The following is a 144,179-nucleotide window of genomic DNA, read 5'->3' as shown; positions in this document are numbered from 1 at the left end:
GACTCGGACAGCACTGGACTAGACTTCCTGAATGACTTCAGTCTTCTGGATGGGTACAGGATCAGAGTCAAAGTTATGAACATACTCGGGACTAGCCAGGAGATACGTACCATCAACGACACATCTACAATTGGTAAGAATGAAGAGACAAATCACATGACTCAGAAAATGAATGAATGATGGAACGTCATACAGTGGTCCTTACGGGTTTAGCCCATGTCTTTAGGGGTGCGTGAGATTGGTTCCCATTTCCTAGGGAAGTGAAAACGGAACGCTAATTCCGTTTAGTAAGAAACAGAACTAGGAGCCAGGCCATGGTCTGGTTAAATAAATAGTAATTATCGTAATACTACTAATAAAAGTAATTAAAAAAAAGGAAAAAACAAATTTAAAACCTTAAAAACTTACAAACGTTTAAAACCTGAAATACAGACAACATTGAGTCTAGGATCATGCTAGAAGAAACTGGGAACTCGAGTTATGTCTCTCCTTACAAAGACGCATTGTTATATCTGAACTTGGTACAGGAATCGAAACCGTAACTCTATAACTGAAAAAAATCAGTCGCGATGATATTTTGAGAATCTATAAATCGTTCATCTTACCACCCTCGAATATGTTTATGAGTTGTGGAAAGGATATTCCAGACTTGAATCTGAAAAAATAGAAAAGGCATGGAGAGAAGCTGCCCGTATTATTACGGATCTTCCTTCTCCTGTTTTTATAGACGATTCATACTATGAATCAGGCTTAGAAACTCTGCCTTACTGTGGATATCGAAGAAAATTTCAACTTATATATAAAATGCATATACAAATTTATCACCTATTTATTACAGATAGACGTCTCCATCAGCTATATTTACAAGATTCTTCAAGCTAGACTCCACGTTATCCTCAATCTAGACTCCACCTTATCTCAATCTGGACTCCACGTTATCCTCAATCTAGACTCCACCTTATCTCAATCTAGACTCCACCTAATCTCAATCTAGACTCCACCTTATCTCAATCTAGACTCCACCTTATCTCAATCTAGACTCCACCTTATCTCAATCTCAATCTATACTCCACCTTATCTCAATCTGGACTCCACCTTATCTCAATCAATCTCAATCTAGACTCCAATCTTACCTCTCAATCTAGACTCCACCTTCCACCTTATCTCAATCTAGACTCCACCTTATCTCAATCTAGACTCCACCTTATCTCAATCTAGACTCCACCTTATCTAGACTCCACGTTATCTCAATCTGGACTCCACGTTATCCTCAATCTAGACTCCACCTTATCTCAATCTAGACTCCACCTTATCTCAATCTAGACTCCACCTTATCTCAATCTAGACTCCACCTTATCTCAATCTAGACTCCACCTTATCTCAATCTAGACTCCACCTTATCTCAATCTAGACTCCACCTTATCTCAATCTAGACTCCACCTTAATCTAGACTCCACCTTATCTCCACCTTATCTCAATCTAGACTCCACCTTATCTCAATCTAGACTCCACCTTATCTCAATCTAGACTCTACCTTATCTCAATCTAGACTCCACCTTAAATCTAGACTCCACCTTATCAATAGACTCCACCTTATCCTCAATCTAGACTCCACCTTATCTCAATCTAGACTCCACCTTATCTCAATCTAGACTCCACCTTATCCTCAATCTAGACTCCACCTTATCTCAATCTGGACTCCACGTTATCCTCAATCTAGACTCCACCTTATCTCAATCTAGACTCCACTGTTTATGTATTTCTTTAGTCTTCTTTTTCTATATCTAGACTCCACCTTATCTCAATCTAGACTCCACCTTATCTCAATCTAGACTCCACCTTATCTCCTTAACCTCTCAATCTAGACTCCACCTTATCTCAATCTAGACTCCACCTATCTCAATCTAGACTCCACCTTATCTCAATCTAGACTCCACCTTATCTCAATCTAGACTCCACCTTATCTCAATCTAGACTCCACCTTATCTCAATCTAGACTCCACCTTATCTCAATCTAGACTCCACCTAATCTCAATCTAGACTCCACCTTATCTCAATCTAGACTCCACCTAATCTCAATCTAGACTCCACCTTATCTCAATCTAGACTCCACCTTATCTCAATCTAGACTCCACCTTACCCTCAATCTAGACTCCACCTTATCTCAATCTAGACTCCACCTAATCTCAATCTAGACTCAATCTAGACTCCACCTAATCTCAATCTAGACTCCACCTTATCTCAATCTAGACTCCACCTTATCTCAATCTGGACTCCACGTTATCTCAATCTAGACTCCACCTTACCCTCAATCTAGACTCCACCTTACCCTCAATCTAGACTCCACCTTATCTCAATCTAGACTCCACCTTATCTCAATCTAGACTCCACCTAATCTCAATCTAGACTCCACCTTATCTCAATCTCCACCTTACTCAATCTAGACTCCACCTTATCTCAATCTAGACTCCACCTTATCCTCAATCTAGACTCCACCTTATCTCAAGCTAGACTCCACCTTATCCTCAATCTAGACTCCACCTTACCCTCAATCTAGACTCCACCTTATCTCAATCTAGACTCCACCTAATCTCAATCTAGACTCCACCTTATCTCAATCTAGACTCCACCTTAATCTAGACTCCACCTTATCTCAATCTAGACTCCACCTTATCTCAATCTAGACTCCACCTTATCTCAATCTAGACTCCACCTTATCTCAATCTGGACTCCACGTTATCCTCAATCTAGACTCCACCTTATCTCAATCTAGACTCCACCTTATCCCACTTATCTCAATCTAGACTCCACCTTATCCTTAATCTAGACTCCACCTTATCACAAACTAGACTCCACCTTATCTCAATCTAGACTCCACCTAATCTCAATCTAGACTCCACCTTATCTCAATCTAGACTCCACCTTATCTCAATCTAGACTCCACCTTATCTCAATCTAGACTCCACCTTATCTCAATCTAGACTCCACCTTATCTCAATCTAGACTCCACCTTATCTCAATCTAGACTCCACCTAATCTCAATCTAGACTCCACCTTATCTCAATCTAGACTCCACCTTATCTCAATCTAGACTCCACCTTATCTCAATCTAGACTCCACCTTATCTCAATCTAGACTCCACCTTATCTCAATCTAGACTCCACCTTATCTCAATCTAGACTCCACCTTACCCTCAATCTAGACTCCACCTTATCTCAATCTAGACTCCACCTTATCTCAATCTAGACTCCACCTAATCTCAATCTAGACTCCACCTTATCTCAATCTAGACTCCACCTTATCTCAATCTGGACTCCACCTTATCTCAATCTAGACTCCACCTTACCCTCAATCTAGACTCCACCTTATCTCAATCTAGACTCCACCTTATCTCAATCTGGACTCCACCTTACCCTCAATCTAGACTCCACCTTACCCTCAATCTAGACTCCACCTTATCTCAATCTAGACTCCACCTTACCCTCAATCTAGACTCCACGTTATCCTCAATCTAGACTCCACCTTATCTCAATCTGGACTCCACGTTATCTCAATCTAGACTCCACCTTACTACTCTTCAAAAGAGACCTTATCTCAATCTAGACTCCAATTCTCAATCTAGACTCCACCTTGAATTACCCTCAATCTAGACTCCACCTTACCCTCAATCTAGACTACCTTCTCAATTAGATCTATCTATATTTTCATGGAAGCCTCCCCTCTTGTGTATTTTAGTGTAGATGATGATGAGTAGAATATTTTCCACACACGACTTAGACACCTTCTTAGTTGCCTGAATTATGATCTTTTTAGAGAAATCCTTTTATATAATGCTTCGTTTTCTTGTAGTTATATAGCTGTAACAACCTGTGCCTCATCCCGTGTTCTAATGTTGACAATTCATGTAAATAAAATTAATTAAAACCCAGTAACATATATCAATTGATATATCTAAAACGGAACTGATATTCAAACTCCAAAATCATTTTAGAAAGTTAATTTGTGAATTTGTTTGTTGAAAGTCAAAACACTTGGTATTCTTTTTCAAACAGTGACGATATCGAAACTGCACCACTTTAGCGTGACCCATATCACCAGTAGAACGGCTGTCCTGTACTGGCGTTTACCTGAAAACCTCCTTCCAGATATATACCTGATCGACTATAACATCAGTTATACCTCGAGATGGGACCAAACCCCAAGACAAGTATAGTATTTTTTATTGTAAAAAGCAACTACGCTTTGAAATGAGGCCAAACTTTGAGACAAGCATACTAATCTTGTAGATTTCTTGAATGATTGATAGCGTTTAATGGTAATTCATAATGATTCCTGGTCGGTAAGTTTACATTGGAATAGGTAAATCGTTGCCGGGCCCTTAATGTAAATGTAAATTTCGACGGCTTCCCTTGGAAAATTGCTAAAAAATTGAAAATTGCGCGGAACATTCACATCTCCCAAGCACTCCAACGATTAGGATGAAGCTTCTCTCTGAGAGCGATTGCCGATCTCAACATGCCACACAATGCAATGCAATTTATATATTTGGATAAAATGCATTATGACATGTTTTCATTGCCAACGGTAGCTAACCATTTTGTTAAAGCTGTTCAATACAAAGACAAGTAAGAAAAGGAGAGAAAAAATGATAACTTATCTCGTCAGATGTCCTTTCAGTAGAACTACACACAATGCTTTCTTGGGAACAGTTTTGGGTAGATTGTGTACGGTAGACAGGGGTATGGCCGTCCTGAAATTTGCAATGGGAACATGGCGCCAACATTGGCCACAGACTTTTCCCCCAGAATTTTCTAGAACTTTAGTGCATTTATTTTACCATGTACTGCCGTGAGAGCACCGACACCACGTACTTCCATATCATAACTCAAGTTAGAAATTTCCTAGTCATTTCCAGGCTATTTGTTTACGTCATTGCTCAGCTTTCCTTTTTGAACAATCTTTAACGAGCTGTCAAAAATTGCAAACAAAGCAGATGATAGTAAACATCACGTGATATATGAAATATCACGTGACAATGGCATCCAAAAATAACTATTTGAAACAACAATCTGACTCATTAATATGCTTGTTCAAAAACAAACCTTTCACCTGTTTCCTGAAATGTTAACACGAACGCCATCTTGTCCGGATATATAGAGAATACATGGTCAGTGTCTTAAAATAAAAGCTGTATTTAGGCGAGTGTGAAGAAGTAGTCAAAATACAGCTTATCTTTTAAGTCCCCGACCATGTTTTCTATATATCATGCAACATTGATTGAAAATCAGACTATTGAAACAGTCAAACCTATATCACTTCGGTGCTGGGAACAACCCGATGAACTGCTGACCTTGGGCTGCGGACTCGGGAAACAGTTAATGTGATTTACAACTTTATATAATTCTATAGAAATTGATTGATCCAATGTAAAATAATTTCAAGATGATGTACAGTGGTAAGCATCAGACGAGAACTGAATTGGTCGGACTCATTCCTAACACCAATTACAACGTGACCATTTCCGCAAGATGTCGATCGGTGACAGATGACAGAAACTGGAGCCCGATGGAAAGACTTTCTTTCTGCACTTATAAAGCTGGTTGGTATATTATAACAAAATAGTGTAACTTTGACAAAGACGGCTAGTTTAGTTCAAGTATCACTTGGAAATAATTCTATTTCCAGAGTGGGTATATCATTGGCAGATTCTATTATCTATTTCCAGACTGTGTATATCATTGACAGATTCTATTATCTATTTCCAGACTGTGTATATCATTGGCAGATTCTATTATCTATTTCCAGAGTGGGTATATCATTGACAGATTCTATTATCTATTCCCAGACTGTGTATATCATTGACAGATTCTATTATCTATTTCCAGACTGTGTAAATCATTGGCAGATTCTATTATCTATTTCCAGACTGTGTAAATCATTGGCAGATTCTATTATCTATTTCCAGAGTGGGTATATCATTGACAGATTCTATTATCTATTCCCAGACTGTGTATATCATTGACAGATTCTATTATCTATTTCCAGACTGTGTAAATCATTGGCAGATTCTATTATCTATTTCCAGAGTGGGTAAATCATTGACAGATTCTGTTATCTATTTCCAGACTGTGTAAATCATTGACAGATTCTATTATCTATTTCCAGACTGTGTAAATCATTGGCAGATTCTATTATCTATTTCCAGACTGTGTAAATCATTGGCAGATTCTATTATCTATTTCCAGAGTGGGTATATCATTGACAGATTCTATTATCTATTCCCAGACTGTGTATATCATTGACAGATTCTATTATCTATTTCCAGACTGTGTAAATCAATGGCAGATTCTATTATCTATTTCCAGAGTGGGTATATCATTGGCAGATTCTATTATCTATTTCCAGACTGTGTATATCATTGACAGATTCTATTATCTATTTCCAGACTGTGTAAATCATTGACAGATTCTATTATCTATTTCCAGACTGTGTAAATCATTGGCAGATTCTATGATCTATTTCCAGACTGTGTATATCATTGGCAGATTCTATTATCTATTTCCAGAGTGGGTATATCATTGACAGATTCTATTATCTATTCCCAGACTGTGTATATCATTGACAGATTCTATTATCTATTTCCAGACTGTGTAAATCATTGGCAGATTCTATTATCTATTTCCAGAGTGGGTATATCATTGACAGATTCTATTATCTATTTCCAGACTGTGTAAATCATTGGCAGATTCTATTATCCATTTCCAGACTGTGTAAATCATTGACAGATTCTATTATCTATTTCCAGAGTGTGTATATCATTGGCAGATTCTATTATCTATTTCCAGACTGTGTAAATCATTGGCAGATTCTATTATCTATTTCCACAGTGGGTATATCATTGGCAGATTCTATTATCTATTTCCAGACTGTGTAAATCATTGGCAGATTCTATTATCTATTGCCAGACTGTGTAAATCATTGACAGATTCTATTATCTATTTCCAGACTGTGTAAATCATTGGCAGATTCTATTATCTATTTCCAGAGTGGGTATATCATTGGCAGATTCTATTATCTATTTCCAGACTGTGTAAATCATTGACAGATTCTATTATCTATTTCCAGACTGTGTAAATCATTGACAGATTCTATTATCTATTTCCAGACTGTGTAAATCAATGGCAGATTCTATTATCTATTTCCAGACTGTGTAAATCAATGGCAGATTCTATTATCTATTTCCAGACTGTGTAAATCAATGGCAGATTCTATTATCTATTTCCAGACTGTGTAAATCATTGACAGATTCTATTATCTATTTCCACAGTGGGTATATCATTGGCAGATTCTATTATCTATTTCCAGACTGTGTAAATCATTGACAGATTCTATTATCTATTTCCAGACTGTGTAAATCATTGGCAGATTCTATTATCTATTTCCAGACTGTGTAAATCAATGGCAGATTCTATTATCTATTTCCAGACTGTGTAAATCATTGGCAGATTCTATTATCTATTTCCAGAGTGGGTATATCATTGGCAGATTCTATTATCTATTCCCAGACTGTGTAAATCAATGGCAGATTCTATTATCTATTTCCAGACTGTGTAAATCATTGGCAGATTCTATTGTCTATTTCCAGACTGTGTATATCATTGACAGATTCTATTATCTATTTCCAGACTGTGTAAATCATTGGCAGATTCTATTGTCTATTTCCAGACTGTGTAAATCATTGACAGATTCTATTATCTATTTCCAGAGTGGGTAAATCATTGACAGATTCTATTATATATTACCATAGTTTATCAGTTATCTACTTTTGTCCTCATAGCCCCGAGTGCTGCCCCACAGTCGACGCTAGGGGCATATTTTCTACCGAGGCATGGTACCAACGATACAGACGCCAACTGTAATTTACGGATCTATGTCAAGGTACTTTTTAAACTAATTCCATTTGGAGTTAAAAAGTATGATTAAAAGTCTAAATTCCCGTATGAAGATGAATATATGGCATGGAACATTTGGGTATACGACAGAAATATATGAATGTCTTTGTACAAATTTAGCAGGATAGAATAATCCTAAGAATTATGACGCTGCGAAATCAACATGTACACAGGTAAAACTCGATGAAACAGAACAAAGACCCGAGATATAAATAGACTCCGTTGTAATCGAAGATTTCAATAATTCATTTTTTTAAACACACAAACTGTAGGCTTATGGTGTCCTCATCTGGTATTGTGTTTCCTCGCGTGCGGTATATTTTGCCATTAGTCACGGTATTGTGCTTTCTCGCTCTGCGCTTTGTACATGCAAAATCGTTTACATACCATACCTGAATAACACAAGTCATCCGGAAGTTATTGCGCTGCATGTTGGAACTTGATATTCAAAAGGTGACAATGAAAAGACCTGATGCATTCCGAAATAAAACCGAAGACACTGCCTTCTGTACTTATATTTTAACACTGGTTTCTTTCTACCAGGAAAGACTGTATTTCGCAATACCAAGGTCATGTATTTATACATCCACTATATTGTTATTGATTTCACATTGCATAGCAAGGATGTATCTTTTTACACTGTAAATATAAACTACCTCTGTAATCAGGATATTGTCATCAGACAAAGAAATGTATCTTTTACACTGTAAATGTAAGCTACCTCTGTAACAGGATGACGTCATCAGACAAATAAAGATATCTTTTACACTGTAAATGTAAGCTACCTCTGTAACAGGATGACGTCATCAGAAAAATAAAGACATCTTTTACACTGTAAATGTAAGCTTTCTCTGTAATCAGGATATTGTCATCAGACAAAGAAAGGTATCTTTTACACCGTGAATGTAAGCTTTCTCTGTAACCAGGATGACGTCATCAGACAAAGAAATGTATCCTTTACATGCATAGCACTTCTACATGTGATGTGCTTGGTATATAACTCGGTATCATATGCCTCCTTAAAGTGATGTGCTTGGAAACGTCCTGGATATTGCGATTTCTAAATTTTACTGACTGGTTATTATTCTGGGTATTATGCCTCCTTTATGTGACTTACTTGATATATTAATTGGTATTATGTGTATTTTAATGATAATCACTCCCTGCAATTTTGTTTTACATCTTCCTGTCGAACAATTTTATTAGGGAAATAACAGTCATTATCTCGAGGTCAAATGATTGATATAACTGTTGTTTGTAGGTATTCGAGGTCAAATGATTGATATAACCTGTTGTCTGTGGGTATTCAAGGTCAAATGATTGATATAACTGTTGTCTGTGGGTATTGAAGGTCAAATGATTGATATAACCTGTTGTCTGTGGGTATTGAAGGTCAAATGATTGATGTAACTGTTGTCTGTGGGTATTGAAGGTCAAATGATTGATATAATTGTTGTCTGTGGGTATTGAAGGTCAAATGATTGATGTAATTGTTGTCTGTAGGTATTCAAGGTCAAATGATTGATATAATTGTTGTCTGTAGGTATTCAAGGTCAAATGATTGATATAATTGTTGTCTGTGGGTATTCAAGGTCAAATGATTGATATAATTGTTGTCTGTGGGTATTCAAGGTCAAATGATTGATATAATTGTTGTCTGTGGGTATTCAAGGTCAAATGATTGATATAACCTGTTGTCTGTGGGTATTGAAGGTCAAATGATTGATGTAATTGTTGTCTGTGGGTATTGAAGGTCAAATGATTGATATAACCTGTTGTCTGTGGGTATTCAAAGTCAAATGATTGATATAATTGTTGTCTGTAGGTATTGAAGGTCAAATGATTGATATAACTGTTGTCTGTGGGTATTCAAGGTCAAATGATTGATGTAACTGTTGTTTATAGGTATTCGAGGTCAAATGATTGATATAACTGTTGTCTGTGGGTATTCAAGGTCAAATGATTGATGTAACTGTTGTTTATAACAGGTATTTCCTTCATTTATTCAAAAGTCAAATGATTGATATAATGTGTTGTCTGTATGTATGTATGTATGTATGTATGTATGTAGGTATGTATGTATGTATGTAGGTCAAATGATTGATGTAACTGTTGTCTGTGGGTATTGAAGGTCAAATGATTGATATAACCTGTTGTCTGTGGGTATTCAAAGTCAAATGATTGATATAATTGTTGTCTGTAGGTATTCGAGGTCAAATGATTGATGTAACAAAAAAAAATTCTCACACATTCTTTTGCTATTTATATTAACTAGCCCGTCCCGAGGAAGAAACAAAATGGAGACATATCTGAAATGTATTACTCTGTATATATTCGAGGACTGGCCGAACAAAAAGTGATCAGAAATCCTGACACCACTCTCAACTTCAGCGACAATTCCTGTTGGAACAACGGACCCTACAGCATAGTCCTCCATGCTTGTGTCGAGAAAGACTTATGTTCAACAGAGCGGACACTCATCCCTATTCCTTCATTTATTCTCGGCAATGGTAAGATAATCAAATGAAAGACACATCACGTTTCTACAGCATGTATGTATGTATGTATGTATGTATGTATTTGCTCATATGTATGGATGCATAATGTTATCAACCATATTATTCTTCAGTATACCAATACGCCATAGAAGTTATTATAGAGGGATTTGGTGATTCTTCTTCAAAAGTGTCCTGGTTAATTGAACCAAAGTTCGAAACACATGTGAATGATATCACCGTATTTTGGTGCAGAGGAATCAAGGAACTACATATTTGTAAGGTAGGTAATAACATTTTACATACTTCTGAAGGATGGAACAACATAGAGTAAAGCTTGTAACGAATTCTCGCATGTTCCTTTAGTGCAACTGCTGTCGACATGACACGTAGCCAGGAAGTGGGCATGACATGATTCACTGGCCCAAAAAGGTTCATGACACAACACATGGGGATAATGTGGTTCACGACCAGACCATGCAAGTTTGTAACGTGCACACTTATGGTAGCGTGCGTACACGCCAGGCTCTCAATTTAAACGGAGCTACCTGCTCCAGAGGCAATCGGGATACCTCGGCTACCTGGCCGAACAGTTGAACAAAATAACACAAACTAACGAACAATCTATAAATCTACACTACAATAGGATGGACAGTACCCCTGTCCTCCCTACACCGCTGAGCTGACCACCGTACAGCTCCAACGTCGCCTGCTGTTACCAAGTAAGGTGTCAGTTCTTGTATCAGCAGTCAGGCGTACCAGAGCAGCCTTTGCAGGCGTACCTGACCCGTCAACTTACTTGCACCAACCACACGTACAATAACTGTTACCCGAGTAGCCTTATTCAGGCAACCCCCTTATGCAGGAGCTTCTGGTAGCAGTATGTGCTGTTAACTCTCTGGTCTTCTGTGTGTCAGAACTTCCATTCCACAGTACTGGTTTCAATTAGCCTTTATATGAAATTTGGTGTAACATTCTGGGTGTCTCATTATTTTGCAGATTAATAAAGCACAAAAAACTATCTCATAACCCAAAATACGTAAGATGTATATATTTATTCACTTATACAGTATGATTACATATATAGAAAACACCAGTTTCCTTTACAAATCAGTCAATCATCGTTAATTACATTGATTAGGTAGGTTACATGAAGGGAGATAACTCAAACTGAATAAAATCATCACATAGTTCACGACTTGACATGTTGGGTTGATATGGTCCACAACCTGACACCTAAAGCTGTTATGGTTACGACTTGACATGTTGGGTTGATATGGTCCACAACCTGACACCTAAAGCTATTATGGTTACGACTTAACATGTTGGGTTGATCTGGTCCACAACCTGACACCTAAAGCTATTATGGTTACGACTTAACATGTTTTTTTTTCTTTTTGAGTTTGTTCTCCTGCTTCGCATAATGGACCATTGACTTCAAATCCAAAGCAATCGGAAAGAATTGAGTAATGTTGGTAGGTGACATCTTGTGTATGGCGCGCTTAAAGCAGAATTTGTTAAAATATAATATCGTACTTCTTTCAGAGTGATTTGTCATGGAAGATATTGTCTGGAAACATGACACAGACATGGATAAATGAGACACAGTTTGTTTACCGTGACTGGATGTATGCGGTGTCCTTTACAACGCACACAGGTCTAAGCAGCGGCATGATATTTGATGATTGTCAATTTCGTTATTACACCAATGGTCAAAGCTACGAAGAGGCTGGACTGATAATGACAGGTTCGTCTTTCTGTAAAACAGTGGCACGGAATATCTTACGGAACTAGATCTAGTATGTGTACATTAATTAAGAAAAAAATCAACATTTATACAGGAAAACAAATGCACGAAAAAGGTACCAAAATACCAACATAATCGTAATCCAAACTCAATTTTGATAAAACGTAGGCAAAATATAAATAGAAAAGATTTACAATTATATTCATGAAAAAGTACAAGTCGAATTAGACCGGATGTTCTGGTAAAGTAAGCGTCTTCTGCTTCATTGACGACACTCGCCAAATCTTGGTCAATCCAAGTAAGTAATGTCACTTTTTCAAACGTGATTAGAGAATACGACAACGGTACCAACTAACAAACTAATGAGCATCATACACGTCCAGCTTCATATCATACAAAGAAATAGAACATTTCTAAATGAGACCGCTATGACGACCGTGAAACTTTACCATGATTTTAACCAACCTTCATCTTTTGAAACGCTGTGTTACAAGTTTGTCCGTCATGTTGACGTCTTCTTATAAAAAATTGTGATGATAGGAAAAAGTCCTTGGATTTTAAATTATTTGCGACACCATAGATGAAAGATGCAGGTATGTTGCTACCCAGACATGGTAAAGGGAAAATTATATGAATTGGCAAGGTCTTTCTGACCTGTTTTGATAAATTCTTCGGTAAATTCAGTCTCGCATTAAAGCAAAAAATATGTAAGGTATGTAATAATGAGATTGATGTGAATCAAAATCCTAATTTCGTCCTGATTCAGAAACAATTTTAGTTATAGTTAAATGTAATTATTTACCCTTCTTATGTTCTTTCTGTTGATTTCAGTGAAGCCTACCTTCAACCTATTGCAACGCAACACTGTTGGCAAAATGGTAGATGTAGTGTGTCTAACCTTCAAGTATTGTGACACACAGTTCCTGTTAAGGAAACCGGAGCAGTACCAAGTGTTTTACCGGGCCACAACAGAAAAAACGGATCAAGACTGTACTGATGGTTAGTTGTCATACGGCGTCTCATACCACTTGTTTGTCATTCACAAATAGGGAACGCTGTTTGAAAGTTCATCAAAATTTATTTTGGGTATAATTTTTTCCCCATTTTTGTCATTGGTCGTAATATCCCTCATTTCGATAAGTGCGGAAACTTTAAGAAACTAAACTTCTTAAATAGTAAAAATATTTTGTACAGAATATACGTAGATGTAAAAATCATGTAAGAGGCACATAAGGGCGCATTATCTAATCCAGCGATAACTGTAAAAAAAACCGTTATTCTTGACAAAAAACTTATCCGTTGCGTCTAAGATGACTATACAATTGTATGCATTCTTTTCCTTTCAAGTTGATGTCGATTTCTAACATCACTAAGACGCGTGATCGCCAATACATTTGCCATCAATAATTGTTTTTACAAACATATGCCACTATCCGAACTTAATGGAGGACGTTCTCTCGGAATGCTTCTGGGAGGTAGCACTCAATAGCAGGTCGCTACTGACTTCTGAGTTCACAAATCAACTATGTGTATATTAAATCAACGCCACAGGAAGAGTTGACAGACCGAAATCTAAACGTCCACGTGTAGGAACGGCAAAATCGCTTCATTTGGCTTGCCCGATTCACGTTGTTTCGATCAGATGACCGTCAACGCGTTTACCGGCGTCAAGGAGCGCGTCTTGCAGACGCTTGTGTTTCGGAGTACGACAGATCCTTGGATGGATCAGTAAAAGTTTGGGAATGAATTTCCCATGGTTTCAAGACACTTTAAGTAATTCTAAGGGGAATTTAACGGCTGTACGTAGTCGCAATGAGATCCCGAGGCCTCATGTCGTGCCCTCCAGGATGATAACGCACGGCCTCACAGTTGGAGAGTTTGTAGGGACTTTCTTGAAACCCAGAACATCGTCCCTACTGATTTGCCTCCATTTTGCCCCGGTTTGTCCCGATTTGTCCCCAATCGAACACTTGTCGAATGAATTAGACATATGAGTTCGGAATCGAGCAAACATAAAAAAAACTCATCCATTTGGCCAACGCATTTACCGAGGAATGGAATAACAATCCTCTACGGACAATCAATGTTCTTATGAACTTCACGCGGACTTGGACACGCTTTTTAGCTGTCCGGGGAGGGCACACAAGATATTAAGGATTGGTCCGACAACAGCCGCTATTTCAACCTTGTGTACATTAGGGTACCCTAATTCATGGCGGTCTAATGAAGTCAACATTTGTTCCGAAAATTCCAAAAATTCAAGACAGTCTAATTATTCGCAGTTATCTATTGCATTTTACATCTAGGCTTAATTTCCATAAATCAAATTTTGTTTAACCGTAAAGTTGAAGTTGCGTTTTCTTTTTCCTAGTATGTATCGTACAGATGGAAATTTTCACGGGTCGAAAATTTATTTGAATGAATTTAAATTTCGCAATTTGGATGAAAAATACATACAATACTCGTGTCTCATTATTTTATTAATGTAATTTTCGCGATCACGTTAATGAACCGCGAAATAGGGAAAATGTCATACAAGCGATAATAAACGGCTATAAGGTATTTTTGATTGGTCCCAGTTTATCTTTATTCAAATTAAACTGATCAATGTAAACATTTACAGCAATCATTTACAGGATCACAGTCACTGAATGTTACCGCTACCTTACGTGTTCAGGAAATTGTCCTGCCAGACCTGGACCCAATGTCTCTGTATTCTGTGTGTATGAGGATCAAGACGAGTTTCGGTACAAGCGAATTCAGTGATGTGGCATGGAGAAAACCTATCATACCTGACGGTTTGTTTACGTATGACAAATATATTCACTAACTGATATATCAATCCAACGTAGAAAAAAAAAACAAACATGTCAACAGAATCATGTTTCAAATTCCAATTCAATAAAACTAGGACAAAATAAAAACAAAAGAGCCCAGAGGCCCCTGAAAATGTACGAGGGGAAACGACCAGGTGTTCCGGAAGATTAGGGTTTTCTACTTCATCGACCACACCCGACATTTAAATTCAAGAAAGGATTGTCATGTTTTCAAATGAGAACAAGCACAAGGTATTCAACCATTGAGTCAAACCCATGAGCATCAAACACGTGAAGCTTCACACCACGAAAAAAAAAAAAAAAAAAAACCATTTCTCAATGAGATCACTATTGAAATCTTCCCAATAATTTTTCTACCAACCTGCATCTTTTGAAACCCAGCATACGGGTTTGTCCGTCATTTGACGACTTCTTGCATAAATATTCACAATATCGAAATCGAAATTATCATGTTTATCATACAGCTTGGGGCGAAGCTGTCCGTATTCCTTACCAATCAGTTTGTTGCTAGACATGTCCACAATCACAGTAGTTCATAAACCAATTAAACGTTAAAAACTATATTTTGAAAATAAAAAGTAGTTCAATAAAGCTCTAACTACATCAATTTCTGTATCATTTGACAGTTATATATCGCTGAATACTTTACAGAATATGTCAACACCTTAGTTTTTGAACGTGATACTTTTTTTTTTCATTTGCCAATACAGACGAAAGTGGGTTGCCTGGTATGGTTAAAATTATCGCGTCACTGTCATCCCTGATCGTACTAGCGGCCCTTTCTGTCATCATATGGCAAGTATATTGTCTTAATTACTATCAGTCATTTTTTCGATTCTCCTATGTCCAAAATATTTAATGTATTATTACAAATGTATTACAACGAAGAGAATGTTTTTATGAACAGCTGTTATCTTATGTATCATTTCAACTGTAGCACGTAAAAGATAGTAGTTATAAAAAACAAGAATTGTTTAATATCTTACTACAACATGACAACTGTAGTTCACAACAGAAAAAATACGTAAACAGAGATATTTTGATATATTATTACAACTACAGTGCAAGGCAGAGGATATTAATATAAATAGGGTTTTTTTCATATATTATTACAACTATAATTCGCAATAGAACGATTTTTTTTATGTATTTCTACAATTAAAGTACATGACTAACAATAGTAGGTAACAACGAGCATTGTAGAGACAGGATTAAGTAGTAACATACAGGAACAAATAAGTGTTGTAGAGACAGGATTAAGTAGTAACGTACAGGAACAAATAAGTATTGTAGAGACAGGATTAAGTAGTAACGTACAGGAACAAATAAGTGTTGTAGAGACAGGATTAAGTAGTAACGTACAGGAACAAATAAGTATTGTAGAGACAGGATTAAGTAGTAACGTACAGGAACAAATAAGTGTTGTAGAGACAGGATTAAGTAGTAACGTACAGGAACAAATAAGTATTGTCGAGACAGGATTAAGTAGTAACGTACAGGAACAAATAAGTGTTGTAGAGACAGGATTAAGTAGTAACGTACAGGAACAAATAAGTGTTGTAGAGACAGGATAAGTGTTGTAGAGACAGGATTAAGTAGTAACGTACAGGAACAAATAAGTATTGTAGAGACAGGATTAAGTAGTAACGTACAGGAACAAATAAGTGTTGTAGAGACAGGATTAAGTAGTAACGTACAGGAACAAATAAGTGTTGTAGAGACAGGATTAAGTAGTAACGTACAGGAACAAATAAGTATTGTAGAGACAGGATTAAGTAGTAACGTACAGGAACAAATAAGTGTTGTAGAGACAGGATTAAGTAGTAACGTACAGGAACAGATAAGTGTTGTAGAGACAGGATTAAGTAGTAACATACAGGAACAAATAAGTGTTGTAGAGACAGGATTAAGTAGTAACATACAGGAACAAATAAGTGTTGTAGAGACAGGATTAAGTAGTAATGTACAGGAACAAATAAGTATTGTAGAGACAGGATTAAGTAGTAACATAAAAGAACAAATAAGTGTTGTAGAGACAGGATTAAGTAGTAACGTACAAGAACAAATAAGTGTTGTAGAGACAGGATTAAGTAGTAACGTACAGGAACAAATAAGTATTGTAGAGACAGGATTAAGTAGTAACGTACAGGAACAAATAAGTGTTGTAGAGACAGGATTAAGTAGTAACGTACAGGAACAAATAAGTGTTGTAGAGACAGGATTAAGTAGTAACATACAGGAACAAATAAGTGTTGTAGAGACAGGATTAAGTAGTAACATACAGGAACAAATAAGTGTTGTAGAGACAGGATTAAGTAGTAATGTACAGGAACAAATAAGTATTGTAGAGACAGGATTAAGTAGTAACGTACAGGAACAAATAAGTATTGTAGAGACAGGATTAAGTAGTAACGTACAGGAACAAATAAGTGTTGTAGAGACAGGATTAAGTAGTAATGTACAGGAACAAATAAGTGTTGTAGAGACAGGATTAAGTAGTAACGTACAGGAACAAATAAGTGTTGTAGAGACAGGATTAAGTAGTAACGTACAGGAACAAATAAGTGTTGTAGAGACGGGATTAAGTAGTAACATACAGGAACAAATAAGTATTGTAGAGACAGGATTAAGTAGTAAGTCACATTTAGCAAAATCGTCAAGTTTATTGTTGTAATTTCACATCTCGATGGATCAAGTGTGGTTTGTCCTCATTCTTCTTTTATAATTCAAACGAGCTCCGAGAGGACAAAACAGTTAATTTAGTATCTGCATCTACGGTACCTAATCATTAGTCGGTTCTATTCGCTTATGTGTTTGTGTATAATCTCCTCATGTTTATATTACAGGTATGTTCGTCACAAATATAAATCCATGAATGTAGATGTTCATGTTCCAACCGTCGACAGGAACATTGATTGCATGGACATTCTGGTATATATATCCATAATTAATTCTGATATAATTTTTAAGTTCATGGATCAAATCTTTCAGGCAACAATCTTCTTGATTTTGATTTTTTTTTATCAGTTTCGGTTGTCTTCAGTCACCGGTTCCATAACGTAGGCCCTTAACATCACTGACGGGTCCTAGAAGGACTAGACAGCTATATAATACAGTTTAAGTAATTGTTTGGCTCTATTGCGTCTGAAAAGGTGATATCCACTTGTGTATCGTTTGTATAATCTTCAAATAAACGACACCATCTGAGATTTACAGTTTAGTTATGATGATTTCTATCGCTAGGACAAGAATGCTTGTATATCTCATTGAACATACTGTTGTCCTCCCATCATATGCTAAGGAATTTTCTTCACTTCTGAATTGAATATTTCAGAATAAAGACAAACTCTAAAATTAAGCGTTTTATTCCTTTCAGCTTCAACAGGTAAGTTTTAATGATTTCGACCTTAATCTTTTTAAAGAGATGTTTTTTATCAATAAATCTTGATTATTCTTTTGTCATTTCATCTTCGATGTACACTTTTCTCAAATCTTGATCTATATGAAGCATGGGTGATGTTTAAATATCAATGTTATCTAAAGTATCATTAACATGTATGTCCTATCTTTATTAAAAACATAAGTTATGTCACGCTAACCTCATCATTTATGAAATCTTGCATCAATTGTATCGTTTGTTTCATCGACAGTTACAATTTATGTATGATATATTGAATATCATTCATTCTCTACTCTCAAATTTAGCGAAGATGGTTCCCAAATAAAACATTAGTCTTGATGATTTATGAACATTTACAAGAAATTCCCTTTAATACCATAAGAATTATGCTTATTGTAAACTCTGTCAAAGCTTATGTCACAAAAGATGACACTCATTTGCTCCGTGTTTGATGTATTTGATATATAATGGTTAGACACATAGCCAAGTTGTCTTAAATAAAAAAGGGAGATCTGGAAAAAAATTCTCAAAAATGTTGATGGATATATTTGTTATTTACTCGTTAAAAAAAATCCTCCAGCGAAACGTAAAGGGTAAGTTTGTAATTTGAAAGTAAGTATTGTCTTCCTCTTTTATACAATGGCATAACTATGGCCTGTTAACAAATCTGGCAAACACCTATGACATATATACTTACATTAACATATACAGTATTTATAGTCTGACGTATCCTTTGGTGACGTACGTCGTCTTTGTCCGGGGGCTGTAACTAATTGTCGTGTTTGCAAGACGTGTTATATTTTCGGATGGATCATTTTGAATGAATGCCACGGAATTAGTTTGGGATCGAATAACAGACATCAAGTATTCCTTTAGAAATGTAAAAGAAGGAAAATAAGTATAAAAAACTCAGATTTTAAAACACTTGCGTATACTATTCTGTCACTATTGGAGGAAAGTCACTTGAATACCATTTGTGTATATATATCGTTATAACAATTTCTCCACTATGACTAAGTAGTTATCAATAAGACTCGTTCTCGTGAAAATTCTTCCAGTCATTTATTCTATTTCTCAAGTATCAACGCACATAACAGGTAATAGAAACATTCACCAAATTGGTGTACATCATTGAATTTCATTCAAGAGCATCATTACTAAATCCTGAAGGCAACAAAACGTTACATACCTTTTTGGTATGTGATATCTCTGTTGTCTCCAGGATTAATGTCCACTTGTAGAGTGTGTTGGATCAGTTGCAATTTGTTGACGTAATCCATGACATTATTTTGCTCTAGATTGTATTACAGAAGGTGCTTTACTCTTACCAATTATCACAGAATTATTTCTAATTGTACTTTGTTTATGATAATCAACTTGGTCAGTATGGTTAGCAACTGCACCTGATTTTGTAACATGTAGTTTTGACTAGTGAAAAAGTGAGACGAAATCGTTAAAATGATCTTCCTCATCAACAGGACGGGCAGAATAACAGTGATAGTGGAGTTGAATCGAAAGGCAATACAACACAAACCACCAACAGTAAGATAGGTGAGTACCAAATCCCTCCTGTGTACTGACAGAGGACAGATCCTGGTCACATTGGCACTATCCCATCCCGTCCGTGTACTGACAAAAGACAGATCCTGGTCACATTGTCATTATCCCATTCCTCCTATGTACTGGCAAAGGACAGATCCTGGTCACATTGTCACTATCCCATCCCGTCCGTGTACTGACAAAGGACAGATCCTGGTCACATTGTCATTATCCCATTCCTCCTATGTACTGGCAAAGGACAGATCCTGGTCACATTGTCATTATCCTATTCCTCCTATGTACTGACAAAGGACAGATCCTGGTCACATTGTCATTATCCCATTCCGCCTATGTACTGGCAAAGGACAGATCCTGGTCACATTGTCATTATCTCATTCCTCCTATGTACTGACAAAGGACAGATCCTGGTCACATTGTCATTATCCCATTCCTCCTATGTACTGGCAAAGGACAGATCCTGGTCACATTGTCACTATCCCATTCCTCCTATGTACTGACAAAGGACAGATCCTGGTCACATTGTCACTATCCCATTCCTCCTATGTACTGGCAAAGGACAGATCCTGATCACATTGTGACTATCCCATCCCGTCCGTGTACTGACAAAGGACAGATCCTGGTCACATTGTCACTATCCCATCCCGTCCGTGTACTGACAAAGGACAGATCCTGGTCACATTGTCACTATCCCATCCCGTCCGTGTACTGACAAAGGACAGATCCTGGTCACATTGTCATTATCCCATCCCTCCTATGTACTGACAAAGGACAGATCCTGGTCACATTGTTACTATCCCATTCCTCCTATGTACTGACAAAGGACAGATCCTGGTCACATTGTCATTATCCCATTCCTCCTATGTACTGACAAAGGACAGATCCTGGTCACATTGTCACTATCCCATTCCTCCTATGTACTGGCAAAGGACAGATCCTGGTCACATTGTCATTATCCCATTCCTCCTATGTACTGACAAAGGACAGATCCTGGTCACATTGTCACTATCCAATTCCTTCTATGTACTGACAAAGGACAGATCCTGGTCACATTGTCACTATCCCATTCCTCCTATGTACTGGCAAAGGACAGATCTTGGTCACATTGTCATTATCCCATTCCTCCTATGTACTGACAGAGGACAGATCCTGGTCACATTGTCACTATCCCATCCCGTCCGTGTACTGACAAAGGACAGATCCTGGTCACATTGTCACTATCCCATCCCGTCCGTGTACTGACAAAGGACAGATCCTAATCACATTGTCATTATCCCATTCCTCCTGTGTACTGACACAGGACAGATCCTGGTCACATTGGCACTATCCCATTCCTCCTGTGTACTGACAAAGGACAGATCCTGGTCACATTGTCACTATCCCATCCCGTCCGTGTACTGACAAAGGACAGATCCTGGTCACATTGTCACTATCCCATCCCGTCCGTGTACTGACAAAGGACAGATCCTGGTCACATTGTCATTATCCCATTCCTCCTATGTACTGGCAAAGGACATATCCTGGTCACATTGTCACTATCCCATTCCTCCAATGTACTGGCAAAGGACATATCCTGGTCACATTGTCACTATCCCATTCCTCCTATGTACTGACGAAGGACAGATCCTGGTCACATTGTCATTATCGCATTCCTCCTGTGTACTGACAAAGGACAGATCCTGGTCATAATATCACTATCCCATCCTGTCTGTGTACTGACAAAGGACAGATCCTGGTCACATTGTCACTATCTCATCCTGTCTGTACTGACAAAGGACAGATCCTGGTCACATTGTCACTATCCCATTCCTCCTGTGTACTGACAAAGGACAGATCCTGATCACATTGTGACTATCCCATCCCTCCTGTGTACTGACAAAGGACAGATCCTGATCACATTGTGACTATCCCATCCTGTCTGTGTACTGACAAAGGACAGATCCTGGTCACATTGTCACTATCCCATCCCTCCTGTGTACTGACAAAGGACAGGTCCTGATCACATTGTCACTTTCCCATCCCGTCTGTGTACTGACAGAGGACAGATCCTAATCACATTGTCAATATCCCATCCCTCCTGTGTACTGACAAAGGACAGATCCTGGTCACATTGTCACTATCTCATCCTGTCGGTACTGACAAAGGACAGATCCTGGTCACATTGTCACTATCTCATCCTGTCGGTACTGACAAAGGACAGATCCTGGTCACAATGTCACTATCCCATCCCGTCCGTGTACTGACAAAGGACAGATCCTGATCACATTGTGACTATCCCATCCCGTCTGTGTACTGACAGAGGACAGATCCTAATCACATTGTCAATATCCCATCCCTCCTGTGTACTGACAAAGGACAAATCCTGGTCACATTGTCACTATCCAATCCCTCCTGTGTACTGAAAAAGGACAGATCCTGATCACATTGTGACTATCCCATCCCGTCCGTGTACTGACAAAGGACAGATCCTGGTCACAATGTCACTATCCCATCCCACCTGTGTACTGACAGAGGACAGATCCTTGTCACATTGTGACTATCCCATCCCGTCCGTGTACTGACAAAGGACAGATCCTGATCACATTGTCACTTTCCCATCCCTCCTGTGTACTGACAAAGGACAGATCCCGATCACATTGTGACTATCCCATCCCGTCTGTGTACTGACAAAGGACAGATCCTGGTCACATTGTCACTATCCCATCCTGTCTGTGTAATGACTGACAAAGGACAGATCCCGATCACATTGTCACTATCCCATCCCGTCTGTGTACTGACAAAGGACATATCCTGGTCACAATGTTTCTAGCCCATCCCGTCTGTGTACTGACAAAGGATAGATCCTGATCACATTGCCACTATCCCATCCCGTCTTTGTACTGACAAAGGACAGGTCCTGATCACATTGTCACTATCCCATCCTGTCTGTACTGCTGACAAAGGACAGATCCAGGTCACATTGTCACTATCCCATCCTGTCTGTGTACTGACAAAGGACAGATCCTGGTCACAATGTTACTAGCCCATCCGTCCGTGTGTTCACTGCAGTGGCCAGCCTGTCCATGGTCACCTCGGTATTGCCCAAACGGAACTTAGGATACTGCAGGGGTATAGCAACAAGGGAGACCCATTTCACTACAAACCCACGAACTCAGCAAAATATGAAAAACATATAAAATCAAATGTGAATTTCAAATATTATCTTTTATCTTTCAAAGTTGCAGGTTTTAAGAAACCAAGAGCCCTCCTCCCAGCCTCACCTTTACTGATTGAGAGACGAAGTACAGATAGTAGTATCTTACATGATAGCATGGAAACAAAAGACGACCGCAAGGAAAACATCTTATCTGCTACAGGTGAGGATGTCCTATTGGATGAAATACGCATGATCGATATCAGGCAAAATCATGGCCCTGAAATAAAAATGAGTAGTAACTCTGGAGCTATCGAAACAACTGATCTGCAGACAGGAGCTGCCGGAAACTCTTCTTCTGCGGTCGTAGCTAGCGATTTCCGCGGTAAGGCGACCTTTGCATCTGAAATGAGTGATTATTGTCAATGGAATGTCCTTGTTTCTTCAGTCAGAGGTTCGAACCTCACATCACCGTGTCCAATCAATGAAAAAGATGCTATGGAAAATAATAAAGTAGTATCAATGCCTTGTGAAACTGATACAGCAGTGAGTTGTAACTCGGCAGAAGGAAAAACACTCAATACACCAGATGATAACCCTATTACACTGCCGAGTATTCCATCATCAGGGCATAACCCTATTACACTGTCTAGTATTCAATTACCAGGGTATAGCCATAATACAATCACCGAGGTATAGCCCTAATACTAGTGTTCCATCATCAGGGCAAAACCCTAATACACGGTAGTGTTCCATCATCAGGGCAAAACCCTATTCCATCATCAGGGTATAGCCCTAATACAAGTAAATCACCAGGGTATAGCCCTAATACACGGTCTAGTGTTCCATCATCAGGGCAAAACCCTAATACACTACCGAGTATTCCATCATCAGGGCATAGCCCTAATACACTGTCTAGTATTCAATCACCAGGGTATAGCCCTAATACACGGTCTAGTGTTCCATCATCAGGGCAAAACCCTAATACACGGTCTAGTGTTCCATCATCAGGGCAAAACCCAAATACACTGCCGAGTATTGAATCACCAGGGCATAGCCCTAATACCCTGTCTAGTATTCAATCACCAGGGTATAGCCCTATTACACTGTCTAGTATACCATCACCAGGGCATAGCCCTAATACCCTGTCTAGTATTCCATCATCAGGGTATAGTCTTATTACACTGTCTAGTATACCATCATCAGGGTATAGCCCTAATAAACAGTCTAGTATTACATCATCAGAGGATAACCCTATTACACTGTCTAGTGTTCAATCACCAGGGTATAGCCCTATTACACTGTCTAGTATACCATCACCAGGGTATAGCCCTATTACACTGCCGAGTATTCCATCATCAGGGTATAGCTCTGTTACACTGTCTAGTATTACATCATCAGAGGATAACCCTATTACACTGTCTAGTGTTCAATCACCAGGGTATAGCCCTATTACACTGTCTAGTATACCATCACCAGGGTATAGCCCTATTACACTGCCGAGTATTCCATCATCAGGGTATAGCCCTGTTACACTGTCTAGTATTCCATCACCAGGGTATAGCCCTATTACACTGTCTAGTATTCCATCACAAGGGGAGCCTAGTCTGTTAGTACGCAGTGGATACATCTCCCGAACGGATGACACACCTTCTGACTGATTGTGAATCTTTAGATTAGATAAACTGAGTTGGGATACATTATGCAAACTTTTGAGTGTCTATTACTGAAGACAGTGCAGAGCAGAACGTGTCTATAACTGAAGACAGTACAGTGAGTTACGTGTCTATAACTGAAGACAGTGCAGAGAAAAACGTGTCAATCACTGAAGACAGTGCAGAGACAATGTGTCTATAACTGAAGACAGTGCAGAGAAAACGTGTCTATAACTGAAAACAGTACAGAGCAAAACGTGTCTTTAAATGAAGACAGTACAGAGCAAAACGTGTCTATAACTGAAGACAGTGCAGAGCAAAACGTGTCTAGAACTGAAGACAGTGCAGAGCAAAACGTGTCTATCACTGAAGACAGTGCAGAGAAGACAGTGCAGAGAAAACGTGTTTATAACTGACGACTGTACAGTGAGTTACGTGTCTATAACTGAAGGCAGTGCAAAGCAAAACGTGTCTATAACTGAAGACAGTGCAGTGAGTTACGTGTCTATAACTGAAGACAGTGCAGTGAGTTACGTGTCTATAACTGAAGACAGTTCAGAGAGCCACATGTCTATAACTGAAGACAGTACAGTGTGCTAAGTTAGGAAAGATAGGAAAGTTGGACGAAATAAACTATCGCAAATTTGTGCGCACGTTGTGTGGATCTATCGCACAAATGTTCGATTCTATCGTGGTTGATATAAATTTAGAAATTACTTGAGAAATAAGTGTTGGATAAGGTTTATTTATTTTCTAAATATATAAGAATATAACTAAGTATATTTCCTAATTAAGTCATTAATATATAGGTCGGACACTTGTAGATATATCAGATACACACTTAATAGTTAGATACACACGTAATTTTAAGTGTTTTGTTTACGGAGAGCCACAGCCTTAGTGTACAGACACAATGTTTATATGCACAATATATATGTAAACATTAAATGAATGTCTCTTTATGTCACAACAATGAATCATTTAAGCCCTCATACCGGCGGGAAGGAAATTTTATTTTTATTATATCTGTATTACTCTCATTTTTTCATTCATTTGGTACACAAAAAATATATGCTCATGTAAATCTTACGTGTTGTTTTGACTCACGGTCGACCCTGGCGGTGCGGATCCGGACCTGTCACATATATACCCGTATACAGGTAAACTTTTGTTGACCGAGGCGCCACTATTCGCCAATTTCTGAGATGTGAAACTAAATACGATAAGAATGAGTAATGCAGGTGCAGTGTTACTTCGAAAACTGTCGAATTAAAATTGATTTTTATAATCACCGATCAATTTTAATGTTCCTGTGATCGCTAGTTAGTAATACCTGCACGAATTTTCGTTTAATTTTCAATCCGTAATATAAGGCAACCATTTTTACCAAGAAACCAAGGAGAAACCAGTGACTTGCATTTTCAGATCAAATGACAACAGAGTGAATTACACATTTTGAATTAATGACAAACCAGTGAATTAAATATTAAATCAAATAGTGAGTTACATATTTTGAAAATTACGCAGATTCAACAAAAGACCAACCAGTGATTTGTATATTTTGAACTATGGACAAACTAGTGAATTGAATATTTTAAACCAATGACAAACTAGTGAATTGAATATTTTAAACCAATGGCAACCTAGTGAATTGAATATTTTAAACCAATGACAAACCAGTGATTTGCATATTTTGAACTATGGACAAACTAGTGAATTGAATATTTTAAACCAATGACAAACTAGAGAATGGAATATTTTGAACAAAGGACAAACTAGTGAACGTTGCATGTCTCGACAATTACGATGGAATCAGAGATCAGAGAGAATGGGAGGGACGGGAAGATATAGAGAGACACAGACTGGGGAGGGGAGGGGGGGGAGTAAGAGAGGGTTGTGGTGAAAGAAATATAATTTTTCCTTTCGGTAAAACTGAGAAAGAGATGATTCATTATTTCAGTTTGTATGGGATAAAAATCATAGTGTAATTCCAAGATGAGCTTTTGTAACGATTATACATAGTTCATGAAGAATTTGAAACACGCCCTGAAGGTGTCATCTTAAACTGTAATACAGGTTATCTGTCTTATAACATTTAACGTACCTCTAAAGAAAAACACTAGAGAATAAATAGCCTGTTTCCTCAATAAAAGAAGAAAGATCAGACTTGTGTAGTATATATTATTTCGGGGATTTTCTAGTGTTAGAGTAGGGTTGCAGGATTTGATAATATGGAGATATTTGATATTTTGCGATGTTAGCATAATTATTCATTAATGTGTATCTGAAACTCATCCTTAATATATCGACCACACGAATGTCGTATTTGCTTTTCTTGGCACATGTTTTCTATTCCACACAAATACAAACACAAAATATTTCAATAGTTGGAGAAATCTATACATGTAATAAAGCTTCTAAATTTTCACTTAATCATGCGTAACTAAATGGTATCACAGTGGTAAGCTCTGCTCTCGACACCAAAGGTCCCCAGATCAAAACCTCAATTGCAATCGCTTTCTTTTTTGTTTCCAAAAATGAAATTTACGTGACGTGATATTGAATCTTTCACGATATTTTTTCTATTTTGTTTCATGCGAGACCAGTTAAAATAATGAAACAACTAAATCGTTAATTGTTTGAGATTGGAAATATAATGTATATGTAATTTAATTATACTTCATTTCCGTTTGAGAAACCCTACCAGTTCTTTTGATTGCGGCATTTTCAGAGCAAATTTAATAGGTAATACAGCCGAATGTACATGCGGCAAAACCCACGTGAAACCCTTTATTACTAATTTGGTGTCTGTCCCATGGACACTCAGAACCGTAATTTATAAATAAGACAGTTACAACCTTTCTGTGAGAATTTGATTTTTATTTATTCTTATATGTCGATGCGAAATTCAGCAAAGAGAATAATATCTTAATTTAATCTCTCTCTATCTCTCTCTCTCACTCTCTCCCCCCCCCCCTTTCTCTCTCTCTCTCTCTCCCCCCCCCCCACTCTCTCTCTTCGTGTTTCAGCTGTTTGGTTCTCAGTCCACCTTTCCTCTTTCAAACTGTGTTTAGTTGTGTCTTTCTGGTTGTCTCCCTGACCCTTTCAAACTTGCCGTCATATTCAAGAGTATTCATTCAAAACTTAAAATTTTCAATTTCCAAGAGTTCAGAAACTCATTACAGTGATAATTATATATATCTATTTCTTCTCTCATTCCATATGATTCCCTGCAGTGTTGACACAAGATAGAATAATAAGTAAACCTGTTACAGTCCACTCTATTAACTATACACTTTAGGGAGTCATTGAACCTGTTACAGTCCACTTTAGTGACTACACACTTTAGGGAGTCAGTGAACTTGTTTCAGTCCACTTTAGTAACTATACACTTTAGGGAGTCACTGAACTCGTTACAGTCCACTTTAGTGACTATACACTTTAGGGAGTCACTGAACTTGTCACAGTCCACTTTAGTAACTATACACTAGGGGAGTCAGTGAACTCGTTACAGTCCACTTTAGTAACTATACACTTTAGGGAGTCATTGAACCTGTTACACTCCACTTTAGTGACTACACACTTTAGGGAGTCAGTGAACTTGTTACAGTCCACTTTAGTAGCTGTACACTTTAGGGGAGTCAGTGAACTTGTTACAGTCCCCTTTAGTGACTACACACTTTAGGGAGTCAGTGAACTTGTTACAGTCAACTTTAATGACTATGCACTTTAGGGAGTCAGTGAACTTGTTACAGTCCACTTTAGTAACTATACAATAGGGGAGTCAGTGAACTCGTTACAGTCCACTTTAGTAACTATACACTTTAGGGAGTCAGTGAACCTGTTACAGTCCACTTTAGTAACTATACACTTTAGGGAGTCACTGAACTTGTTACAGTCCACTTTAGTAACTATACACTTTAGGGGAGTCAGTGAACCTGTTACAGTCCACTTTAGTGACTACACACTTTAGGGAGTCAGTGAACCTGTTACAGTCCCCTTTAGTGACTACACACTTTAGGGAGTCAGTGAACTTGTTACAGTCAACTTTAGTAACTATACACTTTAGGGAGTCATTGAACCTGTTACAGTCCACTTTAGTAACTATACACTTTAGGGGAGTCAGTGAACCTGTTACAGTCCACTTTAGTGACTACACACTTTAGGGAGTCAGTGAACCTGTTACAGTCCACTTTAGTGACTACACACTTTAGGGAGTCAGTGAACCTGTTACAGTCCACTTTAGTAACTATACACTTTAGGGAGTCATTGAACCTGTTACAGAACCTGTTACAGTCCACTTTAGTGACTACACACTTTAGGGAGTCAGTGAACCTGTTACAGTCCACTTTAGTAACTATACACTTTAGGGAGTCATTGAACCTGTTACAGTCCACTTTAGTGACTACACACTTTAGGGAGTCAGTGAACCTGTTACAGTCCACTTTAGTGACTACACACTTTAGGGAGTCAGTGAACCTGTTACAGTCCACTTTAGTGACTACACACTTTAGGGGGTCAGTGAACCTGTTACAGTCCACTTTAGTGACTACACACTTTAGGGAGTCAGTGAACCTGTTACAGTCCACTTTAGTAACTATATCCGGTGGTAGTGATACATTATAGGGCAATCAATAGTAGGTTAGGTGGAATATTGAAGTAATTAACTGTTGATATAGGGTATGATAATATAATCTGAGTGATCTAGGGGAATATTGAAGTAATTAACTGTTGATATAGGGTATGATAATATAATCTGAGTGATCTAGGGGAATATTGAAGTAATTAACTGTTGATATAGGGTATGATAATATAATCTGAGTGATCTAGGGGGATATTGAAGTAATTAACTGTTGATATAGGGTATGATAATATAATCTGAGTGATCTAGGGGAATATTGAAGTAATTAACTGTTGATATAGGGTATGATAATATAATCTGAGTGATCTAGGGGAATATTGAAGTAATTAACTGTTGATATAGGGTATGATAATATAATCTGAGTGATCTAGGGGAATATTGAAGTAATTAACTGTTGATATAGGGTATGATAATATAATCTGAGTGATCTAGGGGAATATTGAAGTAATTAACTGTTGATATAGGGTATGATAATATAATCTGAGTGATCTAGGGGAATATTGAAGTAATTAACTGTTGATATAGGGTATGATAATATAATCTGACTCATCAGGGGGAATATTGAAGTAATTAACTGTTGATATAGGGTATGATAATATAATCTGACTCATCAGGGGGAATATTGAAGTAATTAACTGTTGATATAGGGTATGATAATATAATCTGAGTGATCTAGGGGAATATTGAAGTAATTAACTGTTGATATAGGGTATGATAATATAAGCTGACTCATCAGAGGGAATATTGAAGTAATTAACTGTTGATATAGGGTATGATAATATAATCTGAGTGATCTAGGGGAATATTGAAGTAATTAACTGTTGATATAGGATATGATAATATAATCTGAGTGATCTAGGGGAATATTGAAGTAATTAACTGTTGATATAGGGTATGATAATATAATCTGAGTGATCTAGGGGAATATTGAAGTAATTAACTGTTGATATAGGGTATGATAATATAATCTGAGTGATCTAGGGGAATATTGAAGTAATTAACTGTTGATATAGGGTATGATAATATAATCTGAGTGATCTAGGGGAATATTGAAGTAATTAACTGTTGATATAGGGTATGATAATATAATCTGAGTGATCTAGGGGAATATTGAAGTAATTAACTGTTGATATAGGGTATGATAATATAATCTGAGTGATCTAGGGGAATATTGAAGTAATTAACTGTTGATATAGGGTATGATAATATAATCTGAGTGATCTAGGGGAATATTGAAGTAATTAACTGTTGATATAGGGTATGATAATATAATCTGAGTGATCTAGGGGAATATTGAAGTAATTAACTGTTGATATAGGGTATGATAATATAATCTGAGTGATCTAGGGGAATATTGAAGTAATTAACTGTTGATATAGGGTATGATAATATAATCTGAGTGATCTAGGGGAATATTGAAGTAATTAACTGTTGATATAGGATATGATAATATAATCTGAGTGATCTAGGGGAATATTGAAGTAATTAACTGTTCGATATAGGGTATGATAATATAATCTGAGTGATCTAGGGGAATATTGAAGTAATTAACTGTTGATATAGGGTATGATAATATAATCTGAGTGATAATTAACTAGGGGAATATTGAATCAGTATTGATTTAACTGTTGATATAGGGTATGATAATATAATCTGAGTGATCTAGGGGAATATTGAAGTAATTAACTGTTGATATAGGGTATGATAATATAATCTGAGTGATCTAGGGGAATATTGAAGTAATTAACTGTTGATATAGGGTATGATAATATAATCTGAGTGATCTAGGGGAATATTGAAGTAATTAACTGTTGATATAGGGTATGATGATATAATCTGAGTGATCTAGGGGAATATTGAAGTAATTAACTGTTGATATAGGGTATGATAATATAATCTGAGTGATCCAGGGGAATATTGAAGTAATTAACTGTTGATATAGGGTATGATAATATAATCTGAGTGATCTAGGGGAATATTGAAGTTATTAACTGTTCGATATAGGGTATGATAATATAATCTGAGTGATCTAGGGGAATATTGAAGTAATTAACAGTTGATATAGGGTATGATAATATAATCTGACTGATCTAGGGGAGTAGCTTGACAAATTGTGGTCATACAGAAAAGTCTTACTAACATTCCGTAAATAACCTGGTATATCAATATATATATATATATATTTTTTTCCACATCATTGATATTTTTTCTACTTTGTGATGGTACCTAGCCGGATTCTTTGTACCATGTATGATAAGTACATCTACACAGTCCTGTTTTGATCCCTGGCTTGACAAACTCCAGAAGATTATTTTTTTCTGAAACAGTTATCCCAAACTACATCAGCATATTTAATTACGGGTCGCGTAAATTATCAATGATTTTCCATCTAATCCGTGTTTCATTATCCTTAAGATATTTATCCGCTGAAAAGCTTACTGATAAATATTATAATATGGTCTCTCGTTGCCGCAGAAGTTCAGACGAGTTATCTACCTTCGCGGTCTCTAGTTTGACAAGGTCACATACAGGGATATTGTAGTGTCCTGATATCGCTTGTACAATCAAGGGTAACGCTATACAGCGTATCTATTTAAGTATGTTGATATTCTGTAAGTTCAGGTCCACATTCAAATATAATGTTTTATTATTTTCTAAAATGAAAAAAAGTTTGTGTTTTAATCCCTGTAAAGAAGGAAAAAAATATATAACAACCAACTGCAATGTACTTTCGGTTTGTATATGTGTATGTGTGTACCAGATACGTAGATAAAAAACTTGTCATGTTCTACTTAACCGAGCTTTAGCACACCCACGTAAGGGAAACCTACATTACGTAGAAATGTGAACTGGGAGTGCCTTTCGGATTTCGTTTTACAGGTAAGCTTTGTCATCGTCTTCTTTTCATTTCAAATGGTGGGTATGTGGTGTTAATATCGTGTTTATTATCGACAGTTGGTGTTTATTCTAAATGATTAACAGTTTTAGATAGATGTAACAACCCTTTCTACTGGTTACGTGTATTTGGCTACATACATCCGGGTTACCCGGTCTGTCGATTAATTATGTTTACCGTTAAACGTTGATTGTTTTGACATAGTTTAGATCCAGAAGAGACACACAATATTGTTTATAATTTGACACAGTGTTAGCTGAGATGTTAAAGGAGGGATATCGTATAGTTATGTATGTACAACTATTCAGAGAGTCATGGACTGGTCTGCCAAGGTACAGACATAATAAACGTGTACAGTAGTACAGGCCGTTGTCGATGTCACATACATCCGAAGACGCTGCTGCGGGCCGGTACTTAATAGGGACTACGTATTGGTCTACAATCTGTTTACCATCTCGTCACACTATTTTTGACCTTACTGTACATATGATTACAGTGTAGCCGAAAACGTTGGTCAATTCCATATCATCTTGTACTCTACGTGCGTCAGTGCTTGTACACTCCGCATTGGTCATTTGTCTGATGAAGATAATCGTGTAGTCATCGAAACATCACACTGTAATCTTCCACTGGTTGTGTTATAAGAATTTATATTCTATTGACATTACCAACCTGAAGAAAATGTTTCAAGAGAAAAAAAAATCGTTTGGGCGTCACAAATATTTCATATCGCAAATCAATACAGGTAGTTTCAACTTTTATTCATATCGTTATTTCCATCCTCTTCAAATATCATGACTGACACCTAAAGGTGAAATGTAAACACATCGGGACAGGGAAATTCCCTTCCTCTAGAAATAAGCTTGTCCCTACTTTACAAATATCATGACTGATACCAAACTAAAGGCGAAGTCTTATCCATTAGGACTGGGCGATCCCCCTCCTGTAGAAAGCATTTCTTCTACTCTACTAAAATGTCTAGTTCTGTCCTATTGTGCGAAAAGTCGTAAAATTTGGAAAATTGACGTTTAACTCAAAGTGTTAAAATGGAATGTTTTTTCCCTTGACTTTTTGAAGATTGCAATATTTGTTATACAAAAAGTCTTCTTTTCTTGCAATTATCTTATCCTTCATCTCTTACAGTAATTCAATATGCCATACAAAAAAAAAAAAAAAAAAGATAAAATATGTAAAAAATGTAAAAGGATTTTTCTTCAGGATTTTAGGTATATCATATGACACCCAGCGAAGCGTGTATATAAATATGACATGTAAACACCAACGATTCGGGAAGCATGTTATCTATAATAATATCTCAAGCAACACGAAAGTCATGGATCTTGGCAATAAAACGCTGACGATCTTTGTTTCGTTGTGGAAAAGTGCCAGGTCTGTCGTGTCTTTAATTTCCAATTCTGGTGGGTGTATATGATGGGTATGGTCAGTAAAGTTCTGTTTTAAAGGTTTTTTTTAAAGACAAGGTTTTGACATATTTAAGAGATAAATTTGAGGACTTGACAGGGTCTTTGTGACATGTTTTGATAAATTGTGTGATGCAGTTTAATCTATTTTTTGACTTTATAGCATCTTATCTAAATTTGCTTGATCAATCTTCGAGATTGCAGGTGAACGACGCTGCATGTAAACTTCTGGTCCCCAAGGTTTGCAGTAACCTGCTTACCACATTTTAATTCATTCGAAAAGCGGCACGGTTCAGAATATACAAATGTGCTTGACTTGTTCTGAAATGATCAGCTATATTATACAAAATATACAGAATTATGAGGCTAGTGCACATTCCCGCCTAGATCTTAAATCTTACTTCGATCACTTCTTTGGACGAGCCAGTTGTATGATGTAGTTTGATGTATTAGTAGGCTTTACTTATCTGAATTTGTATTAAATGGTGTTACTTACCTGTCTTTTGTACAACCCTTTGTATTAAATTGTGTTAGTTACCTGTCTTTTGTATAACCTTTGGTTTAAATGGTGTTACTTGTCTGTCTTTTATACAACTATTTGTATTAAATGGTGTTACTTGTTTGTCTTTTGTACAACTATTTGTATTAAATGGTGTTACTTGTTTGTCTTTTGTACAACCCTTTGTATTAAATGGTGTTACTTACCTGTCTTTTGTACAATCCTTTGTATTAAATGGTGTTATTTGTTTGTCTTTTGTACAACCCTTTGTATTAAATGGTGTTATTTGTTTGTCTTTTGTGCAACCCTTTGTATTAAATGGTGTTATTTGTTTGTCTTTTGTACAACCCTTTGTATTAAATGGTGTTATTTGTTTGTCTTTTGTACAACCCTTTGTATTAAATGGTGTTACTTGTTTGTCTTTTGTACAACCCTTTATATTAAATGGTGTTACTTACCTGTCTTTTGTACAACCCTTTGTATTAAATGGTGTTACTTACCTGTCTTTTGTACAACCCTTTATATTAAATGGTGTTACTTACCTGTCTTTTGTACAACCCTTTGTATTATATGGTGTTACTTGTTTGTCTTTTGTACAACCCTTTGTATTATATGGTGTTACCTGTTTGTCTTTCGTACAACCCTTTATATCAAATGGTGTTACTTGTCTGTCTTTTGTACAACCCTTTGTATTAAATGGTGTTATTTGTTTGTCTTTTGTGCAACCCTTTGTATTAAATTGTGTTATTTGTTTGTCTTTTGTACAACCCTTTGTATTAAATGGTGTTATTTGTTTGTCTTTTGTACAACCCTTTATATTAAATGGTGTTACTTACCTGTCTTTTGTACAACCCTTTGTATTAAATGGTGTTACTTACCTGTCTTTTGTACAACCCTTTATATTAAATGATGTTACTTACCTGTCTTTTGTACAACCCTTTATATTAAATGGTGTTACTTACCTGTCTTTTGTACAACCCTTTATATCAAATGGTGTTGCTTACCTGTCTTTTGTATAACCCTTTGTATTAAATGGTGTTACTTACCTGTCTTTTGTACAACCCTTTGTATTAAATGGTGTTACTTACCTGTCTTTTGTACAACCCTTTATATCAAATGGTGTTGCTTACCTGTCTTTTGTATAACCCTTTGTATTAAATGGTGTTACTTACCTGTCTTTTGTACAACCCTTTGTATTAAATTGTGTTAGTTACCTGTCTTTTGTATAACCTTTGGTTTAAATGGTGTTACTTGTCTGTCTTTTATACAACTATTTGTATTAAATGGTGTTACTTGTTTGTCTTTTGTACAACTATTTGTATTAAATGGTGTTACTTGTTTGTCTTTTGTACAACCCTTTGTATTAAATGGTGTTACTTACCTGTCTTTTGTACAATCCTTTGCATTAAATGGTGTTATTTGTTTGTCTTTTGTACAACCCTTTGTATTAAATGGTGTTATTTGTTTGTCTTTTGTGCAACCCTTTGTATTAAATGGTGTTATTTGTTTGTCTTTTGTGCAACCCTTTGTATTAAGTGGTGTTATTTGTTTGTCTTTTGTACAACCCTTTGTATAAAATGGTGTTACTTGTTTGTCTTTTGTACAACCCTTTATATTAAATGGTGTTACTTACCTGTCTTTTGTACAACCCTTTGTATTAAATGGTGTTACTTACCTGTCTTTTGTACAACCCTTTATATTAAATGGTGTTACTTACCTGTCTTTTGTACAACCCTTTGTATTATATGGTGTTACTTGTTTGTCTTTTGTACAACCCTTTGTATTATATGGTGTTACCTGTTTGTCTTTCGTACAACCTTTTATATCAAATGGTGTTACTTGTCTGTCTTTTGTACAACCCTTTGTATTAAATGGTGTTATTTGTTTGTCTTTTGTACAACCCTTTGTATTAAATGGTGTTATTTGTTTGTCTTTTGTACAACCCTTTATATTAAATGGTGTTACTTACCTGTCTTTTGTACAACCCTTTGTATTAAATGGTGTTACTTACTTGTCTTTTGTACAACCCTTTATATTAAATGATGTTACTTACCTGTCTTTTGTACAACCCTTTATATTAAATGGTGTTACTTACCTGTCTTTTGTACAACCCTTTATATCAAATGGTGTTGCTTACCTGTCTTTTGTATAACCCTTTGTATTAAATGGTGTTACTTACCTGTCTTGTGTACAACCCTTTATATTAAATGGTGTTACTTACCTGTCTTTTGTACAACCCTTTATATCAAATGGTGTTGCTTACCTGTCTTTTGTATAACCCTTTGTATTAAATGGTGTTACTTACCTGTCTTTTGTACAACCCTTTGTATTAAATGGTGTTACTTACCTGTCTTTTGTACAACCCTTTGTATTAAATGGTGTTACTTGTTTGTCTTTTGTACAACCCTTTATATTAAATGGTGTTACTTACCTGTCTTTTGTACAACCCTTTGTATTAAATGGTGTTACTTACCTGTCTTTTGTACAACCCTTTGTATTATATGGTGTTACTTGTTTGTCTTTTGTACAACCCTTTGTATTATATGGTGTTACTTGTTTGTCTTTTGTACAACCCTTTATATTAAATGGTGTTACTTGTCTGTCTTTTGTACAACCCTTTGTGTTAAACGGTGTTACTTGTTTGTCTTTTGTACAACCCTTTGTATTATATGGTGTCGCTTACTTTGTATGCTATAATGCTATATTAGTCAAGAAAAAAACAAACCGAATGGTTACTTGTTCAAACCGCCGCGTGACAATGTGTTTTCATTACTCCCTCCTATTACATGTTAAGCAGGTTTATAATGACAAATATCAAACTTTTTCATAATGGCAGCTATTCAATTACATGCAATGTTGCTCTCGTGATATTTTAGTTGTGAAACAATGGATTTTTGGATCTCTTTTTTTTCAATATGGTTAAACAGTTACAACAACGATCAATGACATGTCTGGACAACCCGTTGCGCATTTGAAGACAGGTGGACCATAACCACACAGAGATAATACAGAGCGGTTGTGAACGGTCAGGACGAAGCCATGATTGTGGATAGTTGTGTGGATCGTTGGCAGACTGATACTAAACGCAACCACGAATGATTATCATTGCTATGATGGGACGTTTTACATTAAAAGGACTGCTGATTTCTGTACTTCTCACCAACCTATTATCACCTGTTCTTTGTGGAGCTTCCCTTGTTACACGTAAGTACCAATACTTTTTTTTCTACATTTTCCGGAATTTTTTTATCATTGTGTTAAATGTTAGTTCGGCAGTTTATGGCTGGTGACGATATGTGATGAGTGCAATCAAGGTGGGCTCCAGACCGCTGTTCCTCAAGAACAGCGGTTCAAAAAGCATCAGTGTGAGGGGAGCGTGTCTGTTGGCTTAGCTGAATAATATTTTATCTAAGTGTCATACAAATTTAAAATCATAATTAAAAATAGACAAATAAATAAATAAATAAATAAATAAACAAACAAACAAACAAACAAACAAACAAACAAAATAAATAAATAAATAAAAAAATTCACATGCATATTATGGGCGGGCATAATTTCACATACGAGGCACTAGAATTCAAACTAGTTAAAACATATGTAAACATAAAAACTGAAATAGAACACATATGCTCTGATTTGATGGTGGGAGAAGTGCGCTGGACAGTGGTCGGGCTTATTCCTACTATATCTGGCAGTTTATTTCAATAATACCTCACCACCATATAGACAATAGCGTATTCCCACCGGCAGCCCATAATTTACATAACAAAGAAAATAAATATCCCGTGAGAGGACCCTTAATGCTTGGTACGAACGCACCGCGCATGACCCAAAACCTCACTTCCGCTTATGGCAGCCATCACCGACTGAGGAGCGACATTTCTTCTACGGTTTTCAGGCATTTCTTAGTGTTTCACGTGTTATTTGTGTTGTACAGTATCTGTATTTGGTTCTTACATTTATTGTTGACAGGTCTTTCTTCGTGGTTTGTGTTGTCAGTCCCTGTTTTTGCCGTTTTCGGCCTTTCTGTGTTGGTTGGTTACCGCACACGTGGACTGTTTTACGTTACGATACCGCTGTGTAGAAGGCCCTCTCGGTGTCTCCTACTGTTTGTTTTGTTACCATTTACTTCTGTCAACTATTCGGTGTTTTTCACTCGATTTTTTTTTCTCGTGCGTTGCTGGTCGCTGCCCGCCGAGCAGTATGACAGGTAAGAAGGGGCAGAGTGCTTCTAAAACTCGTCAGGGAGATTGCGGTCATGTCATCCTCGATGGGGATGACCATGACCTCTGTCTTTCCTGTCGAGACTGCTCCCGGGATAGACCTTGTTCCGTGTGTTTGGCTTGGCCACATACCTTGTGGGACAAGGTACTATCCCATAAGTCTGTCACCCGAAAAAAGGGTATTAAGGCTGGGGCAGACAGTAAGCATCCAAAAGCACAGAGTGGAGCTGTAGTCAGCCTTCCACCTGGCAGTGAGGCCATTTTACCCCCGGAGGGGGAAGTAATTTTGCTTCCTAGTGGTAGGTCCTCTTTGGCTACAGAGGAGCCTACTCACGATCATATTTCTGGGACGGTAGGGTCCTTAGGGTTTCCTATCGTGCTCCAGAAGGGCACTCACCCGGGAATTTCCGTGGAGGTCGAAGGGAGCGAGTGTCCGGGTACCATCTCCGTTAGCGGAATGGCTACCGAACAGGCCAGTCATGCGACCCGGGCCCCATTGAGGGGTGCCGGTGTACCCACTGACAGTTGGCCGGCTGGCACTGCCAGTTATGACGGTGTTACTGGAGAGGCTGCACTGGGAGCAGGGAGTGACTCGGTTTCACTTCCTGGTGTTGGGGTTGACTACCCACTATCTGGGTTTGGGTCCAGGGTATTGCACCCTTCGGTTCCTCAGTCTTCCTTACCTCGATCTGGTCCTCCACCAGTTCGAGCTCCTGGCTCAGTGGGGTTCTTGGGAGCGCCTGTGCACCCCCCACCTTACCCCTTTCCTCAGTCTGCACCCAGGTTTGGTGGTTATATGCAGTCTCCTGACAGTGTTGGCCATTATCGGCCATACTTGACAGGCATGTCTCCAGTAGGGAGCAGTTCATTTCCCGGTCCTGTGGATTCCGGTATGTTGCCTCCCCCCCAGTATTCTGGCTATGGCCAATGCTGGGGCCCTTCCCAGCCTTTGGGATTTCCATACTCTGGGTATGGTCAGACCCCTTTTGGTTACCCAGGCCAACCTTGGGGTACCTCAGCCTTCTGTCACCAGCCTGGTGTTGAGTCGGGTCCCCCCCCCTTCTCGCTCTCGCCAACACAAATCTAAGAGGCTTAACCGTCCCTCAAAGATTTCGGCTGACACCCATAAGACCTCGCTTTCCCATAGGTCTAAGCGTAAGGTCAACTTTGCTAATCTTAGTGCTGGCCTTTCTTCTACCTCTAAGGTTAGAAGATTGGAGACTCCGGACCAGTCTGTGACTAGGTCTGTCTCCAGTTTAGGCCAGTGCCCTCAGTCTGATCATGATGAGTCTGAGGACATGGATTGTGAGGAGTCAGAGGCTGAGGTTGTGGGTCAGCAGGCCTTACCTGATGATGGGGACACTCTGTCACTGGATGCTGGGTCTGATGTTGAATCGGAGACCCGCTCTTGGCTCCCAGCAGTCCAAGTTGAGGGTTCCTGTCAGGAGTCTTCAGACTCCGAGGTGGACTCTCCTGACACCGAGTCAGTCCTTGCAGTCTCCCAGGCTGAAAGGAATCTGGATTCCTTCCGCAGCCTGCGTTTGGAGGTTGCGTCACTCCTCGGCGTGGAGTTTTGCCCTCCTCCCTCGGCTTCGGGTCTTCCAGAGAGGACTTCTACTTTAAGTGCCTTTCTTCCCTCAGAGCCTGAGGTTAGGGCATCAGGTAGGTCATTGGCGGAGGGTACTATGGTTTCCTCAGCATTGGCCCAGATTCAGAAGGTTCTTCAAGCCAAAGGTTCTGCTAATAGGAAGCAGGATCTTTCCGGTTTGCTTTTGGGGGTGAATGATATTGAGGGGTTCAATCCTTCTCGATATGCAGTTCACGACCCCTCAATAGAATCTAATCCAGCTAAGGTGGACCTTCTTTTGGACCACTGCTGGCCTGGAAGATCAAATGACATGATTCATTTGTCTCCCAAAGAGCATAGTCGGATAGAAAGACTGCTTCGCCTTGCCATTCACGTGCTGGCTTATGCAGATTCTTTTTCCTCTGCTTTGTTTGTAGCTTCTTCTCGTTCGGAGGAGAGCCTACCTGACAAGACTAAGCTCTTGGCTGAACTCAGCAAGGCTATGAACCGGGCCCACATGGATGGGACTGCGCTCATTCTGGCAGTTTTGACTGATTTCATTCTGGCTCGTCGTGCTTCAGTCTTGAAGCCAAGACTAACTATTGGAGAGCCTTTTATATCGGATCTCATGACTGCTCCCCTGTCAGGCTCTGAAATGTTTGGAGGGGTTCTCTCCTCTGTCATGGACAGAGTCAACAATGACAAGTCAGCTTCAGCTCGGTTGGAGAAACTTAGGGCTAAGCCTAAGCCTGGACGGGTGCAGCGCCCAGGCAAGCCTAAGAAGGGCCCTAAGACGGCTCAGCCTCAGGCTCAGTCGTCTGTTACCTCGACTTCTCGAGGGGGGCACTCTTCTCGGGGACGGGGTGGTCGGGGTCACAAGGGAGGAAGGGGAGGCAAGCAGAATGCAGGTAAGAAGGGGCAGAGTTCCTGACTCTTTCAGTCCCTCGGTTCCACCCTGCCCCTTGTCCTGTCGTATGGACGATCCATGGGAAGGTCTCGAGCTCCCAAGGCCAGATCTTCCCGTTGGGGGTCGCCTTTCTCATTTTCTGCCCGATTGGCAGCAGCTTACCGAGGACAAGTGGGCAATTTCGGTGGTGTCCGAGGGTCTGGGTATCCCCCTTCTGAAGGATCCCCCTCTATCGGCAGATCCTGTTTTCTTTCCCCCTCCCGGCGATGCAGGAAAGGCTCAGGCCCTCCTAGACGAGGTCGACTGCATGTTGGCAAAGGGTGCCATAGAGGAGCTCCCGAGGTCTCTCTGGACACCAGGCTTTTACTCCCGTATGTTTCTTGTCAAGAAGAAATCCGGGGCCTGGCGTCCAATCATAGACCTCAGTGCCTTCAACAAGTATGTGGACTCTCCACATTTCAAAATGGAGACTCCTCGAGGCATTCTGGCGTCAGTTGCACCAGGCATGTGGGCAACCTCTATAGACCTCAAGGACGCTTATTTCCACATTCCGATAAAGAAATCGGCCAGGAAATTCCTGAGATTTACATCCCAGGGCAGAGTGTTCCAGTTCAGGGCCATGCCCTTTGGTCTTACCACAGCCCCCTTGGTTTTTACCAAGCTGCTTCAGGTGGTTGTGGGCTATTTACACAGTCGCGGAGTAGATATCCATATTTATTTCGACGACTCCCTGATGCTGCATCTAGATCCAGAGTCTTTGAGTCGCAGCACCAGGTCAGTCTTGACTACCCTTCTTCGCCTGGGCTTTATCCCTTCTCGAGAGAAATCCGAGGTTTTCCCCTCACAGGACTTTGTGTTTCTGGGAAACCGTTTCCTTACGGATCTCGGCCTCGTTCTTCCACCTCCGTCCAAGTTCCAGAAAGCCAAGGAATTGGTTCTTCTGCTCAACAGTTTGGACTCTATTCAGGTCAGGTGGTTTCTGAGGCTTCTCGGATTTCTCAACTCCCTTTCGGATGTTGTCCCTCTGGGTCGGCTCCATATTCGACCTCTTCAGATGTACCTACTGTCCAAATGGAAACCGGCCTCTCATCAGTGGGAGGTTCACATTTCCTTGGACAATTCAGTGAAGGCGTCGGCTATGTGGTGGGCATTGGAGAGCAATGTCCTGAAGGGCGTCTCTCTTCGGAGATCATCCCCTACAGCTACCCTGTATACGGACGCATCTATGACGGGTTGGGGGGCCTACCTCGACGGTCATTGTCGTTCGGGTGTCTGGCAGGGAGATCAACTCCAGGAGCATATCAATGTGCTGGAGATGAGGGCAGTTCTGCTGGCTATTCAGTCTCTGCGTCTGTTGCTTCAGGATCAGTCCATCTGCCTGGCTACAGACAATGCCACAGTAGTAGCTTATCTGGAGAATCAGGGAGGGACAAGGTCTCACAAACTTTGTGCTCTCGCTTGTCAGGTCCTGCTCCTGTGTCGTTCCATGGGGCTTTCCCTAACAGTGAGACATCTTCCAGGTCATCTCAATGTGTTAGCAGACACCCTCTCCAGGTCTCGGAGTCCAATTATCACAGAATGGACTTTGGACAGGTCAGTTTTCAGAGCCATCTGTATGGTGTGGGAGACCCCCCTAGTGGATCTGTTTGCCACAGCTCTGAATTTTCAAATTCAGACGTTTGTGTCGCCTGTCCCAGATCCTATGGCATGGGCAGTAGATGCTCTGTCCCTAAGCTGGGACGGTCTTCTGGCCTATGCTTTTCCTCCCTTCAATCTGTTGGGCAGAGTGCTGCAGAAGGTCAGGGAGCACGACTGCTCAGTTCTTCTGATAGCACCTCTGTGGCCCAGACAGCCCTGGTTTCCTGCTCTGCTGGACTTATTGATAGACCTTCCATTGGCTATCCCTCCCAAATGGAATCTTCTCAGTCAACCCAAATCCAGACAGTTCCATCGGAACCCAGAGCGCCTCCACCTTCACGCGTGGAGGCTATCTCGGTCTCCCTCCTCCAGGCAGGCTTTTCTGAAGAGGTTACAGATTGCATCACCAGATCAATACGATCTTCCTCATCTGCCGTCTACCAATCAAGATGGTCAGCCTTCTGTGATTGGTGTCACAGCAGGAAGATTGATCCACTCTGTTCCTCTATTCAATCGATAGCTGAGTTTTTCCTTTATCTTTTTAAGGTTAAGAAATTAACTCCAGGCACTATACGTGGCTATCGTTCTGCCATTGCCAATGTTTTTTCCTACCGAGGGCGTTCAGATATCGGAAATTGTTCCTCCTTGTCCAATCTTCTCAGATCCTTCTCTTTGGAGAAGCCTCGGGTTAGACTGCTGATGCCACAGTGGGATTTGGCTTTGGTCTTAGATTCTCTTACTAAGCCTCCTTATGAGCCCTTGGCTTCTGCTCCTTCCAAGTTTCTCTCTTGGAAGACAGTTTTTTTGATAGCGTTGGCTTCTGGGAGACGGAGAAGTGAAATCCATGCTCTATCCTCTTCTTCTTCTTGTCTCAGGTGGTCTCGGGACTATTCCTCGGTTACCCTTCTTACTGATCCTTCTTTTTTGGCAAAGAATCAGGTTCCTAATTTTTCACCAGAGCCTATCAAGATTCCTGCCTTAAAGGAGGTCTCTGGTGCTGAGAATCAGAATTCGTTACTCTGTCCTTGTAGGGCTTTGAGGTTTTATCTCGATAAAACCAAGGGGGGGCGGCGGGAGTCTAGATCCCGTCTGTTCTTGCCCATTAAATCAAGGCAGACTGATATCTCTGCTCAGACTATTTCCAGGTGGATTTGTGACACCATCAGGACTGCTTATGAGGGGTCTAGTGCTGACACTTCTGACAGGGTTAGAGTGAGGGCACATGAGGTTAGAGCTCTTTCAGCATCTTGGGCCCTTTTCAATGGTGCCTCATTCGAGGATATCATGGCGTCAGCCTTCTGGCGAGGCCGTAACACCTTTGCGGATTTTTATCTTCGGTCGCTTTCCTCCCATGCAGATGGGTTGTACTCTCTGGGTCCTCTTGTCACTGCTCAGACAGTCTCATGTCTCCCAGTCAATTCTTAGGAAGGCTACCTTGCGGCTCAGAAGGATTTTTAGAGTTTTAATTGTTAATATCCTTTACCCTTATGGGTTTTTAATGCTGTTTTTTGCTACGATTAGTGATTGTCTGCGAAGACTCCTCTACGGTAAGACAAATTCGCTATTGTCTATATGGTGGTGAGGTATTATTGAAATAAACTTGAGGTTTTTGTAGTAAAACCAATGTTTATGATATAATACTCACCACCATATATTGGAAGTCCCTCCCTCCTCCCTTTGTCTTCTCATCCAATTTGTTTGGGTGCGGAAGTGAGGTTTTGGGTCATGCGCGGTGCGTTCGTACCAAGCATTAAGGGTCCTCTCACGGGATATTTATTTTCTTTGTTATGTAAATTATGGGCTGCCGGTGGGAATACGCTATTGTCTATATGGTGGTGAGTATTATATCATAAACATTGGTTTTACTACAAAAACCTCAAATTACATTAAGTGTCATTTTGTTAGTTGCCAACCAAGGACGTGTAATTAAGCTAAGCCAGTGGAAAGGAACAGGTGGTAGATGGGGCTAGCATCACTGCATATCATAGGCAACAGCTCGTCTGAACAATTGAATCAACTTTCCACTTACTTCACTGATATCAGGTTTATGTTTGGCATAATTCAAACTAAATTTGTCAACATATTTAAACTACATGACAAGCATGGTTGTCGGTAAAGAAATCAGAACCACGTTTTCCATGTTCATTTCATCACCAATATTTACTTGTATCAGTGTTGTCTTCTTTCAGGTATAAATATGAATGTATATCAATTCACTACCATTCCATCGAAGATTTTTTTTTGAAACATGTCAAAAAATTGTCATTTTAGCTGCAAAATTGTTTGAACACATTTTATTAAGAAACCATCATGCAATATATAGATATATGAGGTCTGTATTCAAGGGTCGACAAAGTGTCCATATTTCCTTGAGAGATATAAAAGAAATGATAAGGAAAACAAAGACATGCTGGTTTCATCGCAAAATATTATACTGTGTGGTCGAAGGCTAATCTGTTATAATCTATGGGCCGCGTTATAATATTTATAATTTTTTTCGGACCGTCAAAGTTGCTACATTGGACCTTGTGCACTGAAACATGTTGGTTTCCTCAGTTTCAACTGATATTCTAGAACACATGTACCAACTTTTTGGCGGTCGAGCCTAGTCCGGCGTGACCGGATACAACTGAAATTTTAGTCTCGAAAATCGGTACATTTTGGGACAAGCTTGCAAGTGCTGATACTGAAAATCTGAAGAATCAAATGGGACCAAGACTGTAACGCTCTTATGGTTTTTCATCTTGAATTGAAATCAAAATGTGGATGGATTCCTAACTAGCTACAATGTTGTATCACGCACCGGAGTTGTACGGTTGATACTAGCAATTGATATCTAGATTTAATTGTTTTATACTGATTCTGGTAGCGGGTGGTTTTATATCTTATAATTCATATACGCTGCAGCGATTACTGGCCCAAACCCGACCTACCAACGAGTTACATGATAGTACTGGTAACAGTATGTCTGACTACTCAGTGATGGACGTATCCGAAACATCATCTCATTGTTCATTTTATCTGTTTGGGTTTAAAACTTCATATATATTGATGATTAATTCGGCTACTGAATAATTAAAAAAAATCTTCTCAAGCACAATATCAATTTCTATAATATAACAGGATTGTATTAACCTCATACATAATGCACAAGTTAACCACACGACTATCAGGATGTTTTTGTTCTATATTTTGACACGTTAATTTCTATTTCTTGCTAACTTGTTATCACGATAACCCGTTGTCATTAGTCACAATTTTTTTTCTTCAAATCGACCAAGGGAAAGAGCTGAATAGAATCTAAGTGTCATACCTCTTATATTTTTAGATAATAACAATACGGTTTTGTTATTACCTAAAAAAAATATTTTCATCGATTTTGAGATAGATTTACGGCTGGTTTTGCAAACTGTTCTAAAACACACTAATGCATAATTGATTATGCGGGAAACATTTGCTATTGTAATTCAAAACCACGAAAACATTATGAATATTCACATATTTTGACAGACATAGAGCCATCCGATACTGTGTATATGGCAGTTGGTGAACGACTGGATGTGGTGTGTTCGTACAAGGGAGATAACTCGTCAGACAACTTAACTATACAACGGTGTAAGAACCAGAATTGTTCTGCCATCCCGGCGAAACCAGTCAACACTTCATCCATCTGGGCATCAGTCCAACGCCTCAATAAGGAAGAGAACTTGACCTTCACATGTTGCTTTCAACATAACCCCAAAACCATGTCTATGTTATATGTCCGCGTCGGCTGTGAGTTTAACACTAATATTAATTAACATATTAACATATGTAATGTAGACGAATATAAAATCGGGAGATCTATATTATAGACAATTTTTTAAATCTTGACATTTCTTATATAGACGGATTAAAAATCTTGACGTGTTATATAGACAAAATGAACATCTTGACATGCGTTCTATAGACAACATGGACATCTTGACATGCGTTATATAGACAACATGGACATCTTGACATGTGTTATATAGACAAAATGAACATCTTGACATGTGTTATATAGACAAAATGTACATCTTGACATGTGTTATATAGATAAAATGAACATCTTGACATGTGTTATATAGATAAAATGTACATCTTGACATGTGTTATATAGACAAAATGGACATCTTGACATGTGTTATATAGACAACATGGACATCTTGACATGTGTTATATAGACAACATGGACATCTTGACATGTGTTATATAGACAACATGGACATCTTGACATGTGTTATATAGACAACATGGACATCTTGACATGTGTTATATAGATAAAATGAACATCTTGACATGTGTTATATAGACAACATGTACATCTTGACATGTGTTATATAGACAACATGTACATCTTGACAAAGTAATATATACAAGTTAAAAATCTTGACATAAGTTATATGGACAAATTAAATAAGATCGATCCTAGGAGTGAACATAACACTAACAAGAGACGATCAGCTTCCACTATCAATTAAGAATGAGATACAGTAGGGCAGTATAATGTATCATACACCCACACCATTCAGCCTGAACCAGTGTTTTTTTTTTTATCTATTTCAATTGATCTGTATGTTGATAAAAATCTTAAAGACTAGACTTGTCCTGAACCAGATGTTGTGTAGATGAAAACGTAGGTATCAATCTAATAATGCCTGTATCGGGTTACAGAAATATTTCTACAAACGTAGATATTTTTGGAGTGATATATTATTAAATTTACTCATAATTCATAGATTGTTTTATGTTTGAAGATCGACCTTCACCTCCGGATGACATATACTGTTTCTCACGGAACCATCAGAGCATGAACTGTACTGTAACGCTAGCAGAGAGAGACGTTAGATCAGGCCTTAGTCACAACGTTACCATCCACTTCAGTTCCACTAGGTATTTATTAATTCACGCCTCAGACACAACGGTACCGTCCACTTTCGATCCACTTAGAAGTTTTTTTTACAAAATACTCACAGTTAAACGCTACCTTAAGTAGGAATGAGTAACATATATGTTGAATATTTCGTCATCGAAGGACTCAAACACGTGGAAACTTATCCATGAGGTAACACAATCTTCATTTAAATACAGTAAAGAAAGAAACTTTAAAATCAAGAGACGGTTTGGAGGTTGTGGACTAGCACTCGACTTTGGTACTTAATTATAAAAGAACAAAAATGTAATAAGTGTTTACTGATCTATATAGATTGGATAAAATACAAGTTTTGAAACACCTTAAATTATTTATTAAGTTAATTAAACAAATAAGTTTTTCCCGCAGGATGAAAGCGATGCATAATAACGATTTCTGTCTCGTTGTTGTGCATCACTAGAGAAAGACGAAGTTTAACTTTACTTCTGTTAAAAAAACGTTTTGTCTACAACAGGTCAACAGAATGGCGCAAGTGTCCGGATTACAACCCCCAATACTACAGCTGCTACTGGAGGCCTCCGTCAGATAATGAGACAAATATTGACGATAATTTTATCATAAACAGATATTACAGAATCAGAGCTAATGTAACGAATGTACTTGGTAACAACCATTTGATACGAAAAATCAACGACACTTCAAATATTGGTAAGATATTCTAACAAATATGTGAGACAATATCATACGTTTGTAAAAACATATTCCAATGACGTTTGATTAATTACGGTTAATGTGCTGTATACCGGGTTACATCGATAATGAATTAATTACGGCTAATGGACTATACTGCTCTCATGAACAATGAGTTAATCACGGTAAATTGGCTAATGGGCTATACTGAGTTAATTACGGAAATTGTCACAATACTGGCAAACATCGAGTTAATTACGGTGAATTGTCACAGTTAATTACGGCAAATCGTCACAGTACTGGCCCTCATTGAGTTAATTACGGTAAATTGTCACGGTATTGGCACACATTGAGTTAATTACGGTAAATTGACTCCATACTTAGTGGCCTTCTTTAACGTTGAGTTAAATATGGTGTAGAGGCCCTAAACTGTCCTTATCTAAATTGAATGAATGTCTTGAAATGGGCTCTTTAACTAACGTCATTGAAGGTAGAGTTATAACGGTAAATTCTCTTTATTTGGGACCCCAGGAACATTGAGTTCTTAAATAGTAAATGGGCTCTTTGTACGTCTTTATTAACATTGAGTTTATTTCGGCTAATGGACTTACGCTCATTATTGAATGTCTTGTTTTTAAACCAGTTGTCATATCCGAACTGCGGCAATTTAAAGCGACAGATGTTACTTATAGGAAGGCGATACTGACCTGGATGTTGCCTAAAAGTTTGCAGCCAGTCACATTCATCATAAACTTTGCTATTAACTACACATCGAAATGGGATAAAAAACAGGTAGGTGTTGTAATATCATTGTGTGTATTCACAAATTTATAATTATCTGTTATAATATCATACAGTGTGTATTCACAAATCTGTAATTATTTGTTTTAATATCATACAGTGTGTATTCACAAATCTGTAATTATCTGTTTTAATATCATACAGTGTGTATTCACAAATCTGTAATTATTTGTTTTAATATCATACAGTGTGTATTCACAAATCAGTAATAATTACCTGTTTTAATATCATACAGTGTGTATTCACAAATCTGTAATTATCTGTTATAATATCATTTAATGTGTGTATTCACAAATCTGTAATTACCTGTTATAATATCATACAGTGTGTATTCACAAATCTGTAATTACCTGTTATAATATCATACAGTGTGTATTCACAAATCTGTAATTATCTGTTATAATATCATACAGTGTGTATTCACAAATCTGTAATTATCTGTTATAATATCATACAGTGTGTATTCACAAATCTGTAATTATCTGTTATAATATCATTTAATGTGTATTCACAAATCTATAATTACCTGTTTTAATATCATACAATGTGTATTCACAAAACTTTAATCATCAGTTGTAATATCATACAGTGTGTATTCACAAATCTGTAATATCATAATATCATACAGTGTGTATTCACAAATCTGTAATTATTTGTTATAATATCATACAGTGTGTATTCACAAATCTGTAATTATCTGTTATAATATCATACAGTGTGTATTCACAAATCTGTAATTATCTGTTATAATATCATAGAGTGCGTATTCACAAATCTATAATTACCTGTTTTAATATCATACAGTGTGTATTCACAAATCTGTAATTATCTGTTATAATATCATACAGCGTGTATTCACAAATCTGTAATTATCTGTTATAATATCATTTAATGTGTATTCACAAATCTGTAATTATCTGTTATAATATCATACAATGTGTATTCACAAAACTTTAAATATCATCAGTTGTAATATCATACAGTGTGTATTCACAAATCTGTAATTATCTGTTATAATATCATTTAATGTGTATTCACAAACTTTAATTATCAGTTGTAGTATCGTACAGTATCTAGTCATATTTTTTCATTTATCAGTTGTTATTTAACACTTCATGTAAACAAAAACAACTTTACGTTTGCTTCACGCATGAAAAAAAAATCTTTAAAATTGATGAGTAAAGATTTCATTCATATTCTCATAATCAGCTGGTGTACAGTAACAGGACTGTAATGAGAACGGAACTGAAAAATCTGACACCATACACTAAATACGACGTGTCTATTCGTGCAAGAAGTGAAGAAGTAACCAACTTACGAAACTGGAGTCCAGCTTACAGGATTTCCTTCCGAACCAAAGCAGATGGTATTAATTAATAATACACATTTCCCTATTGTTACAAAATGTAATAATATCAATTTAAATGGTTTGTGCGCAGCTTCAACAGATAATGAACGTTTTTTAACATTATTTTATTTTATATAAAGAATATTGATTTTTGAGACGTTCGATTACTTCTGAATGATAAACATATTCTATTTTTGTTAGTAACCTTTGATAATTTATTGCTATTCTTCATCAAGATACAAGTACTACTTTTTATGTCCAACAGCGCCGAGTGCGGCCCCGAAATCTACAGAGGGGGGTTTCTTTCTTTCGAGGATTAATAACAAAACGGGTCTTCAATGTGCCTTACACATCTACCTCAAGGTATGTACAATATTTTTTTTGATTTCCATATACTAACCTTATCAATCACGATTTTTGTAATATCAACTTATTAAAGTTTTCTTTCCGAAACATAACTTTAAACATTGTGGAACGTGATATTACTGCAAGTGTCTCCAATCTCCAATCAATCTATGTACGTTGTACATTACAAATGCAACTACGTAGTACTCCTCTGTTGTTTTGACCGGAAGTAAGACATAATTCGATTTAAAGTGGTTTCCAATATAAAATATTTTGATCTTATGTCTGCTGATATACTTTATCATCTAAGGTTATTCTTATAAGTTGAAAAGGGGGGATTCATATGACGTTTTGAAAAAGTTTCGCTTGTGGACTACTTTTGTGACGGTGTAGTTGACAGCGTGATTCGGTTAATAGCGCCAACAATCCCAACTTTTTCCGGTTGAGTAGGTTTCAACTAAATTTTGCATGAATTACAGATTTCATATTCGTCAATTCCTATTTGGTGACCACGTTCCTAGATTTTAAGGGCCTGAAAATAAATATTTCAGCTGATTACTTGATATTCGAAAAACTGGCTATTTCAGTGAAAATTGAAAAAAAAGCGCGGAGACGTCCTCCTTTTTGAATAATGATAAGTAACCTTGATAATTTCTCTATCACTACTTCAAGTCTTACAAGGAGTTTAATACTAGAAGATAGTTAAAGAAATTATTTCAGTAATTTTTTGGTTGCTATGCAGTTTAAAGCCTGTTCAATCAAATGAAAACTTTGTTTCTGTGTACAAGTACTACGGTAGACATTGTTTCTGTCTGTGTATAAGTACTACAGTAGACATTGTTTCTGTCTGTGTATAAGTACTACAGTAGACACTGTTTCTGTGTATAAGTACTACAGTAGACACTGTTTCTGTGTATAAGTACTACAGTAGACATTGTTTCTGTGTATAAGTACTGCAGTAGACATTGTTTCTGTGTATAAGTACTACAGTAGACATTGTTTCTGTCTGTGTATAAGTACTACAGTAGACACTGTTTCTGTGTATAAGTACTACAGTAGACATTGTTTCTGTGTATAAGTACTACAGTAGACATTGTTTCTGTGTATAAGTACTACAGTAGACACTGTTTCTGTGTATAAGTACTACAGTAGACACTGTTTCTGTGTATAAGTGCTACAGTAGACACTGTTTCTGTGTATAAGTACTACAGTAGACACTGTTTCTGTGTATAAGTACTACAGTAGACATTGTTTCTGTCTGTGTATAAGTACTACAGTAGACACTGTTTCTGTGTATAAGTACTACAGTAGACATTGTTTCTGTCTGTGTATAAGTACTACAGTAGACACTGTTTCTGTGTATAAGTACTACAGTAGACATTGTTTCTGTGTAAAACCTCTACAGTATGTTTTGTTTCTGTGTATGAGAACTATTGCAGAATTTGACTTTTTGAACAAGTGATACACTGGGTTTGTTTTTCAATCTAGCCTCTACTGCCGAAGGATAGAAATTGTGCCGCATCCGATATGAGATACAAGGTCTTCCTTAAAGACGAGAATAATCCATCTATCATTGGAGCTGCTGAGACTATAAGGCTTAGCCATGGGACCTGTTGGAGCAAAGGTCCTTACGATGTTGTTGTTCAGTCATGTTATAAGAATTTCACATGTTCAAAGAAACGAACATTCGTCCATATCCCTGACTTTGACCAGAAGGATGTTACTGGTAAGCTTGAAACTAGAAAGCGTTATATTCAAAATTAAAATTAGTACACTAGTTTGTGAAGTTTTGTTTACGAGGACATGTTTTTGCTGTCTGCAAAATTTATTGTTTTTTTGTGATTATAACTTGTCAACATAATAATAATGCAATACTTTAATTCAATAAAAGTAGGGCAAAATATGAACAACAAAAAATAATAAAAAAAAAAAAAAAAAAAACGAAAAAAACGAAAAAAAAAAAAAAAAACAAAAAACAAAAACAAAAAAAAACAAGGTAAACAACAACAGAACCAACACACAAACCAACGAGCATCAAACATGTCCAGCTTTTCCTTTTTATCACACAAGAAACAGGAACATATCCTATTGAGTGCACAATAGCAACATTAAAATTGTCGTCGCTAGCACATTCCTGAATTTACGTAAACAGCACATTAATGAATTGACGTTCGTGGTACAATCCCGAATTGACGTAGCTAGCACATTCCTGAATTGACGTGGCTAGTACATTCCTGAATTGACGTAAATAGCACATTAATGAATTGACGTTCATGGTACATTCCTGAATTGACGTAGCTAGCAAATTCCTGAATTGACGTTGCTGGTACATTCCTGAATTGACGTAGCTAGCAAATTCCTGAATTGACGTTGCTGGTACATTCCTGAATTGACGTATCCAGCACATTCCTGAATTGACGTAGCTAGTACATTCCTGAATTGACGTAGCTAGCACATTCCTGAAATGGAATATCCAACACATTCCTGAATTGACATAATTGCACACTGCACCTATCTGAACCTAACTTTACCGGACGATTTCTTTGTATGATGTATTTTTTTAATCTTACTAGTATTTCCATCCGCTAGCGATGTCATCGCTGAGGGGTTTGGAGGCACGAGCTTTAGAGTATCCTGGAGCATTCCCTCTTATGTTAACGAAAGTCTTGTGAAGCGAGTCACTGTATTCTGGTGTAGACGAAGCAAGGAACAACACATCTGTAAGGTAGGAAGTGACGTCACTGTATACTGATGTAGAGGGAGCAAGGAACAACATATCTGTAAGGTAGGAAGTGACGTCACTGTATACTAGTGTAGAGAGAGCAAGGAACAGCATTTGTAAGGTAGGAAATGACGTCACTGTATACTGGTGTAGAGGAAGCAAGGAAAAACATATCTAAAACGTAGGAAGTGACGTCACTGTATACTGGCGTAGAGAGAACAAGGAACAATATTAGTAAGGTAGGAAATGACGTCACTGTATACTGGTGTAGAGGGAGAAAGGAACAACATTAGTAAGGTAGGAAATGACGTCACTGTATACTGGTGTAGAGAAAGCAAGAAACAACACATATAAAACATAGGAAGTGTCGTCACTGTATACTGGTGTAGAGAGAGCAAGGAACAACATTAGTAAGGTAGGAAATGACGTCACTGTATACTGGTGTAGAGGGAGAAATGAACAACATGTCTTAAAGGTAGGAAATGACGTCACTGTATACTGGTGTAGAGGAAAAAGGAACAGCATATCTTAAAGGTAGGAAATGACGTCACTGTATACTGGTGTAGAGAAAGCAAGAAACAACACATATAAAACATAGGAAGTGACGTCACTGTATACTGGTGTAGAAGGAGCAAGAAGCAGAATGAAGGTTAAATAGACAATGATGTCACTGTAAACTGGACTTTGGCCTTAAGAAGAGATTGACCACCTCGATCACAATCTTGAATGTTGAAAAGCTATGGTAATTTATTCATTTAGCAATAGGATATATAGCACCTTGGTTATAGTGACGTGTTGGTATTTTCTTGTCGTTTATTGAAAATATTTAACAACAAACAGGATTGTAAAATGAAAACGTTTTGTCTTTTTAATCCAAATTAAGCATTTCATTTTTTACAAATACTTATTTCAGAGAAATTTGTCATGGCAGAAAATCGAGAAGCTTGTGACCTCAGCCGATATTATGGTCAATCATTCCAACTATCGTGAGTGGATGTTTGCGGTGTCCTTAATAACACATAGCGGGGAGAGTAGTGGCATGGTATTTGATGATTGTCAATTCCTGTACGATAAAAGTCTTTCACAAAAGACGGATAAAGGTAAGTAGCTTTTGCTATGTGATATATCAAAACAATGACAGCAATTTCTGTACAAGTATTCCAACTTTTCCCTATGGCTATCAGCTGTAGCATCCGATACACAAAAAGATTGAGTGTAACAAAGAAGGAAGTACAATGTACACACAGGTATAATGTACACACAGGTATAATGTACACACGAGGTGTAATGTAAACACGAGGTATAATATACACACAGGTATAATGTACACACGATGTGTAATGTACACACAGGTATAATGTACACACAGGTATAATGTACACACGAGGTGTAATGTAAACACGAGGTATAATATACACACAGGTATAATATATACACAGGTATAATATACACACAGGTATAATGTACACACGATGTGTAATGTACACACAGGTATAATGTACACACAGGTATAATATACACACAGGTATAATGTACACACGATGTGTAATGTACACACAGGTATAATGTACACACAGGTATAATGTACACACGAGGTGTGATGTACACACAGGTATAATGTACACACAGGTATAATGTACACACGAGGTGTAATGTAAACACGAGGTATAATATACACACAGGTATAATGTACACACAGGTATAATGTACACACGAGGTGTAATGTAAACACGAGGTATAATATACACACAGGTATAATATATACACAGGTATAATATACACACAGGTATAATGTATACACGATGTGTAATGTACACACAGGTATAATGTACACACAGGTATAATGTACACACGAGGTGTAATGTAAACACGAGGTATAATATACACACAGGTATAATGTACACACGATGTGTAATGTACACACAGGTATAATGTACACACAGGTATAATATATACACAGGTATAATGTACACACGAGGTATAATGTACACACGGGTTGTAATGTACACACGAGGTATAATGTACACACAGGTATAATGTACACACAGGTATAATATATACACATGTATAATATATACAAGAGGTATAATGTACACACAGGTGTAATGTACACACGAGGTATAATGTACACACAGGTATAATATACATACAGGTATAATATACACACGAGGTATAATGTACACACATGTATAATATATACATGAGGTATAATGTACACACAGGTGTAATGTACACACGAGGTATAATGTACACACAGGTATAATATACACACAGGTATAATGTACACATAGGTGTAATGTACACACATGTATAATGTACACACAGGTATAATATACATACAGGTATAATATACACACGAGGTATAATGTACACACATGTATAATATATACACGAGGTATAATGTACACACAGGTGTAATGTACACACGAGGTATAATGTACACACAGGTATAATATACACACAGGTATAATGTACACATAGGTGTAATGTACACACATGTATAATGTACACACGAAGTATAATGTACACACGAGGTATAATATACATACAGGTGTAATGAACACACAGGTATAATGTACACACGAGGTATATGTACACACAGGTATAATGTACACACAGGTATAATGTACACACGAGGTGTAATGTACACACAGGTATAATGTACACACAGGTATAATGTACACACAGGTATAATGTACACACAAGCAAGATTTTATTAATCCCTGTATTTCTTCAGTAAAATAAGGTTTGTTGCATCTCGTAGCGCCATAATGATTTTTTTCAAAGTGACAAGGAATGTCCCATTTTGAAGATATTTCTTACTTTCGGTTTACAGTTTAAATTTTGTTTTTCAGCAGTGAAACCAACCTTTAACCTTGTGACACGAGAGGGTTTGGAAGGTCAGAAGCTGGATATCGTGTCCTTGACCTTTAGGTATTGTGATACCCAGTTTCTGTCTAGGAAACCTGACTACTATGAAGTGTTCTACAAAGTAGCACAAAGAAACACAGAGGACTGCATTTATGGTATTTGATTTGTTTAAATGTTGTGTATAAGGCATAGTAATAGTATCTATAAAACCATCAACCAAAGTGTGTGTCTCTAACTAATTTCTGTAAAGCATGAACGAGCTACAAGACTGATCAAAATGGAAAGGAATTACAGAAGCAGTCAGGAATATATCTAATAACAATCGTTTTCCGATGAACAATGTATTGAAGATGTCTTTGTAATAACAATATCCTGCTGTGTGTAATATTGAGGTTGTACTCTTTGTAATAACGATGACTTGTTTTGTATAATAGTGAGTTGTATTCTTTGTAATACCAATGTCCTGTTGTGTGTAATAGTGAGTTGTACTCTTTGTAATACCAATATCCTGTTGTGTGTAATAGTGAGTTGTATTCTTTGTAATACCAATGTCCTGTTGTGTGTAATAGTGAGTTGTATTCTTTGTAATACTAATGTCCTGTTGTGTGTAATAGTGAGTTGTATTCTTTGTAATACTAATGTCCTGTTGTGTGTAATAGTGAGTTGTAGTCTTTGTAATAACAATGACTTGTTTTGTGTAATAGTGAGTTGTATTCTTTGTAATACCAATGTCCTGCTGTGTGTAATAGTGAGTTGTATTCTTTGTAATACCAATATCCTGTTGTGTGTAATAGTGAGTTGTATTCTTTGTAATACCAATATCCTGTTGTGTGTAATAGTGAGTTGTAGTCTTTGTAATAACGATGACTTGTTTGTGTAATAATGAGATTTTTCTCTTTGTAATAACACTGTCTGGTTTTGTATAATAGTGAGTTGTATTCTTTGTAATACTAATGTCCTGTTGTGTGTAATAGTGAGTTGTATTCTTTGTAATACTAATGTCCTGTTGTGTGTAATAGTGAGTTGTATTCTTTGTAATACCAATATCCTGTTGTGTGTAATAGTGAGTTGTATTCTTTGTAATACCAATATCCTGTTGTGTGTAATAGTGAGTTGTAGTCTTTGTAATACCAATGTCCTGTTGTGTGTAATAGTGAGTTGTAGTCTTTGTAATACCAATGTCCTGTTGTGTGTAATAGTGAGTTGTAGTCTTTGTAATACCAATATCCTGTTGTGTGTAATAGTGAGTTGTAGTCTTTGTAATAACGATGACTTGTTTGTGTAATAGTGAGTTGTATTCTTTGTAATACTAATGTCCTGTTGTGTGTAATAGTGAGTTGTATTCTTTGTAATACTAATGTCCTGTTGTGTGTAATAGTGAGTTGTATTCTTTGTAATACTAATGTCCTGTTGTGTGTAATAGTGAGTTGTATTCTTTGTTATACTAATGTCCTGTTGTGTGTAATAGTGAGTTGTATTCTTTGTAATACTAATGTCCTGTTGTGTGTAATAGTGAGTTGTATTCTTTGTAATACTAATGTCCTGTTGTGTGTAATAGTGAGTTGTATTCTTTGTAATACTAATGTCCTGTTGTGTGTAATAGTGAGTTGTATTCTTTGTAATACTAATGTCCTGTTGTGTGTAATAATGAGTTGTAGTCTTTGTAATAACAATGACTTGTTTTGTGTAATAGTGAGTTGTATTCTTTGTAATACCAATGTCCTGCTGTGTGTAATAGTGAGTTGTATTCTTTGTAATACCAATATCCTGTTGTGTGTAATAGTGAGTTGTATTCTTTGTAATACCAATATCCTGTTGTGTGTAATAGTGAGTTGTAGTCTTTGTAATAACGATGACTTGTTTGTGTAATAATGAGATTTTTCTCTTTGTAATAACACTGTCTGGTTTTGTATAATAGTGAGTTGTATTCTTTGTTATACTAATGTCCTGTTGTGTGTAATAGTGAGTTGTATTCTTTGTAATACTAATGTCCTGTTGTGTGTAATAGTGAGTTGTATTCTTTGTAATACCAATATCCTGTTGTGTGTAATAGTGAGTTGTATTCTTTGTAATACCAATATCCTGTTGTGTGTAATAGTGAGTTGTAGTCTTTGTAATACCAATGTCCTGTTGTGTGTAATAGTGAGTTGTAGTCTTTGTAATACCAATGTCCTGTTGTGTGTAATAGTGAGTTGTAGTCTTTGTAATACCAATATCCTGTTGTGTGTAATAGTGAGTTGTAGTCTTTGTAATAACGATGACTTGTTTGTGTAATAGTGAGTTGTATTCTTTGTAATACTAATGTCCTGTTGTGTGTAATAGTGAGTTGTATTCTTTGTAATACTAATGTCCTGTTGTGTGTAATAGTGAGTTGTATTCTTTGTAATACTAATGTCCTGTTGTGTGTAATAGTGAGTTGTATTCTTTGTAATACTAATGTCCTGTTGTGTGTAATAGTGAGTTGTATTCTTTGTAATACTAATGTCCTGTTGTGTGTAATAGTGAGTTGTATTCTTTGTAATACTAATGTCCTGTTGTGTGTAATAGTGAGTTGTATTCTTTGTAATACTAATGTCCTGTTGTGTGTAATAGTGAGTTATATTCTTTGTAATACTAATGCCCTGTTGTGTGTAATAGTGAGTTGTATTCTTTGTAATACTAATGTCCTGTTGTGTGTAATAGTGAGTTGTATTCTTTGTAATACCAATATCCTGTTGTGTGTAATAGTGAGTTGTATTCTTTGTAATACTAATGTCCTGTTGTGTGTAATAGTGAGTTGTATTCTTTGTAATACCAATATCCTGTTGTGTGTAATAGTGAGTTGTATTCTTTGTAATACTAATGTCCTGTTGTGTGTAATAGTGAGTTGTATTCTTTGTAATACTAATGTCCTGTTGTGTGTAATAGTGAGTTGTATTCTTTGTAATACTAATGTCCTGTTGTGTGTAATAGTGAGTTGTATTCTTTGTAATACTAATGTCCTGTTGTGTGTAATAGTGAGTTGTATTCATTGTAATAACGATGACTTGTTTGTGTAATAATGAGATTTTTCTCTTTGTAATAACACTGTCTGGTTTTGTATAATAGTGAGTTGTATTCTTTGTAATACCAATGTCCTGCTGTGTGTAATAGTGAGTTGTATACTTAGTAATACCAATGCCCTGTTGTGTGTAATAGTGAGTTGTATTCTTTGTTATACCAATGTCCTGTTGTGTGTAATAGTGAGTTGTATTCTTTGTAATACCAATGTCCTGTTGTGTGTAATAGTGAGTTGTATTCTTTGTAATACTAATGTCCTGTTGTGTGTAATAGTGAGTTGTATTCTTTGTAATACAAATGCCCTGTTGTGTGTAATAGTGAGTTGTATTCTTTGTAATACTAATGTCCTGTTGTGTGTAATAGTGAGTTGTATTCTTTGTAATACTAATGTCCTGTTGTGTGTAATAGTGAGTTGTATTCTTTGTTATACCAATGCCCTGTTGTGTGTAATAGTGAGTTGTAGTCTTTGTAATAACGATGACTTGTTGTGTGTAATAGTGAGTTGTATTCTTTGTAATACCAATGTCCTGTTGTGTGTAATAGTGAGTTGTAGTCTTTGTAATAACGATGACTTGTTTTGTGTAATAGTGAGTTGTATTCTTTGTAATACCAATGTCCTGTTGTGTGTAATAGTGAGTTGTATTCTTTGTAATACTAATGCCCTGTTGTGTGTAATAGTGAGTTGTATTCTTTGTAATACCAATACCCTGTTGTGTGTAATAGTGAGTTGTATTCTTTGTAATACTAATGCCCTGTTGTGTGTAATAGTGAGTTGTATTCTTTGTAATACCAATGTCCTGTTGTGTGTAATAGTGAGTTGTATTCTTTGTAATACTAATGTCCTGTTGTGTGTAATAGTGAGTTGTATTCTTTGTAATAACGATGACTCGTTTTGTGTAACATTTAAGGTTTTACTCTTTGTTAGCTGTAACTGTGAATATTCTTTGTATTGTTGTTATTGTGTTTAACAGGATCACAATTACTTAACGTGTCCGCCACTTTACGTGTCCAGGAAATTCTCCTTCCTGACCTTGACCCCATGTCGCATTATTCTGTGTGTATGAGGATCCGGACGAGCGTTGGTACCAGCGAAGTCAGTGATGTGGAATGGAGAAAACCTATCATATTTGACGGTTTGTTTTCTCGTTGTGAGCTTTGTGTTTTTGCATCACTCTGATGTAAAGTTGTCGAAGTTAATACCTTAATGTTATCAATGTGTCACTTATGACACACAAAATAATCGGACTATTAATCGCATTTGGAGTACTTATAAATATAAGCTACAGAAACTCCTAAATAATTCCAGGGGATTTGATAATTGCACACTAAACAATATGGAATGTAGACAAATCATGTGCAGTTCGATTACATCAGGTAAGGTTAAGGTCAGAGTTACGATAAGGTTAGGGTTGTTCTTAGGTTATGGTTAGGTTTGGATTAGGAAGGTTGTTAATCAGGCCCTGCAAACTTACACTTTAGGAAGGTTGTTAATCAGGCCCTGCAAACTTACACTTTAGGAAGGTAGTTATAATCAGGCCCTGCAGACTTACACATAATGAAGGTTGTTATAATCAGGCCCTGCAGACTAACACATTAGGAAGGTTGTAAATCAGGCCCTGCAGACTTACACATTAGGAAGGTAGTTATAATCAGGCCCTGCAGACTTACACATTAGAAAGGTTGTTATAATCAGGCCCTGCAGACTTACACATAATGAAGGTTGTTATAATCAGGCCCTGCAGACTTACACATTAGGAAGGTTGTTATAATCAGGCCCTGCAGACTTACACATTAGGAAGGTTGTTATAATCAGGTCCTGCAGACTTACACATTAGAAAGGTTGATAATCAGGCCCTGCAGACTTACACATTAGGAAGGTTGTTATAATCAGGCCCTGCAGACTTACACATAATGAAGGTTGTTATAATCAGGCCCTGCAGACTTACACATAATGAAGGTTGTTATAATCAGGCCCTGCAGACTTACACATAATGAAGGTTGTTATAATCAGGCCCTGCAGACTTACACATTAGGAAGGTTGTTATAATCAGGCCCTGCAGACTTACACATTAGGAAGGTTGTTATAATCAGGCCCTGCAGACTTACACATTAGGAAGTTTGTTATAATCAGGCCCTGCAGACTTACACATTATGAAGGTTGTTATAATCAGGCCCTGCAGACTTACACATTAGGAAGGTTGTTATAATCAGGCCCTGCAGACTTACACATAATGAAGGTTGTTATAATCAGGCCCTGCAGACTTACACATTAGGAAGGTTGTTATAATCAGGCCCTGCAGACTTACACATTAGAAAGGTTGTTATAATCAGGCCCTGCAGACTTACACATTAGAAAGGTTGTTATAATCAGGCCCTGCAGACTTACACATTAGGAAGGTTGTTATAATCAGGCCCTGCAGACTAACACATTAGAAAGGTTGATAATCAGGCCCTGCAGACTTACACATTAGGAAGGTTGTTATAATCAGGCCCTGCAGACTTACACATAATGAAGGTTGTTATAATCAGGCCCTGCAGACTTACACATAATGAAGGTTGTTATAATCAGGCCCTGCAGACTTACACATAATGAAGGTTGTTATAATCAGGCCCTGCAGACTTACACATTAGGAAGGTTGTTATAATCAGGCCCTGCAGACTTACACATTAGAAAGGTTGTTATAATCAGGCCCTGCAGACTTACACATTAGGAAGGTTGTTATAATCAGGCCCTGCAGACTTACACATTAGGAAGGTTGTTATAATCAGGCCCTGCAGACTTACACATTTGGAAGGTTGTTATATTCAGGCCCTGCAGACTTACACATTAGGAAGGTTGTTATAATCAGGCCCAGCAGCCTAACACATTAGGAAGGTTGATAATCAGGCCCTGCAGACTTACACATTAGGAAGGTTGTTATAATCAGGCCCTGCAGACTTACACATTAGGAAGGTTGTTATAATCAGGCCCTGCAGACTTACACATTAGGAAGGTTGTTATAATCAGGCCCTGCAGACTTACACATTAGGAAGGTTGTTATAATCAGGCCCTGCAGACTTACACATTAGGAAGGTTGTTATAATCAGGCCCTGCAGACTTACACATTAGGAAGGTTGTTATAATCAGGCCCTGCAGACTTACACATTAGGAAAGTTGTTATAATCAGGCCCTGCAGACTTACACATTAGGAAGGTTGTTATAATCAGGCCCTGCAGACTTACACATTAGGAAGGTTGTTATAATCAGGCCCTGCAGGCTCACACGTTAAGATTCTTTTATTTTTATTTTATTATTTTTTATTTTTTATTTTTGTTTTTGTTTTATGTTGCTCTAATCACAATCCGAAGCTGGTATCATCATTAGCTTGCAAGAATACGTATAAAATGTGTTATATTTTTGAGTTTAAAATAATCCGAGCATGTATTGTCATATTCCGATATAAATAAATGTACGTTCTATGAATATGATTTTATCATCCTCTGTCAGAGATTAGGTGGCCGACATAGAATTGTAATGCGTCATAACAAAGAAACTGAAAATGACTTGTGACATAACTTTTTTACTATTTATGCACTATCATTCTTATATTGGTGACATCATGTACAAAACTAACACAAAAAGGAAAAGAATACTTTTGCGTTTAAGGATACATTAGCAAGCAAATATTCATAATTACGACAATATCCTGTTGCCCTATGACGGGTCGACCGGTGTAAGGTGAAAAATGATATACATAATAAGAATGACTACGATTTTACTTCTTTTAATACAGCGTACGCTACCATGAAATAACTTACTATGACTTGTAAAATAAAATGTACAATTAATTCACAAATATGTATAAATGGTAAGAAAATAACTTTTTGTGGCAAGTTTACAGCTTCACAATTTGTAAAATGTAATGATATATATATATATAAAAAAAAAACCAGAAAAAAATATATATGTAATTACAGAAGATATTAAAAGGCCAAAGGCTGATGAGCATTATTATCGTACAAAATTCATAGTTGATAAAATGTTATACTTTGGAATGAAAATACTTCATCAGATTACGATTGTTGTGTTAAGTGTTAAAGACAGTGTTCATCAAACTTCCTGTCTATTTTCTATCTACATTGTCCTGAAATCGGTGACCCCTGTGGGCGGGATGGTTTTGCCGTGAAATTTTGACCTGACGATATCATCACAGGGTTTGATCATTGTTCAATAAACTAGCTTCAGATATGAACGATTTAACGAAACAGACAGCGGTTAATTAGCAATTTCTAAGTAACTTGATATTTAGATAAAACAATGTTCTTATGAATGACTACATCTTGGAGCGCTAAGGCTATAAGAGTTATCGCCCTTAGGCCAACAAAGGTAGTAGTAGCTCAAATTCGCATCAGACTTCGGCCAAGTAAATCTGTCTGCAACCTGGTGATAACCGATTGATTATGGTCGAGCGGCGCAATGAGAACGCACTCGTCTTTCACATCCGCGGTTCGATTCCCCGGAACAGACTAGGAAAGGTTAGGGGTCACCTGCCTGACAACATGGGGTACTCCTGTTTGCTCTGTCAGCAAGACTCTTCACCCTCTTTCATCTGGTTCTGCAAGAGTGATTGACCAATGTGTTTCAAGCTTGACTTTTGTTTAATTTAGAGCAATATAACTTGGTTGGATACATTGTTCAAGACGGTGTTTAGTATATCAATTTAAAGGCATGCAACCCCTTAATTACACAGTGTCCTTTGTTAAAATTTTCTGTATGTAGAATATATTTATTTTCATTTAATCTAACTTGTTTTCGTTCGTTATACTAACAGAATATGCAGTGTTCCATATCCATGGCTTAATGGGCTTGGTGATTGCCATTCGTTAAAATGTTACCTTCATTTTAACTAGGATAATGAAACTTGGCACATACATTAGCCATAGTTAGAGGATGGGACCGGAAACCCCTCAATTACAGAGTAATTTCCTTTGTTAAACTTCCATGTCCATTAAAGCTGTTTTCAGTGAGCATTCATAATTGCATTGGAACGATTTGCTTCTTGTTGTTTGTTTTGAGGGATTTTCACCAACTGGTGATAGAAAATATTGTGTCAAATGCCAATTTCCAGTTTTAGGACGGTGTCGCATCTAGAAAGTTCGGGTTACACAAATAATTATCATAGAAAATAAACTAATATAGATATAATAATATTAGTATACTATAATAATAATTAATAATAAGAAGTTGTACAGTCTAGAGTCTAATTATGTAATATGTAAACCGTTTGAATGATTATCTATCATGAATGTGGAACCCATTAACCTTTCAGTGAAAGGTTGTGTATAGGTGAGAAGCCCGTCAAATTGTTGGTCAACTATTTCTGTTTTGTTTGCCTTGTATTTCTGTGCAAGATATCTATCTTCTACTTCAAAGAGATTCAAATAAATGCCTTGTTGCCTTGTGGTATACAATTCGGTCCTGCTGTAGATAAGCTAAGTGTGAATGTCTTTTTTGGCCTTACCATTGACTATAATGGTCTCGGATTTTTCTGTTGTATTTCGTCTAACCATCTCGAAATGAGCTGAAAAGAGGGTTTTTTTTATTGGTAACTCTAGTTTGCCCAGTGTTATTGGACATGACTAGTGATTCAACACCACTGCTGAAAGGATCTTTGTGTTTAAGTCATGAACACAAACTGATCGAAGGAGTGTGGGTTCCAAATGTTTTCTACAGACGCCACACCGTTGTTAAATGTCTGAAAGTCTGTCTACACGATTGTTTAGATTGCTTAATGGGAATCGAGCAGCCAGGTGAATTTGAATATCTACTACAACAGCCCATATAACTCGAGGATTGGTTCACCTTTGAAGTTTATATAAGTGATACAGCTGATATTGTCGGATATGAGATGAACTGGCTTACTGAAGTATATGTGGCAAAAGAGTTCCGTCTCTATAAGAACTCTTGCTTTCATTGCAATATTTCATGGCTAGAAGAAGGATTTACAGTAATAGTTTCATACCGACTCCTTGGTTGTGTGTACAAATTCCAGAGCAATACTTTTGCTGGTAAGAAAGCATTGGACAAACGGACTAGCTAAATCACAAATGGTAAGGTTTTCTTATTTTGATTTTCCGGTTCATATAATGCTTGACTTTACGAGCGCAGTCTTGTGGAACCTATATCCATGCGTTACAATCATCATTGTCTGTACTAATAATAGAACCGATACAAAGTTATCACAGTTAGTGAGGAAGTCTAATCCTGAAAGAGTGTTCCACATGAATGACCACTGCCCATAAATAGTGCTACCTAAACCTGGTAAGATAAACTTATTTACATCCACAGATAGGTTGTTAAATGCCTGTATTTCTGTTTCTTTCTATTTTGTTGCCATGGAGATGGGAAGTAAACAGGAAGGTTTGTAATCAACTTTCGACAAAATCCGATTAAACACGTCCCTGTATGAAATTCAACAACGCTTCTGGAGTTCTAAAGGGCCTTAAAAGACTTTACTATCTATAATTTTTTCTTGGTTTGAATTATCCCCCCTGTCTTTTATTGATAAAAGACATAATTTGTAAAGTTGTTAAATAAAGCACTTCTCCTGGAGTACGATCCATTTTAATCACCTTGAAACTGGGATTACCCTCTGGTGTCTCCACTAGACGAGGTATTGCTACCTGTAATAGCGCCTCTTATAAGTGAAATTTCGTCGACTTTTTTCATTATTTTATCAAAAGACTGACAAGAAACGCAACATGGATTTAGTCTTTCTTGTAGACTTATTTATAATGCCCACCATACCCTCGCAATTCTTAATGATTCTTTCTGAGGAGTCGAACACTCGAAACACATTAGTTGGCTTGGTAAACACCTCGCCATTAAGGAATTCAATTTTCGGCATCGCAGTCTTCAGATTCAACACGCTGTTCATCATACAATCTTTCTCTTCAGCACTGATAATCTCGCTTCGTAATTCAGTCGTCCAAATTAGAGTTTATCTTTTAATTCACTGATCTGCTGAGGGACTATTGCTGAAATGATTGTTCTTTTTCACCGACCCATGCTCTCAGGCCTTTAAATAAATATGCACTTGTGTGAGGACGACAATATCCAGTTGACCTTTGACTACAAGCACACTAAACCTTAATATTTAACTTATTTATTTTCAAATTTTTATAATTTGAAAACTGGCGTCATAATCAAGACATAAATGGGCATTATTAAACAAATATATTTATTTTCAACTAGATTTATGATATATTATGATTAAGATCAAACTGACAATTATCAACTCATGTGTTTTCAGATGGCAGTGATAGCAGTTTTATACTCATCGGCGTGTTTACAGCCCTAGTTTGTTTAACAGTTGCTATTGCAGTCATATGGTATGTTTTCAATATTTAAGTTATGTTTTAACGAATTTAAAGTAAAAATTATAATAAATCATATTTGTGTCCTAAAATCCTAAAGTCTTAGGATATACGTAAGTATGAAAGGATTTGTTTGACAACAATAAATTTGATAAAATGAAATTTTATGTTTAAAATGGTAACTTTGATATTTAACTATTTGAATAATTTCAGGTATTGTTGGCGGAAGTATAAGGCTATTGACACCCATATTGATATCCCGTCTATCGACAAAGTTACGGAGGAGAGAACGAAATTGGTAATGTATTTACAAACTGTGTATGCTTTTTTATAACACACACTTGATAATAACTGTGTTTGTTTCGTTATAAACTATTTGATAATAACTGTGATACAGGTGCGGTCAATGTTTAACGATCAATAAAAACGAAATGTGTTACGACACATCGGTATAATAGCAAAGGTAAGTCGGACATGTAAAGAATATATTTATACGTCATATCGATGAGTAGAATAAGAATCAAAAGAACATAAGAAAGTGCTCTCAAATAAAGAAATATTTTTTCTATCTTTCTAAAATAAAGGAATATACGATATATCTTTCTATAATAATGAAATGTTACGATATATCTTTCTATGATAATGAAATGTTACGATATATCTTTCTATAACAATGAAATGTTACGATATATCTTTCTATAACAATGAAATGTTACGATATATCTTTCTATAACAATGAAATGTTACGAAATATCTTTCTGTAATAAAGAAATAATACGATATATCTTTCTATAACAATGAAATGTTACGAAATATCTTTCTGTAATAAAGAAATAATACGATATATCTTTCTATAATAATGAAATGTTACGAAATATCTTTCTGTAATAAAGAAATAATACGATATATCTTTCTATAACAATGAAATGTTACGAAATATCTTTCTGTAATAAAGAAATAATACGATATATCTTTCTATAACAATGAAATGTTACGATATATCTTTCTATGATAATGAAATGTTACGATATATCTTTCTATAACAATGAAATGTTACGATATATCTTTCTATAACAATGAAATGTTACGAAATATCTTTCTGTAATAAAGAAATAATACGATATATCTTTCTATAATAATGAAATGTTACGATATATCTTTCTATAACAATGAAATGTTACGATATATCTTTCTATAACAATGAAATGTTACGAAATATCTTTCTGTAATAAAGAAATAATACGATATATCTTTCTATAACAATGAAATGTTACGAAATATCTTTCTGTAATAAAGAAATAATACGATATATCTTTCTATAACAATGAAATGTTACGATATATCTTTCTATAACAATGAAATGTTACGATATATCTTTCTATAACATTGAAATGTTACGATATATCTTTCTATAACAATGAAATGTTACGATATATCTTTCTATAACAATGAAATGTTACGATATATCTTTCTGTAATAAAGAAATAATACGATAGATCTTTCTGCAATGATGAAAAGTTACAATCACAAAGTCAGTTCAAGCTTAAAGCCCCAATATACGTAAAAATCACAATAAAAAACAAACTTTATCTTATTTTCCCCGTATTATATGTATCAAAACAGATACTTTACTTTAGTTAAAGAAAATAAAACTGACAGTTTTCAATTTAAATAAAAATTTAAAAAATCGGAAAATAAACAATGTAGGACCCACAATAATTCATACATTACCGCTCGTAGCGATGACATTGCGCATGCGCATATTCCGCGTGTGTAAACATGGCAGACACAGTACAGACGTTCACCAGTCGCTTCCTTTTTTTCCAATCATACATCAGGCCAATTCTGAATTCTTACGTTATAATTGTGCGTCGTATCGTTTCTGAACTAATTATTCCTTCTAATAATTTCCCAAATACTGAATGTTTATCACAGGAATACCTCAAGTCATCGCAAACAATGTTTGTAAACAAAAACTTACCGTAGACATATCTGCATGTGCTTCCTCTTTAAGTAGAAACCTCAACTCTCGCGAGATCAGGCCATGAACTTTCCGACGTGGTTCGGCAACAATCGTAATATCGATGGCGGCATTTTTTTAACTGGAGGTGTGTTTACAAATAGCGAGTTTCAACTGCTCATATATCAATACTTTATGCACAAAGTCATGGTAACTATTGTTTGAATAACTTAATTTTAACTACATCTTAGAGAATATACCAATAATTGTGTGTGATTCTACACTGAATTTTTGGTGAATGTTACGTATATTGAGGCTTTAAGAATGGCGTTGATGAAGAAGATGATTTTATAAAAAGTCTCCTGGTTCATCATACATAGGATGGTATTGTACAATCATTTGTAGTGATTATTGTTTTTTTTTATTTATCGATAAGAAACATTTATTATATTTTCCACTTACCTTTATTTATAACAGCGCACTGAATCCTTCGCAGATAGCGGAATTTATTCTACTGGGGAAATAACCATTACACGTGAAGGAGAGAAAGGTAAAAAATTGTACATCCGCGTCAATCAGGTGTACTTTTTATACATGCTAAATATACTTGGTAAACAAACTTCAAAAGTGGAAACATCTAAAAATATATAAAAAAAAAGTATGTAGTTGACAGCACTGTTATCACCGGTAAACATAAAAAAAAAAGTTTTATAAAATTTCCTGTAGATGATAGCGTAACTATCACCAGTAAACATCGACAATGAAAAGAAACATCATAATTGCTTTATATGGGCCAAGTGAGCTTTTGACATACACCACTGCGTCCGTCCATCCGGCAACATTCCCTTCAAATCCTACTACTGGTCATCAACTTTGCAGTTTTTTTTTTTATTTTTATTTTTTTTTTTTTTTTGGGGGGGGGGGGGGGGTTGATCCAATAGGGGATTTGGAGCATATTCGTTCCTCCTGTGGCGATGTCTGTATTTTGCCCAAATTTGGTCTGAAGCATTCTTGGATGATGAAGAATCAGTTTTGTATAGAGGATGGGTCTCGACCCCATGTGGGTGCGGGAGGGTCGGGGCTAATTAAGGGAAAGAGACCTGAATATTTGATATTTTTCTTCTGAAGGAATACCTGTATGTTGGTCCAAATTTGGTCTGAAGCATTCTTGGGTGAGGGGACCCAACTTTGTTTTAATTCTGGATCTCGGCCCCAAAGGGCGGGATGGACGGAATGAGAGAGGTCAGTAGGGTAAAGTAGAGCAAATTCCTTCTGGTCTAATGTATACTTGGGTGAAGAGGATTTTTTTGTGTTACATGGTGGTTACCGATCCCTGGGGCGGGGCTTGGCCCTATACAATGATTTGAGAAACCCTTTAAATGAGTTCTTCTTCTGTAAGGATGCATTGATTCTGCCTCATTATGGTTTGAAGCATCCTTGGATGTAGGGAATTAAAGTCCCTTTCGGCCCACGAGGATTGTCGAGGCAGGGCCAAATAGGGAAAATAAGGAAAATTGTGAAAAAAATCGTTTAGTAGGTAAGCCTTAATTCTGTCCATTTTTTGTCCGAATCATGCTTGGTTGCAGGGCACCAATTCTGTAGAAAATGTAGGTTTCGCCCCATAGGTCGAATAGTTAAAGTAGAGCAATTTTTTTTAAATGTTCTGTTGAAATTATTAAAAAAAAAAAAAAAAAAAAAAAAAAAAAAAACCCCAATCAATATTAAAAGTATAAGATAACAATTGAATTGACGATTTAGTTGACCTTTGACCTTAAGTGACCATTTTATTAACCTTTGAAAAAAATGACATCGCTATAAGATATAAGAGCGAAAATTATACCATATTTGTTAATATTGATAACTTTCTGACTTGTGTCTTTTGATGACATGCTCATGAAAAGTATGCCATGTTGACTGATATTGATGGTTTATTTCACCGGTGGCCTTTGATGACCGTTGTCTTTTTCATTGGAATAGCTTATCATTTTTATGCAAACGTATGCCATATTGATTTATATTGATAATTTATTTAACTTGTGCGCTTTGGTGACCTTTGAATTTTAAGTAATGACCTTGATATTGACCTATTCTAATTATCTTTGGTGACCTATATATTGACCTTTGACATACCGTTGAATTGATATAAAGGTTGTATGCTATATTGATAGGCATTTCTGATCAATATATCAGTAGCATTAACTGCCCTTTATATTGCTATATCAAGCCTCCAGTACAACATAGCAAATGACTTGTGTTAGAACAATAATTCTTCAATAATACATTGACTACGATTTTATCGTGATGTGCCTTAATTTTTTCATCACTTACTACCATGGTCTGAACTTTGTGATTTTAAAACCCGCCACCTGCATGCATGCACAAACATGCCACTATTTGAATATTTTCAAACTGATTACGAAGGAAACGACTATTTTGTCTAAATTTTGTCCAAATTTGATCCGAAGTATCCTTGGGTGAAGAAACTGACATTATGTATGTTTGTCTAAACAGTGCATCTACACTCTTAGGACAGAGGACTGAATAGTTTGTTTTATTTTTCATAACCTTTTTTGAGAAATCCGATAATACTACTGTTCCCTCCGCATACAAATACCATCGTATCAGTCCGATAGGTTTCTGATTATCTTACAGTTAGGAAAATAAATAAAAAGAGGTTGATCTTGATGCTATTTTTTTAATTACAGGTCAGAGCAGCAAACAGCCAGCTCGGTTAGAATATATGAGAAGTAATGACAATGAGACAAAGCTTGGTGACCAGGAAAGCACAGCTATGGTCAAGGCAGATTCTGACCAAACCACTACCTCTGATCAAGCAGGAATACCTTGTAGCATGCTTAAAAATTTAGACAAGAAACGTGGTTCAGACCTGTCTGATTACTGTCGCACTGATAACAAGACGAACGACACGACAAGTAGCTACAGTAGCCTGTGTGTTAGTGGTAATCAGGATGACGGGTATGTGGATGATGGAGCGGTTTGGGACAAGATAGCCGATGATATAGGCAGTACGAGAATACCAGACAATGATAATAGCGGCCATATTAAAGTCATGGACAGTGATGATTTCAGCCTGACACCTTTGCTAATTGATAATGATTCTGGAGTGATAAAGACGTACTCTGGTCACAATTATCGCCCACAACTAGACAAGGGAATTACACCATTGCTACTAGATAGTGACTACAGTACTTCCGATAGCAATGGTTTTCTACAAGAGGTAAACGTGCCGCTGTGGGAAGGTGGATGTGATGATCCTCTAGAAAGGTCGAGTCAATCTAGCTATGATGTAACGAATAGATATTCGCTTATATTTTCAAACGGAGATAATCAAAATGAAAGACATTTGCTGAGAGTTCCTAACAAATCATACACCATGTCTTTGGAGATATCGTGTCTAGATGGTTCTTCGAGAAATCCATGCTTAGTTGATGAGTCTGAGGATGGACATAGCTTAGTGTATAAGTATGGAGATGTTGGGACTGATACAACATGTTCTAAACCTCCCAATGAGGCAATCTCTCCACTATGTGAGCACTATTTAGATATCCCAGTTACAGAGTCTGACTCACGAATATATAAACCTGTTATAGAAAATAGTAACTCAGATAAATTTCAGCCGACGACTACATGTCAACAGCGCTGGGGACATTCCGGAACATTTGATCAACATCAGGACGACGACGGTGCATGTTGTGATCAACGCGAGCATAATTCTAGTACATGTTCTGACGAATGTAAAAATTTTAGCACGTGTCATGACACAGATAAAGACACTTCCGGTTCATGCCGTGACCCTCACAAAGGCCATTCAATTACACGTCATGGCCCAGAAAAAGACACTTCCGGGTCATGCCGTGACCCTCTCAAAGGCCATTCAATTACACGTCATGGCCCAGAAAAAGACACTTCCGGGTCATGCCGTGACCCTCACAAAGGCCATTCAATTACACGTCATGGCCCAGAAAAAGACACTTCCGGGTTATGCCATGAACCTCTCAAAGATTATTCTGGTACACGTTATGGCCCAGACAAAGACAATTCTGGTTCATGTCGAGGCTCACACAAAGATCATTCCGGTTCCCGTCGTAACTTCAATGAAGAACGGGAAAGGTGTGTCACTTCCAATTCCGATAAACGTTTTGAATCGAATAAGAAAATACAAGGTGAAACTGAAAGTGAAAGTGAAAGGACGATAAAGAGAGGACAATACGTGGCTAGAATATGTTAAATGATAATGCATTTTAATATATCAGTTTTTTTCTACTACAGAAATGGTGCGGAATGAGTCAGTGAAACAATGTTATTATTGTGGAAAAGTTATCCACACTTGATGAGTAACAGAATGGATGTGACGTCCCTTTACCAAAAGACGTGATATGAAAGCCATACTTTTTTTATTGGTATTTAAGTATAATTTGTAATAATTTCATTATTTTTTCCGTCCGTCCGCATTTGCTTAAGTTCTTGGCAGGAAAGTTATAGAGGCCTACAGATCAGCCATAGATGATGTTACGATATTAATATTTGCTTCAATGACAATTTTGTTGTGGACAAAAGTTTTGTGCAAGCTTCAAATGCATAGTTTTGAAAAATATCACTTAGCTTATAATCAACTCAGTCACTACAGATTTTTTTTGCTTTTGTTTTTCAAGTTATGGAATTTTATAATTTTATAATCAGAGATATACTCCTGTACATTAACACTGTATTTGTCACGGATGTTTCCCAATTCTTGATTTAGTCACATATGTTAGATCAAATATTCAAAATCCTGTTCAAATGAGGGCTACTACGTATAGGTGGTGCCTGGAATAATAAAACAGTAAAATTCAGATAAGGATAATACCAAGACCTGCCAATGATCTATGTTTGCTAGAATCTGATTTACCCAATAGCACTCCATTGCTAGTATGGACTGATACAGTCTCCTGAGCTGTGCTTTGATGTAATATATATATAGATCTGGTGTGACAGTAATTTCTGAACGAATATATTTTTTTAAAAGATTTTTTTTCAAATTTTTGCGTTTCTTATAATATGATTTGACAAACTTCAAAATCTGACGCAATATAATTGATATTTCAGTTCTTGAAATAGCATTCAAATTGAAACGAACGAGGCAATGAGGCACCAAAACAAAACAAACAAAAACAAAACAGGAAATAAACAAAAACAAAACAAAAAAACAAGAAAATACCAACATGTCAACATAATCATAATCCGAACTCAAATTCAATAAAACTAGGGAAAGTATGAATCAAAGACATATTTACATGGAGATTCCTGAAAAAAGTAGAGGCTAATAAGACCAGGTGTTCCGGATAGATAAGCGTCTTCTGCTCCATCGACGACAACCTTGGTCAGTGGGAGTAAGTAATGTCACGTGGTAATGTGAGAGAAAGAACCTGGAGTTCAGATGTTACCGAAACAAGTCGAAACAACTACTACTATCTGAGTTTAAATAAAACGAAATAAAAGTGATATACTATCTAGGAATAAGTGCCGGAAGCAGGATAGAAAATATATATGAGTTTCATGACACTGGTATTATATTTTGAAATCGAATCCTTTTGACAGTCGCATTTGTCAGTAATATCAAATTAACGTCACACATGGATAAAACAAGAGATAGTCTATTTATTCTTCCAAGGATGTCTCATTTGATATATTTAACAAGAGGCCCACGGGTTATCTGGCTATAAAGACATAAGTATGAAAGAGGTCAGATAGGCCTAAAATAGATTGCTCAACTACTCTACAGTTTACAAAGAAGACATTTGTTTTTTTTTCATTAAAAACATTTTCTGCAACTTGAAATCATATTCTTTATACATGATACTGCAACAATGCCATTATTCCGGACGTAATGCTTGTTCGGATTTTAAGATCGCAACATACTTAACCCAACAGATCTTGAATATAGTTCAAGGCCAATTATTTAAACAAATTGGTAGCCCTTCATCCACTTATATTAGACAACCAATATTTACAACCTGAGCATTTTTGTTCTGAAGAAGACGTTGTTTGAAAATTGGAACACATTTGACCACTGTGACCTTTGAAAAAGAAAAAATGTCAATCACATGAACAGAATTGGTAAACTGATACTCAGCACTTTTTTGTTATTGAGAAGGAGTCATTTAAAGATGTTCACATATTGGTCCTCTGTGACCTTGAAAATGGGTCAAGTTCAGTCATTTCCAAACATGCTACGGGCCTAACATCAGCGCCCTGGGCCTTTTGTTTTTTTGGAAGAAGTCATTTGAACTGAAAGTTCACGCACGGCGGACGGCGCCTGACGAAACACGATGGCTATAAGTCATCCTGACCCTTCTGATGACCTAAATCTGCTTTGCTTGAACCAGACGGAAAATTCAAGTTTATTCTGTTTTTCCGCTTGAAAAAAAGAGAAACATACAAGCTGATATAGGCAGTCTGCGCTTGAACCAGGTGGAACATACAAGTTGATATAGGCAGTCTCTGCTTGAACCAGGTGGAACATACAAGTTGATATAGGCAGTCTCTGCTTGAACCAGGTGGAACATACAAGTTGATATAGGCAGTCTGCGCTTGAACCAGGTGGAACATACAAGTCGATATTGGCAGTCTGCGCTTGAACCAGGTGGAACATACAAGTCGATATTGGCAGTCTGCGCTTGAACCAGGTGGAACATACAAGTCGATATTGGCAGTCTGCGCTTGAACCAGGTGGAACATACAAGTCGATATTGGCAGTCTATGCTTGAACCAGGTGGAACATACAAGTCGATATTGGCAGTCTGCGCTTGAACCAGGTGGAACATACAAGTCGATATTGGCAGTCTGCGCTTGAACCAGGTGGAACATACAAGTCGATATTGGCAGTCTGCGCTTGAACCAGGTGGAACATACAAGTCGATATTGGCAGTCTGCGCTTGAACCAGGTGGAACATACAAGTCGATATAGGCAGTCTGCGCTTGAACCAGGTGGAACATACAAGTCGATATTGGCAGTCTGCGCTTGAACCAGGTGGAAAATACGAGTCGATATAGGCAGTCTGCGCTTGAACCAGGTGGAAAATAGAAGTCGATATAGGTAGTCTTTGCTTGAACCAGGTGGAACATACAAGTTGGTAAAGGCAGTCTGCGCTTGAACCAGGTGGAACATACAAGTTGATATAGGCAGTCTGCGCTTGAACCAGGTGGAAAATAGAAGTCGATATAGGCAGTCTGCGCTTGAACCAGGTGGAACATACAAGTTGATAAAGGCAGTCTGCGCTTGAACCAGGTGTAATATACAAGTTGATATAGGCAGTCTGCGCTTGAACCAGGTGGAAAATAGAAGTCGATATAGGCTGTCTGCGCTTGAACCAGGTGTAATATACAAGTTGATATAGGCAGTCTGCGCTTGAACCAGGTGGAACATACAAGTTGGTAAAGTCAGTCTGCGCTTGAACCAGGTGGAAAATACAAGTCGATATAGGCAGTCTGCGCTTGAACCAGGTGTAATATACAAGTTGATATAGGCAGTCTGCGCTTGAACCAGGTGGAACATACTAGTTGGTAAAGACAGTCTGCGCTTGAACCAGGTGGAACATACAAGTTGATATAGGCAGTCTGCGCTTGAACCACGTGGAACATACAAGTTGGTATAGGTAGTCTTTGCTTGAACCAGGTGGAACATACAAGTAGATATAGGCAGTGTCTGCTTGAATCACATGGAACAGCAAATCGTAACAACAATTGTCTGTGAAATAAGTCACCACGCATCAAATACAAGTAAACAAATCACAAAGACATTAAATGGGAAGGAATTTCAATAACATTTATATAGAGAGTCCACTGAATTAATCACAACGACAAATAAGAGCAAATTCTAATCATATTTACAAACAGTATCTGCGAAATGGATCACGTCATATAACTTCAGCAAATTCTAAACATATTTACTATCAGGTTTAATACCATTAATCACAACGACAGCAAATATGGGCAAATATCAATTACTATTACGAACATTTTCAGCGAAATTGATCACAACGAGGTAAAATATTTTCAAAATCCCAAACATTGAAACCAACAACTACGGGTTAATTAGAAACAGTCATATACCACGAAGACTTCAAAATACCACGGAAATAACAGTCTCGCCGAAATTACGCAGGAAGTCGTATATCACGGCATTACTTACATATGAAAGTAGAATATCATTTCAGTTTCAAATATAGTAGGACGTGTCCGTAAAATTACTCATTTAGTCAAATATCCTGGAGATTAGAATTACATTCACGTGGTAAATCAGTAATCAGTTATCATCAATTACATCAGCAAAAAATATTCCCATGAGAAGTTACACATGTAGTAGAATATCATGGATACCACAAACATCATGATACGAAACAAAACATCAGAGCTATCTTTAAAATGAAGGAACTATAAAATGAATAACGATGTTTCATCATAGGAAATCAGTTTTTTCCTTTTCATTGCTTTTGTGATCTAAGGTTTCTTCAGCATCATCCGTGCCTTTTTCATTGGAACGTGTTTCCTCCCTTGAAGACCTTGAACCACGACATGGAGTTATAGATATCAGCCACCTGGTCTTCCTTGTAAGGGCCGTTCAGGTTTGAGTCAACACATACGTTATACCACCAGGCTCCTACACAATTAATAGCCCAGTTGGTACCACTCCACATGTCGTTGTCTGAGTCAAAGGTTGTGAACTCTTGTCCGTTGTGGTACCGAAGAGCGTCATCTGAAAACACCACAAAATGTTTTTTGTTAGTCATCAAACCTAATGACAGAGATACCTGGATGGTTCCGAGACACCTATCGATACATCGTGGCTTTCTTACTGAGATACTGTACAGTTGGTGATTTTCATGGTTCAAAATTATCGCGATTTTCTTCAAAAACGTTTGAATTATATTTCAACGAATTGAAATTTTGCACTCGAGATGCAAAAGGACTTCTCAAACATACGTATTTCATTACTTCACGGTCTAAATTTTCACAATCATTTAATGTACCACGAAATAGGGAAAATATCATCCCGCGAAAATAACCAGCTACCATTGATATCCCGGTTATTGAGAGGGTACAATTTAGAAATGTCTCCTTTGTACTTTGTGTCACATATCATTATTGTTTTGTAGGAATTCATCAGCGTGACGATGGCATTTCATAAGCTATTACACCAAAACAGTACAGTCATAAGACGAAATGTGTGGACATGTTACACATGATGAAGTTATGTCAACAGCCATACTCAAACATCAAACACATGATGAAGTTATGACATAAGCCATACTCCAACATCAAACACATCATGATAAGCTGTGTCTACAGCCATACTCCAACATCAAACACATCATGATAAGCTGTGTCTACAGCCATACTCCAACATCAAACACATGATGATAAGCTGTGTCTACAGCCATACTCCAACATCAAAAACATGATGATAAGCTGTGTCTACAGCCATACTCCAACATCAAACACATGATGATAAGCTGTGTCTACAGCCATACTCCAACATCAAACACATGATGATAAGCTGTGTCAACAGCCATACTCCAACATCAAACACATGATGATAAGCTGTGTCATGATGATAAGCTGTGTCAACAGCCATACTCCAACATCAAACACATGATGATAAGCTGTGTCAACAGCCGTACTCCAACATCAAAAACATGATGATAAGCTGTGTCAACAGCCATACTCCAACATCAAACACATGATGATAAGCCCCTAAAAAAACACCATTCAATTATGATCTGTGTCAACAGCCATACTCCAACATCAAACACATGATGATAAGCTGTGTCAACAGCTATACCCCCACCCCCACCCCCCTAAAAAAACCCATTCAATTATGTCAACTTCCATACTCATTCAATACACGGTAAGCCGTGATGCTGACTGATTAGGCATTCAGCTGCCTGTCATATGTTATATATATCAACCTGATTATATCATTTATGATTCGATGTCATCTGAACACTAATGTACGGAAACTCATTATCACGAAGATAATGCACCTAAATTCTTATATTTTAACTCATGTAAATTTGTCAAATACTCCACTGAAAAGTTACTGGATCTCCGTATCAACAGGGTCACAACCTCCGACGCTGCGGTGTACATACATGTGAACTATTGAAAGTTAGATTTACATCTCCGTATCATGGACTCAACCCAGGATAATATAGTATTAAATCGTACACCCTTGACTTAAAAAACGGTCGCCTTCTGAAAAATCCTATATTTAGTAACCACGTGACAATCTGCCGGGTCCTGATATATGATCATTTTGCCCCATGAATGATATGTTAACCAATTATGATAGCTCATATATGACATTCTGTGTTAAGTTTCCATTTTAAGATGTCGGCTTCTGAAGCGAACTACCCCATACCTGCTATAATTTGCATCTATTTTCTTGTATATATCAAGCATTTCCGATATTACATGACGATTTAATATCTAAACTCACACACGTTTCCAGAGGATCCAGCAACTTTGATTCGATATTCTCGGTTTCGTTGGCAAGGCTGAACGTGGCATATTCTATGTACCAATTGGATCCGCCCCAAGACTCCATCTCTACTCGCAAAACGGTATATCCGAGAACCGTGAGCTGATGACCTTTAAGCAAAGAAAGGGTAGGATGGTACAAAAGACACACAAATGAATAGCTGCTTTCTCTACAGATGCAGGATACAGTCGGGGTAACGCACATCGCACCAAAATCTGCATACACGCACTGTATCGTAACTAGCGCACAACTGTGCGATATGTTCGGATATTCTGTTTGTGCGGTTTGGTAAGAATGGTTGGTTAATATTACGGAATGAAACTTAAACGGACAACTATTATAGCTCTACATGTATTTTTCTATTTCGATTTCTTCAGTCATCCAGGTTTCAGGTCCTTAGCATCAATGGCGAGTCCTAGAAGGACGAAGCAGCCTTTTAATGCAGTCAATTTATTTTTGGATCTACTGTATAATTCAAAATTAAAAAAAAAAATTAATTTCAAAGGAATTTCGTCCCCCCTATAACAACTGAACAGCCTTGAGCTGACCTCAGATTAATGTCATGTCATTACCGCCTGACTTCAAGTTTTTAATAGACAAAAAATAAAAAGTATTCGTCATGGCCACCAGAGGGCACAAACTGGCACTCCTCCTTTGTATTGGGAGGTGCCAATCACTTGTGTGTTTCTTATAAAATAATCTAGATCAGTCTTTAGACCAAAACTGAAACCGCTTCACCAATGATACTTCAGCAGAAATCATTATCATTCTTGGTTTAACATTGTAGATTTTCAGTTCGTAGTCAAATGGTAAACACTGTGACAAATCAAAGAAAAATATCATGTGAAAGAACAGGGAAAATATACATTGCTGTTGTCTGCAACGACCAGGAATCGGACCCGGGTCTCCGACTTGATAATCGACCGGTTCGACTATTTAAGCCAAGATAGTATGCTCCGTCAGCTGAGTGGCAGAGACCGTATTTAATATATACAAACTATAACCGTATTTAACCGTGTACAAACTACACCCACTAATGCCTTTAACGCTTGTGAAGACTTTTATTGTAGGTTATCGCAATGCTCTCATTGGGTAGTGTAATCATGCCATGTCATCACGGTATCGATTACAATGTGTGCCAGTCCAACCTTTACAGTCAGTGCTTACTTACAATCCATGGTCCCAGGGGGGTAGTCAGGTCACAGAAGACTTTTAGCGTCTGACCTGCAGGTGTCGCAGTGATCGGATACCAGCCGGATGGACAGACAGCATGGACATCCTTGCACGACTGGTAATCTTAATACCAATAATTAAGAAAAAAATATATAACGTCGTTACACATTTCTACTTAATACTGTGTAATGTTCTTAAGAGATGTTCAATACAACACAAATTATCGATACAGTATTGTGTGCCCAGTTAATGAAAAAAAATCCCAAGCTTGACCCTAGTCAACAAACCCTTTTCTTCCATACAAGGAATGATGGTCACTTGATCGACTGAGGAATTGACTTTAGTCTCGAATGACAATGTACTTTGTTAGTGCATAATGTTTATTTGAAATAACTTTTAACTTTTGTAAGAATCATTAACAGTAACATGTTTGATTTCATATCCTTTTCAAATTAACCAAGAATATAAAGATAACCGTGTACGGAAGTATTGACAAATTGATGTACTGATTATTGCATGTACTGTTGCTATGGTGAAATATTTAGTTGCTATGGTAAGACATGGTTACTGTGGAATACCACCTATATGCTCTATTGTGTCATCATATTTACATTTTTAAGATGTATCATAATCGAAACATCCCTTGAGTATTATCATCAATTTTTTGTGTCCATTATTGTATTTATTACAATCCGTTGCTATGGAGAGAGTTTGGTTGCTATTGTGTTGCTAGAAAATCTTAAACATGTAATATATGATAGTTGATCACAAATATGATATGATTGTTAAATCATACCATTGATATGTAAAAATTGATTAAATATTTTGACCAAATAAAAAAAAACAATGAAATATCACTAAAATGTGCAAATAGACGGTAAAGAGTAGGTTGGTTTCCAGGCCCGTTGCTAGGCAACGCATTGTCAGAATTATTGAAAACTTGTTTTTTAATCAATGTCATATGTTTGCATGATATAAAAAATAAGAAAATCTATGCTGGGGCCAAAATTGACCCTTAATGCATCTACTCCTTTCAATTTGTTCGGCATTATATGGTTAGATCTACACGGCGGGTGTTTTCAATGAAGGAAAAGAAATGTATCTTGTATAAATCTTTAGCGGTCTTGTTAAATACACAGTATAAAACACTAACGACTGACCCTTCTCTTATATCACTTTTCATGTACTTACCGTTCCTAGTGAAATATTCGATACTGGAATTTAGCGCTGCGACTCTCCAATCTTGACAAAACTGTTGGCTAAATGTTTGACATATGTTGCTAGGGGCAGAGTGAAAATAAGCGAGACACTTTCCTCGACATCGCTTTGCACAATCAACATTACTTGGCGATCATGTGTAGTACTCCAGACTGGCGTCTTCATAATCTACTATTGATACACGTAAAAGGCGATAAAATGTATAAGAAAGAACGTGTGACGTGCAGTAAGTTAGCAGTATAAACGGCAGGAGTTCCATCGTCATGTAATCCTGGGTTACTATCCTACTGTTCTGTCCTTATAAGACGGCGAATCACTCGGTATGTTTCGTTCTTTTTGTATTAAGCCAGCATTTGCATATTAATGGCTTTCATTGCTCGATAGGTTGTTGGCGAACTTCTTCCTTGTCTGTTTTCAATGCGTCATATATGAAAATAATATTGATGGGTGTAATTCAAGTTTACATTTGATTAGTAATATATTGGTAGGTACTATTGATATACATTCACTCCTGTTCCATTAAAGGTATATTTCCTTACAGGCTGTATCACTCTATATGTTCCTGTAGGTTACCATCACCTATGTTGATATTACGAGTAGATTGTTATCAATGTTATTTAATCTTATTCAATATTCAAATTTATTTTCCAGTACTTAAGCGACAATAAAGATGGTATGGCAAGTAGGCTGTATTCCTTGCCTCTCTTCACTTTTCCTGTAGGTTAATGCCACTCATCAATTTTCCCCTAGGTTAATGCCACCCGCCACCTTTCCTGTAGGTTAATGCCACTCACCACCTTTCCTGTAGGTTAATGCCACTCACCACATTTGCTTTAGGTTAATGCCACTCACCACCTTTCCTGCAGGTTAATGCCACTCACCACCTTTCCTGTAGGTTAATTACACTCACCACATTTGCTTTAGGTTAATGCCACTCACCACCTTTCCTCTAGGTTAATGCCACCCGCCACCTTTCCTGTAGGTTAATGCCACTCACCACCTTTCCTGTAGGTTAATGCCACTCACCACATTTGCTTTAGGTTAATGCCACTCACCACCTTTCCTGCAGGTTAATGCCACTCACCACCTTTCCTGTAGGTTAATGCCACTCACCACCTTTCCTGTAGGTTAATTACACTCAACACATTTGCTGTAGGTTACCGACACCTTTATTGATATAGAAAAGATATATTCTCCTGCTTCTATCAAATAAGTCACGATCGCATCTTTTTTCGACTATCGATTGACAGTGTAATTGTGTTATATGTATGTGTTAAATTTTCCCCATTATTAACAATTAATGACGCTCCATTACGGTAACTTAAGAAACAATGTACGTTCATAGGCGACATATATGTTTTGTTACTATTCTTGGAAATTTATTCATTATGTAGTAAATAATATATATTGAAACGCTTGATTGGTGAATGTTTTAAGTAAAGGTTTTAAAATCCTGCATTTTAATTAAAGCTACCCTTGCAATCACGTTGACCGTTTAAGTTACCTGATATTTTCACATAAAAAGAATGAGTCGATTGTTATCTACATCTTGATAGGAAGGTTTTGTGATAAGCATGGTAACTTTGCTATTTTGTATTCGTTTTCCGTACCCAGCAACTGTCCGATCGACCACGCAAACATAACCACGCCTACCGAAAATCAAGGGAGGCTACTCTCACCATCTCCGACAAACAAAATGTCGTCAGCATTGAACGTAATAATTTTGCCATTTTAACAGTCAATTTCGCTTTTATGGTTCATCTTTGAAAATTTTGATTTCTTGTAAAGTGGTCACAGTAACCTATATTTTCATAAAAAAAAAAAAAAATTCGCTGAAGATACTCTTTAAACACCACACAATGTTGAATCTGTTTGTTTTTTTTTCCTCTTTACATTTTTGCTAATAATTTAAAAGATAAAAAAATAAAACAAAGTTCAAGTGGTGTGATAGTTTTCTATGGAGCAGAATTAATGAAATAAAAATAAAAACAGTCGCTATGCAGGGTTAGCTCAGTTGGTAGAGCATAGGCTCCACGACCAGAAGCGTGCAGAGGGCTGTGGGTTAAATACTTAAAATGTTTTTTTTTTATGTATATCATGTTAATGTTTTTTTTCATCAAGAATATTACTACCTTATTGGAAGACTTTAAGATTTTATTTCAACTGTTTAACCATAACAGTAAACGCTCATATTACCATAGACCATTCACAAAGTAAAACTTTGTAAAAGAGCAGAAATATGTCCAGATAGTTTCATTTCCCTTCAGTCAATAAATATCCGAAAATGGTCCGTCCGAAATCAAACTTGTTTATAAATACACACATTAACATGCGGCTTATTAGCACATGAGAGAGGATTATAAAACTTATGCAAGCCAAATTTTGAGTGAAAAAAAATATACTGATGTTCATTGAAATATTGTACACGTGAGTCTGTGAATATTTACGTACTTTTGAGCAGACATAGAAATTTTTAAAATGTTTTCCTCTAGAAGGACACCGCAGGATCTCCTCGTTAAGTTGATACTTAGGCCGTCCGCACAATCGGAGCCAAGATTTGTTTTCTCGGGCTTCGTCAGTGGTTTGGGAAACGGTATGAACACAATACCTCCCTCTAATCGCTTTGGGTAGCGAGAATCGGTATTGCAAGTTCCCCAGCAGCAACGTTTCACCATTGTCGGAGAATGTCGGAGTAGCGAAACGTAAACAAAGAGGCGAATACTACCCGCGATCTGATTGGCTGAAGCGCGCTGTCAATCAAAAGCTGGCGATCGGGCAACTGCATTCTTTAAAGACGTTTTGGTCAAACGTTTTACAAAAGTCAATTATGGCTTTACTTTGGACATCGATGTGTTTCAGGGGGTAAGGTCAAAGCAAAAGTCACCTTGCTATTTTTAGAAAATAATCGACTGATTCAATTTATACACTTCGCAAATTCATTCTTTCATGGGATCTGATAAACCTTTACCCAACGATCAAGTATGCGTATAACTTTGGCATCGTTTGTGTTTCAATGGCCAAAGGTCATGGCCAAGGTCAGTGGTGCATTTTTTATTGAAAATATGTCAACTTTGCACTAAGAGATTTCGTTCTTTCATGGAATTTGATAAAATTTTACCAAACGATCAAGTACGGGCATATTTTGGAGATTGCTTTGTTTCAAGAGCCCAAGGTCAAGTCCATCGCGGCGAGGGCATTTATGTTTTCAGACATTTTCGAGTTTTCTCCTCTAAAATAGAAAAAAAAAATTGTTAGGTGTAATATGAAATTAATCAAGACCTTGTCACTTTAAAGTTGTGCCGGGAAGTTGTGCGTATTCTTCTCCCTGATTAGGTCGCTTCTGGTCATGGTAAATTGATGGCGTTTTTCTCCTTTTTTTGGGTATGTAACGATATCCTTGGCAGATACCTTAGGCTTTTGAAGTTAGATTTAATAATGCAATCATCAAATTGCTAATTAAATAAAAAAAAAAATGAATAAAATTTGAGCTTTGAGAAGTTATTAAAGTACTGTAAGTACTGAGGACACAAACGACAGGTTTTAACGGTGATTTATGTGAATGCTGGATGTGTTGAAGAGTTTAAACACCAATAACAACAGAGAAAAACATGTTGTTTTTAATATATTTTCTCCTGGGAAACAAATGCTATTGATATTGTATGTTGCTTATCCATTAACACTTGCTTACACTTGCGACACGGCGATGTTGGAGAAAAAAGTGAACCAATTGTGTTGATCCCAGTGAATTAATGAATATATTTTATGAAATGTATTTTCCAAAATCTATGAGCGACATTGTGGAAAATATTTTCGTGTATAAGGCTTTCTTATGACATCGAGTGCCATGTGCATAATTTCGAAGTCATAACACGTGATCTACTGTGAATACAAAACCTGTATACTTGACATAGCGACTTTTGTAAAGCTTAACTTAGCATTTTGTCCGTCATGTGTCGTCCGTTTACTTTACACAGTTTCATCTTCTTCAAAAGAACCGCTGAGCTGGTTCAAACTAGCATCAATACCTGAAGGGACAAATTGTATATTACTTATTCAATAGGTTCACAGCGCGTGGTAAAAAGTGAAACGTGTTGTTTTAAGCATACTCTCTCCTTTTGAAACAAATAGTATTCACTACTTCATATAATAGTTATTCTAAGTGACTGTTTTCAAATAAATGGGAATCACGTGGCTGTTTCAATATTTTGGTCCGCCAAAAATTCCCCCACCCCTGGTATTTTTATATTTTCACTGACAAAATAGCCAAATTACTGGTATATTTAGAACAGATATAAAAGAGGAAGCTGACTAGGCTTTTCGCGGACACTATTTACTCAATAAAACTTCGCAGTACGCGACAAAATGTAGTCCGCTTTTCGAAAATAACATTAAATTCGGAAATAACATTAAAATACGTGAACGCAAAAATAAATTTCAATGTAATTTGTTTATATTCACATAGAAAAAGTTGCTATTCATGTGACTAACATGAAAAAATGCATTAAAATGTTCACAAAGTTTAACCAGTGACAAGTTACTACGCGATTGAAAATATGGCGGCAACCTACAGCTGTCGCTGTTGATGACACGAATCCTCTGGAAACGTTTAAAGTGTTTGCTCTATATTCAAGACATCAGGTTGGAGATCAGGTCTGATGTCTAATAAGGTAATTTGTGTTGCATTTTCGCGGATTTTCATGGAAATTAAAGTTTACCAAGGACTTGAAGGTCGTGTGTCACAAGTAGACAACCCCTTTGGATTTCTGGTTTTGTGTTTTTTGTAACGGGTTATATGATTGGTCAATTTTATACTATGATTTGTGTTCCACCTTTTCATTGGCGTGAGTCTGTAAAAGTGAAAATATTATCATTTCCATTAAAAATAACGCATTTATCGATGAGATATTTCTATATATTGCACTAGAATATATATATATATATATATATATATTGATGTAACTTAAAGATGCTTTGTGTATCGATTAAATTGTTGAAAAAAATCAAATCAAATCAACACGACAAATGTATTCCGAGGAATATATACATATATATGTGTGTGTGTAATAAATGACGATTTGTCTCCCGGTATAACATACCTGCTATGTCTGGGTGTTTTTCCTAATATGAAAGGTTTACAGGTCTGGTGTCGCATAGCAGTCTATACTATAAGGTGTAATTGATATGATTAGTACCATATACATCGATAGCGCAGTGGGACATGTTTATAATAAGCAATTTTGTATATGCAGGTTTAAACTTCCTTCCTGGGAATAATCGTTATCCTGAATTTATTGCTAAATGCTTAATCTGTATAAAATATATCAGTTGGTGGACAAATTATTGTGACAATGAACAGCTTTTCGAACAAACACTAGAAATGTGACATGATTTCTGTTGACAAAACCGTTTTTATTTCTTTGATAAGAAAACAGTGCCATTTCAGGGAAAATCTTTTGATGACGGTAGACAGCTCCTTTAACTGTCGTATACGGCAGTCAACATACTTCTCCGTGAACACATTTCTATTACCTTTCTCTGAAAGAGGATTCACACCGTTACCAATATAAATAGAACATTTCAGACGAATGTGTCAATCTCTAAATAACAGAGGTCAATTTTCCTCCACTTCCGGTATTTGAGAAATAAGTGGCTGGTTAACTTGAGGCCTACCAGGTGTTAAAGATTCTTTTCTACTGCTCTCTTCATTTATTGTGGTAGGGATACTGAGAGACCTATCGAGAATTTCCCTTTTGTGAGCGTAAACAAGTGCCTTGATTGTTTCGTACTTTTTCTCCTGTCCTGGTACACTCAGGTTAAAGGCTTTTGTGTCCATTCTGAAATAGCATTTTTCTCGCGATATGCATCTGTCTCTTGATGAACTCTCTCGTGATCTTGTTCCTGTGTTTGTAGATTTGAAACTTGCATTTGATGATCTTGAAAAACGGAAACTGTCAGTAGACCTTGTTCTCGTTAATGTGCTTGACGATATCACACGCATGCGCGGCCTGTTAGTTGCACGCGCTTCTACAGCACCATTTGGAGGAGTGTATCGTACCGCGAAATTTCGTTTCGCACTTCTTTTCTTACATTTAAGAAACCTAAATAAATATTTTCGAAAACTTTTACTTGAATAAAAATATAAAACTGGATTAAGAGCACTGTTAGCATGTCCTACAAGAATAGTAAACGGAAGTACCGTAAGGAATGGCCGCACGTGACGTTTATGGAAGTCTAAGTACAGGCTTACAATATGATATGGAAGCCAACACACAGCGAACAAGATGGCAAGCGCTATCAACATTTTCGCCACCCGTTTTCTTCCGTTCATCACGTGTTTACCGAGGCCACGGCTAGTCTCAGACTCGGTTCGTTGTAAGTTTTTATCTTCTGTCCATAATTCTTTTCCTATGAGGCTGTATGAGCTGCCGATAATGGCTCCGGGTACCGCGTACAAAATGGCGAACAGAAGAAGGTCGTACACCTGTCGATGTCCAATCTCTGGCCACACCTCATTACATAGGTACAACGGTTCGCCTGGAATAACGGTCACGGCGTCTACTCTTCTCATGAACAATAGAGGGCACATAATAGCAACAGACAACACCCATATAGCAGTGATCAGTTTAACAGCTGACCTGGTGTTGCTCACACGACGAAATATCATTGGATGTCTAATGGCTAGAAACCGGTCGATGCTGAGGACCGCGATTGTGTATATACTGGCAGCTACCGTCACACCTGTAGAGATAAAATGTGAATATCTTTACTGGCATCTACCGTCACACCTGTAGAGGTAAAATGTGAATCTCTGTACTGATTACTACCGTCACACCTGTAGAGATAAAATGTGAATATCTGTACTGGTTACTTCCGTCACACCTGTAGAGATGAAATAAATATAAAATGTGAATATATGTACTGGTTACTACCGTCACACATGTAGAGGTAAAATGTGAATATCTGTACTGGTCACTACCGTCACACCTGTAGAGATAAAATGTGAATATCTGTACTGGTCACTACCGTCACACATGTAGAGATAAAATGTGAATATCTGTACTAGTTACTACCGTCACACCTGTAGAGGTAAAATGTGAATATCTGTACTGGTCACTACCGTCACACCTGTAGAGGTAAAATGTGAATATCTGTACTGGTCACTATCAACACACCTGTAGAGATAAAATGTGAATATCTGTACTAGTTACTACCGACACACCTGTAGAGACAAAATGTGAAACAAAAATATCTGTACTGGTCACTACCGTCACACCTGTAGAGGTAAAATGTGAATATCTGTACTGGTCACTACCGTCACACCTGTAGAGGTAAAATGTGAATATCTGTACTGGTCACTACCGTCACACCTGTAGTGATAAAATGTGAATATCTGTACTGGTCACTACCGTCACACCTGTAGAGATAAAATGTGAATATCTGTACTGGCAGCTACCGTCACACCTGTAGAGATAAAATGTGAATATCTGTACTGGTTACTACCGTCACACCTGTAGAGGAAAAATGTGAATATCTGTACTGGTCACTACCGTCACACCTGTACAGATAAAATATGTATATCTGTACTGGTCACTATCGTCACACCTGTAGAGACAAAATGTGAATATCTGTACTGGTCACTACCGTCACACCTGTAGAGGTAAAATGTGAATATCTGTACTGGTCACTACCGTCACACCTGTAGAGGTAAAATGTGAATATCTGTACTGGTCACTACCGTCACACCTGTAGAGGTAAAATGTGAATATCTGTACTGGTCACTACCGTCACACCTGTACAGATAAAATGTGAATATCTGTACTGGCAGCTACCGTCACACCTGTAGAGATAAAATGTGAATATCTGTACTGGTCACTACCGTCACACCTGTAGTGATAAAATGTGAATATCTGTACTGGTCACTACCGTCACACCTGTACAGATAAAATATGTATATCTGTACTGGTCACTATCGTCACACCTGTAGTGATAAAATGTGAATATCTGTACTGATTACTACCGTCACACCTGTAGAGGTAAAATGTGAATATCTGTACTGGTTACTACCGTCACACCTGTAGAGGAAAAATGTGAATATCTGTACTGGTCACTACCGTCACACCTGTACAGATAAAATATGTATATCTGTACTGGTCACTATCGTCACACCTGTAGAGATAAAATGTGAATATCTGTACTGGTCACTACCGTCACACCTGTACAGATAAAATATGTATACACATGTAGTGATAAAATGTGAATATCTGTACTGATTACTACCGTCACACCTGTAGAGGTAAAATGTGAATATCTGTACTGGTCACTACCGTCACACCTGTAGAGATAAAATGTGAATATCTGTACTAGTTACTACCGACACACCTGTAGAGACAAAATGTGAATATCTGTACTGGTCACTACCGTCACACCTGTAGAGGTAAAATGTGAATATCTGTACTGGTCACTACCGTCACACCTGTAGAGATAAAATGTGAATATCTGTACTGGTCACTACCGTCACACCTGTAAAGATAAAATGTGAATATCTGTACTGGCAGCTACCGTCACACCTGTAGAGATAAAATGTGAATATCTGTACTGGTCACTACCGTCACACATGTAGAGATAAAATGTGAATATCTGTACTAGTGTGAATATCACTGGTCACTACCGTCACACCTGTACAGATAAAATATGTATATCTGTACTGGTCACTATCGTCACACCTGTAAAGATAAAATGTGAATATCTGTACTGGCAGCTACCGTCACACCTGTAGAGATGAAATATGAATATCTGTACTGGTCACTACCGTCACACCTGTAGAGAAAAAATGTGAATATCTGTACTGGTTACTACCGACACACCTGTAGAGACAAAATGTGAATATCTGTACTGGTTACTACCGACACACCTGTAGAGATAAAATGTGAATATCTGTACTGGTTACTACCGTCACACCTGTAGAGACAAAATGTGAATATCTGTACTGGTCACTACCGTCACACCTGTAGAGATAAAATGTGAATATCTGTACTAGTTACTACCGACACACCTGTAGAGACAAAATGTGAATATCTGTACTGGTCACTACCGTCACACCTGTAAAGATAAAATGTGAATATCTGTACTGGTTACTTCCGTCACACCTGTAGAGACAAAATGTGAATATCTGTACTGGTCACTATCAACACACCTGTAGAGACAAAATGTGAATATCTGTACTGGTCACTATCAACACACCTGTAGAGATAAAATGTGAATATCTGTACTGGTCACTATCGACACACTTGTAGAGATAAAATGTGAATATCTGTACTGGTCACTATCAACACACCTGTAGAGATAAAATGTGAATATCTGTACTGGTCACTATCAACACACCTGTAGAGATAAAATGTGAATATCTGTACTAGTTACTACCGACACATCTGTAGAGACAAAATGTGAATATCTGTACTGGTCACTACCGTCACACCTGTAAAGATAAAATGTGAATGTCTGTACTGGTCACTATCGACACACCTGTAGAGATAAAATGTGAATATCTGTACTGGCAGTTACCGTCACACCTGTAGAGATAAAATATGAATATCTGTACTGGTCACTTCCGTCACACCTGTAGAGATACTATATAAATGTACAAGCGATACTCAATATATACAGACCCGATACAGGGCAAAACCTACTTACCCTGTAGATAGACTGTGATTTTACACATGAACTCCCCGTATATCCAGACTCGGTACAGTGCTTGACCCACAGCCATTGGAACACAGATAAGGCTCACTGTAAAATAAGTTTGAACATAATGAATGATATTTCCTCTCGTGCAACACTGGTTGACCAGTGGACATGTTATAGTATTTCTTAACATTACAATGTACCTGGAAACCGGAAATACAAAACATCAAAACATCAACCTTATGGTGACACTCTGGAATCCACGGCGACTTATTAGTGTCATTTCGTTACTTCATCTTTTCGCCGCGCAAAAGTCAAGAACTAAGAATACAAATTCTCGTTCTTTCGTCTTTTTGCAGACAAATCATGCGTGACAAGACAAAAGACGGAATAACGGAATGGCACCGGTCAGTCACCGTAGAGATCTGACGTCACTGTATATGTATGGTAAAACATACCGCTGTACTTCCAATGCTATTGTAAAATATGGTGAACCACAAGTGAAATAAATAAACAACTAATAATATGATAATTTGTGGTATTTGTTATGTATGGAGTTGTAATGTTGTTAAAACGAATAATTTTGTTCTCATATAATATATTTTCGATTTTATTTTTTGGGTTATTTTTTTTTACATTTTCATCGTTTTTATTTTTTTGTTAACTTCCCATTAAATATGGTTTGATTATTCTAAAAGAAAGTTTTATTCAAATTTTAAAATTTAAATTCATAGCTTTCTGTATCATTCGATAACTTTTTAAGACCATATCCATATGTATACCAATGACGTATTCTAGCTATAATTTTTTTGTACACTTGCACATCCATCCGTCTCCTGTTATAGATAACTGGTTTGGTAATGATACAAGTTCTTTTAAAAGGTCAGCATTGACGTTTGTAAACTAAATATCAGATTTCCTTGCTCTTCGTACGCGAAGCTGGGAACAGTGTAGACTGTATGTAGCCTACGGCATTTTAGAAAATTGATCTTCTATAAGAATTCCTGGTGCACAATTGAAAGTCAAACGTCATGCGAAATATTTTCCGAGTGAGATACCTATGAAGCAAAGTTAAAATAACTTGTTTCCAGATCACTAACACACTTGATTGTAGTTAATGTGTTCCTATGTCTGGGATATAATGAAACTAATGAGATAGTTCGCGCGCATGACAAGTTCTAGTACGGATGTACTAATTCCTACAAACCAGAACATATCTTCATACATGCAAAATGGACTGGTTAAAAAAACTAGACATCCCACTCAAATCGGAGAATTTCCCTCATAACATCACAGAAGTTAATCATAGATAGTGCTTATGTCTAATGATAAAAGTACAACAGATATATAAACAGCAGCTGATTGTATGGCGATGAAAATACCACGGGAGTGAGGATACACTGTAGAGATATAACTGCATTACACGTGTACTTATAGACACTACACGTGTACATATAGACACTACATATGTACTTATAGACAATACACGTGTACATATAGACACTACACGTGTACATATAGACACTACACGTGTACTTATAGACACTACACGTGTACATATAGACACTACACGTGTACTTATAGACACTACACGTGTAATTATAGACAATACACGTGTACTTATACACACTACACGTGTAATTATAGACACTACACGTGTACATATAGACACTACACGTGTACTCTACACGTGTACTTATAGACACTACACGTGTAATTATAGACACTACACATATACTTATAGACACTACACGTGTACTTATAGACACTACACGTGTACTTATAGACACTACACGTGTAATTATAGACAATACACGTGTACTTATAGACACTACACGTGTACTTATAGACACTACACGTGTAATTATAGACAATACACGTGTACTTATAGACACTACACTTGTAATTATAGACAATACACGTGTACTTATAGACACTACACGTGTAATTATAGACACTACACGTGTACTCTACACGTGTACTTATAGACACTACAAGTGTAATTATAGACACTACACGTGTACTTATAGACACTACACGTGTAATTATAGATACTACACATATACTTATAGACACTACACGTGTAATTATAGACACTACACGTGTTCATATAGACACTACACGTGTAATTATAGACACTACACGTGTACTTATAAACAATACACTTCAGTTATGTATAAGTTATACAATACAACACGTCAGTTATATATAAGTTATACAGTACAACACGTCAGTTATATATAAGTTATACAGTACAACACGTCAGTTATGTATATGTTATACTGTACAACACGTCAGTTATGTATAAGTTATACAGTACAACACGTCAGTTATATATACATTATACAGTACAACACGTCAGTTATATATAAGTTATACAGTACAACACGTCAGTTATATATAAGTTATACAATACAACACGTCAGTTATATATAAGTTATACAGTACAACACGTCAGTTATGTTATACAATACAACATGTCAGGTATGTGTAAGTTATACAGTACAACACGTCAGTTATATATAAGTTATACAGTACAACACGTCAGTTATATATAAGTTATACAGTACAACACGTCAGTTATATATAAGTTATACAGTACAACACGTCAGTTATATATAAGTTATACAGTACAACACGTCAGTTATGTTATACAATACAACATGTCAGGTATGTGTAAGTTATACAGTACAACACGTCAGTTATATATAAGTTATACAGTACAACACGTCAGTTATATAAGTTATACAGTACAACACGTCAGTTATATATAAGTTATACAGTACAACACGTCAGTTATATATAAGTTATACAGTACAACACGTCAGTCATATATAAGTTATACAGTACAGCACGTCAATTATATATAAGTTATACAGTACAACACGCCTGTGATTTATGAGTTAACAGTACAACACCTCAGTCATGTATAAGTTATACAGTACAACACGCCTGTGATTTATGAGTTAACAGTACAACACGTCAGGTATGTATAAGTTATACAGTACAACACGTCAGTCATATATAAGTTATACAGTACAACACGTCAGTTATATATAAGTTATACAGTACAACACGCCTGTGATGTATGAGTTAACAGTACAACACCTCAGTCATGTATAAGTTATACAGTACAACACGTCAGTTATATATAAGTTATACAGTACAACACGTCAGTTATATATAAGTTATACAGTACAACACGTCAGGTATGTATAAGTTATACAGTACAACACGTCAGGTATGTATAAGTTATACAGTACAACACGTCAGTCATATATAAGTTATACAATACAACACGCCTGTGATGTATGAGTTATGCAGTACAACACGTCAGTTATATATAAGTTATACAGTACAACACGCCTGTGATTTATGAGTTAACAGTACAACATGTCAGTTATATATAAGTTATACAGTACAACACGCCTGTGATTTATGAGTTAACAGTACAACACCTCAGTCATGTATAAGTTACAATGGTGATTGGAGTTTATGGTAGAATACTTACCACACAAATCAGCTAAAGCCATATTACTAAGGTATAAATTTGTTGAGTTTCGGAGATGTCGGTTTGACGCGATGATAAGTGTGATGAAAATATTGCCAGCCATGCCCAGCACGAAGACAGGTATGTAAAGCAATGTTAGTGTTATGGTGTCTGCCTGTAGCCGGGTCTGATGTAAACCAAATCCGTCTAACATCCCAACAAACTCACTTATGTTTGTAGAGCTATTGAATGTTAATAGCATTCGTATCCATTCCGCCTCCATGTCCAACACAGTATCACGGACACTTGCTATCTGCTTAATCAGATGAGAATCATGAATGTTTCAACCCTATCCGAGATAAGACACAGTAATGGTTCCAACACACCGGGGACATACATCTAGATTATATACCTCTTAGCTAGATAGAGACTATAAAATCCATTCACACTGGGCGCTCGTGCTTTCCAGGAATACATCTGTACTTTTGAAAGTGATGTCAGGTAGATGCTGTACACTGATTGGCTGGCTCGGACAGGTATACCTTGTGAAGGTCACTCTCATGTCTTACGTTCACCTCCAGTTGCTAGGAAACAGTTGTAAGGATAGTCACTCAGCGCAAAACACATTTCGCTGATGCACCTACTTGGGATAGTCACAGAGCCTAACAACCGTCTCTAGTGGTTGGATAGAAAATGGTAGATAGGATAACGTCTCATTATTCCGGTGTCGCTAGTTAAGAACTGATAGGTAGGATATAGATCCTGTGTCGCCAGGTAGAAACCGACAGGTAGTATAGATCCCGTATCGCCAGGTAAAACCGATAGGTAGGATATAGATCCTGTGTCGCCAGGTAGAAACCGATAGGTAGGATATAGATCCTGTGTCGCCAGGTAGAAACCGATAGGTAGGATATAGATCCTGTGTCGCCAGGTAGAAACCGATCTGTAGGATATAGATCCTGTGTCGCCAGGTAGAAACCGATAGGTAAGATATAGATCCTGTGTCGCTAGGTAGAAACCGATAGGTAAGCTATAGATCCTGTGTCGCTAGGTAGAAACCGATAGGTAAGATATAGATCCTGTGTCGCTAGGTAGAAACCGATAGGTAGGATATAGATCCTGTGTCGCCAGGTAGAAACCGATAGGTGGGATATAGATCCTGTGTCGCTAGGTAGAAACCGATAGGTAAGATATAGATCCTGTGTCGCTAGGTCGAAACCGATAGGTAAGCTATAGATCCTGTGTCGCTAGGTAGAAACCGACAGGTAGGATATAGATCCTGTGTCGCTAGGTAGAAACCGATTGGTAGGATATAGATCCTGTGTCGCTAGGTAGAAACCGATAGGTAGGATATAGATCCTGTGTCGCCAGGTAGAAACCGATAGGTAGGATGTAATCTCTTAGAAACCGCAGGTAAGCTGCAGTCCCTATGCGCCGAGACGACCGCTACCAGTACACTCTCCAGTGTGTAAGACCGACGTGTTGTCATACGCACATGATTCTGAAATCACACACATATTAAGCCTCGAAAAAGGGCGCTACGAAAATCGATGAGTATAGCGCTCTAATGATAGTGTATACCAGAAATGAAACCTTTAAGCAGATCCTTAGTAATATTGTCGCCGTGCAGCGATTTGATTCCTAATAGTTTGTAATTACCGAAGACTACGACATAACGTCCAAGTCACGAGGTACACCTTTGCAACTCACCAAAGTTTCAGGGAAAGTTGTAGCAATTTAAGGCTGCTGTTCGTCATGCAAATCAATACAAAAAGCCCAGAGGTCCAGTAAGGCTTGATGTTTAGGTGTACTGCAGTTCCAAGTTGTAAGTTCGCGGTACATTACATATTTCGATATGTACGTCGGTGTTCAAATTCAATTCCTGTTTCACATAACATTCTCTCGGAAATATATTTATTTGAAAACTGCGAAAATCAATGTCAAGTTTGAAAGTCGTTCCACAGGCATTTAACCTTGATATTTCTCGGTGTGTTGGCCTCACCTTTCCTGGAGCCGTGCTACACTCCTCCCTTCAGATGTTGCACTGCAATCCTTCTGCTGTTGCTGCTACAATCCTCCTCCTGCTACATTCCTCCTCCTCCTGCTACAATCCTCCTCCTCCTGCTACATTTCTCATCCTCCCACTACAATCCTCCTCCTGCTATATTCCTCCTCCCCATCCTGCTACAATCCTCCTCCTCCTGCTACATTCCTCCTCCTGCTACAATCCTCCTCCTGCTACATTCCTCCTCCCCATCCTGCTCTATTCCTCCTCCTGCTACATTCCTCCTCCCCATCCTGCTCTATTCCTCCTGCTACCTTCCTCCTCCTGCTACAACCCTCCTCCTGCTACATTCCTCCTACTACTACAATCCTCCTCCTGCTACATTCCTCCTCCTGCTACAATCCTCCTCCTGCTACAATCCTCCTCCTGCTACATTCCTCCTCCTGCTACATTCCTCCTCCTGCTATATTCCTCCTCCTCCTGCTACATTCCTCCTCCCCATCCTGCTACAATCCTCCTCCAGCTACAATCCTCCTCCTGCTACATTCCTCCTCCTGCTACATTCCTCCTCCTCCTCCTACTACTACAATCCTCCTCCTGCTACAATCCTCCTCCTGCTACAATCCTCCTCCTGCTACATTCCTCCTCCTGCTACAATCCTCCTCCTGCTACATTCCTCCTCCTGCTACAATCCTCCTCCTGCTACATTCCTCCTCCTGCTACATTCCTCCTCCTGCTACATTCCTCCTCCTGCTACAATCCTCCTCCTGCTACATTCCTCCTCCTGCTACAATCCTCCTCCTGCTACATTCCTCCTCCTGCTACATTCCTCCTCCTGTGTCATTCCTCCTGCTACAATCCTCCTCCTGCTACAATCCTCCTCCAGCTACAATCCTCCTCCTGCTACAATCCTCCTCCTGCTACATTCCTCCTCCTGCTACAATCCTCCTCCTGCTACATTCCTCCTCCCCATCCTGCTACATTCCTCCTCCTCCTCCTGCTATTCCTCCTCCTGCTACAATCCTCCTCCTGCTATATTCCTCCTCCTGCTACTACAATCCTCCTCATGCTACATTCCTCCTCCTGCTACATTCCTCCTCCTGCTATATTCCTCCTCCTCCTGCTACATTCCTCCTCCCCATCCTGCTACAATCCTCCTCCTCCTGCTACTTCCTCCTCCTGCTTTATTACTCCTCCTCCTGCTACATTCCTTCTCATCCTGCTACATTCCTCCTCCTGCTACATCCTCCTCCTCCTCCTCCTCCTGCTACAATCCTCCTCCTGCTACAATCCTCCTCCTGCTACAATCCTCCTCCTGCTACATTCCTCCTCCCCATCCTGCTACATTTCTCCTCCTGCTACATTCCTCCTCCTGCTACAATCCTCCTCCTGTTACATTCCTCCTCCTGCTACAATCCTCCTACTACTTCAATCCTCCTCCTGCTACATTCCTCCTCCCCATCCTGCTCTATTCCTCCTCCTGCTACAATCCTCCTTCTCATACTTTCCTCGTAGTTCTACATTCATCCTTCTACTTCATTCCTCCTCCTGCTACATTCCTCCTCCTGCTACATTCCTCCTCTACTGCTCCTCCTCATTCCTCCTCCTGCTACATCCTGCTACATTCCTCCTCCTGCTACAATCCTCCTCCTGCTACAATCCTCCTCCTGCTACATTCCTCCTCCTGCTACAATCCTCCTCCTGCTACATTCCTCCTCCTGCTACAATCCTCCTCCTGCTCTATTCCTCCTCCTGCTACATTCCTCCTCCTGCTACATTCCTCCTCCTGCTACAATCCTCCTCCTGCTACATTCCTCCTCCTGCTACAATCCTCCTCCTGCTACATTCCTCCTCCTGCTACATTCCTCCTCCTGCTACATTCCTCCTCCTGCTACATTCCTCCTCCTACTACACCCCTCCTCCTGCTACAGATCTACTCCTCCTCCTGCTACATTCCTCCTCCTGCTACCTGCCTCCTCCTCCTGCTTCGTTCCTCCTCCTGCTACATTCCTCCTCCTCCTCCTCCAGCTACAATCCTCCTCCTGCTACATTCCTCCTCCTACTACTACAATCCTCCTCCTGCTACATTCCTCCTACTACTACAATCCTCCTCCTGCTACATTCCTCCTCCTGCTACATTCCTCCTCCTGCTACATTCCTCCTCCCCATCCTGTTCTATTTCTCCTCCTGCTACATTCCTCCTCCCCATCCTGCTCTATTCCTCCTCCTGCTACAATCCTCCTACTACTACAATCCTCCTCCTGCTACATTCCTCCTCCTGCTACAATCCTCCTCCTGCTACATTCCTCCTCCTGCTACAATCCTCCTACTACTACAATCCTCCTCCTGCTACATTCCTCCTCCTGCTACATTCCTCCTCCCCATCCTGTTCTATTTCTCCTCCTGCTACATTCCTCCTCTAATCCTCCTCCTCCTACAATCCTACTCCTGCTACAATCCTCCTCCAGCTACAATCCTCCTCCTGCTACATTCCTCCTCCTGCTACATTCCTCCTCCTGTGTCATTCCTCCTGCTACAATCATCCTCCTGCTATATTCCTCCTCCTGCTACTACAATCCTCCTCATGCTACATTCCTCCTCCTGCTACATTCCTCCTCCTGCTATATTCCTCCTCCTCCTGCTACATCCTGTCCTGTCTACAATCCTCCTCCTGCTACATTCCTCCTCCTGCTACATTCCTCCTCCCCATCCTGCTACAATCCTCCTCCAGCTACAATCCTCCTCCTGCTACAATCCTCCTCCTGCTACATTCCTCCTCCTGCTACATTCCTCCTCCTGCTACAATCCTCCTCCTGCTACAATCCTCCTCCTGCTACATTCCTCCTCCTGCTACAATCCTCCTACTACTACAATCCTCCTCCTGCTACATTCCTCCTCCTACTACATTCCTCCTCCTCCTGCTACAATCCCCCTCCTCCTGCTACATTCCTCCTTCTGCTACACTCCTTCTGTTGTTGTTGTAATCCGCTTCGTTTTTCTCCAATTACAAGAGTACTATATACTAGACCTATTGACTTTAAGCAATTAAGGAGTACCCACATTACGATGCTTAACGGGCCCAAGTTACTCTGCCAATCTCAATGCTCATATAATCATTACATTTACAGAAACAGGTCCTCCATATAAAATCACATAAATACGGCTTGTCTGTCGTTAGAATCCATCACAATTAATTGTACAGATCTTTTAAACATTCAACATCGCCTCACTGTTTGACAGATGCTTTCAAACGCGTATTCATTTCGAGTTTCACTATGAACGTGTGATAGATCATGAGAGGTGTCTGGACCCGTTGACAGGGTTTAGAAACAATAAAAATTGTTTGTAAACGTGCATTAGTACAATAAGTCGTAATGAGTTTAACAGTTATGGTGGAGGATTGCAATCACAAAGCAGAGAGAGGTCCTGTTTACATGTGTTATATACATTTATATGTTTGTTTATGTCGGAAATACTATCGACTGGGTATAAAACAAGGATCGACTTCGGTACAAATGTTTTTAGTTACACAATGTTATCATTCCCATACCACCATTTACATGGAAGGTGACAACGACGAAGCATAAGACGATCACTCTTCCGGAACACCTGGTCTTATTCTCCTTGTACTTTTTAGGAGTCTCCGTGTAAATCTTTATTTTGTTCACATTTTGTTCATAAGACGGTTACTCTTCCAAAACACCTGGTCTTATTCTCCTTGTACTTTTTCATGTGTTTCACTGTAAATCTTTCTTTTGTTCATATTTTTGTTTATAAGACGCTTACCCTTCTGGAATACCTGGTCTTATTCTGTTTGTACTTTTTCATGGATTTCCGTGAAAATCTTTTTTTGTTCATATTTTACCATAGTTTCGTTGAATTTAAGTTTGGATTTTGATTATGTTGACATGTTGGCATATTCTTGTTGTTTTCCTGTCCTGCTGTAACATGTTTCTATAAAGAAACTCACACACACAAAGGTAATTCTCAACCGATAAGTGTGGCCCTCTGTTCTTAGAGAGCCTCAAACATTGCTGTGGTCAGAACAAAAGAAGAAAGTCCTCGTTTTCTTATTGGCGAATTTTAATCGTCTGTTCACAACAAAGGTTCCCTCTCACAATTAACCTGGTCTTTCCTGACCTAAATATACTCCTGTGATCGTATGATAGTTTGTGGGTTCTTAAGTGTCCAAACCTCCATAGGCCTAGTGACAACGGTCAAGGGTGTCTGTACGGAGTCCGGTGACTGAAGTGAAGGGCGTTCTCATCAGCCCTTATATATCCCCAGGGCTTACGTGACTGACAAATTTGATGGATAACCCGAATTGACCAAGGCTGTAAAATCGTTTCCAATTTTGAATTTAATTCAAGAGAGTCTTGAGGCAACAATATCTAATCAAATTAAAAGGCGTACGATTTGGCTACACTTGTTGACAAACATCTTGGTTCGAGCTTGCCATGTAAACAAATAACATTGTCATATAGATATTTTCCAGCACAATCTGCTTTCGTAAATGCGCAATTAAGTGCATCTGCTAGATTTAAAGTTGCATCATCGGTACTACGTTGTCCAATAACCTTTTGACCTTTCACTACATTGTACCAACATAAACACACACCTGTTACACAACAATACTGTTAATTAGTAACATCTAATATACACCTATTATACACAACAACAGCTTTATACTTACAACATAAAACATATTTATAATAAACAATTACATAATTAATTAATTACACTTATTATAATCGAACCAATATTCATTATAGAAATTATCTCCCTTTCAGGGGCCGATAATCTCCATAGGGTTACAAAAGTCATGCCCAATAACTTTTACAAGTAGTTGTAAAATGAAACATTTGGACGAGCACCCCGTCCCCTCCTCTCTAATTATCTATACTAATTGGTTTTAAATACATTACCTTGTTGCTACAAAGTGTAGGATATTAATACCGTTCAGGCGTGACTTATTTTACCCACCAGTGTTGAAAACGATTTTTGTTTAAAACTCTAATGTGACATTTTTCTTCATTAAATCAACTTGTATATGATTTTTTTAACAGCGATGACAGACTCTAGGAAACTGTTACATTTTTTTGCACTTAACTTGCGATATTTTCAAGCTTAAACATTTTTCTGTATCATGTGTTATTATATTTCGATCTCCATATCGTGCCAAGACCATTAAACTATGAAAACAAATTGTATATTTTTTTTTATTTTGGTTCATGTTTGTTGAACCTAGACATATTTTTTTCAGGAAACAATCCATGTTGATGAATTTTATGGAACCACCGATTAGTCATGTCACGACCTGTCGTTTTCGTCTCATTGATATTCATATGAGTGAACTTATTAAAGAGCAAAGCTTAGCAAAAGCACATCATTTCTGACTAAGAGGCTAATCAAAATATTTCAGGAATTATCTTGAAATCTTACTCTGACAGTTCCATTTTGCAACCTTAACAACCTCGGAAAAAGTAATTTTCTAAATGGTTATAAAATACTCTTGAAAACGTATATAAAGCGAATCATCTAAAACCGGCAAGGAAAAAAAGAAAAAACCCGGAAAGTTAACAGTTTAGAATTGCTGTATAATGGACGGAGGGGGAAGATTTCTTCACGTAGCACTTAAAATTTCTGTTTGATATATAGTAGTATTTTGTTATCAGGGATATCAATATAGAGTTGAGACTAATAGAAGCCCTTCATGTACATTTTGTATTGTGTTAATTCATTAACGACATAAAACTCTCTCGTCTATATTACAACGTGGTCTTTGTGAAAACTGACCCCGTATGCAATTATCTGTGATGGTACATGTAGCGGATATTGCTAAGTTCTTAATCAACGTCGTGGTCCTAATAGAAACGACAGTCAGTGAACGTCCTCTGTAGACAAAGTATTAAAATGTAGTCTATAATTAGTAACATAACTACTGCCATTAGTCCTGTATCAGATTTAATCGGCACACCCCAATTGTAAATATTAACTGTATACCATGACTACACTATTGTAACTATTGACTTTATGTTCTTAAAATCACTTTGTAAGCATCTCTCCTTCTAACCGCTATCGTGTTGTAAGGATCTCTCCTTCGAACCACTTCCACTTCGCCAGCATCTCTAATTAAAACCACCATCACATTTTATAATCTGACCTTGAAACCTTCAAACTACAACCATCTTATGAACATTTCTTCTATCATTCCAAAATCTCTGACAACAAACACTGAACACCTTATACGGATTCGGTATTTAATTTTTTTTTGTGATTTTATTTGATAACCCAGTCCTGCTTGAAACAAGCATTCACGTTATCTAATTTAATGGATCATATTCCAGTCCACAATTTCATTTACAATTTAAGTATGTAGAGCTTCATATACAGATGATTCCTGCATCATTATTCCTAGAGGTTGATTACATTGTACTGAGATCGTGCGCGTAAGATAGAAGGCTGACGAACCAAAAGGTCAATTTGTGAACGAATCATTGCTGATTATATCTGATTTTTCTAGCCTACGATACAAGTACCTTGCGATCCGCCAGGTTGGCGGACCAGTACCGTTATTCAACTTGACATATAAAAGTTTAGTGTGTAGGAGTTGAGGGCTAATTCAATTAAGCAAACTGAACGATTTGTCTACATTTGAAGTTTTTATTGCAGTAACGTGTAACAGACGAGCGCTTTCTATTGCACACGATTTTAATGTCTTCTGATCGACAGCTTATCACGTGATCTTCCTGTGTTTAGACGCCCGACGGGATTTACGTTCATGGTTTGGCGTCGTCAGTCCATCTGTCGTAAACTTTAATTTTGAATTGTCCGGAGATCGGACATAGTTTTCAACAGATCTCTTTAAAACCTTAATTCAATCACCATTACATATCAGCAGTTTGAATTAACTACATTTGGGAAAATTGCTACCCTTGCCGTTTTCATTACTAAGTTTTCTTGCGAAGATCTCTGACAGTTTTTAACGGATTTCTTTCAGACTTTGTAGGTTTTACAGCGAACGTAGCTCAAGCGGGGGTCCCACGGGGGTCACTTGGGAAGCACGTTCTAAATATTACATGCGGGAAGAAAAAAAAAAGTGAAAAATTTAACACATACTACCAGTCTTGTTGTGACAATACTGGAACAGCAACATGGCGGACAGCAACTTAGTGGATATAGCAACAAGTAGTCTTGCTCACCAAAACGCATCATCACGTGTGCAGACAACAAGAGGCTGGCTGAACGAGACTCAGGGATTAGTGTATTACCAGGCAAATCTACAGAGAGTGTCCGAAAGGATAAACTATGAAAAACAAAACATAATGACTTAATTAGGAACACAATCAATATAATAGCTAAAGATGGAAGTGTTCCGAAGGTTAGATAAATTTGTCGCCAAATATTTAGTCATGTTTGATTCTGACAACGAAATACATAAGTTATAATGCTAGGCTTGCCACGAACGGCTTCGCTAGAATTCATATTTATTATGGCTTATAATTATTGTGTTGTTTGAAAGAGTAATTGCCCCGTTCTAGCAGTTCCTTTTTAAGGAACTTGCTGTCCTCAGATATTAATTGATTTCTTTGAAACCCTAGGATGGCATTGTCTTTTTATTCAATGATATATCAGTTATTGTCTTTTGTATTTTAAGCATTTTAATCAGGTCCTTGTATTTGTTTCCTCTGTGTTCAATTCACCTCCATATCTTTATAACTTGATATGGCGTGATTTATCATTTAAATAAAGATGAATGTTTCCCTTCTAGGCGTTTTGACATTATTCTTTGGGTCGGCTGTAAATTGTTCCGCCCTGTCGCGATCCTGTTTATAAACAAAGGTGATCAGGTCTACCCACACATTATGTCAGGTCTATCCATATATTATGTCAGGTCTACCCACAAATTATGTCAGGTCTCAACCACACATTATGTTAGGTCTACCTACACATTATGTCAGGTCTACCCACACATCATGTCAGGTCTACCCACACATCATGTCAGGTCTACCCACACATCATGTCAGGTCTACTCACACATTATGTCAGGTCTACCCACACATCATGTCAGGTCTACCCGCACATCATGTCAGGTCTACCCACACATTATGTCAGGTCTACCAACATATTATGTCATGTCTACTCACACATTATGTCAGGTCTACCCACACATCATGTCAGGTCTACCCACACATCATGTCAGGTCTACTCACACATTATGTCAGGTCTACCCACACATTATGTCAGATCTACCTATACATTATGTCAGGCCTACCCACACATTATGTCAGGTCTACCCACATACATTATGTCAGGTCTACCCACACATTATGTCAGGTCTACCAACATATTATGTCAGGTCTACCCACAAATCATGTCATGTCTACCCATACATTATGTCAGGTCTACCCACACATTATGTCAGGTCTACCCACACATTATGTCAGGTCTACCCATATATTATGTCAGGTCATCCCACAAATTATGTCAGGTCTACCCACACATTATGTCAGGTCTACCCACACATTATGTCAGGTCTACCCACACATCATGTCAGGTCTACCCACACATCATGTCAGGTCTACCCACACATTATGTCAGATCTACCTATACATTATGTCAGGCCTACCCACACATTATGTCAGGTCTACCCATACATTATGTCAGGTCTACCCACACACATTATGTCAGGTCTACCCACACATTATGTCAGGTCTACCAACATATTATGTCAGGTCTACCCACACATCATGTCAGGTCTACCCACACATCATGTCATGTCTACCCATACATTATGTCAGGCCTACCCACACATTATGTCAGGTCTACCCACACATTATGTCAGGTCTACCCACACATTATGTCAGGTCTACCCACACACTATGTCAGGTCTACCAACATATTATGTCATGTCTACCCACACATTATGTCAGGTCTACCCACACATCATGTCAGGTCTACCCACACATCATGTCAGGTCTACCCACACATTATGTCAGATCTACCTATACATTATGTCAGGTCTACCCACACATTATGTCAGGTCTACCCACACATTATGTCAGGTCTACCCACACATTATGTCAGGTCTACCCACACATCATGTCAGGTCTACCCACACATCATGTCAGGTCTACCCACACATTATGTCAGGTCTCAACCACACATTATGTCAGGTCTACCCACACATTATGTTAGGTCTACCCACACATTATGTTAGGTCTATCCATATATTATGTCAGGTCTACCCACAAATTATGTCAGATCTACACACATATTATGTCAGGTCTACCCACAAATTATGTCAGGTCTCACCAACACATTTTGTCAGGTCTAGTCCACACATTATGTCTAACCTTACTACTTCATAATCACTATTTTGACACCAGGAATACTGAATTTCGATAACAATGCAAAAGTTATTACCTGAATATTTATGACATATTAACACTTAATACTTAGCCATCATTTATTCGGTGAACAATGAACTTTGTCAATGAATAACGCCAATAATAGATTTTCCAGGCAAAACTGCTTGTGAGATTAGTGATTACAGACAATATTCAAGCTCGAGTCATCAGTGATTATAGAAATATGTTAACTATTTATTCATAACCTCTGGAAAGTCTCCGGCAATGAATCCTTGCTTTTGATCCACGCTGAAAGGACAAGAACGACTGCCACAGGAAATGAATACTATTTACCGTTTTCATTATGGAAATCCACAACATTAAGTCGTACGGTATTAAGAGGAAATGTTTGTTGTCATGTCGTGAACAGAAGCATCCACAAAAAAATTGTCTGTCACACTAACGCAGACTTCCATAAATACCTGATTGTTCAGGTCCGGGAAAGCATGACGTTCATTGGGGAAATCGATAGGCCACAGTGTCGTATTCAGTCGACTAGCGCGTGACGAGAGGACGTGATCAGTCGAGTAATGTACAAGGAAATGCACCCAAATAGATTTTTATTTCGTTATTTGCAAACTTGAGCAGTTATCACAAAGGAATTTACAATCAACTTGATATTCTTTGGCAGAACTAAACATATACCGAACCGCGTGGGTGTTTAACATACTGTGTACGTAAGTCTAGTGACATTTCCTTCGTAGGTATAGCTATTAGCAGTGAGTTTTGTTGCATAAATGACAAAATGAAGAGATAAAAAAACCCGATGAGAACGTAGTTAACTGCCCATCAAAAACTATATATAATACTTTATCCAAATTATCCGCTTATAACGTCAACTTTTAATACCTACGTCAGTCTGGTGTCTGGTTTATTATACTGACAGTATCAGACAAGTTAGTTAAGATAAAAAATGATATGATGTTAATGGTTCACATTTAATTTGTAATCTTTATGGTTGAAAATTTATCTTCAGGTATCGTGATTTAATAATGTACAAATTATTGTATGAAATACATACAAATATAAATCTCCCTCAGTACGAATGCATTATAACATACAACAATATGCGGATGCTGATGAAAGCGTCGCACAGTCGTTTCGTCTCTGAGAGCTGAGTCATACATCTGTCTCGTCCCTCAAAGCTGCATGATACATTTGTTTCGTCACGAAAAGATGCGTCATGCAGCTGTTTCGTCCCTGAAAGCTACATCGTGCAGTCGTTTCATCTGTGAGAACTGAGCCATACAGCTGTTTCGTCCCTCAAAGTTGCAGGATGCAGTTGCTTCGTCCCGATAAAATTGCGTCACGCAGCTGTTTTGTCCCTGAGCTCTGTATGTTACACTTGTTTCGTACGTGAAAACGGTATTCTACAGCTATTGGTCCCTGAAAGCTGCATCATAATGTGATCGTCCCTATTTGACTAAGATCAACACGTATTGCTAAGGTCTAAACGGTATCATAAAGGAAAATAAAAAATCTTGAATCTGTTTAAAGTAATATTCAATTATTGCAAGAAAGGGGAGAGGAGCACATTCATCCCTTAAGTTTGAATATTGAATATTTTTGAAGAATACCAAACGTTTGTGTAAATGTATGTATGGGAGGGAGTTATGTTTTATAGGAGACATTGTCGTAAGGATGTTATAGAACTCAGGACATGTCAAGGACAGCGAAATATCAAGTTCTGTTGAGAGCTTAGACGCGAAACAAAGATTCACAGGACGAAATGCAGACGTCGAAAGCGAATTGTGACAAGAGCATCTGTAAGATTGAGTGGATGAAGTGTCCAATGATACATCTTGAGAGTCGCTGGAACGTGTCCTGTCTGTTCTACGTCCTTCTAGTATTGAACGATATCCCAATACAAACAATTTGCGCTTTAAAAATGTCAATAGATGATACTTTTTTTTTAAAAAAAACCTTTAAATTATTTTCTGCACGTGTTATTTCTCACAGAAAAATTAAGTAGGTCTGTTGGTCCTCCCTCAGATTTCACTGAACCATATAAAATGGCGGCCTATGACATTGAAACCCAAACAAAGTCCTTTAACCAAATTCTGTAAGAATCCAGGTATTTCACCATGGTATGACCATTTTAGTCAAGTAGTAATATTATTTTATATTAAAAAATAATGATGATAATTGTTTGTAACTTTTCAATTTAACAATGTCATTTTATTCAAAATTATCTAGTAATAAGACGAAAAAATAGTCACAATGAGAGATTTTTTTTTTATTCAGAATCATTGAACCGGCTTAAGAAAATTAGCGTTGGCTGATCTTTTCATTATAAGCTGTTTGACATACTAGCTTCTCTGATTTCGTCTAACCAAAATTTAGATAGTAAAAAGAAGTACAGATGCACCATTCTAAAATAGATATATTTTTATTCATTTGTATGACCCTTTTTAGGGTACAGGTAACAGAAATATGTATTTCGTTAAATATTTTGTCATAAAATAACAACAGCACAATTTGCAGCATTCGATGGATGATGTTTTTTTTTGTACATGAATGTACCACCGACAAAGCATGAAAATTAGATATACTGTTATATTTTTAAAATTTATATATAGACTGATATGCCTATAAAGGTGTTCAGTAGCGGAATTTAATGCTAAATATTCAATGATTTTTTTTTCGCAAACATTGATAGTATTTTACCTAAACCTACGTCATACGGGGGAACAAACAAACAATAAATAAATTGTAAACATTTTATTTATAAACATTGCCTATGTCCTCTACTGGAGGTGCACACATAATAATGACATAAATTATTACGTATTCACTGCCTAATATGAGCAAGTACAGAATAATATAACTGAACCGTCAAGCAAAGAACTGACGCTAGGTGGCGTATAGGCCACCTAGCTAACTAGGATCTATTAGAGTTGTTCCCCCTGACTACCCTTCAGTTTGCTTTACAATGCTGATAATTTCCTATATTTAGTGTTAAGGTAAATATTCCATTTTCAATTTGATTAAACATTAATTATATTTTCTAAACCTTGTAGAATGCAAAAAATTGCGCTTTCCCCATGGTTGATTTTTGCGCTAATCGTTCCAAAACACCAAAATTGAAGTTTGTTACAATAGTTTTAACAGTTTGGGCTGTACTTGATCTAACCAATGTACTAGACTATAAATTAAGATAGGAATCACAATGCTTCGTTAAAAAAAACACACCAAATAAGTGTTCGGTTGTTTGCTGAATTGTTAAATCACTGTCTAGCTTTTCTGTGGGAAATTCTAGACATGAGAAATCAATAACACTTGTAGTTCGCAATCAATCTAGCAAATTTTATTTGGGCGATGATCCATCTACACTATCTTTATGTATTTGTTCTCGCACTTTTAGCATTTCTGATTTAGCTTTATCACAACAGTCCAAATTCCATTACAAAGGCAGATGTATTCAACAATTGGGTTATTCTTGAACCCGCCCCCCCCCAAAAAAAAATAAATAAATAAATAAAATAAAATAAAATAGATAAATAAATAATTTTAAAAAATGAAACAGAAACAAAAACAAACAAATAGAAAATGAAAATCCTTTCAGATGAAACAGACAAGTATACAGACTTTTCCTCGACAACGGCTTCTTCACCAAAGTACAAGTCAAATTTAGAAACCATCACGTGATACCTAGATAGCTTTGTACTGATAACATCAGTTCGATAACCCACCATACAAACATTGATTTTTTCCTCATAAACGATTCCGGGCGACGAATTGTTTTTGTTATTTAACACTAGTTTATAAATATAATACATTTAGTGTTTGTACTTTTAGATGAGAAATAAAAAAGTGGTACAACTCCGAATACACAGCATTAAAGATTTGCGATAGAAGTCCCACAGTCAAAACGCATTGCAGCAGCAGGGAAGCTTATCAAAAACATGAAAAATGCCATTTCATTAATTCTATTGCGTTTCCATGCCGTGACGGGTATACAAAATTCTTAAATTTTACTGCCTACTTGGTTGGCACGCCATGCTGTGTATAGAAACCCTCATATTGTACTCACGAAGTGGAATCACGTGGTCTAAAGTTGGCGAATATCACGAATCAAAATGGCGGCCGTCAGCGCAGAACACATAAAAGGAGTTACGAAACTGGAAATACCAATTAGAAAGGCATTTTATTGTAACGAAAAATGCTGTACTATATTCTAAACATGTGTACCTTATTTGTGATGAAACAGTCCCTAGCTTTCTATAATATTCTGACAAAATTATCGAATCCGATCAACTAACTGCGAAGGATAACTGGTGGATTTTACTACCAGATACTGCATGTACTTTATCAGATTTCTATATTCAGACAAAAACTATTGTTATATAATATACAATTAGAAACAGTCCGCCTTGATTGTGCAGACAACTTTTTTGTCTTACTTTCACCGTGAGTTTTTTTGGTTTTTACAGCAGTGAGTTAACATCAAGCACGTCTGAGTACACCAACTTTTTACGAAATTTATTAGTTTTGTTTTTTCTAATTATTTCAATAAATTACCAAATTAGTATTTACAAATTACAATTGCGCTCTTCTTAAGCGACCTAATTCAAATTTAAATAAGTATTGTATGGTCATGCACGTTCCTTCCATGGCAACAAGAATGAAGATTTTACAGCCTTGCTAATTCAGGAAGATACGGGTATACATCATTTAAAAAAAAATAGAGAAATTGATTAAAGCATTTTTTTTAAAAATCGGTATCAAAGTTGCATACTCGTATTCATTCTTCACAAAGACTGTTTCATGTTTCTTTTTTTTTCGGAATCCTCAAATACAATAGTATTTTATTCTCTAGTATTTACTTTTTAACATAAAAGCTCGTTTTACAGATTTATTGAAAAACTGATCATAGACCGGAAATATTTCTCTTACAAATGATCCAGGCTGGGGAGTCTCGCCGTCGAGTTGCACGGCATTTTGGTTGCAGTGTTAAGACAACATGCCAGTTGGTAAGTCGTTTAAACCAAACTGGGTCAACATCCGATCATCCCCGAAGCGGCCGACCCCGTAAAACGACCGCCAGGGATGACCGTCGTATACGATTGATACACTTGCGCAATCGATTCGTAACCGCAGTAGAGACTACAAGGACATTTTTTTGGCGTCGTGTGTCTCCCCAAACAGTCCGCAACAGGTTGAGGGCCTACCAATTGAAAGCGCGGCGTCCCTACACTGGACCCAATTTGTTGCGACGTCACCGTAATAATCGGCGTAACTGGACCAGTGTTCACCGTCGTTGGGCCTTACGACAATGAAATAATGTTCTGTTTTCAGATGAGTCCAGGTTTTGTCTGCAACACGGTGACGGAAGGCAGAGAGTGTGGAGGCGATGAGGGGAACGTTTTGCGAACTGCTGCGTCGCAGAACGGGACCGCTTTGGCGACGGAAAAGTAATGGTTTGGGGTGGTATTTGTGGGGGGACTCACACCAGACTTGTTGTGTTAAATGGCAATTCAACCGGCATTCGATATCGGGACGAAATTTTAAGACCAGTGATTCTGCCATTCTTAAGACGCCATTTTCCAACAGGATAACGCATCAGCACACACCAGTCGCGTCAGCAGAACTTTCTTGCAGCAGAATAACGTACAGGTGTTAGATTGGCCATCTAAATCACCTGATTTGTCACCGATTGAGCATGTCTGGGACGTTCTTGGGCGACGCGTGAGAGAACGTCAAAATCAGCCGTCAAACTTGCAGGAGCTGGCCGAAGCCTTGATCGCTGAATGGAACAACATCTCTCCTCGAATTATCCGCCGGTTTATGAGTTCCACGCGACGACGCTACAATGCTGTTTACTTCGCAAACGGTGGCCATACCCGTTACTAATGGTGTTACCTTTGAAATTGACCCCAACGTCCTTTACAGTCAAATAAAATCAACTGAACGCAAAGTTTTATAATGAACCATGACTGCAGTTTTATCAGAATTGATCAATTACTTTATTCGTACATGATTGGTAAGGATTTATGAAGGGGTTAATTCATTAATCACGTAATAAAGTAGTGTTACCTTTTTTTTTGTTTAGTATATGTCCGTCTTTTTATTGTTACCTGAAAAATCATCTTCCGTAGTCCGTGCAATGTTTGGCTCATCTGAAGTATGGAATTTACATACGTCATTGACGTTATTTTGAATCATCCAGTGACAAACCTTGTGAAGTTGTCATTGAATTATTGTGATATCAAAGGATGAAAGTAATGTCTGATGCAGTTTACTTCCTTGTTTGGCTCTGTTGTTTATCTGTTGTACAATTCTTTGTTTATCAGTCTTTTCATTTCGGCCCAATCGTCTTCTTTAGTCATTTGGTTTAATTTAATTTCAACCGAACGAACCACTGAATAAAGGGAAAATGCAGAATAAAACGAAAGCATTTTTATTAGAAACACATTTGGAATCTCTGCACATAATCTGTCGAGAAAAAGCCATTGTAATCACGAAGGTGCAATTTAGAATTCTATTGTCGATTAACAACATTATGGTGCTCAATTTATTTTCATCACATATGTAGGAATGTTTGCTTGCTTCAGAAAACGTTTTTGGTTCGCATGGATCCCAATCGAAAGGACGAAAAAAATAGCTCCCATTGCGCTATCACCAAGGCGGACGTCCAAATTTGTATTTGGCCGTTTGGGACTGAAGATGTGAAGAGCTATGCCCAGTAAGGTCGTGTAGGCCTAAGTACATTACCACCGAGTACGGCAGTCTAAGTGCCGAGTGGAAGTCGCCCGAATATAGAAAACTATGTAATGGTCATCTGATGAAGTAATTAGGCCACCAAATACAGACACAAGTCTTTATTTGGATTTCACAATCCTGTTAGATATTTTCGAAAACATGTCACTTCAACCTGTTTGACGTAAAGGTTGTATAATTGTATAATCAACTTAACACAAGGGGGTCTATTGTCGCGTTGTCGTTACCAGTGTAAAGAGATGACGTTATTGCTGAATAGCAACAATTCGATCCTTCCAAAAATACACACAGATCACATGTTTAAAATAAATCAATATTTAGACATTCTACAACTATCTGTTGTTAAAGGACGATAAATGCCACTGAATACTTGATCATTATGTCTTTAAGGCATGTAAACTATTATCTTATTTTTCAGTCAAACGAAAATCGGCATGAGAGAGAACAGTGTGACATTAAGCATTGGATTGTCTTGTGAACTGGTATTGTGCACGCTGAAGGATAGTAAACTGTCTCGATAAATCATGGTTACATAGATAAACTTTGTGTTTTTACAACAATTTCGAAACAGGTTATTCCAACTTATATCAATTACTCTTATTTGCTCTGAAGAAAGCGCATACCTTTTTCACGTCCATTCTGGGAATCGAACCTCGAACGCCGAGGTGAAAGGTAAAAGGGTTTATACCGCGCCACCCGCCTACCCAAGTATTTCTGTGATATACTGTGTGAAATCTAGTAATGTACCTTTCCAAGGTGTAAACAGCATGAACTTCAGTGATCTTCCATGTAATGAGCCTTATAAGCCATGTAAAGACAGCTGGTAAGTGTTGTAACTTTCACTGTTAGCCTTACAGACTTCTGATAGTGCGGTTAACAAACACGTCTCCAGAGTACTGACGTTCGTCGGTGAGACGTAATCAGGACACTGCGGGAGTCGCTGAGACGAAAAACCTGCCAGCCAACCCAACAAACTAACCAACCAACCAGCAACTATTCTAGAATCACAATCCTGTCATTAATTTCGCTTATCCTCAGTCGCTCATAGGTTTCAAAATATAAGTCTTCAGCTTGATTAACGAGTCCTAGAGGGACGAAGCTGCCGTATGATTAAGTATAGTTCATGATTGGGGTATATGGATTTTACTTCTTGTTTTGTATTGAAAAAAAAAGACAGATGAACAGCATCATAATCAAAAGACTCAAATTCAAACAGGTTACAGATATTGATCTGTTTAGTCAAATTTCGAATTTAACGAAATTTAAGAGACTAAGAGACGACATACCAAAGAAAAGGATAGAAAGGACAAGTAGTGATCTATTTCACCAAAAGCTTGTCAGAAACTGTTCAAATGATTTACCGGGGTCAAAATATTGCAACCCCACAATAAAACCCCACGAGACTCTCTGAAACTTCCTATTCCAGGGAACACAATCTTTTCGGGCGCCTTGTTAAAGAACGCATTTGGATACGCCAAAGCGGACAGCACTAAACAGGGACGGTGCAGACTCTCACACATAGATAAACAAGTGTTAAGCAATGCGTAGCCGAATTGACTATATTATATTCTACCATCTGGCGTACTTTCTTCTATAGTCAATTTACCATCTCGTCACACTATTTTCGACCTTAGCATACATAAAATCATAGTGCAGCGCGAAATGTCAAAAAAGGCGAAGATATTACTCCCATGCAACAGAGTCATGCCGGACGTCCGAATTTGTATTTGGCCGTTAGGGAGTGCAGATGTGAATAGTTATGTAAGGTCGTGTAGGCCTAAGTACATTATCACCGAGTGCGGCAGTCTAAGTGCCTTGTGGAAGTCGCCTGAATATAGAAAACTATGTATTGGTCATCTGATGAAGTTATTAGGTCCCCAAATACAGACACAAGTCTTTATTTGAAGTTCACAACCTTGTTAAGTATTATCGAAAATATGTCACTTCATTAGGTCTGACGTAATGCTAAGTGTAAATTGTGTAAACATATTAGCTCCAGATGGCTGCCGATACTTAATTGGCTATCCGCACAGCCATGTGAACTGTCGCGTGGTAGCGTTCAAATTCTCTTTAGGTACAGTGAGAAATATGTAATTTCCAAATTACCGTACTCTTGTGATGTACCTGTCTCACTCTTGTGATGTACCTGTCTCACTCTCGTGATGTACCTGTCTCACTCTCGTGATGTACCTGTCATGCTCTCGTGATGTACCTGTTTCACTCTCAGGATGTACCTCTCTCACCCTCGTGATGTACCTGTCTTACCCTCGTGATGTACCTGTTTCACTCTCATGATGTACCTGACACACTCTCGTGATGTACCTGTCTCACTCTCGTGATGTACCTGTCTCACTCTTGTGATGTACCTATCACACTCTCATGATGTACCTGTCTCACTCTCATGATGTACCTGTCTCACTCTCGTGATGTGCCTATCTCACTCTTGTAGTTTTTCTTGTAGATATTTCGTTATGTACATATCTTAATCCCATGATGTACCTAGAAGTATGTTTAATGCTTTGTCAACTCAGTGCTGTGCCGTAACGAATGACGTAAACTCTATACAGATTTACAAGCCTTAATACTGTAGTGTTACTGTGCAAACGTATAACGTAAAATATTCTAATCGTACAGTAATCCTTTGTCTTAGTAGGATTGTACAAAAGACACAAAAATGAATGTCAATTTTCAACAAAATATTACATCATACAGCTGTTTCGTCCTTCTAGGTCTCTCAAGTGATGAAAGGAACTTCATTTGGAAACCCTAGAGGAGACTGAATAAAGTAAATATTGATCGAAAGAAACGTCGAAATCTAAATAGAGAGATACGCTAGACACATGATTTAATTAATTTCGTTATTTTTATTCATCTGATTATTTCAAAAGAGCATTCGGTACATACTGCGTGTTTAGAATTGTGTTACTACTCGACTGGATTAAAACGTGAAATGTAGGTTACGGCCTACCTCGCGGACCAAAAGTCCGGAAACTGTACCATATATAGAATTAGATCATTGAAATTCAGCTCCATCATACAGCTGTATCGTCTTTATGGAACTAGAGCATGATTTGATGGACTTAACGATTGAAAGAATAGTCACATAGACATCAGTAATTAATAGAAAGCCAATTTATTAGATCTGAAGAGAGAACCCGCTCTGATTCCGTATTCTGGATATAAATAGATTTAATATGATTGCTTTGATGTTCTTTAAATCAGTAAATGATGGTACATCGGAGTTATTTAACAGAAGAGAATTGACAGCATGTTCAATATCGATTGGAGTTTGCGTGTTGTCGCTGAGTCGTTCTGTAAGTCGTCAATGTAAGCCACGAAAGACTGTATGACGATCTGTAACTGACCTAATTAAATTAACCTTTCAGTATGACTTGTCCTCTAACTATCCCTGTCACCAGATGTCCCCTAAATATGAAATAAATCAAAAGGAAAACAAATTGGGAATGCCAATGATGATAATTAGGGCTAAAAATAGCGAGCAATTCAATCGTGTCTAAGAAATCAAAACACAGCAATGTTATCTAGGACAACCTTGTTAGGCTTCTCTTAGTAGAACACTTAGAAATGTACGTGCAAGTCACTGGTCACGAGATACAGCATTGGTACGGAACTCTGTTGGTGGTCAGGGGCTCTGTCAATTGTCCGTGGCTCTGTTGCTTGTCTGGGGTTCTATCAATTGTACGGAACTCTGTTGGTGGTCAGGGGCTCTGTCAATTGTCTGGGGCTTTATCAATGGTCTGGGGCTCTGACGGTGGTCTGGGGCTCTGTCAATGGTCCGGGGGTCTGACGGTGGTCTGGGGCTCTGTAAATGGTACGGATCTTTGTCGGTAGTCTGAGGCTCTGTCAATGGTACGGAACTTTGTCGGTGGTCCAGGGCTCTGTCAATTGTCCGGAGCTCTGTCGCTTGTCTGGGGCTCTATCAATGGTTCGGGGCTCGGTCGGTTATCTGGGGCTCTGTCAATTGTCCGGGGCTCTGTCGGTGATCTGGGGCTCTGTAAATGGTTCGAAGGCCTGTCGATGGTATGGGGCTCCGTCAAGGGTTCGGAACTCGGTAAATGGTTTGGGGCTCTGTCAATGGTCCGGGGGTCTGTCGGTGGTCTGTCGGTGATCTGGGGCTCTGTAAATGGTTCGGAGGCCTGTCGATGGTATGGGGCTCCGTCAAGGGTTCGGAACTCGGTAAATGGTTTGGGGCTCTGTCAATGGTCCGGGGGTCTGTCGGTGGTCTTGGGCTCCGTCAATAGTTCGGTACTCTGTCGGTAGTCTGAGGCTCTATCAATGGTCCGGGGGTCTGACGGTGGTCTGGGGCAGTGTAAATGGTACGGAACTTTGTCGGTAGTCTGAGGCTCTGTCAATGGTACGGAACTTTGTCGGTGGTCCGGGGCTCTGTCAATTGTCCGGGGCTCTGTCGCTTGTCTGGGGCTCTATCAATGGTTCGGGGCTCTGTCGGTGATCTGGGGCTCTGTCAATTGCCCGGGGCTCTGTCGGTGATCTAGGGCTCTGTAAATGGTTCGAAGGTCTGTCGATGGTCTGGGGCTCTGTCAAGGCTTCGGAACTCGGTAAATGGTTTGGGGCTCTGTCAATGGTTCGGGACTCTGTCGGTAGTCTGAGGCTCTATCAATGGTCCGGGGGTCTGACGATGGTCTGGGGCTCAGTCAAGGGTTCGGAATACAGAAAAAAGGTTTGGGGCTCTATCAATGGTTCGGGACTCTGTCGGCGGTCTTTGGCTCTGTAATTGGTTCGGGGGTCTGTCGATGGTTTGGGGCTCCGTCAAGGGTTCGGAATTCGGTAAATGGTTTGGGGCTCTGTCAATGGTCCGGGACTTTGTCGGAGGTCTTGGGCTATGTTATCGGGTCGGGAGTCTGTCGATGGTTAAGGACTCTGTCGATTGCCCGAGGCTCTGTCGATGTTTAGGGACAATGTCGATGGTTTTGGGCGCTGTCGATGGTTTGGGGCTCTGTTAATGGATCGGGTCTCTGTCGATAGTCTGGGAATCTGTCGATGGTTTGGGGCTCTGTTGATGGACCAGGGCTCTGTCAATGGTCCGAGGCTCTGTAATTGGTTCGGGGGTCTGTCGATGGTCTGGGGCTCCGTCAAGGGTTCGGAATTCGGTAAATGGTTTGGGGCTCTGTCAATGGTTCGGGACTTTGTCGGTGGTCTGGGGCTCTGTAATTGGTTCCGGTGTCTGTTGATGGTTAAAGACTCTGTCGATTGCCCGAGGCTCTGTCGATGGTTCGGGGCTCTGTCGATGTTTAGGGACAATGTCGATGGTTCGGGACTCTGTCGATGGTTTGGGGCTCTGTTAATGGTTCGGGTCTCTGTTAATGGTTCGGGGCTCTGTCGATGGTTTTGAGCTCTGTCAATGGTCCGAGGCTCTGTCGATGGTTATTGACCATGTTGATGGTTCGGGGCTCTGTCGATAGTCTGGGGCTCTGTCGATGGTTAGGGACTTTGTCGGTGGTCTGGGGCTCTGTCAATGGTTATTAACCATGTCGATGGTTCGGGGCTCTTTCTACAAAGATTTCCACTGCTTCATCATTAAGTTGCCAAAAGGTTGACCATCTGACGTGTTTCACCTTTTGATCATCAATGTTGGTACGGGCGACAGTATATTAGGCGTTCTGTACAGCTGTAAGGTTATCTTTATCTGTTTAATGAACTGATAACTTTAACAGGTGTAGACGACGAGCAATAGAGAAGGCCGTACAAATATTAATGCAAACGACCATAACAAATAATATGGATTGCCTTGTGATACTATTGGGCAACGTCGTTCGATAAAACTATTGTAATGAACACTTGAACTAGGATCTACTAAACGGATTTTGGGTTTCTTACCGACAAATATCCCATAAATGTCACTGAAGCGCTTAACAAGTCTGCAGCATACAAGAGGATCAGTCGACATCCCCATAAAATACATAACATTAAATCTCAACGTGAAACCCAAGCTCCAATAAATAAGGTAGATAAAATAGATTTTCATTAGCACCTAACCAGGAAGCCACCGGTTTATAATATATTCGAGCAATGCGCATTGGCCATATTTGAGCTGTAGCAACTGAGAATGACTGGTTCTCAACCTTTATAATTTACTTCCTATTCGAAATATTTTACCACTGACAGCGTTGGTAATGGCGAGACTATCTATGTTTGGATTGCTTCAAGGCAGTACTTTGATTTAATTTTACCAGAAATAGGGAACATTTCTAGCTTTTAGTGTAACGTGGATTATGAAAGAGCACAACTTTGCGCTAAAGTTTATATATAACTTGTTTTCAATCTTTCATGTATAATGATAAATACACAGTACTCGATAGGTCCACGCCCACCCCACCACTACAAACATCTCCACCATCGACTCAATAGGACCACGCCCACCCCACCACTACAAACATCTCCACCATCGACTCAATAGGACCACGCCCACCCAACTACTACAAACATCTCCACCATCAACTCAATAGGACCACGCCCACCCCACCACTACAACCACCTCCACCACCAACTCAGTAGTACCACGCCCACCCCAGTATTAAAAACATTTCCAACACCAACTCAATAGGACCATGCCCATCTTCACCATTAAAACACCTCCACAACCAACTTCAATAGGACCACGCCCATCCCACTACTACAAACACCTCCACCACCAACTCAATAGGACCATGCCCATCTTCACAATTAAAACACCTCCACAACCAAATCAATACGACCAAGCCCACCCCACCACTACAAATACCTCCACCGCCAACTCAGTAGTACAAAGTCCACCCAAGTATCAAAAACATTTCCAACACCAACTCAATAGGACCACGCCCACCCCACCACTACAAACACCTCCACAACCAACTTCAATAGGAACACTCTCACCCCACCACTACAAACACCTCCACCACCAACTCAGTAGTACCACGCCCACCCCAGTATAAAAAACAAATCCAACACCAACTCAATAGGACCATGCCCACCCCACCACTACAAACACCTCCACAACCAACTTCAATAGGACCACGCCCACCCCACCACAACAAACACCTCCACAACCAACTCAATAGGACCATGCCCATCTTCACAAGTATCAAAACATTTCCACAACCAAATCAATAGGACCACGCCCACCCCACCACTACAAACACCTCCAACACCAACTCAGTAGTACCACGCCCACCCCACCACTACAAACACCTCCACCACCAACTTCAATAGGAACACTCTCACCCCACCACTACAAACATCTCCACCACCAACTCAGTAGTACCACGCCCACCCCAAACATCTCCACCACTAACTCAGTAGTACCACGCCCACCCCACCACTACAAACATCTCCACCACCAACTCAGTAGTACCACGCCCACCCCACCACTACAAACATCTCCACCACCAACTCAGTAGTACAAAGTCCACCCAAGTATCAAAAACATTTCCAACACCAACTCAATAGGACCACGCCCACCCCACCACTACAAACACCTCCACAACCAACTTCAATAGGAACACTCTCACCCCACCACTACAAACATCTCCACCACCAACTCAGTAGTACCACGCCCACCCCAGTATTAAAAACATTTCCAACACCAACTCAATAGGACCATGCCCATCTTCACCATTAAAACACCTCCACAACCAACTTCAATAGGACCACGCCCATCCCACTACTACAAACACCTCCACCACCAACTCAATAGGACCATGCCCATCTTCACAATTAAAACACTTCCACAACCAAATCAATACGACCAAGCCCACCCCACCACTACAAACACCTCCACCACCAACTCAGTAGTACCACGCCCACCCCACCACTACAAACACCTCCACCACCAACTCAGTAGTACCACGCCCACCCCACCACTACAAACATCTCCACCACCAACTCAGTAGTACCACGCCCACCCCAAACATCTCCACCACTAACTCAGTAGTACCACGCCCACCCCACCACTACACCCCAAACATAACTCCACCACCAACTACAAACATCTCCACCACCAACTCAGTAGTACCACGCCCACCCCACCACTACAAACATCTCCACCACCAACTCAGTAGTACCACGCCCACCCCAAACATCTCCACCACTAACTCAGTAGTACCACGCCCACCCCACCACTACAAACATCTCCACCACCAACTCAGTAGTACCACGCCCACCCCACCACTACAAACATCTCCACCACCAACTCAGTAGTACCACGCCCACCCCAAACATCTCCACCACCAACTCAGTAGTACCACGCCCACCCCACCACTACAATCACCTCCACCACCAACTCAATATTACCACTACTACCTCTATTGCCATAAACACCTACACCACCAACTACAATAGTTACCATCCCCAACTTTATATACATTCATATCCATCACTAAATGGAATAATGAGAACAACGCTTTGTGATGTCCTTTGGTTGAGATGCTAAATCAGTCTGGTTATTATATATTTCACAGCAATGGGACACATACATTCTAACTTCGGTTGTTATGTCATATGTCCTTTACGAGCATAACGCGTTATATTTCTCTCTGTATCCTTTGATCTAGAAAATTACTAATGTAAAGATGTGAAAAGCTGAGTGCATCACGTGATCAGAGCTGTTCCATGTAGAAACATCTCAGACTAGGAGACTGTGTCTTCGATCTATCCACAGCTAATTACCGATTTGACAAGTGGACAAATCCTTGATATCATCGACTAACTGGTCATGAAAGTAAGTTGTATAGGCTGACAAACTGTCATTGTGTCGTCCTATTCACGTGGTCCTCTCTGACAAGTTAACGATGACCGTTATCTTGTCGTCATGAGAGGATCGTCGTATGCAATTAGTGTGGAAGATAGACAAGATGGAGTGGAGCTGGTGTTTCGTGTCACAGGTCATTCAACACCACGGTGCAAATGGATTTCAAAATGGGTGATTGCAGACAGTTTTGTACAAATCTGTGGTTTTAATTGCCTCAAGAATAGGTTTAGGTAACGGTATATTGAAGGCTGTTTAAGTAATCAGTGATATAGTGGTTTAGCAATAATTGATATTTTAGACACTCAATAGTCACGTGCAGATTTAATCAGACAAGGCGGAGGATTTAGACCAAGTCAGCAATAATATCGATCGAACACTTTTTATGCCCCTTTTTTTTTTGTATTTCGGAAATGTTTTTGCTTTCTTCTCTCCAAACATAATTTGTAGTACATACCATTGTTTGATTGTAAAGTACATTATAATTAATTCAATTAGATAAAATAAACACAAGTATTCTTTTAGGAACGATATCAAAATTCAAAATTGTGTTCATCGATTTCCCATGGTAACGAATGAAAGAAACGCACAATAATTGCCACACTAATATTTCGAACATTGTATAGTTTAAAAGATCTCATCTTCAGATTCAAGCATTTTTTTTGAGGAATGAGAAAGGAAGTCTCCTATTTACGGCTGAATGAGTCATTTTACAAGTAGAGGAGAACAGTCTGTTATAAACAATTAATTAGGCCTTGTATTGCTGTTTGCCTGCATCCGTAGTAATTTAACACTAATTAATTGTGTAGTCCCGGTGATATATAGGATTTACCCCGGCAACAGCAGAGAGACAATGGTTTATTGTAAAGTGGGCGTTAACGAACTGCTATCTTGTGCAAACCTTCTCTTTATGATGTAACTAAAACCTATTAATGAAGTATTTTCATTCAATAAATCCAACCTGTTTAATATCAAAAGTTATGACAAATTTCTACCAGAATTGGTTGCAGTTCATTATAACTGTTGGATAAATAATAATATCCCACGTGTGGAATAAACTACCAGCACGCTATGATTGACTAGTGCTGTGAACTTCACAGGAGAAGCGCTACTCGCACCCCCCAGGAATTAAAACGCGCCGTAATCAGCTCGTGAACGATTGTTGTTGCTGATTTTAAATACTGATTTATATAGAGATATCTTTAAATTTCTTCCTTTGAAGATAATAAAACACTAAATCACTTGTTATGATTTGTAATAAATTATAATATTTCAAGATATATCAGAAATTATTAGTTTTGTATATCGAATATTAGCATTTCACAACGGGTCGTATCGTTACGGCCGAAATTTTATCGTAACCAAAATACACCACAGAACAGGTCTTTTATTGTTGAAAGGATATCCAAAAGTTACAAAATACGTTCTATAAAGATTTTTGTTTTGTTTTGTTTTTTTTTTTTTTGTTTCCTTTTTGTTTTTGTGTTTGTTGTTGTTGTTGCTTTATCTGTTTGTTTTTTTTTAAATCATCTTACTGCAGTGAAAGAAATACCATTAAAAACCTTTTTCTAATATTGTAATGTAACGGAACAGGTGAAAAAGGAGAAGCACATCCAGGCTGGTCAAGAATCCACGGATCATTCTAACTGTTTGACACTGAACGCCGACTACATCTTAGCAGGGGTTACGTTAAGTTGCAAGTGCATCTTCAGGAAATATGTACAAAAAGGTACATAAGTAGTACATACAACGACACTCACTTGCAATGAACTATACACATAAGTAGGTTTATATGTAATATATGGTAATACCTCCGCAGGTAGTATATACAAATATGTCCACAGGTAATATATCCTAAGGTAGTATATACAAAAACGTGCATTTGTAGTATATATCAACAGGTAATATTCGTGAATATATCCACGGGTGAGATATATATATATAATAAATCCATATGTAGTATATGAAATTAATTATATTGGCAGATCAGGATTTTAGGACTGATAAGGAGCGAACTTTTTATTATGTTTATTTTTCGTTAATAGAAACAAAATACATATATTATTTCGATCTTAACGGCCCATCAGCATATAAAATATCATTAGGGCCATCAACCGGTGAAAGACACAGCGATCCAGAAGGAAATACCATCAAACGAACTAAAACGTAGAAGACAAAAGCTAAAATCTCAAATGGTTGTATCATCACAAAAGATTAAGAGAGTAAGTAAAAAAACACAACATAATTATCTTTCCTTTTAAATACAATATACGTTATTCTTTCATTTCATTTTGATTTCGGTCAAAAGTATTGACGTTACAGTGTCTCTGCTGTAGGTAACTGCTGATATTGTATCAATTCATTGTCTGTCTCTTCTGCATGTAACTCTTAATTTGAACTAAAAGATAATATTTACACGCCTTTTGAACAATCCTGTAAACATCTCAGACTTGATATTTCGTGCTCAGATTTATAGGTTTTTTCCCTGACGTTCATGAATAACCTGGTCATGTAATGCGCCAAACTGAACCGGGTCAATAAATTCCGGACATCGCCACTCATAATTCGGAACTCAAACAATTCATGAATATCTTAATGTCCGCTCGCGTGTTGATGTTCTCCTGCTTTACACGAAAGCCTCGGCATCATTAAATCGTTCCTACGCATCCATAACACGTTTTACTTCCGTTTACGTTGTCAATTCCTCCAAAATCTTCTTACGAGCCGCCATTCTTGTTTACGCAGACGACAGGTGTTATACTAATACGCAAATCTACATCCGGAAACGCCGCGATCCGGATTTTTCTGAAAATTAATTATTCGATTTTTTTCCCATGAAAGCGTTCTTATTTCATGCCAACAATTCCGTTGTTTACATCAAAAGTAGACAGTTATACGCGAAAGCAGCAAAATACGGAAATTTGGGAGTGATGTGATATCCACAAGTAAGATCAACAAATACGTCCACCGATAAAATATCCACAGGTAGTTTCATTTCATTTATTTTTTAAAGTACGTTCATAGGTGATATATTCACAGGTAATATCTACAGGTAGGATTTACTAATACGTCCACAGGTAGAATATCCACATGTAGGATATATAAATACGTCCACAGGAAAAATATCTACAGGTAGGATATACAAATACGTCCACAGGTAGGATATACAAATACGTCCACAGGTAAGATATCCACAGGTAGGATATACAAGTACGTCCACAGGTAAAATATCTACAGGTAGGATATACAAATACGTCCACAGGAAAAATATCTACAGGTAGGATATACAAATACGTTCACAGGTAGGATATACAAATAGGTCCACAGATAAAATATCCACATGTAGGATATACAAATACGTCCACAGGTAAAATATATACAGGTAGGATATACAAATACGTCCACAGGTAAATATCCACATGTAGGATATCCACATGTAGAAGATACAAATACGTTCACAGGTAAGATATCCACAGGTAATATCTCCACAGATAGTGTGACCACATAGAGTATTTTACACTTTGCTGAAGATAAACAATATAATTTCGCCCTCCATCTATTAAACTAAGTAAATAATTGATATCGATGTTGGTAAAATACATCCTCGAGATCCCAGAAGGAACTTGTTGGATTTTTATTTAATCAGTTGTTGTGTTTACAGGTGAATCAATGTTGCATGGATTGTGAAATAATTTTCATCCACGCATAAAGCAGTTCAGCATTTTCCATTCAATGTTTCAAAAGAAAAAGTTACACCAATCTTTTACAGTCCCAATAGAAGATCTTCACATTTCTATTTCAGCATTTTTCAAACCAGGTCAAGAATTTCACAACATACAAAAATATTCACAAAAGGAACTTGTAAATATCAATTTATATTTTAAAACTAGACATGAAATAATAAAAATCCTGAACCTAATTTGGTTAGATAATTTGACGAAATCGAACAAAAATTCATCCATCTATAGACCATTACGTTTGTCTGTTCCACCGAAAAACTAAGAACTAGGCATGAGCGAAATTTGCGTAGGAGGGAAGCCGTATCATTTGAAATTCAAGATAGATTTAATCAGTCCTTACATTGACACAGTTAGACACAAGGGGAAGGGGATCTACATGTAAAATTAAGAAACGATACTACGAAATCTGGAGTTTTTTGAAGACTAGGCAGGTGACGGGACACAAACGAAGGGCGAAATGGATTGCCGATAATCTGTTACTTTTCCAAAACCCACTTAACATAATTTCATTACGTATTGAAAAACTGTACATAACAAAACAAACAAAAAATACTTATTTTTCCTCCTCCCCCCACCTCCCCAAAAAACCCATAAAAACATCGAAAAAGGCTCCTTTCAATACGAAATCCTGCCTTCAAACAGTAACAAACAAACACACACACACACACACACACACACAAACACACACTAAAAAACAACCATTATGACCTTTAAAGATCATCCATATCTAGTACCAATTAGAACTACTGAGAAAAAGCTTCAGTACCATGTACGAGTTGTCTCGCTTCTATACCTCCACAATGAATAGGAGTAGTGGAATTAAAGAAACCGTGGTTAAATGTTTAATAAAACTTTCTATGTGACAAATGTTGAAATTAATAAGTTAATTATATAACTTAATCATTTAGTTAACATATAACAAGATCAAAATGACAAAAATACGGCATCACCTTGGCAATTTATCATAGAAACTTGTCAGCAAGTGTTAATATGTTGTAGTAACACTGTACTCTGTTGTAACTTATTGATCCCCCGTCAATCAATACATTCATCTCTTTGTCAGTACAAATACGAATAAAAGCTTAAGAACACAAATATAGAAATCAACACAGCAGTAATGAATATATCAACTTTGTGTTCGTTCTTTGTGTTACCTAGCCATGGATATGTTCAGTTTCGTCTTTGTGTTAACAAGAACTGGAAATGTTTGATTTTTGAGTTAATCAGCGATGGAGATCTTAATGTGAACCATGGTTAATTCAAGTAAGTCACGTTCTCAAATGAGACCAAGGTATATGATAATGGAACACTCGCCCAGCTTCATATCGCACAAAGAAAAAGAATATTTCTCAATGAGATTACTATGACGACCATAAAACTTCACCATAATTTTCATTAACCTGCACCCATTGAACCCCTGTGTTACGAGTTTGTCAGTCAGTTGACGACTTCTTGCACGAAAATCGTGATAATGGGAACAGGCCCTTGAATATCGAATCAACTGCGACATCTAAACACCATAAGTTGGGAATGCAGGGTTGTTGCTACCCAGAAATGGAAAAGTCACAATAGGCAAACTGAAATCCTCATGTTTATCACACATCTTGGTGGAAAGCTGTCCATGTTGGTTTCGTTGTAGGAAAAGATTGAGATAAGCGGTTGATGTAGAAGAATTTTGGGCAATCTAAAACTGGAGTTGTTCGTTCCTGTGTGAACTAGCAATGCATTTTTTTGGGTCGCTATTTTTGCGATTGAGTTGTTCGTTATTTGTGTAAATATGTTCGGTTCGTACTTTGTGTAGCAATAATGTTCACATAACAAAATAACAGATGAGAACTTAGTGATGTTTTGGATAAACAAAACCGGTATCGAAACTCAAAATTTGTTTTAAAACGAAAGTAGACAACGAGAAAAATAAATATATACACAGAGGATATTACAGACTAGTAAAACAGTATTTTTATCACTACCCGTGTTAATGTTTGTCTGATCTATGAGTAGTGATAATTTATAGACATATTAAAAATGAACGACAATGTCTCATAGGTAATCACAATATAGAATGGACTTGTTTCCACAGAGAGACCAGCAATGACCATCAAACCATTACGTAGGTGCCATTCACCTGAATGTGGTGACAACAAGAGACAGATGTTAAAAATGTATGTAAAACCCACCATCAAGTCCAGTAAAGTCATTCATCATCCAGACACATGTATCCTAAACCATACTGACATGCCACAGAAACACAACCTCCAACTTAATATCAATATCCTTTAGTATTGGAAAGTTTTCAAAACATGATATAATACATTTATTCACGGTTGATTGATTTCGGTCACACAAAACGTTGTCGTGTCGGCGAGACAACGATGGATGAAGCGATAAGCACGTGAACAGGTTCAGGTGAAAATATTTCGTGTTTCTCAAACTTCTATGTCATCCTTCAGGTATTTGGCAAGGATAAACTGAGATTGGAATTCGTTTGCCGTAATGTAACGGATGCCTTCCGACAATGAACACAACAGGCAGGTGTTTTTAGTGTCGGTTGCAAAACCAAAGCGCTATCTTTTGAGCCGTGCATGTCCACCACAGGAGCAGAATATTTCGTCTTACCAACTGCCAACGACCTTCAGACAGGGTGAGCTATCATGAGGTTGCAGCACCTGCGTGTCCTGTTAAGAACTGCACAAAACACTCCAAATTAGATATAAGATACAAACATTTCAAGAACATACCGAGATGCTGTGCTGATTCTAATCATACGGCATCAAGCCGTGTCGATTTGTTGTGGGATTGCATATTTTTTGTCATTGCGTAGATAGCACAGAGTTAATAATCGTAGCTGACTTTGTGCGTGCTGCTGTTAAAACACAATAATGTAGGTATTGGTATCAGCCTAGTTTTTAGTTGATGAGATGATAAACCCAGTCGGTAAACTGTTTGTAAACTCTCAAGTTCGTGCACCACTGGGTTTATGGTGTGATCTACGTCAATCCTTAGATAAAACAAAGAAAATATTGGCCTTATAACTAACTCAAATTCGACCGAATGATTTACACGGAGAGGAAGATACAATAAAAATAAAACCAGATGTTCTGCTTCATCGATGACACGAGCATTGTGAATCTAGATGAAACCAGATGAGAAATGTAATTTCACGTTCTCAAATGAGAATACAGTAAATAATGTGACTACCAGGAATAGTAACCATATAGAAATGTACAAAAATCTACAACCAAAGCGATAAGAGAAACGATTCAGTTGGTATATTGATATCATGAGACAAAACACAGTAAAACTATTTTTAAAAAATACTACCTGTAGGATATCTCGATAACGAAGGCAACCCCCTGTCTGTACATTTTGCAAAGAAGAGAAATACTGGCTTATCATGCTTCAGTATTACTATCATTTAGATTGCATGTTAAAGATAAGAATACGGACCTTCCCCGTTTATATTGGAGTCCTATACATCACACGAATCCATATCAGACTCGTCTAGCTGTTCAACCAAACCTTTTTCAAAGCTTCTTACTCTCATCCTTAGTACTAGCAAGAAGTGGAATTAATAGTATTTGGATTTTGAAGACCTCTAAAGAGCACCCCCTTCAAAAATAAAACAAAAATCTTCTTTAAGAACATTTCATTTTTGTTCTCTTGTAATGAGTTTGGAAGAAAGCTGAAGAGCGGAATAAATATATGGCTTTGAGCTATGCTAAAACGTATTTCGTGAAAAACAAACGTCCAGGTCAAAGAAGAAATATACATAGGATGAAATCATTCTGTATCAGCCGTTTATCATGATATTTTTCTAAAAGGAAATCAGCATGGACAGCTTTCCACCAAACAGTATGATCAGCATGAGTATTTCAATTTCCCTATCGTGTTTTTTCCATTTCTGAATAGAAACGTTCCTACACCCCTAATTTCTGATTTAATCATATCGTAATTAATTCAAAGTTTAGGTGCCTGTTCCCAATATTACGATTCCGAGGTCTTCAATTGGCGGACAAACTTATAACAAAGGTTTCAAAAGATCCATGTTGATGAAAATATTATGAGGAAATTATGACGGTGACATATAACAGATAAAGCTTCAACAAGGGATACGAAATGTTTGTAAAATTAAATTACACTGTATTTCTAGATCTAGAATCTGTAGAGAGGAATTTGTACATTTGTATATAGTCTGATGGTCGAACACTTAGTCGAGCAAGCAATTAAACATTGTTTGTAAGAATGTTGTTGATTTTGTTTACCAATCATGTATAAAGGCGATGTGTTGTCTTTTTTTTTTATCATTTACCGGTTATACTAAAAATATCTTGTAATTTTTCGCAAACAGGAAATTTAATGGTTATTGCAGACAAGGTGTGAGCTATTCGCTGATGAAATCAATTTTTTTCACCAATACGTTTTAGATGCCGATTCTTTGGGAACGTTGTATGAAATCCATGCCGGAAGTTTCCCGATATATATTGGATCTTTCATACGCAAAAAAAAGGTCTTTGACAAAGACTGAATAGCTAATTATTTCCGCTGGACTGTCATTCTATAGTAACAGGAGCGTGCTGTACTAGAAGTAATTACTAAATGGAGACGGGGTAATAACACGAAATATGACAAAAAACTGAAATAATAAGATCAAATATATCAAAATTCTGCAAGATATTCATTAAATATTTTTAGAAGTACTTTAAAGGTATCATCTTATTATTTGATTGGACACACGCGGAAGAACGTATGGAATACAATTGAATTAGTAGGAATCGACACAATTATGGTAACGACTTTTGAAAAGGAATCGTATTAGGATAAGTTGTTTTCTATTTCTCTTTAACTGACGTCACAAAAATGGGTCATTACCTCGTGAATGCAGCTTGTTTGTGTAGGTAACCTCGAGATACGTGCCTTATTTGGTTTGGTGGCGCAGTGTAACTTACTCGCCTTTCTTCTAGACGTTCGGGGTTCGATTCTCCGAGTGAACGTGAAAAGGAGGTCACCTGACTGACCACGTGGGGTTTCCACGGATGAATAAAGATGACACTTTATCTAAAATGTTGTAAAATAGATAAAGCTGATATTGTATCTATAAATATTGTTGTAAAATAAATAAAGATAATGTGATATTTATAAATATTGTTGTAAAATAAATAAAGATAATGTGATATTTATAAATATTGTTGTAAAATAAAAATAAAATTGTTGTTGTAATTTTAATTATTGTTGTAAAATAAATAAAGCTGATATCTTATCTAAAATAATTGTTGTAACATAAATAAAGTTTACGTTGTATTTAGATATAAATTAATCTGCACGATAGCAAATACTAAAATGATTATCATTCATGCAGTGAAAAACAAATTAATTCTTTAAATCAAATATCATGGATTTATAATTGTGGACGACGGAAATATAAAAATTCCTCCTCCATCATTTCACCAGCATTTGACCACATTACCATGTACTTCAATATTTACACCACTACAATGGAGAATATATCCTCTTCTTAAAGTTCTTTATAGTACAACTTATTTTATGACGCGACTTGTAATTCAACACTTTAATTAATCATAAAGATAGCCTCAGTAAATCTGTTACATTTGCTATTTTTCAATGATATTGGCCTTGATTCGGTTGTTGTTTACAATCGAGAATAATCCTTGGCTAAATTGTGAGTGGGCAGATCTTTCAGTCACCATGTCCTGATTCGGTTCTGAGTGATCTGCAGTATCTCTTTCTATATAAGTGGATAGCTGAACTGTTAATTAGTCTGGTTTATTCCGAGTGCAAAGAAATCTATGAAAGAAGCAAGAATGGCGCGTACGACATTTTTGAAGGTGTGAAACTCGTTACTACCTTGGCGTCTGTTCTGTCTGTGCTGTTAGGATACTATCTGGTTACTGAAACTGTGTCAGGACAAGAACTGCCGATTCAACACCTGCCGCCATTGTTTGAGATGCAAATGGCGGGATCTGTTAAGACAGGGGCATGCCACATTCTTAAGCAGTTTCGGCGCAACTGGTATAATATACTGTTCTCTAAAAAAGATCCGAATAATTTGGCTGTTAGGAAAAACTTACAATCACTTTACAATTACCGACCTATTCTCTACAGAAAGGCCTGACTGAGGTGAATGCCTTCTTCACAGAACGAACTTGTTGGTAGGTTAACAAGTAATTAAGTAACATGACAGCTTGTTTTCAAGTGTATTTTTGGCCGGAAGTGCTAAGACACGACAACAGAAATCCAAGGTGAAAGTTAATAATCCACGATGTTGAAATCAATCTTTATTAAGATATCCATCGTTGTTTCAGAACATGATAAAACTATCCCGGGATTAATTAGGAAATGGTGTGTTTGCAGTTACATCAAGTCCTTTGTACAATGAGTTTAAAGAGCTGTTGTCTCTGACTGAAGCATACCACTGGGAATGGCATAATTGAAATGTATATGATATTGATGAAAAAAGCTGAACACTTCATAAACTGGTCCGGAGGGTTCTTACTATGTATCCACGATTATCTTTTTATCTAGTTCGCAGTCGATAGTCAGCATTCCTCCCTATTCAAAATACAAAATCGTAGCAACCCCTCCGAAGGCAGTTATTCAAGTAATGAGTAATATATTTTACAACAGAGCGACAGTCAAAAATCATTGATCGATGGAAAAAATGAAACATTTCTCAACTAACATACATATGTGTCAAAGCAATGAAATGTAGTTAACCAAATATTTCCACACATTTTCCCCAAACAACTTTACTTTCCTACATACAAGGGTCACCACTACTATCTGGAATATCTTAAGAGTTATGGTTGTAAACCTATCATTTGCGTTTGGCGATTGTCAACAGTGGTAGATTACAGTCATGAGTCTAGAGAAATTCCGGAATACTCTCCATAAAGACAGATACTTCTGATTCTTCTCTTAGCATCCGTTGCCTATGTTCAAAATTCATGAAAAAAAGGAAAAACCGCTGATCATTGGAGCGAAACGAAAGCAAAGTTTAAGATTTGTATTAATTGGTCAAAATATAGTTTTAGAGAAGATCGATGAGCAAATAGCTATGATTTTTTTGAGAATTTTTGTAAGTATACACAAACTTTTCTCTGTAAGTAACCTTATAAACGTGATCTTCAGCTAGTGTTGGCCTGTTGGAGAGTTTTATCTAATACCGTTATTTCTCATTAAGCATAGTCATTGTGAGATAGGCAGATCTGTGTGGTATCATAAGATGTCTTGCAATCGGTCGTGGAAGACATCATAAACATCTTCTTTCTTTGTCATCACCGTTTCCATACATCGTGTATATAGGCAGCGTCTCTGAGCCATCACCGTTTCCATACATCTTGTATATAGGCAGTATCTCTGAGCCATCACCGTTTCCATACATCGTGTATATATGCAGCGTCTCTGAGCCATCACCGTTTCCATACATCTTGTATATAGGTAGTATCTCTGAGCCATCATCGTTTCCATACATCGTGTATATAGGCAGTATCTCTGAGCCATCACCGTTTCCATACATCGTTTATATAGGCAGTATCTCTGAGCCATCACCGTTTCCATACATCTTGTATATTGGCAGTATCTCTGAGCCATCACCGTTTCCATACATCTTGTATATTGGCAGCGTCTCTGAGCCATCACCGTTTCCATACATCTTGTATATTGGCAGCGTCTCTGAGCCATCACCGTTTCCATACATCTTGTATATTGGCAGCGTCTCTGAGCCATCATCGTTTCCATACATCTTGCATACAGGAAGTCTCCTCCTGTAATGATCCGTATGAAACTCAGCTCATAGTTGTTTACGTTACTTTGAAACCAGATCATTGCACTTGTTTGATCTGATTTTTTTATTGATAGATTTCAAATTATTTCTGGTTGTGGAATCAAATTTGAGCTAGTTGTCATGTCGGTTCATCTTAATTAACACACAGAACACCTGAATCATGTCTGTTGAGAGTCACATGTGTCTAGGACAAGTCGTGCTTCTACGATGTCTCCGTGTTTAATCCTCTAATAATTGGTTTAACAAGCTTGGTATATCTCATAGGACTTAACTTCTCCGCAGCATTGCCTATGAGGCATTTGCTAGATAAGCCGTAACCGTAATTTGCAAGGATTTGTAAATATCGAGGTTAGCAGCCAAAACGATAAACATTGTTCTTGCGTTCTGTTATGAATACACAGATAACTTCCGTTCTGTCATGGTTTGGAGACGCAACGATTTACATACCACTTCTGTAATATCATAGTTGCAGCCGCAACGATACACATTGTTCTTCCGTTCTCTCGTGTTTTCAGCCACGACGATACACATCGTGTTTCAGTTTTGTCATTGCTTGCTGAACAACAATGCTTATATAACTTCCGGTCTGTCGTGTTTTACCGCCACAACAATACACATCGTGTTTCAGTTTTGTCATTGCTTGCTGAACAACAATGGTTATATAACTTCCGCTCTGTCGTGTTTCAAAGCCACAACGATACATATCGTGTTTCAGTTTTGTCATTGCTTGCTGAACAACAATGGTTATATAACTTCCGCTCTGTCGTGTTTCAATACCACAACGATACATATCTAGTTTCAGTTTTGTCATTGCTGGCTGAACAACAATGCTTATATCTTCCGTTCTTTAACAGTTTACAGAAGCAAGGAAAAACTTTGTACTTTCGTCCTGTTTTGTGGACCATTTAGCATTTCTCACAGTTAGATGTCGAGAAAAATAATAGATTTACATGTTAGACTGGACAATAACAATCGCGTTATCTATACTCCTGATTAACCAATGACAAGTTATATCTCCGGTGGCACTGCAGGATGGTGTTTGGGACCCATAAATACATTGTATCATTTCCAACAAGTCCAACCAGTGTATGGTATATGTTACCCGTGAAGACATTGTGTCATTCTCCTACAAATTTAAACATTTAGCAACGTTTGTGTATGGTTCATGGGACCCGTGTATACATTGTCATTCTCCTACAAATCAAACCCGTCGTAACGTTTGTGTAAAGTACATATGAACCAAGCTGACAATTCACGGATAAAATATCAGAAAACAGTTATCAGATCAGTGTTATTTTCCTTACAGCAAGGAACAATAAACTGCAATACATTTGTACTCTTTTTTCGGGAAACGAACTACAAAATCATTCAACATGACAGCATACAATATGCGTGTCCCATTTTGATTGTAACGTTTAACACAAATATCATGTGTTCCGGTGAATAAACACCTTCTACATGCACGTAAACACCCGCCATCAGCTACACAGACAAACATCAACACATCAATATTCTTATCCAAAGAGAAAAAAAATTCTTATCAAGTCAAAATGATGGTCTTACGACTTTCTCACAAACAAGCTGCACTGCTGTCTGTTTTTTGGACGTGAAGTCGACATCCGTCACGTAGATTGTTAACGGGTCGAGTGTTGAAGTCTTTGCCGTCAACACGTTTCCAACAAGCAAATCGAGTCAGCTGTAATTCACAAACTGGGATGATGGTATAAATAAACAAAATGTGTATTCGTGATGAACGAGGGATGGGAACATATAAAAAAATAATTCCTGAGGTAAATTTATATCGAAAATGTTAATATTGTTTATTTCATACCAACTTACCTACCTACCTACCTACCCCTACCTACCTACCTACATGTATGTATATATCATATACATATTCTATGCCAGTACAACCTCTTACTTACACAAGAATCACAGATCCCATGATATTTTGCTGATAATGTGTAACACCAGGGGCGTCCGTGAAATAACAACGTGTCTGTAGTCCATGGGGAAATAAGGAGACGAGGAATCTCTCATTGATCTAGAGGCCAGGTAAATGTCACAAAGATTTAAACTTTGCCATCAAATCCTAGCTCCTATGGCATTGAAAACGGAAATTAAAACGATTGGACGAAATAAAGACCACTTTTACGTTAGGAGAACAACTCAGGTTGTTAATCTAGATAACTGTTTGTGAAAAGATTCACTAAACAGCGTCATACTTTGGGAAAAAATAACCAACGACAAACAAAATCCAATTAACCAAAAAAGGTTGTTTACTATTTTAAGTAGGCGTCAGTAGCCACTCAATGATGACGTAACAGTTTCTAGATCAGTGAGTCACTCAGGGACGTTTTCCCTGATACACAAAAGACCAAAACAAAGCGTGTTCATTTCAATTATTCGGTGAATTCATCAGAATGTATTGATACAAATGTATACCCACAAATTATAGGAATATGATAATATACCGTCAAAATAACAGAATATATTGATTTACCCACAAAATATTAGAATATATTGATTTACACACAAATCATTAGAATATATTGATTTACCCACAAATCATTAGAATATATTGATTTACCAACAAATAATTAGAATATATTGATTTACCAACAAATAATTAGAATATATTGATTTACCCACAAATCATTAGAATATATTGATTTACACACAAATCATTAGAATATATTGATTTACCCACAAATCATTAGAATATATTGATTTACCCACAAATCATTAGAATATATTGATTTACCCACAAATCATTAGAATGTATTGATCTACCCACAAATCATCATGATATAACGATTTCAATACATCCACATGACCTCAGAATACACATTTACATACATTTACAAACACATTGTTTAAATATATCAATATACCCGTTAGAACAGATTTTGCGTTAAAATGTCATGATAACATTTTACCGTACCTATATTCGTATTTATGCACTGTAAGAAACAGTATACACACTCTACTTCTGATTCCTGACAACAATCAATAGATATACAGATATACCGAATCAGATTTAAGCGTGCTATTCCCTCCCAGTAAAAATACTCGCAGTAAGCTTAGTTGGATCACTAGTTAAACAATAATTCAAGTTTTAGGAAATCCTGCTGCAGATATCTTCCGGGTTTCAAGTAAAAAGTTGTTGTTGTTTTCCGGTAGGGTTTACATGTCCTTTTGTTAGAGAAAACATACGAGCCCTTCATGAAATATACAGTTCCAAGACGGGATACAGCGATAGTTTTATACAAATGATGCGCACTATGTCGTATAGATCCATTTACTTTTTCCTAGGTTAACAAACCATTGTTTTTCAAACAGAGATGTACTCGACTTATTTCTGATAGTTACACCACTTTGTGTAAACTTTTGAATTAAAACAGATGCTTCAACATATTTACTTAAAGAACATGAGATGAACATCCGGTGTTCATGTTCTATTCCGTACAGCTATGTTCCAATAAGACATTTGTCACCGCTGATGTTTGTTCCGTTTAACATATTAAACATCTACGAATATTCATGATAGGTAGAACACAGCAAGATATTGCTGATGTCGTGGAATTTTCGCAATAAAGTGCAAGCTTACGCGCGAGAGCGAATAAAACGAAAGCATGCTGCATTTGATTAACTTGATATTGTTTGTAATTCGTCAATGGTGTCTCAATGAATGGAATGATAAGTGTGTGATCATGACTGCAGAAACATCCTGTAATCACTCCTTATCTGCAATCACTACCTGTACCATATCTTATTTGCTGTTTACAGAAGAATTAGATTTGCTTGATAACTTATGTGATCATGACTACATTATATCTTATTTGCCACAGCAAAATACCCGATTCATGTTATCATATCCAGTAGGGCAACATTTTACATCATAGCATTTCAATAATGATCCGACTTCCAACTTTCAAATCTTAATGAACAACGTTTTGGTACGGCCATCAAACTTCATGAGACTAGAGAAATTTCCAAAAGAATCCACGCTGCAACCATATGGTGCAGCAGTGCCATGGAGTCTGATAAAGTGTTTTTTAAAGCTGCCTGTGGTGTCCAGAGTTATCAAGGAGGATAAGAATATCAACAATCTGCGATTACCCTGAAAAACGTGATACATATTTTCCTTGCAAGTTTTTATTGTAAACTGTATCCAAATTAAACTATTGAAAAATAAAGACACTCCGGAAATAAACCCAATTGTCTCAATTTGAAATCGTGAAATTGTTTTTGTTTTAATTCCATAGAAACAAACCCATGTTTTGTTTATTTTGTTTTATTATAAACGTATGCGCTTAACAAATATTCTCTTATTCTTTCACAATTGTGCTTTTGTTTGACTCATCACAAATTATCGCATTTTTGTTTTGTTCATAACTTATCTGTATGCAGAAGCACTCACAAGAAGGAAAAAAGCCACAAATTAGGGACCCTAAAATGGTCTGATAATCAATGACCCTACATATCTCAAAATGTCATTATACGATGCAAACGAGATATTGAAGTCAATAGTTTGAAATGTTTGATTAAACGCACCCATCAATATTGTGAAAAAGGATTGTACTAACCTTCATCTTGTTGCATATTTTAAGCAGTGAAGACGCTAAGTCAGTGTTGCGTCAATAACGTGTTAGCCTTTTAACCGCTTCCTGTAACTCAAATTATGTTTCATCACAACCCAATGGCACCTTAAAACCCGGGCATGTCTGCTGGTATCTCCAATATCATTTACGAGGTATGTAGCGTCCCTTTCAGCAATGATGTCAATTTATTGAATTAATTTCTGTCGACTTAACCGCTTTTAGAATTGATGGACTTTAACATTTCTCATTAAGACTGTCCTGTATTGTGTAGAGCATCACAGGGTTTCCCCACTCAAAGAATGACACTGTTTTTCATGAAATTAATGCGAGGCTGTAATAACGTAATAGATTTCGTCGCATCATTGCTTGCCGCTGGCAAGAAAAGACTGTCAGTAGAACAAGCTCTCTCTTCTTTGTGGCATTTTCATAACAAAACATCCAGACAACAACTCCCATTGCCACACCTATACCAAGCCTGCTCCTTCACATTATGCTTCCTATATCTTGGTTTAGGTCGGAATAAAGCTCTGTCTCTTCTTAGAATTTAGAAACGATAGCCATTGATGAAAATGATGACAAAAAGAATGTTTAAAAAGGCACAATAGTGCAAGCAGGTAAGACTGCTTCCGATCCACATGATAATGAGTACGCCCAAAAAGATATCAATACCATTTAGATAGTAAGCACATAATTTACCCCTGTACAAATCAAACATTTTCATTTGGGAATCTTTTGTAACCACCTCAAAACATGGAGAATACCGACGTCGCATTCCATAGCCCAAAAATATCGAAGAAAATGGTTAACCATAAATGTAGAAAGTATTGTAATATGAAGGCTAAGCCATGTATCATCCCCCTGGCTAATATGACATACATTTTGACTTTTGTATTATTTAACCATTGAACGTCTGTCAGATTGCATTTATTGTCAATATGAATGCAATCTGGGTGACAGATAAATAGAATGACGTCCGTTTGTATTTAAGCCTACCACAGAAAAATATTAATGCGCACTATCTGAACTGCATCTACAATACTGTGAATGCAGTCCAGATTAATATAGACATAATGGGTGACCACAGAGCAAAATGTAAATATGACTTAATAACCAAAAAATAATCCTTACATACTTAACATACTATTTATATTAAATGGACTTAAAAGATGGGCAGATGTTTGATTATTTCATGAGCAAGTCAGTTTGTACCAATCTGTGCTCCTGTCAACAAGTAAAAAGGCAGCCACACAGCTATAAGACACCCAAATTGCAGCGCGCTTGTGTGATTTGTGTATTGCCAAGATTATTGTGAAAAGCATGGGTTACACTGGACCTTCCCGACGTAGCTGGAGGTGTTTAGACAATGTTTAGCTGGAAACATTTTTACTCGTCGTTCATTATTGCTATCGTTGAAAAACAGGAACCATAACAAGTTTTTGTGGTCTTCATACTTTCCACACTCATACTTGATTGCTCGTTAACAAGACATTTTTCGACAAGACGCCTTTGCTATCAAGGCAGAAGAGAGTAGTTGTAATGTGCATTTTTTTGTATTCGGACGCAAATTTCGCATTATGATGCTGGAAGTGTATTTAGCTGCTAACTTGTCTAAAAGCCAAAAAGGAGTTTCCATCGGATTTCTTTATCTGTAAATATCCATTAGAAAATTTTATTGCTGAAAATAGAATTTCTTTGTCAGAAAAAAACTTCATTGCTGAAAATTACCCTTTCCGCAAGTATTTCAGATTTGTTTACCAAATCCTTCAGCTGTAAGTTAGATACAGGCATTTATCGGCTAATGAAGTCACACACTATGTTATTATTCAATTGACTGTCTTATAATGTTGTAATAGGACAACGTTGAACGAACGTCAATATAAACATGTTAAAATTGACAGAGCATGCCATGTTCAGTTATTTGGCCCTTAGTATCGTGTCTGGTACGATGATAGGATTATCGGTAGACAAGCATTTTTGTCTCATCTGCCGATACATTGATAAATCTTTAGACATACTGAAAACAACCATCTAGTTCTATGGATGATGCCAGGTAGATCAGACAATGACACTCTTAGAATTTTTTAATTAATTTTGCGGTTAGCAGCTGTAGCCAGCTGGTTTTTGACAATATGTGTAACAAGTTTTGATTTTCCCCATTCACCTCCTATGCTTTTAATTTTTAGCATCACTGATGAATCCTGGCAGGATAGATTAGGTTCGTCATGCAGTTCTTCCGCTGTTTGTTTACACACTATCTCATTCTATATTTCTAATGAAATGTGCTATTCACAGATGTGTTTTTGCACAGCCTGCTGGTGAACTTTAGTCCTTGAGGCTTGACGTAACATACATTTGATTCATTTAAACAGTGGAATGGTTCAAGATATACACCTGTTTTAGTTAAAGCAATTTAGGCCAGCGTATCTGCCTGTTTCAGTTTTATTATTCTGTAGTATCTCCGTCAATTTTAATTTGTAATGACAGGCGACATTCAATTGTCAATTTTGTAGATAGTTGTTGAATATCTAGATGCTGGTTACCATGGAAGTGGAATTAATAGAATTTGGAATTCGAAGAACTCAAATTAGCATCTACTAAAAAATAAATTCTCTAAAAGACCATTTGATTTTTCAACTCCTTACACCATCATACCCTATTCCAAACTAAAAGAAAGCCTTCGTTCTCTTGTCAAGAAAGTTTTCTTTTCCAAGAAAGGTGACCGGCGGTACAAATATATGGTATGGAACTTTACTGAAACGTCGATGTAGCAAAAGACGTTTAATCTTCCGGAACACCCAGTCTTATTCTCCTGATACTTTTTCAAGGGTATAAATAATGCTTTTGTTCATACTGTGCCCTAGTTTTATGGAATTTGAGTTTGGATTATGATTTTGTTGACATATTGGTTTTTTCTTGATTTTTTTTTTCTCGAAAATACGTCTGATCAACGAAATAATATACGTAGGACGTAATCGTTCATCGTCAGCTGCTTATCTATGTCTATTCCCACAATAAAATCAATATGGGCAGTTTTCCACCAAGCTGTGTGAGAAGCGTGACGATTTTAACTTCTCTATTGTGAATTCCATTTTAAGACACCAACATTCCCGCGAACCAACCTATGATGTCTACATGTAGGAATTGATTCGATAGATAAGGACCTATTTCCATTTTCAAAATTTTCGTGAAAGATGTCGTCAATTGACGCACAAATTTGTAATAAAGATTTCCAAGTGGCGCAGGTTAATAAAAATCATAAAGTTTGAAGGTCGTCATAGTGATCTCATTGAGAAACATATGAACCGTGACGTGTTTGATGCTCGTTATTTGCTTTCTGATTTCGCTGTTGTATACCTTGTTCTTGAGAACATGACAGTTCTCACTCGTATTGACCAAGACTTACATAGCGGGTGTTGCCGATGAAGCAGATGGCGCTCACTCTTCCGGAACATACAATGGTCACCAGATAAATATCTCTTTTGTTCATATTTTGTTTAGTTTCATTCAATCTGAGTTTGGAATTTGATCCTGTTCACGTGTTCGTATTTTCTTATTGTTATTTAATTTCAAGACATACAAACTGCGTTATGGGGAATTATATTTTAAGAAGCAAGCTGTGAAATTGAAAGTGGTATAGGTATTGCTAACTTTTGGACGTCTAAATCTAAAAAAAGGTTTTCTTAAGGGGTCTTCTGTCGATTTATGTTACTGTGGTTTATGTCACAAAAAGATCCATCATGGCTACTGTGTATGTGAATGATGTTACAACAAAAACGCTTAACAATTTATGTAAATTTATAAATCTCGATAACACTGAAATCTGGTAGTTTGTTGGTTGGTTAAAACAGTTTTTCGTTTCCTCGACTCGTCCTATTTCTTGGTGCTTTAACGAATATCTTGAACGACTAACGTGACATCTGAAGTGGGTTATGTTACAACAATTAAGCAAATTAGGAAATCTGAATGATAAATGCATTTATGTGTCTTATCTTACAATGAACGCATTAGCCATATTTATTTAACTAATGAAACAAAAAAAAATAAATAAAAAAAAAAAAAAAAGTGAACCTTAAAAAACTTATTGCCATATTAGACAATGATTCACTATCGATTTAAGCTCAACGACTGTCGCTTGACACCAGAGTATCACTGAAACCCTACGGTACCTTTATAGGTCCAACCATAGAAACCATACGATAGCTGAATTGGTATAATTACAAAACCTTATCTGCATCCAACCATGGTAACGCAAACTGGTATATAGTGGCAACGTTAAGGTGAAGAATTCGTATAGTTTAGTACCAGTCTGATCATATTCCAGCCTTCATTTACCGTTGCACAAATGGATCGTTATCTAAGTTAAGCTACCAGTAGCCTTTCTCCTCCCCTTCCTTTGATTTAATTTCTTTACATCAAATGGATCGTCATTGATTTTTTTTTATACAATATCTTATCGACATTTGTTTTTTATTCTGCCGTAAATGCTATTCTCTGTAATCACCGAGTTTAGTTTTGACTGTTCTTCAGTTATGTATATGGATTAGTTTGGTGTTGATTAGTTTTGCTTTTGTGTATATTTTTCTCATCTAGGAACGTGACATTATTACAAGGAATTTATTGACTACGTCATTCGTATATATCCATCAAAACTGGAAATCAGAAATGCGACAGGCTCTTCTGCATCAGATACTTATCGCGTACTTTTCGAACAAAGAGACTAACAGGGACAGTTTTCCATCAAACTGTATGATAAACTTGCAAATGTCAATTTCCCTATTGTGAATTTTCCATTTCTGGATAGCGATATTCCTAAATCTACAAACTTTGGTATTCACATGTAACTGTTGATTGATATTCAAGGGCCTGTTCCAATTATCTCGATTTTCGTGCTAGAAGTCGTCAACTGAAAAGCTCGTAACAAAAGTGTTCAAAAGATGCAGGTTGATGAAAATTATGGGGAAGTTTTATGGTCGCCGTTGTGATCTCATTTAGAAATATTCTATTTTTTGTGTGACATGAACCTGAACGTATTTGATGCTGGTTAGTTTGCTTGATGGTTCCGTTGTCGTGTACCTTGCTCTCATTTAAGAACGTGACATTAATTACTTGCATTGACCAAGGCTTACATGGCGGTTGTCATCAATGAAGAAGAAGAAGTTACTCTTTCGGAACACCTAATTTATTCTCCTTGTACTGTTTTCAGGAGTCTCCGTGTAAATTTTTCTTTTGTTCATTTTTGCCCTAGTTTTATGGAATTTGAATTTCGATTATGATAATGATGGTGTTTCTTTTTTTACCATATCTCACTAGCTATAATTGTGGTAGGCTTAATCTCTTGTGAATTAGAGTGTATCATCAAACACAACAGAAAATAAATAAGATTTACACAGAGACCCCTTAAAAATTCATATCTCCTGGATTGTGAAGCATCTTTTTGTTTCCCTGACAACACTCGTGATGTAAATTCTTGTGGAATGAAAGTAGATCATGTTTCCTTCTCAAAGGAGATAGCGATTAATAACAAGTGGGCCACAAGGCATATAAGAAATATCAAATACGTCAAAATGAATGCCTACAAGATGATAGAACATTTCCTTGTGAATTTATTGCGACGACCATATCAAACGTTTTAGGTAAACTGGTGTGAAATGCTTATGGAATTATCTTATTGACTTCACACATAATCAGGACCAAATATAATGAGAATGATAAAAGGTTTTGAGTATTTCTTTCTGATTCTCAGCCATGAATTATCCAAGAATATACCTTACAGCATTATTCTCAAAATGTCATACAAATGTCAATTTAATCAACGCTACCCTAATCTAAAACCTATCCCTAGTTTTAATACCATATGGATATTAACCTCGCCCTAGCCATATTGATAATAGATTTGTTTCTCTGTCAATTTTATAAGATTACAGCATATGCTATTTCCCCGCAAGTCAAAAATATAAACGTACGTCGAATGAAACCAGGGAACACGTCTATATGTCTGACACGTCTACAAAAAGAGACCCATGGCAGTTTATGATTAAAGTGCCGACTTCAATCCTAAAATCATTGTTAATGCTTTAACATTGATTTCTTCCTTGGATTTCAAACATATCTTGCTTACATGTAATTCACAAGCCAATGCAAATCGGACTTCTGAAAGAAAAGATTTTAAGAAATATACAACAAAGAACCAACGGACACACTTCCTCTTACTGGATACTCTTTGATGTGACTTCAAGAAATGCACATGAGTGGTCTAGAAAAAAAAACAAGAAAATACCAAAATGCCAACGTAATCATAATCCAAACTCAAAGTCAATAAAACCAAAGCAAACCACGAACAAAAGAAAGATTTACACAAAAACTCTTGTAAAACGTTCAATGAAAAACATGACCAAGTGTTCTGGAAGAGAAAGCGTCTTCTGTTTCATTAACATTAGT

At 37.6% G+C, this 144,179-nt stretch overlaps 3 protein-coding genes across 3 annotated transcripts; 2 read left to right on the top strand and 1 right to left on the bottom strand.

Moving 5' to 3' along the window:
* Nucleotides 1-32,250: 32,250 nt before the first annotated feature.
* Nucleotides 32,251-73,596, top strand: LOC132557020 (uncharacterized). The gene is made up of 17 exons (XM_060221485.1): nucleotides 32,251-32,298; nucleotides 37,162-37,438; nucleotides 46,083-46,346; nucleotides 47,351-47,486; nucleotides 47,981-48,174; nucleotides 48,800-48,948; nucleotides 50,167-50,323; nucleotides 50,571-50,668; nucleotides 52,139-52,376; nucleotides 53,224-53,375; nucleotides 54,286-54,472; nucleotides 56,228-56,398; nucleotides 60,254-60,415; nucleotides 66,575-66,653; nucleotides 66,852-66,936; nucleotides 69,076-69,148; nucleotides 71,304-73,596. Exons 2-17 carry the CDS (start codon nucleotides 37,330-37,332, stop codon nucleotides 72,845-72,847), a joined length of 3,798 nt encoding a protein of 1,265 aa, XP_060077468.1. The 5' UTR covers nucleotides 32,251-32,298; nucleotides 37,162-37,329; the 3' UTR covers nucleotides 72,848-73,596.
* A 13,544-nt stretch (nucleotides 73,597-87,140) lies between these two features.
* On the bottom strand, nucleotides 87,141-94,983 carry LOC132557377 (galanin receptor 2a-like). The gene is made up of 3 exons (XM_060221878.1): nucleotides 94,722-94,983; nucleotides 91,220-91,315; nucleotides 87,141-88,267 (listed from the first exon to the last, which is right to left on the bottom strand). The coding sequence occupies exons 1-3, from the start codon at nucleotides 94,981-94,983 to the stop codon at nucleotides 87,141-87,143; spliced, it is 1,485 nt and encodes a 494-aa protein (XP_060077861.1).
* Nucleotides 94,984-119,422: 24,439 nt separating this feature from the next.
* On the top strand, nucleotides 119,423-119,785 carry LOC132557091 (uncharacterized). The gene has a single exon (XM_060221581.1). The coding sequence runs from the start codon at nucleotides 119,423-119,425 to the stop codon at nucleotides 119,783-119,785; it is 363 nt and encodes a 120-aa protein (XP_060077564.1).
* The last annotated feature ends 24,394 nt before the right edge of the window (nucleotides 119,786-144,179 follow it).

The sequence above is a fragment of the Ylistrum balloti genome, unplaced genomic scaffold (assembly GCF_031769215.1).
Source record: "Ylistrum balloti isolate Yb309-2 unplaced genomic scaffold, AGI_CSIRO_Ybal_v1 Utg369652, whole genome shotgun sequence".
Classification (NCBI taxonomy): domain Eukaryota; kingdom Metazoa; phylum Mollusca; class Bivalvia; order Pectinida; family Pectinidae; genus Ylistrum; species Ylistrum balloti.
This window is presented reverse-complemented; position numbering and strand designations above follow the sequence as displayed.

Bases quoted from the DNA above. Each gene is read 5' to 3' on its own strand.
- LOC132557091 (XM_060221581.1), top strand. From the start codon at position 119,423: ATGCCCATCTTCACCATTAAAACACCTCCACAACCAACTTCAATAGGA.
- LOC132557020 (XM_060221485.1), top strand. From the start codon at position 37,330: ATGATTATCATTGCTATGATGGGACGTTTTACATTAAAAGGACTGCTG. The intron at 66,654-66,851 runs GTATGTTTTCAA...GAATAATTTCAG, and splicing joins GTTGCTATTGCAGTCATATG to GTATTGTTGGCGGAAGTATA. The intron at 69,149-71,303 runs GTAAAAAATTGT...TTTTAATTACAG, and splicing joins TACACGTGAAGGAGAGAAAG to GTCAGAGCAGCAAACAGCCA.
- LOC132557377 (XM_060221878.1), bottom strand. From the start codon at position 94,983: ATGGAGGCGGAATGGATACGAATGCTATTAACATTCAATAGCTCTACA. The intron at 91,316-94,721 runs GTAAGTATTCTA...CTTATTTTACAG, and splicing joins GGCTTTAGCTGATTTGTGTG to TGAGCCTTATCTGTGTTCCA. The intron at 88,268-91,219 runs GTAAGTAGGTTT...TTATCTCTACAG, and splicing joins AATCACAGTCTATCTACAGG to GTGTGACGGTAGCTGCCAGT.